The sequence below is a fragment of the Cryptomeria japonica genome, chromosome 3 (assembly GCF_030272615.1).
Source record: "Cryptomeria japonica chromosome 3, Sugi_1.0, whole genome shotgun sequence".
NCBI lineage: Eukaryota > Viridiplantae > Streptophyta > Pinopsida > Cupressales > Cupressaceae > Cryptomeria > Cryptomeria japonica.
The window spans coordinates 197388614-197532792 of record NC_081407.1 but is presented as its reverse complement, the minus strand read 5'-3'; the positions used below and the strand labels follow the sequence as shown (position 1 = coordinate 197532792).

The window sequence follows — 144179 nt, the reverse complement described above, 5'->3', positions numbered from 1 at the left end:
GAGTATGATGCAACATTGTACTCGATATGCTTGGGGTGTTTGTATGCTTGCGCATTTATATCATGATCTTCATCAGGTGGTGTATGATGAGAGTGCTAGTTTGTCTACAAGATGCACTTTATTGCAGATCTGGTGTTGGGAGCACATTGTTATGACCCGGCCTATCCATCACAGAGTTCGTGGAGAGAGGCGGCCATATGTGTATTTTTATGCAGGTATCCTTACTCAGCATAAGTTGGGTAAGATGGAGTATTGGCATTGGGTGCTTGATTCATTGGATTGCATTACTTGGAGACCATATGTTGATTGTGAGCCATGGATGGATGATGCACGGACATTACCATTTATCATGCAGAGTAGGTATCTCATTGGTCGGACTCCTTATATTATTGAGCAACAATTGATTAGTCGCATTCTTAGACAGTTTGGTATGATCCAACCTATGCCTACTGGTGTGATGATATATGCTCGATGGTACAGAGATAGACAAGATTGGGGACCTTCCTTGTCATTTGAGATTGCTCACGCGGAGTTTCTTGCTACTCCGAGAGTGGCTTATGATATGAGACTGCACATTCTTGATCCTGGTGTTACTGGATATTATGCTCTGTACATACTAGCACATCCATTTCCTCGTATTACTGATCCAACAGATCCTCCTCCCAGCTCAGGATATGAGGATGATGATTTAGATGATCTATTTTTTAGGAGACGGAGACGAGAGCTCAGAGCTGCTCAGGAGGCCGGGGGAGGTGGAGATGAGGGTGGGGATGGAGGTGGTGGTGGTAGGAGACCTGGACTGAGGGGAGGTCGATTGAGAGTCCGTGGAGGACCGTTTGGACTGGTTGGCATGATTGGGAGACCACGTCCTATGGGTGTGAGGGATGTTGGATAGATTGGGAGGGAGCATGGTAGGGCAGGTATGAGATCACCAAGAGGGTTGCCATTGACAGGAGGAGGCAGGGTGACTAGACTAGATGGGGGTTGCGGGAGAGGCATTGATTTTGGACAGATTCAGCCTGACCCTATGGTTATTGCAACTCATGGTGGAGATGATGAGAATGATGATTCTAAAATATGAATGCACCTGTAATGATTAAATGCAAATTGGTTTTGTTTGTCGAAGTATACTCAATCTTTATTTATGATCATTGATCTGTTAATGAAATGATATTCTTATAATGCAACTGACAATGAATGCTTATAATGCAGATGAATAATGAGCTAATCCAAAATCATCTAACTAAAAATTGTACTGCCATTCTTCATATGCTATCTTGTAACAGTGCTTGATTTCATCATTGAGCTTTAAAATGTTGTAAGAGAATACAAGCAACTTGACATAATGATTCAAGATGACCTGTGTATTCCTTACATGGATTTTGATATATCAAGTTAATACAAGCAACTTGACATAATGGATCAAGTTGACCTAAGTATTGCTTGTAGAACAAACAAGGATTATCCCCTTTCATGCATGACTTGGAATGTCCTCCTTGATCTTTTGTTGATCATATCCTGAGACAAGTACATACTGTAGTAAGAGATAAACCACAGACAACAATCAAAGAAAATAATCATGCCCCATCATAGCTTCTCTATTCATGGACATCCTTGAGTTGCATAGAGTACATGATTAACAATAAAATCAAGATATAAAGATCGAATCTTGCATGTCATTCACTTGTTCTTATGGTCATTAACTGATATAATCATCTTGATGAATGATCTTTAATAATCTCGTATTACTTGTTGGTTGATTCTTCATTTTCTGAGTTTCAGGATTCAGTTGTTGATGAAATGTCTTGATTTTTGTTGCTTTGTTGCTCGTTATCTGTTTCATAATCCTAGGTGTTTTTGGTTTTTCTAAGTTTTCTGAATGTTTTGGATTTTCAAAGATTCAAAAGATCACCTTAGCAAAAAAGAATTAGGATTTTGCCCCCAGTGGAAACAAAAATTATTATGAATGTATGAATTGATCGAGATCCAAACCATGGCGGGATACAAATGCAGATTGATTGATTCTGATAAGATCCAAGACAGTGACTATGACAAGTATGTCAAAGATTGATAATTGTTGGTAAGCTGCATATTTCTCGCTAAATGGTTCAGAGCAATGGATGTGAAAGATGGAATGGATAAGTTAGGATATGATGGAAGCGATAGATGCGATAGGATGGAGTGGATAGGTTCGCAAAGCGATCTCATAGATGGAGGAACTTACTTTTTAGATAGCACCTGTTTACCAGGTTTTTACTAGCTAAATTTATTGCATTTTTTCTCTTTTCATATTTTGGTTTTTAGGGATGTTTTTGCTTTTAGGATGTTTACTGATTTTTTTCAGGACTTTATATGTTTTTTTATTGATTTTGTTTCAAGACTTTATATCTCAAGCATAGAATTTTTTGAGATGGATAGAATTGATAGGTTCATCAAACCAATCACCTTCAAGGGTAGATAACTTGTATGCTCCTGATCCATATGCTGCTACTATGACAAAAGGTCCTAGCCAATTTGGTTCAAATTTTCCTTTCTTGTCTCGGTCTTGCTGATTTCTTGGATTCTCCCTTAGAACTATATCTCCAATTTGAAAAATGTGCGGCTTGACTCTGTGGTTATAGCTTCATTCCATTCTTTGTTGATATACTTTCAAATGATCTGTTGCATTTTGGCGACGTTCCTGAATCAGTTCTAGTTCCTAGAGTCGAGAGACTTGTTCTTCTTCTTCTGGTATAAGACCTTGCAAGGATACTCATAAAGAAGGTATCTCTACTTCTATAGGTAATATGGCTTCTAATCCATACACCAAACAATATGGAGTTGCCCCCGTTGGAGTGCGGATACTAGTTTGGTATGCCCAAAGAACAGGATTTAGCTAAATGTGCCAGTCTTTTCCAGCTTCATTGACTGTTTTCTTCAAGATTTTCAAAATAGTTTTGTTTGATGCTTCAACTTGACCATTTCCCTGTGGATAATATGGAGTAGAAAACTTATGTTGGATATGAAATTGTTCACATGGCTCCTTAACATCTTGATTTTTGAATTGTCTTCCATTATCAGTGATAATGGTCATAGGAACTCCATAGTGACAGATTATATAATTCAAAATAAATGATGATATTTGTTTTCCTGTCACTATTGTTAAAGGCACTACTTCAATCCATTTAGTAAAATATTCAGTAGCTATCAGAATAAACTTATGTCCATTAGAAGATGAGGGATTTATCTTTCCTACCAAATCAAGGTCCCATTGTGAAAATGACCATGATCCTATCATAGGATATAACTCTTGTGCTGGTGCATGAATGAGATTCCCATGGATCTGACATTGTTTGCATTTTCTATCATATGTGAATGAATCTCTCTCAATAGTAGGCCAAAAGTAACCCATACGAAGAAGTTTCTTATCCAATGTTAAACCACTTGAGTGTGTGCCATAAATATCTACATGAATGTCGTTAAGAACTTTCTCAGATTCTTCTTGTTAAAGACATCTCAACAAAGTACCATCTAGACCACGCCTATATAGGATATTGACTATAATAGTATAGCGAGAGGACTGACGGATAAAATTCCTTCTCTGATTGCGAGATAAGTCAAGAGGAAGGATATGTTCTTTTAAATACTGATAAGTTTGACCGTATGAGGACTGACTGGTTCTTGATATATGGCAAATTCGATAGGTATGTTGGGACTGAATGGTAGGGGTTAAGATATCTTCCACGAGAAATTCTTAATGTTGTTGATTCTCCTTATTTTGTAAGAGAGATGCTATTGTAGCCATTGCATTTGTTGCTTTATTCTCATTTCTTGGAATCTATGTAAATGATATTTCTTTAAAGTGTTCTTTAAACTCCTCCACCAGTTGTTTGTATGGTATAAGCTTATCATCCTTAGTTTGATATTCATCATTTACTTGGTTGATGATAAGTTGTGAATCACCATAGACATGTAGTTCTTTGACATTCCATTCAATGGCCATTTTAAGCCCAATAGCTAATGCTTCATACTCTGCAGTATTATTAGTGCATGGAAACCGTAGTCTATATGATTTGGGAATTTGTGTCCTTGAGGTGTGATGAAAAAGATTCCTGCGCCTGATCCATATTGTGTATAAGAACCATCAAAGTACAATTCCCAAAAGTTTATACTTACTGTCAAGATATTCTGCATCGGGAAATTCGATGTGCAAAGGCATGTCATTTTGTAAAGGTGCATCAGCCAATTGATCAGCAATAACTTGTCCCTTGATAGCTTTCCAGTCAACATACTCTATATCAAATTCACTCAGTATCATAACCCATTTGGCTAGTCTCTCTGTCAATGTTGACTTGCTCAACAAATATTTGAGAGGATCTATCTTTGCTATTAGTTTCGCAGAATGAATCAACATATAATGTCGCAACTTTTGAGTTGCAAATACAACTGCTAGACATGTCTTTTCTATTGAGGAATCATTTAATTCATAGCCAACAAGTGTTCTACTAATATAATAAACTGCTCTTTCTTTTCCTTCATCATCATGTTGAGCTAGGAGGGCTCCTAATGATACATGTGTTGCTGAGATATAGAGCAACAATGGTTTCCCTTTGGTTAATGATATCAGTACTGGAGGATTCATAAGATATTCTTTTATTTGCAAAAAAGCTTCTTCACATTTTAGATCCCATTTGAATGGAATATTTTTATGTAGAAGATGGGTGAATGGAAGACATCTATCTGCTAACTAAGAAACAAATCTCTTGATTGACTGCAATCTTCCTTGTAAAGATCGCAATTGACTTATGTTCCTAGGTGACTACATCTCCATGATAGCTTTGACTTTTTCAAGATCTACTTCAATTCCATGAGCTGATATAATGTACCCAAGGAGCTTTCCAGAGGTTATCTTTCCAGCCTGTCAAAAATTTTGCTTAAAATGTTCAAATGTTCTTGTCTTGTATGAGATTTTGCAAGTATGTCATCGACATAATCTTCCATAAATGTATGCATCATATCATAGAAAATTGTCGTCATAGCCCTTTGATAAGTCGCTCTTGCATTCTTAAGCCCAAATGGCATAACATTCCAACAATATGTTCCCCATGCACAGGTGAAAGCTACCTTTTCTTGATCTTCAAGTGTGATTCTTGTTTGATTATATCCTGAGAAGCCATCCATTAATGAAAACATCTCATGCCCTGCTGACAAGTCCACTATGATATCAATGTTTGGTAGCGGGAAATCATCTTTTAGACATGCTTTATTCAGATCTCTGAAATCTATATAGACCCTTATGCTTTTATCTAGTTTTGATAGTAGTACAATACTTGAAACCCATTCTGGATAAGCAACAGGTCTTATAAAACCCACTTCTAATAGTTTCTTCAGCTCGGTTTTTACAAGAAGAGCAATGTGCGTATGCATCTTTCTTAGCTTTTGCTTAACTAGTTTTGCTTTTAAATCCACATTAAGATGATGCATGATAAGATTTGGATTAAGTCCTGGCATATCTGCATAGGACCAAGCAAAATTTATTTGTCTTTGCTTAAAGAATTCCATGTATTCTTTCCTCTCTTTTTTTGATAATAAGACAGCATAATGAAGTATTTTAGGATCCTTTGATGTACCAATGTTTACTGCTTCTATTGGTTCTATCAGGATATCATATCTCTCTTGAAAATATGCAGGAAGAATGTCAAACTTTCCATCCTCTGGTGCCTCAAAGAGGTTTTCACCATCAGATGTGTCCTTTATTTTCCCTTTTGATTGATCTAGTGTTGCCATGAAATGGTTTTCAACAATAGGTCTCTTTCCTTGTTTTATTTCGCTTTTGCGACTGGAAAGTTTGGCATTCTCCTAACTACGAGAAATATTACTTGATTCTGCAATGGAAGATATCTTAGGTGGGATGGGTTCAACAACGTTAAGGTACACGGCTAAGTCGTGATCATTGGAAAAGACATTCAGTTCGAGGTTGTCTAAATTATCCGAATCAATTAGTTCAGGATGAAGAAGGGGTAAATCATAATCACTGTCATCATTAGGTGTTTCAACGTTCATGATATAATGATAATAACTTGGCATAGAATAGGTATTGTCATAGATTAAATGTTTTTGAGAATTGTCTTTCTCAAGTGTCTCCGAATTAGTTCTAACAAAATCAATATTAGCATTTTGTAGTTCACACTCAAGTGGTTCTTTAACTGACGTTTGTCCCTTAAATGAATAGATTATATCGACACACACATCTTTAATACTGCAAATTCCTTCTTGATTCACTTCATTTGCATTTTGGAGTTGACATACTTGTGTACATGATAAAGAGGATTCTAATTTGCTAGATTTTGTCTCCTTTCAAACTCAACTTCTTCTGGACTAATAGTCAATCTAACTTGACTATCTCTTAATTCTTCTATGGTTCTGCCACATCTAGATACGTCTTGTTCCTCTTTTGATGAAAATCTTATATTCCATTTGCTTGATCTATCCTTGTTTGTACTTCTTGTGGCATTACTTCTTTGTCTTTGTCATTCCCTTTCTTTTTTGAATATGCCTCTTTTCTCTGAATTCTGAGTTTTTCTTGCCTTCTTTCTAACTCCATCTTTTGTTTTGTAATAGACAAGTCTTCTTTCGTGATAGCTTCTTGGTCTTCATTGCGTTCTTTACTTGATGTAGTAGATAAGACATCTGGACCCCATTCATACTCATTTGAATCTGTCTTTGAATCTTGATCTAAGATTACTCCACTATACCATACTGGAATGTTGCATGGTGCAAAAAGTCTTTGATTTCTTCCATCTCTATTTTTACTATTTTTGGAATATCTTGTTCAGATTTTGCATTTGTTTGTATTTTTAGAACTTGTTGACAAGATTTTCCTTTACCTTTGATGGTAATCTCCTCTTCTTTCTTTTCATGTTCCTCTTGCTTCTTTTGTTTATTGGTTACTATTTCAGCCGCTTGATGTAGCTTTTCTTGCCAATTTTCCTCTTTAGAAACTGATTTCTTTCTCCACTTTTGCCGTTGATGATTATGTTGCCTTTGATTGGATTTTAGATATCCAAGCCCAGATTTATCTTCTTTGGATTGCGAGTGTGGACAAATAGGTTCTGAAATACCTTGACGTCACTTACCAATTGGTCCTTTTCCTTCATATCCCATTTTTCGCATGATTTCATAACCTTTGCCATATTGTTTTATGGGAATATTGACTTCTGCTACTATTGCTATATTTTTATCTTCATCCTTGTACAACCAACCAAGAATGTCTTTGTCTTCATTTTCTTCTTCAAGAGTTCTAGCACTAACAAATGTCCCTTAAAACATATGTTTTGATCTTTTTGATGTCTTTGATTGAATATCTATAGGCTTTCCATATGACTTAAGGGAAAGTGGAAAATTATGCAAATAATATTTTCCCATTCCTTTATCATTTAATTTGAGCTTTTCCTCAAAAGTTTCCCATAACTTTGCTTGAATTTCTTTGGTAGGATATACTGATTCTCTGTTATGTGGAACTCTTGTATCTTGTGTTGGCTTCAAATTATTGCAATATTGACTAGAATCTGCAATTATAGTGATCTCTTGTCCTTCATGAGGAAATTTCACATATTGATGATATGTGGAAGGAACTGCTTGCATCTTGTGAATCCATGGTCGTCCTAGAAGAATGTTGTAAGATAGGTTCAAATCTAAAACCTGACACAATGTATCCCTTTCCACAAGTCCTATTTTTATTGGTAGCACAACAGTTCCTTTAGAAGAAAGTTATGCTTCATCATAAGCCTTGATGGTTATTTTCTTTTTCGGGTCTACTGCATTTTCTGAATATCCCAAAGCTTTTATCAAACTTAATGCACAAATGTTTAAGCCAGCTCCTCCATCTTTGAGTACACATTTAACACGAGTTTTATTAATGGAGACTTCAATATGTAAGGGAGCATTGTGAGGATGTTGTAAGGATGTGTCATCATTTTCAGAAAATGATAAGCAATGAGGAGCTATAAGGTGCCCTACCATGTTTTGGAACTGATCTACATCCAAATCTTTTGAACTGTTGTTTCCACTAAAGCTTTCTCCAAAATTTCCTTATGCATAGGTGAAACCTTGAGAAGTTCCAGAATTGATAGTTGAGTGGGTATTCTTTGTAATTGCTCTACTAAATTGTATTGTTGTGATGTGGACGTTGGGTCTTTTGCTATACCTGGAAAGGTAACATTTGTTTTGCTTCTCGTAATAACATTGATTGGCTCTGGAGATGGATTATCTTTAACAATGATTACATTTACCACATCATCATATGTATAAGTGCAATTCACTTTGGCTTTTCCTTTGTCATCTTTTATTTGGGATGGTTCACATTTGTCATAATTCGGAAGTGGATTTTTAAAAGCCAGATGTGATTCATTTGTTTTATGGCTATCCACTACGATGGTTCCATTATCGATTAGATCTTGGATAATATGTTTCAATCTCAGACAATCATTTGTTAGGTGTGCTTTATTTCGATGGTAATTGAAAAAATATTTGTCATTCCACCAATTTGGCTTGACTGGCAATTCATAACTTCTTGCTTCTGGTAAAACAATCAATTTGTTGGCAAGCAGAGTTTTTAGAGCTGATTCCAAAGGTTCTCCAATGTTTGTGAATTTCCTCTGAGAGTTGGAGAAAAAGGACTTGGCTTTATTATTTTTCCTTGGGATTTGATTTAATAGATTAAAAATTGGTTATTGTTGTTGTTGTTGTTGTTGTTTTATAGTATTATTATCGTCATTTCCTTCATTGTTGACATTCCTATTCTTTGACCAGAACTTGGGTTTGTCATTGTTTTTGTTGTAAAGTTTTAGCTCTCCTTTCTTTACCATTGCATTCTCTATTTTCAGACCATTCTCGATCATTTTGGCAAAAGAGGGAAGACATTGCATTCTTAGTCGATAACTCATTTCACTGATAAGATTATCAATGAATATGCCCATCTTTTCTTGATCAGGTACATATCGGGGATCCGTATTAAACATGCATTTCCATCATTGTAAGAAGATCATAAAAGACTCACCATTCTTTTGTTTAACATTGCAGAGATCCAACATTGTTATCTCATTCCTTATATTGTAGGAGTATTGTGGAATAAATCTATTTACAAGTTCTTCAAAAGATTTGATTCCGGATGGTAATCTTGAAAACCACTCCATTGATTGTCCATTTAAACTCCTAGGAAAAAGACGCAAAAGGTAAGTTTCATCATGAGCAAATTTCATGCTCATAGTACAAAACTCCCTAATGTGATCCCGAGGATCAGATTTTCCATCGTATTTGTCATATTTAGGAATCTCGCAATGTTGCAGAAATGGTATCATGTTCAAATTTTTATCGAAAGGATATGGGCATATATCTTCTAATGAATACTTCTTGGAGCTTGTTCCATTTTGCATGTCTTGTATCTTTTGTTGTAGAGTTTGCATTTGATAATGGATTATTCACATAGGTTCTTCTTGTTTCTTCATGAGTTCTTTTATCACTACGCTCTTTTCTCGTGTCATCCCTTTCTTTCCTTGTTTCTTCATGACTTTCTTTGTTCACATCTTCGTTATTTGTATCATCTGTGTTTTGGGTGTTACTTGCCTCCACATCTTGTTTCCATTTTTCTATGTTAAAGTCTTGTGGTAGTTTAGCTCTAGATTTTGCCAACATCAAAATATATTTCTCTTTTTGCTTTGTCAACAATTTTTCCATTAGCCTATCAAATTTGAAATCTTGCTCGAGGTCTCTAATGGTGCTATTGATTGCTTCTTCGTCAACAATGGTAAACCCAAAAGTTTGAAATATAGGATTATCTTCTTCCTCCATTTGTTGTTGTTTTCTAAGTTGTTCGTATTGAGCTCTAGTCCAAACTGGCATGTGATTATTTCAAATTGTTGAAATTTCCAAAGGACAAAGTCAATAGGTGATTATTGGTTTAGGAAGATATGCTTTTTTGATTTTACCGCTATTGTTTGTTCGTTGTGATAGAACGTCTCTTTGTTGAAAAACACGTCTTTGCAAAATTTCACCGTCAAACTCTGTATCCCAGCCACGTAAGTAGTGACGAAAATGTTCTAGGAATGTCCTATGTTTTAATAAGATCTTGCGATTGATATACAAGAATCTTATTCTTTTATGAGTAGCTTTATAACTGGGTTTTCTTTTCTTAAGGTGATACTTAAAAGTCATATAAGCATTTGACAATTTACAAGTTTGTTTGATTCCAATTTTGGTGCAATTCTAATTTTGATATAACCTAGGTTCAAAATAGGAAAGATATATCCAATATTATGAACCTAGTATAGATTGATCAAGCTTTGTGAATAGAGGATTTGATTATCTTGATGAGAGACTTGACAATGATGTTGATTTTTTTGCACTTAAGATGTTTGAATCAATAGCTTGTTGAATGTTGATGTTTATAGAACTTCTTGGGAATAACCTGTGGGATTAGTGACCTAGTCATTTGAGCTAGTTTGACAATACGTGATGGTTTAGAGACAAACCTACTTCAAGAATTATTTTGATATTGACGTTTTGACACTTTGGTTTTGATTTGGTGTTTCAAGTGTTGGAAAACTTTTTGTATTACCCTTTTGATCAAACTTTTTCAACAATTTGTTGGATTTTTGCTCACGTGTAGATGATAATTTTCTTCAATTTTTGACCATTTGGAACATGTAACAGACATAGAAGACACAATGTCTAATAAACAAAATGCACAAGCAAGTACAAATCTTATGGCAGGCTGAGACAATAGTTGTTGAATCTCACATGGGGTTTCCCCCGAGGCTACGCTATTCAAAGAGGATATTTAGATGTTTGACTCCACTGGCTCCACCCTCGACACTCACTTCTTCGGGGCAGCCAAGTACCAGTTTCCATGAAAAATCCCCATGGCAAACTTTATATCTCTATTAGGAACCATATGTGTGTGAGTCGCTTCAGAGGTCCGACCTCCTGCGCCAACAACTAGAAGGATTTTGTCAACTAGTACAAGTGGTTTTTAGTAAAGGCTTCTGGTCATGTGGCCATACATGCGACACTTTTAGCTCTGTAAGTATGTGAGGTTCCCAGCCTATAGAGGTTACGCTCCATAGGGTTTATGGAGAAACATAGTGTCGGTATGAACTTATCAACACATGTTGTTTGGGACTTTCGTCACAAACATGATTTATTTATAGTGGATTGGAAGGACTCGGTATTAGCTCGTTTCCACTTTAGGTCATTCCCCTCTCACTGGCCCCCTCAAGGCAGCTTGGGAAGCCAGGCCCTCTAAAGGATTTAATTTCTTGAAAGTAAAAAAATCATAAAAGAGTGGGTTTGGCTTTTTGGTCACCCAATTAAGGGGAGAGCATATACCTACCACTTTCAAGACACGAAATATAAGTGTTCTTTTTAACCTTTTCAAAGCAATTGTTGGCTAAGTCCTATTTGGAGATGTTGATTTAACAAGCATGGTGTTTATTTTAGCCTTTTTAAAAGTCTATGTGCAACTATTTTAGAGAAGTTACTAAAAATGCAAGTTGCATGCTGTCAATTTATCCTCTTAGTTAGACTAAATAAACAAGATATGATATATTACTTCCCAAAATAAGGCCTTTAATTAACTAGATGAGGAAATGCATAAAATTTGCCTTAAACACCATCCTGCACATGCATGTTAGTAGTTTGAAAAATCTAATTTCTTGGACATTCGGACCTGCAAGAAAATTTTGTTAGTTGGAAACAAAAGTGTTATTTTAACATATGCGCTATTTTTCTCCTCAAATGCGCTAATCTTTAGAGCAAAAACGCTAACCTAAACTATAAAAGCGCTGCTTTGCGGATACAAAAGCGTGATTTCTTTAATAAATGTGCTGATCTAGAGGACAAAAGTGCTAACCTAGAAAACAAAAGCGCTAACCGACAATGCTAATGCACAGATTTTCAAACAAAAACGCTAACCTGCATGGCATATGTGCTAACCTATGATGCAAATGCGCTAACCTATCAAACAAAAGTGTTGTCAGAATTCACACATGCGTGAATCTGCATTACAAATGCGTTAATTTTACTTTTTGCGAGATTTTTAAAGGTATATGCGAGGTCCATGAGCCCCACGGTGGGCGCCAAAATGTGTCAAGTTGAATTTCATCCTCAGAATGCTACCTGCAACAAGTTAGTTTCACAAAATACAAATGGAAATGCTACAGGAAATCCAAACTCAACCAATGAAATTACATGAAATACATATGAAATAAAAATATTAATATTATCTTCATGGTTTATGTTTCATTGTGTCCTAACTCCACTATTCCTGGTTGCAGATGGTGTGCTCTCAGACAATGCACTAATAGCTTCCAAGATGGCATATGAAGAATGGACTGATAACTGGTAGTTAACTGATACTATGATATGCAACGCTACATGATTATGCTAAAATGATTATGCTATATGATAATTGCTATTTGCTTCAAGATTAAAACTCACAGATACATAAGTTTTACAAATGATTTGCTTGAAAATGCACTTGAAGTCTCTTGAATTCTAACTCTCTCTCAACCGAAGCTCTTGATTTTATAGACCTTGAGAGGATGAAATGATGTGGCTTAGATCAACGGTCATGATTAGATCTGCAGATTTGGATGGCTGTGAGCAAAGGTGAAGGTTGAGAGAAAGGGGGAAGGAGAAGACAAGTGTCACTCATCTCACCTTGACTGGGTTGCTGACTGAGGGAATCTAGGGATGGTTGGAGAAGATTTAGGCATGAGAGGACAAGTGGACTCAAGTCCTTCCTAAGATGTAGGGATGTTGGAGAGAATTTAGAAGGAGGTTATGAAATACATGTGTACATACACAATATTTCATTAAATTTGGAGGTTGAAGATAAATGATGAATTAATATTTAAGAAATATTAATTTCCTTAGCCACATATTTGATGAGTTGGCAAAGGGAAGATGAAGTGGAGATGGAAGGTGAGTTGGAAGAGGGGGGTTAAATAATTTAATAAATTATTTAATATTTGAGACTATAGGATAGGAGAATAATTATTAAATATTAGATATTTAATTGATTGAAGGACATAATTAAATATTAGATATTTAATTAACTTGGTTAGAGGAATAATTAAATATTCGATATTTAATTATTTTAGAGGAATAGAATAGATGAATTAATTAAAAATATTAATTAATAGAAAGACACAAAATGAATTAAATAAATTAATGTTTTCAAATTAACTATTTAATAGATGAATAAACATTAAATGAATATATAATATTTATTTAATCACTCATAGCCAATTTTATGTGTATACACATACCTTGCACATTTCCTCTTTTATTGTGGGGTCTGTTTAACCTAGTTATCCTTTATGCAATGACAAGGATACAAATGACACAATCTTAATTGCTTTTGTATGCATACATTCTTAGGAACTAATTTTGACCTTTAATTTTTCATTTTTACTAAGATTCAAATCTATAATTTAGGTAAGTAACTCGTGCCATATATAATTAGAGTATCATTATTACATTGCTAGCTTGCATCAATATATAAGACATTCTTTTCATGACTTCTTATTGTCTTTGATCTTTTCCAAAAGTTCTTAAATCAATATCTCAGGTTTTATCTAAAAGAGATCAATCTTTGCCTAGCAAACTTGCCAAAATTGTCCCCAAACATCACCATTGAGTTAAAACAAATTATAAAAATTAAGACAAATAAAAATATATATGTTTGCTTTATGAACCAAAAATTTAGTTTTACGAACTTGATTGAGATCCATAATTATTACACCAAGACGTATTAAACTCACATATGAATATAAAAATGTCTATCAATAAAAACTAAAAGCATATAATTTGACATGTTTGTGATAGTTAAATGCATGAAAAACATAAAATATTTATTATTATTTTTATTACAAGAAAATTATGTATCTATAATATTGTAGTCTTAATAAATTTTGTTGGTTATGTGAAGAGTTTAATATAAAAATATAATAATAATAATTTGATACTAATTTTTTTTTCTTTGTAAAGAGTTTAATGAAGATATAAAAAATATAATAATAAGAATATATTTAAACATAATAATATAGTCATATCTTAATCATAAGTTAATATTAACTATAATATCATAATATAAGAATGATTTAATATAAACTGTAATATTATAATAATGTACTAATTTGGAATATGATATCTTTAGACCTACTTTACCTATACTCTTCTAAAGTTAGGTATACTAGTTACACAAAATACTTATATAATAGTAAAAATATTCCAAGATAATAGACAATTAATTTTTTACATTCTAAAATATTCATCCAATTAATCTTAATTTTCTAATCCCAATGTTATACATAAAATTTACTTTATAAATTTTTACTTAATTCCTATAATTATTAGTTCTTGCCCTAGGGGTCATTTTTTTTTAGCTGACCAATCAGATTTAATAATTTTAAACAAGTCTATACTTCATATTCTTTACTCTCATTGGACCATATTGAAACTAGTAGGTAGAAAATTCAATTTTCGAAATAAAAAAAATACTCATTTTTGTACATTTAATAAATGATGTCATTTGTCCTACTTGTGTTTGTACATTTAATAAATTATATGTATCAATGATTTTGATTTTATTAAAAAATATGATTGACATTAAATAAATTTCATCTTCTCGTAACATTTATGTCACGTCAGAAACAGGTAAATTGCACTACTATCGGTGAGATACTTCATTAAATGTCTGTTGCTGGGACTGATGTGCTTTCCAAGCAAACTTTGCTTTTATTCCAACCAATTCATTTGATCTAGAATTTAATTATGCCAAAGGCGTCTCCTATCTAAGAATGGACGACGAGATATATAAAATCAATGGTGTGCATTTATCTAAAGGCGTGCAAGAAGATTGGGACGTCTGCAGACGTTGATCGATTTTCGTACCTTTTTTCATGATATTTTTACCTTGCTTTCCAATCAAGGAGTTAATAAAAGATATTTTTACTTTGCTTTCGAATCAAGAAGTTAATAAAACACACGGAAAGGAAGATATTTTTACCTTGCTTTCCAATCAAGAAGTTAATGAAATTTGATGACGTTGCTCAGTGTACTTGCCATCCTATGACAGTTGTACACCACAGGGAGAGAATTTTAGCGGATCGTTTGAAAATCTGCAAAAAGTATATATCACATGAATGCGATGAAGACCTGGCTGTAGGACATTGCCAGATAGTAGATATCACGGCAATCGAGGAGAAAAGCCAATGCAAAAAAATCTTATTGTGGTTTAGCATTCTTACTGTCATTTGACAGTGCACATTTTTCTACAGGTGTGCAAGATGATTCAAACTCTGCCATTTTGCAGGGCAATACGAATTTGTCAGGTTCTGTGCACAGCTATATCCATAGTACAAGAGTGACTATAATATATTGCTTTTAAAAAAAATTAAGATTTAACTTTTATTGAACGCGCACATATTTATGCATTACCTACGGTAATTAGGGTTTGCCATCGAGATTGGCAATGTACAATTTAAAATACAATGGACAAATTTTGACTGGAAGGTCTCCGACTTTCACTGTTTTTATTTATTTTCGGCATCGGATTTACCCTGGTAGGTGGGCATTAATATATGCTTCTTGCTAAGATTAGATTCATATTATTATTATTTTTTTTATGTTTATTATTATTATTTTTATGTTTTATTAAGTAGTGTTTCACCTGTTATGACTTGATTAAATACATCATAATATTTTTTATCAAACATGATAGATTTATTATAGCTTGTATAGCTGATATGGACGAGATGTTTGGGGAAAGACCATTAAATTAACTATTTTTGACCTCCCCACTGCCAACATTTAATGCACATGGTTTATATTAGTATGGTTTTGTAGGTAGGTTAAAATATAAAAATTTTAAATTAGCATTAAGTACAATTAATAATTTGGTGTACTGTAGTTAGTTGTTATTAAATATGATAAGTTTTTTAAATATTAAATACATAATAAAAACAATTATAATAGAAATTCGAGAATATAAAATAAATATAAATATAATTATATTGAAAATATATTAAAATATTAGAAAAAATAATAGATAATAATCGCTAATTGTAATATAATTTTTATAGTAAAATATATTTTTAAATAGTTTATATATATATATATATATATATATATTATTTTCCTTATATCATCTTAAAACATGTATAACGTTTAAAAAAATAAAAAATAATATTGATAGTCTAGAATTATTTTTTATGATCATTAAAAATGCACAAAATGGACTTGTAAAATTCTTTGGAGACCCTCAAGTAAATGAAAAATTAACATACCATGAACTTGTTGGTAATGGAGTTTTATTATCTTCCTCATCCAAAGGTTTTGTTTCAATTGTATTTCAAATCCCTATCAGAGGATACATAGTATTTAGACTTTTAAATATTTTGCTTTAATTTTTTACGACTTTTGATAATAATTATTTTATTATAATAAACAAGTAATATATTTTTTCGCTTTTATTTTTTAATTTTTGTAATTATATAATATATAACTAATTGATTTACATATAGTTATTAAATTTTTAAGAATATTTTCTATTTAATGGTTTTTTTAAAAATTTATTATTATATAATATATAAATAAATGTTTTACATATAGATATTAAATTTTTAGGAATATTTTCTATTTAATGGTTTTTATTAAAATTATTATTATATATTAGATAATATTATAATTGAATATAATTATAAATACTAAATATATTTTTTAATCAACTTTATTTTAGATATGATATTATACTATAATAAGATATATATAAATAATCTGTAAATAGTTAATTATATATTTACAATTTTAAGTTTTTTGCTTTATTTATGAAGTATTAAAGCAATTTTTTTGTTTTTTATATTATTCTAGATTTTGTTGAATTTTTCAAATTTGATTTGATAGCATCAAATAATCAAGAAAAAAACATAAATGCAACATAAAATTCAATTTCTTTCTATGTTATGCAAATTTGTAATATTAAATATATATAGGCTTAGTTATAAATGAAGGCACCAGGCAGTTGAACCATACGATTAGTTATAAATGTAGAATGAACTTACCTTCACTCTGTAAAGTGACATCAAGGTTTAATGGTAGAATCAATTTTATTGTTTCATATTTATTGTATGCAATAAAATATATGTTGTCAAATATCTGTTGCAATAAATATGTTGTCAAATATATGTTGCAATAAAATAATCTTTGTGATAAAATATCTGTCGTTATTTATACCTCTCAGAACCACCCATGTGATTCACTTCCAACAAGCACCTTCCACCAAGGACCTTCCACCAAGCACCGTCGAACAAGCACCATGCTCTGATACAAGAAATCCCTGACTACACTAGTTTCTGGCTCTACTATAGTTTGAGGTCATATGCATAGTACAGATCTTGCAACTCGGATTATTATGAGTTTCTACCAATGGTTTGAGGTCAATTGTTACAACCTATAGCAAGGTTCTTACTTTCATTTACCTATTAACACATACCATTTACCTATTACCACATACCATTTGTAGCTTTTTTCCCCATAATTTTGCGTTGATCTTACTTCTCTGCGAACCTGCAACCGTCATTCAGGTATGTCTCTGCAACAGAAAAAATAATGACATTTCAGAGAACAACAAAACAAGTTCATAACATTCCAATGGAAGATAGATTGTTACCTGCATTTCAAGAAAAAACATCAAGCAAAATCTGGCAAATTCAACAACATTTGAGAACACCTTTATTTTTGGGGGATTTTTTTGGACTTACATAGTCTTTTTATAAAAATCTTTGAATCTAAAATGTTAGTAATATCATGAAATATTTTGATTTGCATAAAAATTAAAACAAAAATGACAAAAAACCACTTTTGATTATTCTATGCTCTTTTTCAAAGCTCTGGTTTTCCCATAAATTAGAACAACGCTGGCAAACTTTGTGGGATCAGCGTTAGACTTGTTAATTGCATTTTTTGGAAGTTTTCCAAGCCGTCTTAACAAACGCATTTTGTGCATATCCTGCAATCATTGCATTTCATGTGATAACATTCCTTTGAGACATTTTACTAAAAAGACTTAAAGCCTCATTAAGCAGAGTCTTATCCACGAGACTCACTTATGTTTTCAGCTCATCAAATGTATATTAATTTTCATTGAAATTTGTTCCCTAATGTCTGAGTTTTAATATTTCCTCAAAAACTAGTAAGGCTGTGTTTATTAAATTTGCTTCTTGTTTTCTCGAATTCTTATTAGCTTGCAGAATTCGACTGGGTGATTTTATAGATTTCTATTTGAAATATGAAAGGAAAATCTTACTCCAATCATAGATTGGACTGGATAAAAAAAAAAAATTCTAATCTTTATGCATTTTGTTCGGGACTCTAAGAGTTAGTTCACATCTTCCGCATAATAAACTAATGTTCTTCCCTCAACAGTTGCTGCAAAGTAAAGTTTGAGAAAATTATTGTATCTTTTTTTGAGTCTTTTGTGAAAAAGTTTGCATCTCTTTTGCATACCAAGCATGGTCAAACATAAACCATTTGGAAGGGGGGTTTTCTCAGATGTTACCATTACAACTACCCTCTACTTGTAGCCCCCTGGCTGGTGCACTAGTAATGCAAATCAGATAAAATTAAAACAAGTTCCTAATATTTCTACATTCTACATTTTATGTGAATAGGAAAACAAATTAAAGTACTTATGCAAAATTTGGAAGATTTCCTACAAATCTGATATTTGACCTAGTCTAATGTTTAATATTTTGTCCTCTACCTGCATCCCCCCTTGGCTAGTACAGTGGTAATGCACACCAGATGCGACTAGCAAAATCAAGCATACACAAGGCATGCACCTTCTCATAAAAAACTTTCAACAATTATAGTTGTAGCATATGTCGGAAGTCCATGAGCACATACCAGCAGATCCAGATGAAGCTGTTTAAAATGCTTATACAAACTTTCAAGAAAATGCAATAGTCGGACGTAAAGCCAAATTCTTCAACCTTTGCCAGCATCCTCCTGTCATGTGCCCAAATGGAAAGTTTAAAACAGGGAATAGACATCCATGAATTCATAATCGAATGAAGATATATGCAAGATATTGCAGTTATAAACCCTCTGGTAGACACGCGTGTGGAGGCGCAAATAAGTGCCTCAATGACCAACCGTCAATAGAGGATACGACCTCTATAATTCATGGTCTGAGAGAAAGAATTGAACGACATCACGTGGAGAAAATAATGGGGTTTACATGCCTATTTTCATCCTTCTGGTTCTGTTTTGATGCTGATAATGGCGTTATGCTCAGAAATTGTTGAGGATGTGAGACATGCAGTTCTACACCTCTCGTGGTAATAGAATGCCAATACTTATCTGTCCAAATCTACAAAAGTTATGATATTTTAATAAATTTATGTTGACTCTGTCATATATCATTTTATTTAACAAATTTTAAAGAAAAACTATAATTTTTGAAATTGTTGTTTTAATTGTAGATTTTTAACATTTTGTTTTAATTGTAGATTTTACTATTAGTTTACAATTGTAATATAAAGTCTTTTTCTATTAATCATAAAGAGTAAGATTTTAATTTTATTTATAAAGTTTAAAAGCCATTTTTATTGTTTTTCATTAATTAATCATGAAAGGTATTTCAAAATGTTATACTTTATGAAAAAATTAGGTTTTTAAAAATATTACTTTTACTTTTATCTTTTAATATACAATTACATTGTATTTATTACTCATAAATAGCAAGATTTTTGTTTTATTTATAAAAAATTATTTAGTTTCTTCGTTATTTAATACTATTTTGTAATTTTTTTTCAAATTTGGATTTCACAGTATTAATTAATGAAATGTAATAAACAATAACAACCAACTAGGAGCTATTATCCAAATCATAGATGTAAAACAATGCAACATGGCTCATAAAATCCAACATAATCATATTTAGTTTTTAAATGTTGTTGTTTCTCTATCTTTGAATTTTCATATTTATTTCAAACTAATTATGAAACTAATTTGAATTATTTTTCTTTGATTCAATCCACTTATACTTTTTTGTATTCATTCCTCCCAGGAAATGTCTAACCATACAAATAACCATGAAATCATTCAAGTCTATAGTGGAGATACAACAAATAGTATACAAAACCCGTTAATGCCAGTGGATGAAACAACTATGGAAGCAGAATCATGTGTTTCTATGACTCAAGCAGAATTTGTTGGAACCAATGTCCAACAACTTGCTTCAACTGTGTCAAATACCTGTCATCATATTGCACATAAATTCAAAATTGCATGCCAACCAACACCCCTTGTTCAAGAATTGGATATTGAAAAACTTCAAGAGACAGTATCAACATTCCAAGCCACTTGCATACAATTAGAAGGACTATGTGATTTCTTGAAAGAGTTATTTGAGGATAGACACTATTCAATTGATGATGCCTCCAAAATCATTGCAACATATGAGATGTATTTGAGAAATATGTGATTAGTTATTTTGACTTCTTAGAATGTAAATATGGTGCAAGTTATCTATATAGATAATCAAAATATGTAATTGCCTTACACCTATGTACATACATAGTAAAAATAAATAGGTAAACTCCTATTTTCCCTACCATGGAGCCAACTTATATCTATCAATGTAAATTCTTGACACAATATATAATGAGTACTCTTTTTTAAAGACTTGTTTATTTAATAAGTTTCATCTTACCAACTTATATGCATCAAAGTAAATTCTTGACACAATATGTAAATGAGTAATATTTTTATATTGTTATTGAATTATTTTAGGCAAAATGGACACTATTAACATCATTACAATTGAAAGAACTCCATTGTTACAATCCTAGATACATAACAATAGATCCCATACTGCATATATCACTCAAGTCATTTTGTAGAATTCTTTGAAACTCAACAAAATAACCATAGACAATTAATAATAAAGTCCTAGTCATCGTGTATGCTTTATTAAATTTGTACTCATTTTCATTTTGACTTATTAAGTGGAAAATTAAATTCTAAACTTTTAAAATTACTTTAAAAAAAAATAAAATAAAATAAATTATTGAACAATAATAGATACAATATATTAATAATTAATTTTATATTTATAACAAATTATATGTTTCAAGATATTGAATTTTGGATTTTTATTTATTAAAATATTTTAAATATATATGAGTGATTATAATATATTTATATTTGTGTTGCTGATTATATCCTTACTCATGTTATTTTTGGGACCACAAAGTTTTGCTGCAACACGAGAATGCACAATCTTTAGTCCTTACAATTTCTTTAACCATATTTTGATGTACTTATTACAACCCATTTACATTGACTTTAAATATCTTGGGAATGACATTTGTTTTATCACTATCTAATTCTCATATTTTAATTAATTCACAGGCCAAATTTCTTCGACAACATTCAAGCTACATGATGGCACAATTAACTACAAATGCCATTGCAAACATTCTTGTTGGCATGTCTCTTGTTGACCCTTCTTTGCAAGTAATATTTATACACTCAATTCAACAAACTCAAACTGCAAATGTCAAATATCGACTAAAGCTCTCAAATGGTGTCCACACACATCCTGCATTGCTTCCTACTGATTTGAACACCCTGGTTTTGGAAGAAGCTTTAGTGAAAGGTTCTATTCTCACTCTCCCTGGTTTTGGAAGAAGCTTTAGTGAAAGGTTCTATTCTCACTCTAAGAGAATATTCTTGCAAGATGTTTGACAAGTACACGTATGTCCATATCTCCTCAAGAATCATTTCTTTGCTCTTGTTTTTCCATATACAACTTCTTGCTAAATAATAGATCTAATTTTATTGCATGGCTATCTTAATTGATAGCTTGGAAATAGTTTCAAACAATGCAACAATCATAGGAACTCCAACACCTCTCCTCCAAGGTACTTCATACCTTCCACCCATCAACTCTAAAGACCCATTGGAATCTTCTTCTACAGAATGCTCAATGCCAAACATTAACCCTTTCCAAATACTTTCCATTAAAACATTGACCCCGTATCACAAACAATGGTCCATTGAGGGTCGAGCACTTTCTAAAAGCCCAATTCATGAATATGACAATGGTGGACGTGAAGGGAAAGTTTTTGGGTTTGATTTTGTAGACAAGTTAGGTTGTCAGATACACGTGACTTGTTTTAATGAACTTGTTGATATTTTCTACCATGTTATTTATTCTGATAGTCTTTATGTAATATCCAATGGTCAAATAAAAGTGGTGAACACAAAATATAGTAGCTCCACAAACCCTTTTGAAATAATCCTCCATAGCTCATCAACAATAACTCCTTCCACATGTTTAGAGTCCACCATACCCAAACATAGCTTCCATATTAAGAGCATAGAGTCACTTGAGTCATTTCCTATTAACTCCCTTGTAGATGTCATTGGAATAGTTTTGGCCATCTCCGCTACATCAACCATATGTAAAAGAGATGGTACAAAGATAATAAGATGTATAGCTACAATCATAGACATGTCAAATTGTACCATAGATGTTACACTTTGGGGCCATCATTGTCAACTCCAAGGGAACAAAATCCTTGATATGTCCATAGAAGTGAGTCCTCTTGTTGTTTTGTTCAAGTCTGCACGTATTATATCTTGGAATGGAAAATCACTTGACACCATATTCTCCACTACAATTCTAATCAATCCAAATATGTTGGAAACCTCAACATTGCAAGAATGGTATGCCAAAAAAGAGATTGACCAACCTTACATTTCCTTCTCACAATACCAACCCCCACCACCCAGATTTGAAAATCCAAAAGATATTTCATGTATTACCAATGAATTCTTTTCTGAGCACAAAAAAATCTATGTAAAGGCCACTATCACAAAACTCCACTTGGACAATTTTTACTACTTTTCTTGTCCCCGAGTGGTGGACAAAAAAAAATGTAAGATAAAAGTTGTTGAGAGCTCACCAAACACATATCAATGCCCAAAGTGGTCCACTTTTATCTCAGAATGTGATTTCAGCTACATGCTTAAAATGGACTTGCAAGATGCAACAAGGGAACTTCTAAAAGTAATTGCATTCGACAGACCATCAAATGAGTTGTTGGGTGTTGGAGCAGAAGATTTTCAACTTCTACTAGCAGAACCTAATGCGGCAAAACCCATTTTGGACAATGTTGTTGATTGTTAATTTCTCTTTGATATCAACATCAAAAAGGTTCCATTTGCCAACCAAGAAACACATAACGTTACTATTATGGCCATTAAGCCCGCTTAAAAGTTACTCTAAACACTTCCTCTCAAGGGTACTATCCAGTTTGCTTATCTTTTTCGATAATATGTATTTCATTTCTCCATCAATGTAAATATATTTTCCCTCAAACATATATAGCGAGATAGCTTCTATTATTTTCCTATATTTAAAGATGTAAATAAACATCTTTTTATACACCCAATGTGTGTACTACTTAGACATGTTATTTCAAAATTTTATTTTACATTTATATAAATTAACATTGCAAATATTTATTTTCAAATGAAACACATAATTGTATCTCATAATTGTCTCCATGAATGGTTTGACATATCCTTTTTATTATATTTTTTAAAGACTACCCTTGTTAATTATAATTATTCTTTAACATTTATTAAAATTGACATTGCAAAATTATTTTTTAAAAATGAGATTAGTATGTGCCAAGATATTTGACCTCCAATTAACATGCATATGAACATATGTTATGTTCATATGATAAATATGTTTATTTTTTCTCCTCACAATTTATGTCATAAGTATCTTTATGAAAGGTTTTACATGTTATTTCAATTTATGTTTGCATTTCTTTTTCTATGTTTATATTACTCAACTACTCTTGCAAATAGATAAATGTCTTCATTTTGTATTACATTGATATTGTTATCTCAAATAAAATTATCCATAGATAGACCACATTCCTTTGGTACTCAACAAACCATGCCCTGGACATACAAATTGATACAGTGCAAGAGAAGCGTGCTCATTGAAATGAAATGCAACGTGCAAGGTACCATGGAAGGAAAATTATTATTAACAAAAGAAGACGAGAGGCCCAACACACAAATCTTGAGCAAGCCTCTACATCCATATTTTCTTCTTCCCAATCTTCAACAGAACTACAAACACATGTGCCTCGACTTGAACATACAAGTCAACCTATCCCAATAGGTCATATGTATACACCCCCAAATTTCTCGCAAAATTATTGCAATGGTAGAAATAAATTTCGCTCGAAGTTGGACAAACTTTCAAAGTTTTCCACATGTCTAGTTTGCATGGAAAAATATCCAAGAATTAAAACTAGACAACAAAATGGAATTAATACTTGTTACAGATGCATATCAGAAAAAAATGGACATCGCTTCTCAGAATGGAACAACATGGACCCCGGTGGACAACCACATTGTTTGCAAATACTAACTCAAGTTGAGGAGATGTTGATAGCAAGGGTTAGTCCTGTCCTTTAGGTTACTTATGCAAGAGGGAGCAACTCAAATATACTGGACACACTATTTCTTTTCCTCAAGATATTTTAGCAATTGTATCCCACTTGCCTAGACGTGTAGATGGATTGGACATAATAATAGTTAACAAGGAAACCAGTGGGCAACAACAATACAACTTTTATGTAAGTAGAGGACGTGTTTATGATGCATTGCAATATAAGATATCATATGACCCATACTACAAAGATGTACAAGTAGATGTCACGACATTAATATCCTTACCCCTTAACCCCACAGACATATCTAACCTTCTATATACAACAACTTCAAATCCAGATCCCATTGATATGAGCTTCATGCAAGAAAATAGTACAGAAGATGATCCATTTGAAGAGAATTTGGAAACTACTTCATTTGTGGCTAACCTTCCACCATCATGCAGAGAGGTCGAAGAAGTACGCTCCTTATTGCAACTAGGCAAAGGAAGACCACCTCCTATAATCCAATGGCCACCCATCTCCCCATCTCCTATAAATGAATACAACAGTGAAGGATTATTTGTGATGTCATTCCCCACTTTGTTCCCAAAGGGTACAGCTGCATTCAAACAACCACATCTCAAATATGTTAAGCTACATGAGTATGCTCTCCATCTCCTCTGATACCATGATAACAGGTTCGAACAACACCCATGATTTAGGTACTTTATATTGAATATAATTATGCGGCATCGAAGTCAAGCCACATCATCTATTTTTGTTCAAAAGCAACTCCATGATGAACTACCTGCAACAATTGGTGCCCTTCGTCAAAGATTAAAGGATTTGCCTTATGACAAGCTTGTTGATCAACTTATGCGTTTTAGCTCATCAATTCGTGGTACGAAACCATTCTGGAACCAACGCAAAAGGAAACTTATTGATATGGTCATTCAGATTGGTTGCCCAACACTATTTTTCACACTTAGTGTAGCAGATACAAAATGGCCAGACTTACATACAATCATGCCATCCACCACACCAACAAATCCGTATGCGGCTTCAAAGTGGAGGTTACAAAATATAGTTCAAAGCCCCCACCTTACTGCACTCTACATGCATCCTAGATTCACAACATTTTGTGCCGAGGTCTTGGAAAAACTTCTTGGGGCAACTGACTACTGGTACAGGTATAGCTCTACCAAGTTTTAAATTTAAAATTTAACTCTTATTATTTTTTAGTCTAAACACCTTTTTTTTTAGGTATGAATGGCAACATAGAGGCTCTGCACATATCCATGGTTTCATTTGGCTACAAGAAGCACCAAACATTGATAAAATGCAGTGGAATCACATTCCATCGATACAAAATGCACTATAGTACATTGATAGATATGTCTCTGCATGGAATCCACAAGCACTGGACCTTGGAAACCAAACATTCCATCGATCAATTATTGATGACCCTTGCTTGATGGACACAACAATGATTCAATCAAGTGATGCTTCAAATGACTATTGTGAGTTGGTCAATTGTGTTCAACGACATACAAAGTGTACTGCCCAAACTTGCCTCAAAAGAAAGGGCACAACTCTTCTATGTCATTACAAAGCCCCTTGGACCATTCAAGAAAATTCTACTCTTTCAAATGTTGAAAATGGCCAACCGAAACACACCCCTACTCGCAATGATGACCGCCTCAATCTTCACAACCCATTCATACTTTCTATATGGAGGGCCAATGTCGATTGTCAACCTGATCTCTCAATAGATGTTGTGATCAAATACATTGCAAAATATGTAACTAAAGCTGAAAACAAATCTGAGACATATCATCAAATGTTGTCTCGCATTTCAACTAACTTTGAGCCTGATAAACCAGCTCTTAATGCTTTTCAAAAAATGCTTCTAGAGAACGTTGTTGATCGTGATATAGGAGCTCAAGAGACTTGTCACCTTTTACTAAAGCTACCACTATCCCTCTCTAGCAGAACATTTGTTTCTTTAAATGTGAACCAAAAAAACTTCCAACGTGTTTCAATCTCCCCCATGGGAACAACCACTTATCCAAGCTATATTGCAACCTACATGGAAAGGCCTATACATCTAGAGAGAATGTGTCTTATTGATTTAACTAGAAAATGGTCATTCGGTGCATCTCGAAAATGTGATCAATGGAAAGAGCGAACCAATCTTGTAATAGTTCGAGTATCCCCTAGATTCACATCCATACCTTCAAAGGAGGAGAAAAATTTTCAAGCATTTTGTTGGAGTGAACTAATACTATACCATCCATTCCGCAACATTCAAATGGATTTTGGCTCTTCAGATGATGAAATTAAAGCACAATGGGAGAGGTTCTCCAACAACTACCATCCATGGCATGTACATCGAACAACCTCAACAACAGCAGAAGAAAGTGATGCTAGCACTCCTTCAAGCGAGCCTGAACAAATACAACAAGACTTCCTTACTGAATGGCAAGCCCTTTCAACTTTATACCCGGGACTTCCCATTCAACTAGATGAACTTGATATGCTTGGCCAACGTGAAATTGACTTGAGCCATGATTGGGGAAAACACCACATACCCACACAACAAAAAGTTGTAGCTACTACTTTCATACACTCCAATCGGACAACATTTCAATCCCACCATGTTTACAATCAACAAGCCCCACATGACTTGTCTATACAACAACAAAGGGCATATAATTTGGTTATTACACATCTACAGGACAATACTTTAAAGCCACCACTAAAGATTCTTGTTCAGGGAACTGCAGGCACGGGAAAGTCTCACCTGATAATGAGCATAAAGTCTACAATGATGAGATTGGCACCACCAAGACAATCACCCCTACTACTCCTCACACCAACAGGTGTTGCAACATTCAACATACAAGCTTCAACAATCCATTCTGCCCTTCGAATTCCAATCAAAGAAATGGTCCCCCTCCAAGGACAAACACTTGCAAACTTCCAAGAAAGCATGTACTTCATTCATTATATTCTAATAGAAGAAATGAGCTTCATTGGTCGTAGGTTAATACAATGTATTGATATGAGGCTGCGTGAGGCATTCCCTACACATAACCAAATCCCATTTGGAGGACGCTCAATCATACTATTTGGTGACTTGGGCCAACTACCACCTGTCAAGGACATTCCAATGTATGCTTCAAATTCTTGTGGAGGGATACTATGGCATACCTTCACAATAATTATAACATTGGATAAAATATTCTGGCAAATTGGAGAGCAACCTGCACAAATTGCTTTTCGTGAACTCCTCTCAAATTTACGAAATGCAACACCTACAATTGAAGATTGGCAACTTCTAATGTCTCGATCAAGTTCATCACTCACCTCTGCAGAACAATCTATTTTCTTACCATCCAAACATATTTTTGCAACAAATGAAATGGTGTCATTGCATAATAAATGCATGTTGTTGTCTTTAGCAAAACCTATTGCCCTATCTACTGCTGAACAAATGAAGGGATTGACATGCTCAAATCCTGATGATGAACAACTACAATCACAAAGAACTTGCTATGTATTGGCCAAGAGGTTATGTTGTCTACAAATCTATGGGTCGAAACAGGACTAGTCAATGGTGCACTCAGACAAGTCAGAGAAATTGTATACAATGATGGTGATCACCTGCCTCAACTGCCCTTATTTGTTGTTGTTCAATTCCAAAATTACACAGGCCCAACTTGGGATCACAATAACCCAACAAATATACCTATACCACCAATAAGTCGAGGTCTTCGACGACAGATGCCACTAAAAATGGCATGGGCCTTAACAATAAACAAATCACAAGGACTCACACTTCAAAGAGCAACAATTGACATTGGCAACATTGACCGGCAAGGGATGACATTCACAGCTATTTCAAGAGTTCGTGATCTTACAAGCCTTCGCATTCACCCTGCCTTCACATTTGAAAGGTATGCACGGATGCAACAAAGTCCACATGTCACTCGACGCAAAGAAGAGGAGGCACGGTTGAAGATATTATCAGATGCACAATCTACTGTAACATCCATTTGAGGTTTGTTCCTTCTATTCTTAGTAATTTTCTTATATTATTCATACCATTCAATCTTACCACATTTCTAAAATTCAAGTACTCTATTTGACAAATTTAAGGTGTTTTGTAAATGTCCAAGACATGTTCAAAACAATGCTTCTAATTTTGATCTCTAAAAGGTAAATTATTAAACTCAATCAAGTTACACAAATTCAATTTGACAATTTTTTCTTTTGCATAGTTTTCTTCTATATAGTATGATTCAATTACACTATTCTCTTTGACAAATTTCAAGTGTTTTCAAAAATTGTTTCTATAAAGTATGATATCAACTGTGGAACTATGTAACCTATTATACGGAACCCATAAATGAAGAAGTTATGCAAATGTTTTTCGCAAATCCTCTTTCAACGTTTTAAGTGCATTTTCTGTATAGGTTCCAACTAATTTAAACTAAATGTTCAATTACACAATGTTTTTAATTAAATTCTCCACTTTGTAAATATCTTTGGTAAAGCAAATTAGTAAATAATTTGATTTTGAGCTGCTTCCAGCTAATTTAAACCAAATGTTCAATTCCACAATGTTTTTTATTAAGTTCTCCACATTGTAAATATCTTTGCTAAAGCAAATTAGTAAATAACGAGAATTTGAGCTGGTTCCAACTAATTTAAACCAAATGTTCAATTCCACAATGTTTTTAATTAAATTCTCCACTTTGTAAATATCTTTGCTAAAGCAAATTAGTAACTAAGGAGAATTTGAGCTGGTTCCAACTAATTTAAAGCAAATGTTCAATTCCACAATGTTTTAAATTAAATTCTCCACTTTGTAAATATCTTTGCTAAACCAAATTAAAAAATAATGAGATTTTGTTCCTTCTATCCAATTACCTGATTTCAATCTACCCTTTCAGATTTTTTTCCAAAATTTTGTTGTTCGGCGTATACATTGCACACCAAGGTGAAATTGCTAGTAATTATAAATTTGAAATATACCTTCAGTAATTTACGCCGAAGGCGTATCCTTTTTGAAGTGTACGATCTATTTTTTCACATCGACGATGAGAAATTGTGGAGAAGCAATGCAAGACGATAGGATACATCACACTCGTCCATTTTCCCTTAACGTGAATGGCTCTTGCTATACTGTTTACATCGCCAAAATGCATTGTGCCATCACCTGTCGAGTCAGTTGACTTTCTTCTGCACCAAATCCTATCACGTCAATGCACTAAAATCAGTCTAGCCATGGTCGAAAGTAATTTGGCTTCCACTGCAACTGCTTCTACATACATTTTACAGCATACTTCTAACTCGTGCTAAAAGAGAGCTTTTCACAATGATGTCGTGATAGAGCAGGATATAATAAAAAATGAATTTGTTGAAAGGGCTTCAAAAAATTTCAAGCAAATGCAATTGGCAAGTGTAAAGCCATGTTCTGCAACCTTTGCCAGCACCCTCCCTGCCTGTGCGAACACATAAGGTTTTGATTAGGGTATGGAAATCCATCAAAGCTTAATAGAAGGGGATTTTTTGTCAAAATTTATAGTTGAAAACGCTACGGTATATATGTTTGCAAAATGTGGAAGCATATAGGCAAAGCGCATGAACTGTTTGACAAAATGCCTCAAAGAGATGTCATTTTGTGGAACGCAATGATTTCAGAATATGCATAAAATGGAAGCATAGAGCACATGAACAGTTAAAAAAATGCCTCAAAGAAACGTTTTCTCATGGATTGCCCTAATTGCAGATTATTGACAAAATCAATTTTTTAAAAAGGCTTTTGGAACTCTCAAGCAAATGCATGTATAAAGCCAGACTCTGCAACCTTTGTTAGCATCCTCCTAGCCTGTGTTAAAATGGAAGATTTGGAACAATGTATCGACATCTGTTAAAGCATAAGGTATAGAGCAATTTTCGTCAGTTGCAAAAGCTCGACCATATTTCTCTCTTATTAATTGTAATAGCTTTGACTTTATTGTTCCTCTTTGCTTAAGGTTTACTTTATCTTTTTCAAATAATTCCTTTGAAATGACTCTTTTGGGGTTGAAGATGTGATCTCCTATAATGTCATCTCTATCGCATTCAGATTGTTGGTTACGCTTAACTGAGTCTATCGATGATCTTGCATTCCCTTTTCTTCCAACAATTATCTTCCCACTCACAATTGACTAACACTTTCCTAATTTATGCTTCCACCTTCCCCTGGGTTTCACGTTAGTCACTTCAACCTTTCCATCTGGAATGCTCGGTTTGGTCTATGTTCCTTCTATTAGCAACTTGAGTTGTTTCCAATGGGCTCCTCATTATTTTCTATCAACTAGTTGATACCGACAAAAAGGTAAAGGAAATGGATCAAAGATTAGGGATATAGAATACTAAGTGCAATTTTTGGTAAATGAAAATATGAAACTCTAAAATTCTATGATTCGAGAAATTTGTTACGGATTATTAATGTGGTGTGTCTAATCCTAGAAGAAAAAGAGCAAGCAAAATGGGTAGAAGACTTTCAAGGTTCAAAGATTGGTTTTACAATTCTACCACATACCTTATACCTTCTGGGTATGATGGCATGAGTAATCCTATCAGTATTGGTCCAACAAGGAAGAAGGAATGAGCAAGGAAAATACAAAAAGCCAAATATTTTGAGATTGTAAGGGAAGTGAATCCTCAAATTGTACATATTACAAATTACAAATTACAAAATATGAATCTTCCTATCCTTGATTATCCTCGATTTCAAAGACCAGATATTGGTGATAAATGAATGACCTCTATAGGTTAAATTATTAAACTTGTTAAACTTATCAAAAAATTAAATTTTGCATTAGGTCACTTTATCAATTATTGTTTTGGCCATTATTCTTGTGTATAGTTTGAAATCAACTATGCAACTATGTATTCTCTTGCCAGAATCAAAATGCAATTGAAGCAAAACCTCTGATGGGGAAGCTTTGCAAAAAAAATTTAGGACCTACTATATACATGTTGATTTGCATTTGCTTGAGAGGTTCCAAGGACATTGCAAATGGTTATATTCAAGCAAAGGTAAAGTAAACCATGTGTTCAATTCCGTAGTGTGTGTTATTATATTGTACCTATTGTACATACTTGTTTGTAACACTATTAACCATTGATCATTTTTTCATGTTTATCTAATCTACAAGTTCTAACATATGAATATTCCTATCCTTCATTTCAATGACCTCTTATTGGTGATAAATGAATTGTGTCTATATGATAAATTATTAAACTTGTTCATTAAACTTGTTCAACTATTTCAAAATTTACAATTTACAACATATCACTTTATCAATTCTTTTTTTTTTTTGTCGTATTTATCAATTTACCACGGAACTCATCCTCACGAACCAAAGAACACTTGCCACTTAGCATGGACAAAATGTCGCCGGAAACAAAAGTCGGCAATGTCAGTTGTAAAATTCAAAAAGCGGAACCCAACTTTCCTATTCACATCATAATAAATTTTCTCGATTCAGAAGTACTCATTGTTAGTGAATACAGAGTCCGTAAAACTTTTCTTTTTTACCTGCGGTCGATAAAATAAAGTATCTTTCATTCACCTTTATTCATATAGTGAAATGCACTTTTAAAATAAATTACGGGTAACACTTATAAGGAAGAATAAAGGCTTTCATATATAAAGCAATTAATAAAACAAATAATTAGATATAATATATTTTAGATAAAAGGTAAAGGAAATGAATTTTTTTCTTTAGTTAATTTAATGATATGTATATATAAGTATAATTATTTTAAATTAATAAGTTATATAAATAAATTAATGTTTTTAATTTTTTGTAATAATTAAATATAAGAAGTGAGTAAGAGAATTAATGTGACTTTTTTTTTATAAGTTTTTATCTATTAAAATAAATAAATAAAATTATGTATGCAATCTTCAATTTATTTAGACAACAAACATTCATTAACATTTAAATGTACAGAAAGATTTTCTAAAATGTAAAAGATCAAGGATTCAACTTAGTTTGTCATGTGTCTTTGTCTTCTAATCATGCATTCGGAAAAATAAGCCTAGAGAGAGAGAGGAACATGTATATGTTGAAATGAGTAAAGTGAATTATTCAAAATTTACATACATACTAACATTTGTAATCAATTAGAAAATTAGATTTTGGGAGGACAACTGGATTGGTGATAGACCCCTTGCCTCCTCCCGGTTCAGTTGCCTCATGGTCACTCTCAAGGATTCGTTTGGCTCCCTTGTGATAAACTACATCTCTCCCTCTCGCTGCTGGTTAAGGCTTGCTGATAGTCTGGGAAATACCCCCCAATGGATTCATTTGGCTGAAGAGCTGCAATCCCTTCTTAAGGGGATCAAGATCCCCTATTTCACTCACACTGATAAACTTGTTTGGACCGCGAATCCCTCAGGGTCTTTTAGTGTTAAATCGATCTACAATCTCTTGGTTGCACTACAACTGGAAAGAAATTTGGAACTCTCAGCTCATCCCTAAAATTAACTTCTTATGGTGGACGTCCCTTCACGGGAAGATCCTTACTATTGATAATATGAAGAGGAGGGGATTTACGCTTGCCAACAAATGTGTTATGTGTAATTGTGCTGAGGAAAGCATAAACCACCTCTTTATTCATTGCCCCTTCGCTTTCGGGGTTTGGTACAAAGTTCTACAAAAATTTAATTTGGCTTGGACATTCTTCGAAGACTTGCAGTAGTTCATCAGCAACTAGAAGTGCCCCTCTGCACACTCGCTAATCAGACTTTTTCAGAGACTCATTCCTCCCCTTGTTTGTTGGCATATCTGAAAGGAAAGAAATAATAGGATCTTCCGTGACACTAGCAGCTCGGTTGACACGGTGACTGACATAGCTGAGAAGTTCCTTAGGGAGAACACCCTCATCAACAAGTGGAAAACTTTGCAATCTGCCCTTATGGCTTTGGATCGGAGGTGGATTAAAACTTGGAATTTGCTAGATAGCTTCCTTCGATATGACAATTCGAAAAAGATGGAGAGGCTTAATACCAGATGGTCAACAACCCCCCCCCCCCTTGGCTCAAGCTCAATTTTGACGGTGCTGCTCATAGTGGTTCAGCAACGGGGGTAGAATTATCAGAGACAGCTTGGGCAACCTGGTTTTGGCCTATGTAGGAAATTTTGACTCTGTCTCAAGCAACATGGCTAAAGCCCTTGCTCTCTTTTGGGGGCTTAAGTTGGCTCTTGGCACCAATATCAAAAGACTAATCATTGAAGGGGACTCTAAACTGATTATTGAGGCCACTAAAGGCGTTTCAGGGATCAACTGAAGGATCAACAATGTCATCAAGGACATCTGGTCCATGATTGTCTGGCTGGAGGAATTTCAAATTTAGCATATCTATAGAGAGGGGAATGTGGTGGTAGACTCATTGGCTGTGACGGGGCTGGAGATAAAAGGTATGAGGTGTTGGAGGCACCTAGATTCTCTCACTGACAAGCAGAAGGACCTTATTGGGAATGAACAAATTGCCTCTATCCATCAATGAAGTGCCACATCCTTCTTCTCAATAGGTTGCTTTGGGTCGACTGCTATGCTACGTTGTTGGCAGGAAATTTAAAATTAAATTGGGTGGGCTTTGCCATGCTGGCTTCTCGTGGTCCCCACCTTCTCTGCCAGATGTTGACTTGGCTGGCCACCTATTTTTGCGTCACCGATGGGTTAGAGTGCCAACTTTTGATCATTAATCATAGCAAGGACTCTAATTATTACCTTAACTAGAAACTTAGAACTCTCCATAATGATGATCTTTGCAAGATGGTGAAGATATCAAGAGGTGTCCTTTCGTATGCTTCCCAGAGCTGGCGAACGCATGCCTTGGGAAACACCACTAAAAATAATTATTACACCTTGAACAATATTTTGGCTGATTTCCGGTTGTTTTCTCTTAACTCCAGCTCTGGTTTTCCCCTCTGCATTTCTCTTTTCAGGCTTGCGCTGCATCTCAACTTCACTCTGGAGGAAGCTATCATGGGAGGGGATTTAGTTCGGGTAGAACCAGACATTATTGATGATTGTTTTTGCAATGACCCGTGCATCTGGATGTATGCTAAAGAAGGAGGAATCATCCCGTTCATGGAAGCCATGAAGGGATTCAATGAAAACCTCTCCTTGCAATTTGTTAACAATTGGAAGGACAAGAGGGTGGTCATGGAGGATATTTCGTTTGAAATTAGTGAGGAAGTTATCACCTAGGCTACGGGTCTCTCTACTGAAGGCAAGAAATGGAAGAAAACCAGCATGGTTGCAGACGAAAACAACATGAACTGCTTTTTCAAAAAGGGCGAGGAATCGACCAAAATGCGTGGGGATTTCAATAGGGAATGTTTACCCTACCTATGGGATCAGGTTTGAAAAATCATAATGAAATACTTCACCCTCGAGGGAAGGTATGGTGTGTTCTACTATTATCACTTTCTGTTGCTCAATCACTTTCGCAACCATGCCACCATTTCTTTTCCTTTCTTTCTGCTGCATGCTCTTGAGTCTACTGTAAAAGATGTCCGCAATTGTATGAGTCAAGAGGGTAATTTTACCATCCTCCACCAGGGGCTGATGTTTAAGCTTTACAATTTTCACAAGGCCCTTTGCCCCCCTAAACCTATCTCGGTTCAACCCACCCCCTCCATTCTGGGTCCCCCTGAAGGCTCTAAAAAAGGCCTTAAAAAGTCTTCGAAAAAGTCAATGACATCTTGTCAATCCCCTAACCAAGGCCCTCCTTGCCCCCTCGAAATTGGGGAAAAAAAAAAAAGCAACTCTTTTGCTGCAAAACACACCTCCAAGAAACCCAGAAAGGAGCCCAAAATCCTCCTTGTCGAGTCTGATGCGGAGGAGGGTATCACCCCGCGTAGATCCCACAGAAACAAACCCCGGATGAAGCAAATTATCATGAGAAAGAATTATGCCAATGAAGAAGAGGATGCTTATGAGAAAGCGGAAAGTGAGAAGGGGGAGGAGGAATTGGAGGCTACGGAGGGCTCAGATTCCTCCAATTTGGGCACCAATGTCCCCGACTCAGAGACCATCAAGGAGGATATCAAGAACACCTCCCCTCATTCTAACACTTCCCTGCCCCACAGCTCTGAGGGGGATGGAAGACATTCTGATGGCTGGAAGATTGCTGTTGAAGAAGGGGAGAAGGAAGAGGCGGTGCAGTGTTCAGGTTGCAGTGCTATCTCTGAAGATTTAAATGGTGTTAAGAAAAAGCTAGAGCACCTGGAGTCCCATGTCAAAAAAATTGGGAAATTCGCTGTCAAAGTGATGCACTCGTCGACTACCTCTCTGTGCTTGCTCCACCAGTTTTTGTTTTTGATTACTAAAGTAGCGATTGGCTGACTGCCGCTTGTCTGTGGTGTGTGTGCTAGTTGTGCTTTTTTCTGTTTCTTTCAAGTCAACCCCCGGTTTTGGCTGCTTTATAATAAAAAACATTTGTAATCAATTTAACAAATTATAGTCATTTTCTCAAATTGATGGCTATATAATTTTATTAAGAGTGTATTTTTTGTTATTTGTTTTCATTTGGTAATTTTGTTAAGCAATCATTTTCTCATTTTCTTGGTGCAATATATGAACTTTCTTGAATGCATGCATATATTTCATGTGTGAAGGTATGATGCATGCAAAAAATCACAAGGCAACATACTTTTCATATGGTTATGAGTGTAAGTCCTTGGTGATCAACGTTCTTGACATCAATTGATGCTCTTTAAGTTGACTTACCTTGTCATTTATGGATTTTTAAGGTCCATGCCACTTGAACAAGAACCTAGCATGTCCCATCGTGACTTATTGGGATGATTTAAATTGTAGAGTTTAATCAATCATCTTTCCTTGAAATATGCATAAATTTTATACATTTTGTGAGAAGTTGAGGAACTAGATTGGCATTGTTAGATTGCAAGGTTGCTTACTCCATGGAGTTTTGTTGAGAAAAAAATGATTCATAAGTTGTGAAGCTATAAATCTATTGCCCACATCTCGTTAAAGATAATATTTAATAAAATTTTGAATTTTTCAATGCACCACACTATCTCTCAAACTACTACAAACATGAGATGTCCCACACAACATTCCACTATTGTCAATCCCATGTTCCGAATCCCATCATCATACTAAAATCATGCATCTACTTAATTCATCTACGTCTACTCCCTTTTCTTATTAATTGGATGTATTTTATCATCTAGGAAAGATATGTTAGTAGTATATATAATGGGTACATCTAAGAGGTCTTAAAGGTGAATTGATGAGTCTTAAAGAACAAGATGTATTGGATTGGTCATAGCTTCCCATGGAGACATTTCAAATTTTGATTGTTGACTAAAAAGACAATAAAATATTGATTTCCTTATTGTTAATATCTCCTTCTCTATATCTCTCTCTCTCTCTCTCTCTCTAACTCTCTATTGATCTACCTCTGCCTCAAAATCCTATGTCCCTCTCTATCTCTTTACTTTTATTTATCTCCCTCTCTCTCTCTCTCTCTCTCTCACACACACACACTCATATACTCTTCTCTTTAAATATATTTACCTTTCTCATTATTTATTTTTCCTCTTTGAAACATCTTCCTCTCTCTCTCTCTCACACACACACACATCCTCTCTCTCTCTCTCTCTCTCTCTCTATATATATATATATATATATATATATATATATATATATATATCTATTTATACCTCACTTAAATGTCTCTTATCTCTATCTATCCAAATCTTTGTCTACTTCTATCTCCTTATTTTTCTACATCTCTCCTCATCTCTCTATTTATTTATCTATCCCTCTCTATATCTTTTTATTACCCTCTATTTATATCTCTCCTTCTCCCCCTCTCCTTTATACATTAAGCTATCTCTCTCTCACCCCTCTTCTTTTCTATCTCCCTCTCTATATCTCTCTCCCTCCTCTACCAATTTCTCTCCCTCTCTCCCCCTCTTTCCTCCCTCTCTTTCTACATCTCCCCTCTCTCTTTCTCTTTGTCTCTATTCCTCCCTAGCTCACTTCCTATCCCCTTATCTATCTCTCTATCTCTACTTCTCTCCCTAAATCTCTTCTCATATATCTCTATATCTCCCTTTCCTTTCTCATATATCTATATCTCTTCCTCTCTTTTTTGTCCCTCTTCTCATTGTTTTCTCTTCCTCATCCTATCTCCCTCTATCTTTCTATCTCCTATTCTATCTTTAAACATGTCTCCCCCTCTCTTTTCCTCTCCTTTCTAGATCTAGATATATCCATATTTCTTTGCATATTCAATTCTATCTCTCCATATTTCTTCTATTCCCCCTCTACATATATCTTGTTATCTACCCATTGTTGTCTACCCCTATATCTTTCTCTCTAACTCTATATATCACTCCCTATCTCTAAATTTATCTTTCTATCTCTCCCTCTCGAATTCTCTTCCTCCCTCTCCCTCTGCATATTTATCTTTTCCATCTCTATCTTTCTCTTCCTCTCTCCCACTATATATTTATCTCTTCCATATCTCTCTCTCTCCTCTCTCTCCTCTCTCTCCCTCTCCTCTCAATATCCATTTCCTTCTCCATCTCTATCTTTATCTCTATCTCTATCCCTTATCTCTATCTCCTTATCCCTCTCTCATTGTTTATCTTTTCCCCCTCTATCACTCCTTTCTATCCTTACCTATCCATCTCTTTTTCTCTCTATATTGCAAACATAACATGAGCATGTTGATGATGGGCTCTAATTATCTTATTTATTAAGAGATTTTATTCTAATAATGTTTGGATCCTTGTAAGTAGATGCATAGTTGATTTGGAACTATCACTTCTCCATTGAGACCGTTGTTACACAAACATCATTTTCTAAATGGTTTACCAATTCACATTTTTTTCTAATTATTGACCTTCAATGTATTTTCGACGTAACCATTGCACACCAAGGCACAATTGCTAGTTTAAAATTAATAGCAAATATGATATTTTTTGGGTTCATTAAGTATCATAACTTATTTTTTTTCATGAGCTTGATTTTACATATCTTAAATATTTAATATAAAATTATTAATTATATTGTAAAATTGTAATTATTAGTAATGTTGGGATCTTTAGTTTAAAATTTATATATTCATTTAAGAGTTATTTATTTTTGTTACATTGTTTATTACAATTTTATTTGAATTAGTTTATTTAAAATATATTTTTATAATATATTTAAGAATTATTTTAAAGTTATTTTATTTAGTGCATTATTTTTATTTACTTAAAAAGTTATATATATTTTATTTACTTAAGAGTTATGTTATTTTACTTAAAATTACTTTATTTGTATTTTTGATCTCTTGTTGCTGCTTTAGTTATACTTAAAAAGCAATAATATTGGGATAGTATTTATGTTGAGAAGTGTTCTAGAATAGTAAAAGGCATGGAACATCATGTTGTGATGTTACACATAAAAATCAAAATATAAATGACATATATTAAAAAATTATAAAATGACCCCACAATAGTACATCCCATTTTTGCATCAAAGTGGAACATTGAAATCAACACTTTTTAGATAAAAAATTTCCTTTGAAATAAATACTAAATATTTTTAAAATCGATTTGATTATATAAAAATGTTAAGAAATTTACAAAAAGAAAGTAAAACTATTAAAAATATATATTTAAAATATTTTAAACTTTTAAAAATAACCATTTTAAAGTAAGCTTGTTTAACTCATTTAAAAAGATAAGTACATTTATTTAAGGTGGTGATATATATATATCTAACTCTTATTGTTAATTAATTTAAATTTTATAATAATAATTTTTTAATTAATATATATTACAATTAAAAGTAACGAATATTAATAAAATCTATATTTTATACTATTAACTTTATTTAATTAATTTAATGATTATATATATGTATTTAAAAATCTAATTATAAATATTATTATTATACATTAATTAATAATAGTAGGTTTAGATAGTTTGAATTACACTAATTGCAAACAATTACAAATCACACCTATTACATAACTATCTATTTTTCAAATAATGTCAACAAATAGACCTCTAATATTTTGCCAAGTTTGATGTAGAAAGCAGATACATACAACAACAATAAATAATTCTCCACAAAGTACAACAAGTGCCACATAGTGGCGAGTACTTGCCTTATAATATTGATATAATAGAATAATTATGAATATAAATTTTATATATTAATATAAAAATATAAGAAAATTAGCATTAATCATAACTAAATAAATCTAGTTAATTATTATAGAATTGATTTAATATTATGATATAACATTGATATAATATGATAATTATTAACATTAATATTTAAAAATTAAAAAATAATAATTTAGCATTAATAATAAAATAAATACATCTAATTAATTATTCATTAATTTAATATTTAATAGTTAAGAATATATCTCAATAATAAATAATAAATATAATTATATAATAAATTTATTAACATATAATATATATTATATAAATAACAAATATGTCAATTTCAATTGATTATTAACAAATTAATATAGATGAAATTATCAATTATAATTACATAATATTATTAATAAGAAATATTTTTTAATATAAATATGATTTTTAGTTGAACAATTATTACAATATTTCCATGTTAGTATTTATAGAGAATAATGAAAAAGAGTTGAAAATTTATAATTTATAATTAATTTTATTTATATAATTTGAATTGTCATAAATATAGATAAAAAAAATATTATATTATTTTAAGAAATTTGTGTTGAAAAATTAATTATCGTTCACTTTATCAAATAATTAATTTTTTTTAATTTCATAATAATTAATATGTAATGTAGATTATAATTTAATTAACACATTATTTTAATATTTATAACAATTAGTAATAATTTTTTAAATAAATATAATTATTAATATATTTATTATTTAACAATATAATGTAAATATTGATATTAATCTTATGATGATATTATTATAATACTTGAATTATAATTAAAAAATTATTTACCAAAATGGGTTTCAAATAGTTTTATTTGCAAGTACTAGAAGATTGGAACCACGGGTCTTTATAAAATAGAGGATGGTATTTTTAATAAATAAATAAAAAATATAGACACTCTTAGTTATGGGTAAATCATTGAAGTATGCACTTCTCAAGTTAATTGTCACATAACAATGTACCTTTCTCCACAATGTTGTTTTAAGAGTTGAAATTATTATTTGTATATTAAAAAATCAAATAAAATTTATAATTAAAAAACTTAAACAACAATAAACCTTAATAAAATATTAGTGGCAGCATAAAAAACGAAAGTGTCCACTAAATTAGAAAGCCTCCGAAAAATCCGTCTATAACAAGTAAAACAATATTCTCCAATGGTTGATAAGAAAAAAAGTTTTTTAGGCAATACTATTGTAATGAAAATTCATTTGTTGTGCTTATATGGTTATTAAAAAAAATTATTTAGACCAATGAAAAGCAATAATTTTTCTTTCTTTAATTTTTTTAAAATTTATTTTATAGTATAGATGCACATTTGTTAACATTATAATTTACAAAAAATATTTTTGTTGCAATTGATTGGCTAATATCGTTTTGCCTCTTATAGGTGGGTTTCTCGGAACAACGCATAATCTCAGGGTTTTCATTATCACCACGCATTTTAAAATTATTTACCTTCTTTAATTTGAGTTTCTAAAAACTTATAAACGACACAATCTTGTGAATCTAAAATAGTGCTTAAATTTTAACTTCATTATTTGTTGTAATAGGTAGTTCTTTTAAGTTAACCTATCAACAAGATAAAAAATATATATATTTTAAAAATATGTATTATATTTAAAATGTTCTTTAATTTATAATCAAAATAAACTAAATTTCAATAATATTTTTTTGGCAAAAAAGATAAATATCCATATTAATTTAATCATACAACCAAAAAAATATTAAATCTTATAAAAACGATGATAATGAAACTAAATCATTGTGAAAAAATCCTAAGCAACATAAAAAAAAATGATCTAAAATATTCATTGCATTATAATATAATAATATAAATTATGAGTTTATTCACATGTAATATAAGTTATAAAAAAATTAATGACATTTTTTGATTTATTAATTTATTAAAAAAAAAAAATTAAATCAGTTTATTTTAAATTTTTTTTCCAAACAAATCAATTATTCAAAGGTTTATTTTTACAACTTAAAAAATAAAAACAAAACAATATATTATTTTAAAGATATAAATTATTAATAATAATCAAAATCTTATATATTCTCAAAAGGAAAAAGTCATACCTTTCAGGGAGGTTTTTTTAATACGTTATTTCTTTTTTCCTTTTTTAGTGCTTGCCGTTAGGCAATACCATTGTAATGAAAATTCATTTGTTATGTTTAAATGGTTATTAAATAAAATTATTTAGACCAATGAAAACAAAATATTTTCTTTTGTTTTATATTTTTCAACTTTTTTCTATAATATAGATGCATGTTTTTTAATTTTATAATTTACAAAAATTATTTTACTTGTAAATGATTGGTTAATATTAGTTACAATAAATAAATATTTGTAATAATTATAACAATATTATTATTAAACTAAAAATTATTAAGGCAAGTACTCGCCACTATGTGGCACTTGTTTGTATATGTGCTTATCTCCTTGTTTCTTTCTTCTTTTTTATTTTCTACTCTAAACTAGCCACACTATTAGAGAAACTTGATGCCCTCCCTATAACTATCTCTCCATATCTCTTTCTATATCTATACTTTCTATTTATTTGTATCTATGTTTATCTCCTTGTTTCTATCTTCCTCCTTTTTCATTTTCTACTCTAAACTAGCCATACTATTAAAGGAACTTGACGCTTCTCTTGTTATAATACATTACTTTAAATAGTTTACCACACATCTCCTATAATCCAAGAAACATTCATCTAATTAATTTTAATTTTTATATATTTTAATGAATCACAGTACTTTTACATCAAAATTCTGACTAAATACTTTTTACTGAATTCCTATAATTATTATAATACATTACTTTAATTAGCTTACAACACATCTCCTATAATCCAAGTCGATTTTATTTTATTTTATATTTAATTAATATAGATATTTAAAAATCACGCAAACACATGTTTACACGGCATTACCCGGCGCTCTAAGATAGATTACAGTTTTAGCTAATTTATTACCAGAGTTCTGTACTTATATTCTCCTTACCGGAGTAAAATCTATTCTTCACATCATAATCATACAACAGTACTTCTTATGGAGATAAAATTCTCGAGTGCAGCCAACATATCCAGATTCTGGTTTTTTGGAAAGCGAAACGGGAACAATTCCCTTCGAATTTACTCATTCGATATATTTGACGTTAATTTGAAGATGTATGCTAATTATACGGGCTTTTGAATTCAAGTGAAAAGGTGTTCACCATGACATCGCAGCAGCGGTTGCTGAATGCCTCCTTCAATCAGGATAACAGGTAATTAATAATAATGACTTCTGCGCTTAGGGTTTTATTTTGTCTTCTAAGCATGGTACTGTCTGCATCATAATTTTTTCTTCACAGCCGATTAAGGAAATTTAAGGAAGTCTTTCTTTCGTTTTCTTTTTCTTTTCGAACTTTATTGACGCAGAGAAAAACCTCTGAGTCTTACGAGACTGAGGAATTTTTCAGCTAACTTAATTTCAAACTCAGTTTACATAACAATACAATCAAACTCCATTTGCAAACTGGACAATTTCCATTTGTATTGAATTTATTGATGAATCATTACACTACAGCCAAGGAATTTTGTTCTTCTACCAACCAATTCTGCATGGCCCAATACTTCTCTGTAGATTGTAGATTTCCCCCTTGAATTCTTTGTCTCCTTAGCCAATACGCTTCTCTCTTTCACTGGTTTTATTTACCAGCACTGTTTTTATTTTATCTCTGTCATAAATTTCTTTATTTCTCCCTTCCACGTTGGAGATCAACTTCCCCTGCTGCGCAGCTATGTTTCTTTGGTCTCTTTCTATTTCAAACTTTATTTTCTTTCTTACCTTCCCACACATTTGTCACTAATTTCTTCGAACCTGAACAGCAACTTATATTTCCTTTGCAAGTTTCCACGCTATGGGTTCTTTTTACATTTTCAGACTTTAGCACTGTAAATTTATGTGCAGTCTTCCATTCTATATTTTCATGCCTTTGTTTTTATTTTCCCCTGTGCAGCAACCTTTGGATATTTACTGCTCTCCTTTCATCCCAAATCTGACCCTTCCTTTTCCTATGCAGCAGAATGCTATCTCTCTGTTTTGGAGCTCTCATTCTGTTTTCTCCATGCCACTACTCATCTCTGCTGAATGGTCTTATTCGGCTAAGCCACTCCTTACTTTGCAATGCGGCCTCCCTGTGCTTTATTTCCTACGCTTCACTTATATCTCCTTCTTGTGGCTTCCCAAGAGGCATTTGATCTGCCCACTTTTCAAATTCTAATGCGTCCCTTCACATGATCTATATTTGTCCTATTTACCTTGTTTGATGCACGGCTTTTCCCATTCCTTTGTTTTTTATATTAAACATAAAACTTAATAATTGACCTGATGTAGCCTCTTTGTCTCCCATACACAATCTTTGTCACGAGGTACTTACAGAACTCCAATTTGTCAAAATGCTCTTTCATCAGACACACCTGGTAAAAGGTTTGTGAGCATAGGCTCACAAAAGTGGAGTCGAGTGATAGCATCACCCTTTAAGATTACGAACAATCTGCAGCAAACTCCATCACTGTGACAAGTATACAAGAAGTCATTTCCTTTTCCTCTTCTTCCAGCATCTTGCCGAAACAATTGTCATCCTTCTTCCGCAACTTTGCTGTCTACTCTTTTCATTGTGGGTTTGCAACCACCATTTATCATCGTCCTCTGCCGAATTCTTTCTCCTCTCCTCTTCTCCTCTTTCATGGGTTTTGACCCACCACAAACTGACCACCTCCACCAACTCTCACCTGCAACATCTTCTACTACTTCTATATGCAAATGTGAACTATACACACACCAATTTGCAGCCACATAATCTCCTTTGTTTTCTACTTTCACTAATTCTTTATTTAACTTAGCAACAAACAAATCCACATCCATTCCTTCATCAAAGATTTTAGAAAAATTACAACTTACTTCTGCATACTAAGCTGTTACAACTGTCTCTTTCACCATTTTTGCTGCTGCACCTTCATTCTCTCTCAAGTGTTCATTCCTGAACAACTTCTTGATCCTCTTAATCTCTTCCTCAAGCAAGTCATGCTCTTCAACAACAACTAAATCTGCAGCATCCTTACACAAATCTGTATGGAAATTGAAGCTCTCCATGTATCTACTTTCTTCTTTCTTTTTATCCTTTATTGCTTTCATCATCTCTAACAAATTAGACTCAAAATTCTCAAATTTTACCTCATCTCCTTTTGTTGCTCCAACTTCTTTTGCTTTTCTTTTTGTCGCACCATTCAACTCTTCAAGTTCATTTTTCAAATCTCCTTCTAACCACATGTTGATTTGTTTCATTTCCTCTTTCCATAGAAAATCATTCTCCTCTTCGCCCATTGGTTTGTCATTTTCAGGGCCTTCTAACTCTGTTATCCTAACTTCTCCATCTGCTGCAAATTGTTCTTGTTTCTTCTCTTGATCCTTCAAAAGATTCCCAGCCACTTCTTTCTCACTTATTGCAACTTTGATGTTGCTTTCTTCTTTCATACACTCATTAGGGCATACTGCAATTTCTGTTACCACTTCCTCTTGTTTATCTCGCAATGGATTCAACACATATTCCTTAATGCCCTTAATTATGCTATATGTGTTATCGCTGCCATTATGTACAACTTCCCTATCCCAAAGCCAAGGTTGACCTTTTAAAATGTGACAAAACACCGTGGGTACTATGTCACATACAATTTCATCTTTATATCTGCCAATGTGAAAATTTACAATGCTTTGTTCACTTACTCGAATTTGATGAACTCCTTGCAACCAAGAAATGTAGTATGGCCTAGGGTGCTTCATCCTCTTCAAGTTCAGCTTCTCAACCATTTCTAATGCAACCAAATTTTCTCTATTACCGTTGTCCACCATCACCTTGCAAGTCTTTCCACCGGACTTGCAAATAGTTCCGAATGAATCATTCCTTTAGATGGGCTCTTGTTTCTCTTTCCATGGCTTCACAAATTCCTTCTTCATCAGCAAACACTCTCCTTGTCTCCAAAACATTTTGCCAAACAACCGTGGCACAATCTCAATCTGCAATCACAAACAATTTAGAGCCAATGTGCTCTGCAATTACAGGTTCACCTTGCAACAAAACTCTCATTACTATCCTCTATCCAATAGGATTCTGGAAGATGCACCTCTCAAAGACCTCTTGTACCCACTTCTTCTCAGTGGAAGAAGTCTGCACACCTTCTACCCAGTTTCATCTCTGCTGGAGGACAGGCAACATGATTCTCATAGAATCAACTGTTTCTCTTGGCTTCTTCACTCTTCACCAATCTTCACCTGCAGGTCTTGGTGCATATGCTGCACTCTCTGTTGGTGTTGGAAATAAGCCACACCCGGACCGATGATGGACTGGTCCAAGAGGGGCCAGTAGCTCAGTGGTAGAGCACTCCAGCAGCATATGGAAGGTCCTAGGTTCGAGTCCTAGCTGGTCCATGTCTCAACATGGTATCAGAGCCAGGTCCAGGCTAGGAGTCCCAAGCACACGAGAGGTGTGGCTTAAGGAGGGGTGTTGGTGTTGGAAATAAGCCACACCCGGACCGACGATGGACTGGTCCAAGAGTGGCCAGTAGCTCAGTGGTAGAGCACTCCAACAGCATATGGAAGGTCCTAGGTTCGAGTCCTAGCTGGTCCATGTCTCAACACTCTCAAGATCTTTTACCACTTGATGCAGAGCAAAACCACTGAGTCTTTTCAGATTGAGGAATTTCGCAACTAACTTAATTTCAAAATCAATTTACATAACAATACAATCAAACGCCATTTGCAAACTGGATAATTTCAATTTATATTGAATTTATTGATGAATCATTACACTGCAGCCAAGGAATTTTGTTCTTCTACAAGCCAATTCTGCATCGCTCAATACTTCTCTATAGATTGTAGATTTCCCCCTTGAATTCTTTGTCTCCTTAGCCAATACGAGTCTCTCTTTCACTGGTTTTTTTACCAGCACTGTTTTTATTTTATCTCTGTCATAACTTTCTCTATTTCTCCCTTCCACATTGGAGATCATCTTCCCCTGCTGCGCAACTATGTTTCTTTGGTCTCTTTCTATTTCAAACTATATTTTCTTTCTAACCTTCTCACACCATTTGTCACTAATTTCTTCCAACCTGAACAGCAACTTATATTTCCTTTGCAAGTTTCTGCACTATGGGCTCTTTTTACATTCCCAGACATTGACACTGTAAGTTTATTAGCAGTCTTCCATTCTATTTTTCTATGCCCTTGTTTTTATATTCCCTCGTGCAGCAACCTTTGGCTATTTACTGCTCTCCTTTCATCCTAAATCTGACCCTTCCTTTTCCTACGCAGCAGAATGCCCTCTCTATTTTGGATCCCTCATTCTTTATTCTCCATGCCACTACTCATCTTTGTTGGGTGGTCTTACTCGTCTAAGCCACTCCTTATTCTGCAATGTGGGCTCCCTGCTCTTTATTTCCTACGCTTCACTTATATTTCCTTCTTGTGGCTTCCCAAGAGGCATTTGATTGCGTCCTTTCACATATCTATATTTGTCCTATTTACCTCTTTTGATGCACGACTTTTCCGATTCCTTTGTTTTTAATATTAAACAAAAAACTTATTTCACCTGATGTAGCCTTTGTCTCCCACACATGATCTTTGTCACGAGGTAGTTATAAAATCCCAATTTGTCCCGATGCTCCTGCATCAATAATAAATCATTTGTTATTGTAAATCGATGTTGTATTAAACAATAGAGACGAATGCTCTATATAAAGAATTTACAAGAGACAATGTTTCTCAAAAACCAATTATTAACAGAATGCAGAAAATGAAACTTTCCTAAACTAAGACAACTAGATGACCATTAAAGAAACAAAATATTTTTCTAATATCATTGCAAATCATTTTGTGTATGATTTTTTTCATGTTCTCAAATTATGAATACTCACAAGAGACAATAGGCAAAAATAAATCAGATGAGTTATTACTCTATAATTATTACTAGCGTGGTTAGTAATGAGTGAAAATTGGGAAAAAAATAGTTGCAATAAATTCTACAATGCATGTAATTAATTTGGTCATGTTCCTTTGGGGACAGGATTTTGTAATGAGTTTTTTGTTTTGTTTTTTTCTTTCTTTTTAAATTGATATTCGATTCTCAAAAAGAAATGGTCTGGTTACAATATATGTGATCAGGGTAGTCACATTACATAAGCCCCAACCAGGCTATACACTGGCTAGAAAACAAAATACATTGATTCAGTTCATAGATACAAAAAGATCATAAATGGCTATATCAACTACCAAATTTTACATCATTGATTTTTTTTCTGCTCACCCACATTTTGATCTTGAGCAATTTGTTCATCCTGGTCCTGTTCTTTTACATTGACTTTGTTTCCGCTGAGCTTGAAGGAGTCTATTTCAAGTATAGCACCAATGCGATGGGAAGTTCTCTCCTAGCTGCTACAGTCGAAGTTTTGGTGAGTAACCTCCAAATTTCTCACTGCTGCATCGCTTTGAAGCTCATATTGGTGATGCTTGCAAATTTGCAATACTTATTTTGAAAGTCTAAGTATTCATTTTGAAACTTGCTGTCCACTTTTCTCAAATCTCTGGGCCATAACTCTGCTTCTTGAATGTCTTCTTTGAACAGTGGAGAAGTACGTTCATCAGGAATCTTTACAAACCTGCCAGCTGGCATCTTTAGAGTAATAGTAACCTGTTCAACAATCATTAGATATATGAGTCTAGATCTAGACCAGTAAGGATCCTTGTCTTGCCGTGGTATACTTGTTCATTCCTTTTCCATAAAAACCTTAAAATTTCAGTGGAAAGGGATAACTAAAAAAAATTAAGATTACTATTAAATCCTTGCGCACAAAACCACATAAAATTTCAAACCAAGAGACATTATCCCTACTATCCTACCCCACAATGTTACTCATAAATAAGGACTAGATTGCAGAGGCAAACTGACACTTAAAAAAGATGTGCTCAATATCTTCATGATAATCACATAGGGGGCAGACAACAGTTGTAGGACCAGTAACAAGCTTCTTAAGGAGGATTATCCATCTAAAACAACATTTTATGGGCTGGATTTTATTTGACCAGCTGACTGAAAAAATAGAAGACCATTCTCTCTTTTCAAGACTCAGGTTCTAGACCTTTTTAACATGTTCAAAGACCTCATGGGTTTGAGATAACAATTTATAAAGACTGAGCGATTTAATATTCAAGAGGGGGGTACCATCACTCCATTTAAAATTCTTATAGCATTCTGTATTAAACTTGATCATAATCGGAAAATGCAATGTCCCCAATCCTTGTTTGATAACAAAAAATGATCTTTTATTCATGTCCACAATTTTAGATTCTTTTTTAAGATGTGTCCAAGATTTGATGTTTCTATTTGTAAGAATGTCATTGCAACAATAGACTCGAATATTGTCCCACCTCTTAGCAGAGTAACCTTGAAGTAGAGCCAATGGTTTATTATGGCTCACATTCCAACACAAGGATCTGAAACCAATTTTTTTTTTGTCTTATTGACAGCTTCACAACCACATAATAATTGCCTACTGCACTCCCAAGCCTTCCAAATACAGTAGATCTTGAAGGTATAACACTGAATTTCTTAAAAAGAAGGTCATAAGAGTGGATTTTTTTCCACTGTATAGCAGATTTTGGAACTGCATCTTGGATATTTCTTCTAACATTCCATGGTTCATTGTCCTCCATGGCTTTCAAGATCCATTTAGAAGAGAAAGGGAAAGACGAACCTAGAAAGACCTCCGAGAACCAGTATGGACTTTCAGTATCCTATGTTACTTTCAAATCAGATATAGTTAATCTCGCATCCATTAACCCTTAGAGGAATGATAATGTAATTTGCAGATCTAAATAAGATTTCGGCAGCATATCGGCATGTAAATCAACACTTAAAGAACATGAAAAACAACAGAAAATACTAAGAGGGGGAGGGGGTAAATCAGTATTTTCAAATTTTAAAATATCAAGAAGACATAAAACTTAAAATTAAACATTCAGTGAGACAGAGACAAGAAATTTTATCATGTGGAAAACCCTTTCGGGTAAAAAACCACGGTTTATTAAACTGCAAAAAAATGGGCAACAACCTGGTTACAAAATAGAGCTTCAACTCTGTCTATTTGAGGCTCCAACCTCTGTTACACAAGAAGCACCAACTTCTGAAAACAACTTCTTATAAAAAGGCTCCAACCATCTCAAATATAGGATTTAAAAGAGAACAGATTAAGAACATTGTTTTATACTGATGTGTATAAAACTCTTTAACCTCAGAACATCTTCAGCATGAAATTTTAAGCTTTAAATTCTATCATACAAAAACACTCCGCAGCAGACTGAAAGACTAGATAATATAAGAGTTATTCTGGTTCAAAAACTCCTTTTTGCATTGGCACATTTTACTTCATATGCTACTCAACTGATCAACACGATATTTGAGAGAGTATCATTTGAGATGCTTGACGATCTTTGAAACTGCAGACAGAGATCTCATTTTCAACTGAAGGTGATTCATTCTGCTTGAAACTTCAAGAGCACACTTGTATGTCAAGATTATGCATGCTCCAAAGTCGATACACAAAACAAATACGACTCTGGTCTGACTAAATCTCACAATCAAAAATTTCTATCCTTCATTCACTTGTTGACTCCCACTCCTTTTTAAAAAAAGAATGAATTCCACCACATACGTAGACACACAAATACTTTCAGATCCAATAAAGCTTAACAGCTTCTAAAATTATTCAACACAACTCATCTTCAGCTGGCCCTTAAAACATTTTTTAATTCATTCATCTATTCTGAAAACTTTTGAGAAAACTCACTCCATGTTAAAAATCGCTCAGCTCAATCACACTTAGCAAAGCTTAACCAACTACTTCAAAAAATGCCCCCTTACATCCAAATTCACAAAAGAAGGAAAGTGATTGTTTTTTAAAAAAAACGTTACACACCAACATACAGTCTTTTTTGCACTTACTGCTGCAACCTCAACAAATCGTATCAGAAAAGAAACGCTTTTCTCAGAAAAAGCGTTACCAAAGTCTTCCAAATCAACTTCTGCCTGAATATGTTTTTAAAAAAAACAAACCAATCATCAAATGGCAACTCAACCAAAAACGGCACCATTCAGACATAGTAAGAATGCGCCAGATCAACAGTCTATTATGCTCACGTTACAAACTGTAGAACACACTAGTCGATATTCATTTTTAGTCCAGAATACTAAACAACTACCACCTGAAGATCCTATGTTTGTTCCTCCTGGTGTCTTAATGCTTTTTTCTTGTAAGGTCCTTTTGTAAAGGGTTTCGGGGCCCCTTCGAAACCTGCTTTTACTTTAATCAAAAACTACCCCCTTAAGAATCTAAGCAAAATCCAGGATTTTGAAATGATAAAAAACGTCTTCCAACAAAGCTAGTTATCTGAAAATACTGACACAAATGTCAGCCCAGCAAAAACAGTTATGTCCAGACTACAGTATTTATATTAAAGTCGTCTGGCAAAGGCGACAAATAGATGAGAACAAGTGGCACACGCTGAAGTAGAAATAATCCAGCGATCACCCTGAGCAAAGAACTGCCACATGCCACAAGCTAAACTCAAAAATCACACAATACGAACTGCAGCAATCACAACAAATACAGCGAGCAAGATTTGACATCAATGACACAATCAACAACCTCCCCCTGTCATTGATGGCAATCAAAACCGAACAGTTATCTCCCCCTGACTTGCTGCTCCCCCTTTGACATCAATGACATTGTCCAACTTGAACATCTGATTCGGGGCATGAAATAAAACAGTGAAAACTCCCCTTGAAACCATGCCATATGTCAGTGTTGGAGTGAAAGCACTCCAAGTTTCTTCCTGAGATATTCAAAACTTTCTCGTGGCAATGGCTTTGTGAATATATCAACAACCTGCTCCTTAGACCACACATATTCCAACTTGACAATCTGATTAGTCGCTTATTCACGCATATAGTGATATTTATTGGGAATATGCTTAGTACGAGAGTGCAAAACTAGATATTTTGAAATATCAATAGTACTCATATTATCACATAAAATAGAAATGGGATGATTATACTCAACCTTGTAGTCCTGCAGAGTGTGTGAAGTTGAACCATCCAGATAACCTGTGTGCAACATGATACAACTGCTATGTACTCAGCGTCAGCTGTAGACAAAGAAATGGAAGCTTGTTTTTTGCTTAGCCATGAAACAAGACAACCACCAACAAAGAAAACACCTCCACTTGTGCTTTTTCTATCATCTATTGAACCTCCCCAATCTGCATCAGCATAAGCAATTAGTGTAAAATCATGACATTTAGGATACCATAAGCCAAAACTCATTGTACCCTTAAGACACTTGAAAATTCTTTTTATTTCTTGCACATGAGTTTCCTTAGTTTAGGCTTGAAATCGTGCAACATAATGAACTGCCTGGATGATGTCAGGTCTAGTAGTTGTGACATATAGTAAACTGCCTACCATAGACTTGTAATATGTGTCATGTCCCCTTTCTAGAGTGGACATCGGAGACGGAGGAGTTGGCCTATCATTGGAGTCTCGTAGGCTAGCAGAGGTTGATTGGGACTCATTCAGTGCATATAGTGATTGGATTTTGGCTTTACAGGCAGTTTGGAGTCAGTTTGGAGCAGTTCCTAGATTTTAGGGGCTATCCCTAAATTTTAGGAGGTCGTGACAGTTGCCAGTCGTGAGGTTATTCATGACCTTTTAGATGGTTTCAGTTTCAAAGAGATTGGGCTTGTTTCCTAAATTTTAGGAACATCCCTAGATTTTAGGGATGAGACTACCAGTGAATCCTTGATTTCCGACTTCAGTCACAGACAGGTGACAGGATGATTTTAGGGTTTGTAATGTCAGTTGGGCATTTTGTGGCTATTTGGGTTATATTTTTAATATTTCCTAAGTTAGCGTTTAATAATTAAATAAGGCTAAGTTGTTAGCCATTTTGGAGTAATAAGGGGATTTTTGGTCTCATCTGGATGCGCATCCTATTGTGTGATAGCTCGTTGGAAAGATCTTGAAATTCTTTAAATCTTTCTCTTTGGTCTCAGGGCAATTCAGTGAGCGGATTTCTGTCTATGGGGAAAAAGGTCATTTTCTAGTAACATGACCACTTTAAAATAAGAAATTATAACATTTCCACTAGACCACGCCACTTGGAGACAATTAGGGTTTGATTTGCAATTGAGAGGGGTTATAAGGGGATAGGAGCTTCATTCTATGATTATCTTTTACACATTTTACATCTTGGATTTGAGATTTGGCTCTGGAAGAGCTTTTCAGCATCTGGGACGCCAACCCCAATGCCTTGCCTGTTTGGGACGTAGCCCCCAATACAGTGGTTTGGATTTGTTTGCAGCTATTAGCATCTTGGAGATTGTACGGCATTCTTTCTGGAGGTTTAGCAATTCTGACAGAGTTCAGCGTGGGGTTTGGGGTTTCTAACCAGTTGGGTGTACTTGGCAGCCGTACGGCTGTACCTGGCAGCCACTTTCCTTCCCACGTGCAGCACTTGGAGGGCTGGAATCTTGCCACAACTTCATTCCTAGTTATGTTACTCTTTCAGCATCCAGGTTGGAATTATTCCTGATTGTAATCTTCCTGAAATTATTGGAAATCTTCATCTGGTCAAATATTTGATTTTATATTCAGAAATCTGCCTTGAATCGAATTTGTTTTGGCTGTATATGAACTTCATTTTCAATACTTTGTTCACGTACTTGTACTTCATTATTTACTTGTTGAAAAATCATCAAAATACAAAAAGAATTCAACCCTTCTGCAACTTCTGTCTATTTCTGAAAGAAAATATTAATAAGCAGGAAAAATCAATTTAAATAAATAAAAATTACAGCAGATTGGTAAAAGAGATCCATCAGGGATCTTTCAATATGTTTGATTAACATTAGGAGATTCATCATCTTTACTGAGTTTACATCCTGTCTCCATAGGTGTACTAACAGGACTACTATCCTCCATTCTGAATTTTTTTAACATCTCTCTAATTTATTTTGTCTAAGAGATAAAAATAACTTCAGATGATTGCTGAATTTGAAGACCCAGAAAGCAAGACAACTCACCCACCATAGACATTTCGAACTTCCGTTTCATGTTTGCAGCGAACTCTTTGCTCATGCCTACACAATCACTGCCAAATATTAGATCATCTACATAAACAACAACAACCAAAATGCTGTTACCTTCTTTTACATAAAGATTTCTGTCCGCTACACCTTTTTTGAAGCCTTGCTGCTGCAAGTATTTATCCAAACTATCATACCAGGCTGGTGGAGCCTGTTTAAGGCCATACAGTGCCTTTTTCAGCTTGCAGACATAATCCAGTTTGATAGTCAACACAAATCCATTAGACTGTTCAATATAAACCTCTTCATTCAAACAACCATTAAGAAATGCAGATTTAATATCCATTTGAAACACCTTAAATCCTTTGTAAGAAGCAAAAGCAAGAAAGAGCCTAATAGCTTCAAGATGAGCTACAGGTGCAAAGGTCTCATCATAATCTAGACCCTCTACTTGAGCATACCCTTTACATACCAAGCGTGCTTTATTTCTTACCACTTGACCTTTCTCATTTAGTTTGTTTGTGTAGACCCACTTCGTGCCAACAACATTCTTGTCTTTGGGTCTAGGCACAAGTTCCCATGTGTCACTCTTTTGAATTTGCTCAAGCTCCTCTTTCATAGCTACTATCCAATGTTTATCTTCAGCTGCTTCTTCAAAACACTTAGGTTCAAACATAGAAAGTAATGAAACATCTTCATCTTCAAAATAGTTTACATTTCTTCTAGTGGCTCTCGCTCTATTTTCAGGTAAAATCTGATCAACAAGATGATTTCTTTGCACAAATTTAGAAGGAGACTTGAAAGAGGTCTTACCAATTTCACCCACTGATTCATTTTCAGAATGTGTGCTTGCTGTCCCATTTTGCATACTAGATGAAGAAGATGCATTTCCTAGCTCTTGACTGAGAGTTTTTAGGAGTATTTTGAGTGTTGTTATTTGCTGTCCCTGCTTGTGGTTGTGAAGAAAAGGGTTGAACAACACTACTTGTCTCCTCCTTTTGAGCATTGCTGCTGCCATTTCTATTCTCATAAGAAGTGTTAGCCATTTCATGAACTTTTACATTAACACTTTCAACAATTTTATGCAACCTTTTGTTGAAGCACCTATAAGCTTTGCTTTTAGAAGAATAACCCAAGAAAATACCCTCATCTAATCTAGGATCAAATTTACCTAGATTATCATCCTCCCTTTTGTTATAACAAGGACTACCAAAAACCTTAAAGTATTTAACTGTTGCTGGTTTACCTTTCCACAACTCACAAGGTGTCTTTTTTTATTTGACTCTTAACAAGCCTCTATTTTGAATATACATAGCTGTGTGAACAATTTCTCTCCAAAAAGCATCACTAACCTTGGCTTCATTCATCATATAGGAGCCAGTTCTTGTACGGTTCTATTCTTCCTTTTTTAACCACACCATTTTTGTTGTGGTATCCTGGGTGCTGAAACTTGTCTCTTGATTCCATTGTGCTCACAAAAACTCACAAATTCATTAGATGTAAACTCACTACCATTGTCAGAGCGCAAACACTTAATCTTCAAATCCATTTCATTTTCAACTAAGGCTTTAAATGCTTTAAATTTTTCTAAGGCCTCTAGTTTTTCTTTCGAGAAAGTCACCCATGTCATATGAGTAAAATCATCAATTAATAACATAAAATACTTTTCACCTTGCAAGATTGCTGTCCTAGTTGGTCCACATAGATTAGTATGGACTAGCTCAAGTGGTCTGGAGCTGGATAAGTCCTTGGATTTGAAACTGGTTCTAGTTTGCTTCCCCATCTGACAATTTTTGCAAACAATATTTGCTGATTTGTCTAGCCGTGGGATATCTCTTACAGCTTCCTTCTTGCTGATTTTAATTAAATTCTCAAAATTCATGTGCCCAAGTCTCCTATGCCTTAACCAAGCTTCATTAAACTAACTTAAACAACACATATCATTGTTAGAATCATTAAGAATATAAATATTGTTTGCCGCCCCATTAGCATTAGCAATGACTTTTTCACTTTTGCTTATAGTGCAACAATTAGAATTGAAAGAAAGATCATATCCTTGGTCACATAGTTGACTTACACTTAACAGATTATGTTTCAAACCTTTGACATATAACACATTTTCTACTTTTGTTTCACCATCATTCAGAACAAGAGTGCCTATACCTGCAACTCTTGCGGAAGAACTACCTCCAAACCCGAGTTTACCTCCATTCATTTTCTCAAAAGTAAGGAATTTACTTTTGTCACCGTCATGTGTCTGGAACAACCACTGTCAACGTACCATATATCCCTCTCATTCCGAGCAAGAAAAACTGTTTGCACAACTAAAGCTACTTCAGGATTTGACTTTTTTTTTCTTCCAAACTTTCATATTCTTCTTCCCTTTCCTTTCTCCATCCTCCTTCTTAGGCAAATTTGTCAACACACTTGCAGAATTTTGCAGAATGACCAAGGTTATTGCACTTGTAACAAACAATAGCATAATTTCTCAAGGGTGCAAAAGAATTCTGATTCACAAAACTAAAATTTTTCTTAGGAAATTTTCTGCAATTTACAGCCTTATGACCATAGTAGTTGCAAGAAAAACAGTAACCATAGAAATAAGCATTGTTTTAGCTAGTCACACGAGCTTGTCTAGCTTTAAAAAACTTATTGAAGTTACCAATTCTGTTATTAGAAACAAAACCAGCATTAGGTTTCCGTTGTTTACCTCCAGAAGGTTTAGAACATTGACCTTCATCATAGCCAACTCCACTCTTATCAAGTGACTGCTTTTGAGAGCTCAATAAGCCATCCAGTGTCATAGTACTATTCAGAAAAGTATTTTCCTTACTAAACTGTTGAGAGGATTTTTCAATCTTTCTCAATGAGACAATCTCTTTTTCAAGTTTTTCACAAGTAGCTTCATTGTCCTTGAATTGTTTTTTGAGATCTTCTTCAATTCTTTTACTTTCTTCAATCTGCACTTTAAGGTCTTCAATAAGTTTTCCAGTAGCTTCTAGTGCAACATTATTCTCAGAAACCTTGCTATTTTCTTCCTGTAGCAGCAGCTTAAGATTATGATTTTTCCTTTTAATCTCTTTATCTCACTAAGAGCACTAATCAGCTCTTGTTCAAGATAAACCTCCACATCTTCTTCAACAAAGTAGTCTACCTCTTCTTGAATGTCTTCAACAGCCATGAACAAGATTTCATCATTCTGATTTTATTCTTCACTACTAGGAGAAGAGTCACTGTCTTCCTTGGAGTAGAGACTTATCTTAAATTTTCGAAACTTCCTTCCTTGGTTTGGTTTTGGGTTTAGAGGTTTGGTCAAAATTTTATTTGGGTTTGTCCATACAAAAACACATAAAAATCAGAAATATATACATATTTGCAGTAGTAATTAAGTTTAAAATGCATCATATGTTGTTTACTAATTAAAACCATCATAAAAATAAAAAATATTACAATGTCATTTAGTCACATTCAAATGTCATGATATATATTAAAATTAAATAATAATAATGCCAAGTGTCAACAATCAGCCATCATTATATGGGTCTTTAAAAATATCACCATCCCATCCATACTAGATGAGGTATGTATTGGCAAAATAGAAGAACTACAACTAGTGCCTTTGGCACTAGTGCTAGCACTAACACTTTCATGCTTGCTAGTTGGTTTTCAACATCAAGTTCAACAAAGTGGGAAGTGAAAGCATCCAAGTCAATATGCTTTGGTTCAACAACCCGCTTCCTTGTGTCCCCTTACTTTTAGCCAGTTTTTGTGTGAAAGGAGCTGCAAGTTTGAATGCACATACTCCAAGTTCTTTGCCTTTTTGGAGTGTAGTTGATTGCGCTTTACTAAGTGGATGGCTTCACTTCCTCTTAGATGGAGATGAACTAGCAACCTATTAAGAAAAAAAATAGATTAAAAAAAATTAAATTATAAAATATAAATGAAACTTAAAAGATAAAGGGATTTCTTAGAAAAATTGCAATAAAATTTTGATCACTAGAGGTTGTAGGTATGTGAATGATGGGCCATGGAAGTACCACCAACTATGAGCATCAACCTTATACCTGTCTTAAAGAGTATAAATATTAAAGTCGTTGGAGCATACAAAATCAATGAACTCAATCATCATTGCATCCCGCATGTTAGGATCAACGAAGAGTTTGCGAACTGCTGCCTTGTATCCTTGATTGACTACTACATCTCTATATGGAGCAATTCTTGTTGACACAAAAAAGATCTCAACACAATAATATTTGAGACTCAATGCAAAGGCAAAATGTAGCAGAATGGTTATTTTGTTCCATCTCTCCAATGATTTTGTGTAGTTTTTTGAAGAAAGTTTCTGTAGGATCTTGGTCTTTTGCACTTATGATGGCTTTCATCTTCTCAATCATTAAGTTGGTGTCATTTATCTCACCCAAACAAGGCCTATCCATGTTAGTGCAATGGACCATTCTTAATATAGGCTTAGTGAAATTAAGGAGATATTCATCACGATCCCACCAAATGTCATCTAAGATCATTTGCTGCCCTTGTAGTGCTAGAATGCCTTCATGTAGGCCCATTTTGGGTTGATGATCATGTTAGAAAGTGTCTCACAAACATTCACAAGTCGTCTCAAGAAAATTGTGTTGGAGGCAAAGTAGGTATCAACAACTTGTTTAAAAATCAAAATTAGAAAAATGAAATTTATCAAAATAAAAATTACGAAGTTTACCAAGTGAAACATATTTAAGTTACCTTCAACTACTCCGATTTCGAGAATGTTCTGAATATGCCTTGTGATATATGGTGTTGGTGATGAACATTTGGATCTCTTTAGCCTTAGCATACACTTGTTTGAGCCTATCAATTTTGGTGTCAATTTTTTGTAGCACAAGGTTGAGGGAGTGGACAACATAAGGTGTCCAAAAAATTTGTAAATAATGCTCCTTAATCATTAACTCAGTTGCTCTATAAATTTTGGCATTGTTTATTATAACTTGCACAACATTTTGAGGGCTCACTTCCTCAATGGCTATCATGAGAATTTTAGCAACAAAGGCACTATCCTTCACTTCCCCTTCACAATCCATTGCTCTCAAAAACATTGCCCTTTTACGGGACATGGCAATAACATTGATCAATGGCCAAGTTTTTGTATCTTTCCATCTATCAGAAGTGATCGATATTAGAATAATTAATTCTATTAGTTAGTTACCTTCTTTTGTGGTTCTATTGATGGTCATTTAGTTAGTCATTAGTCAACTATTGCTTCTTTTATAAGAACGCATAGTTTGCTTTTTAGTTTTAAGCTTTGTAGCTTTATTTAGCGTTTTAAGCTTTTTTAAGCTTTAGATTAACGGTTTGTTCTTTTTAGAACACCGTCTTGTAATTCCTTTATATATGCTTGTATATTCATTATCAATTAATTGAATATCATCCAATTATTTTGAGCAATCAATTTTTCAATGGACACCCCTTTTTTGGCCCACAAACCCTTGAGACTTCAATGACTTCTCTACAAATTTCATCTCTTTTTCCAATAAGGTGCTATGCACCTTCTAAAAACCCGGGCCCTTGTATAGCGCCTCATTAATTGCTTTCACCATTTGTTGCGGATATGATGATGAATTGTTAAGGATATAGCTTCATTCGGATTGAAGCAAGTAATATATATAACGACATTGAATGAAGGGTCAAGTCTCCGTAGGGTCATGACTCTACATGGCATAAGCCACGTAGAAGTCATGCCCCTACGTGGACATGACTCTTCATCCTTTTATTTATAGGCATCGACACTTGCTGTGAACTGAAACCAATAACTGTGGCACTTTCATGAACCAACAAGCTGTCGATATTATCATAGAAGACTAATAGTTAGAGTTATATATATTTATATATATATACACATCGGAGGTAAAACATACTCATTGCAGTGATCTTATTAAAGTCTATCCTCACTACATATTACCAGACTATTGTCTTCTCTATCTCTGATCTAAATTCCTTAACATGGTATCAGAGCCACGTTGGTAGAGAAATAATAAAATAGTGACACCTCTTTTCTAAAAAAAATTCAGACTTGCACTCAAAATCAAAGGAAAATCAATCATGGTGAACAGTGTTAGAGTGGAGGATAGACTCGAAGGCGCATCCAACTTCGTCTCATGGAGAATTCGAATAACAACAATTCTTCAAGAACTCGAACTAGATGCATGCATAGAAGAAGATACTAAGATGCCCAAAGATGAGCCAGAGAAAACAACCTGGAAAGGACACAACAACAAAGCTAAGAAAATCATAATTGATGCTGTTAAAGATCACATTCTCCCAACCATCTCAAAACTAACTACAGCGTATGATATGTTCAAGACCATTCAAAACTCATGAAATAAATAATGCAAGCAGATTGCTCACTTTAAAACAACAATTAATGCATATCTACATGAACAAAGGAGAAACAATCACATCCTATTTCATGAGGATTTCAAAATTAAAAGACCAATTGTCAACTATTGGGAATAATATAGATGATATGGAGCTATCTCTAATAGCACTTAAGGGATTACCATCCAGTTGGGAATCCTTTATTCAAGGCATTAGTGCTCGTCCGACACTACCAAAATTTGATCAACTCAAGAATGATTGTACTCAAGAAGAATCTCAATTAATCACAAGAGGATTGGGTCCAAACAAAGGGGGAGAAGTTCAAGCACTACATGCTAACACAAGCAACAAAGGGAAGAAAAGGAAGTTCAAACGGAAGAGAGGAAATAATCACAAAAGCAAAGACTTCTCCAAGATTCAATGCTACAAGTGTGATAAATTTGGACACGCTCACAGGTTCTGCCCAGAAACAAAGAAAGCTCAAGCAACCATAGCTGAAGTCAAGGAAGTAGAGAATCCTCTATTTTTCTTATTCTTATCGAGCTAACTAAACTCAAACAAACATATGTGGATAATCGATAGTGGAGCATCTCGACACATAACCGGTTTTAGAGATCAATTCAAAACCTTTGAAGGCCACTCAACTGAAGAAGTTACAATAGGAGACAATTCTACCTATCCAGTGAAAGGAATTGGGACCTGCTCAATTCAATTAAGAACAGGAGTTACATTACAATTGAAAGATGTTCTCTTTGTACCAGGTATCAAAAGGAATTTGGTCTCTATTTCAGGACTAGCTGATCAAGGATATCGTGTCACCTTCCATGAAGATAAAGTTCTACTCTGGCCTAAAAACTCTTAACATAAAGAATGCTATTCCTATAGGATCTAGAGATGGTAGTTTATACAAATTATGTAATACTAAAAAACAAGCACTAAATCATGAAGTATCAAACTCTAATGAAATTTGGCATAGAAGATTAGGACATCTTCGATTTAGTGCCCTACCTTCTATAGGAAAAATTACCACAGGATTACCCAATCTAAAATCTGATCATGTTGGAACTTGTAAAGGATGTGCTCTAGGGAAGAACTCAAAAGGGTCCTTTCCCTCAAGTGAACACAAATCAAAAGTTGTACTAGAACTTGTCCACACTGATTTGTGTGGTCCAATGTCATTACCATCACTAGGGGGATTCTTGTATTACGTGATATTTGTTGATGATTACTCTAGGAAAACTTGGATCTATTTCATAAAACTCAAAGAATCAAATGAAGTGTTATCAAAATTTAAAGAATTTAAGGCCCTAGTGGAAAATCAAACTGCGAAGAAAATAAAGACTCTAAGATCAGATAATGGGGGTGAATATATCTCTGAAAATTTTAAAGAATTCTGCATTTATGTTGGGATTAAGAGGGAGTACATAATCCTCAACAAAATGGAGTTGCAGAAAGAAAAAACAGAACCATCATCGAAGCTGCTAAAGCCATGATGCGTGATCAAAATCTACATATCTCATTTTGGGCCGAAGCCTCAAATACAACTGTGTACATTCAAAACAGATGCCCTCATTCAATCCTAGAGAATATAACACCCGAAGAAGCCTTTATAGGAAATAAACCAGATTTAAGCCATCTAAGAATCTTTGGTTGCCATGTGTATATTCACATTCCTAAAGAAAAGAGAACCAAACTAGAACCCTCCAGGAAGAAGGGCATATTTGTTGGCTACAATGAAACCACTAAAGGATACAGAGTCAATACTCTAGGACGAAGATCCATTGAAATCAGTAGAGATGTCAAATTTGAAAAAGATGCTGCTTATAAACTATCTCTAAGTGCAGAAGATGATCTAACCGTAGAATCAGATGAAAATCCTACAATTGAAAATCAGAGGGAGAATAGCATAGAAAATCATGAACTTCAATCACCTAATTTCGAGAATGCTGAAAATCCTAACAACAAGAAAAGACCACTATGGGCAAGAAAGATGATTGAAGAAAATAATGTGCAACCCAATGAAATCTTCAAAGAGAATAAGGAAAAAAGAAGTCAATCATTCTATGTTGCCCTCATGACCGAACTTACAAAATCTGAACCATCAAATATTGAAGAGGCTTTAACATGTCAAGCTTGGAAAGATGCAATGATTGAGGAATACCAATCTATCTTAAAAAATGATGTTTGGGACATTGTACCTAGACCAAAAGACAAATCATTTGTCTCATCAAAGTGGTTATTCAAAATCAAATATGCACCAGATGGTAGTATTGAAAAACACAAAGCCAGATTCGTTGCCAAGGGGTTCTCTCAAAAGGCTGGAATTGATTACGAAGAGACATTTGCTCCAGTTGCTCGATATACTTTTGTAAGAACCATCATTGCCATTGTAGCTTCCAAAGGGTGGAAGATACACCAAATGGACGTGAAGACCACATTTTTGAATGGTGTTATTGAGGAAGAAGTATATATAGAACAACCTGAAGGCTTTGCTACAGACTAAAAAAAGCTCTCTACGGCCTTAAGCAAGCTCCCAGGGCATGGTACAAAAGGATAGATAGTTATCTCTCCAAACTAGGATATTCCAAAAATGAAGCAGACTCTAACATATACTTCAAAATATCGGATGGTGACATGTTAATACTTGTTCTCTATGTTGATGACTTGTTGATAACAAGAGAAGATCACCTCATTGCAAAATGCAAACAAGATCTTGTGGCTGAATTCGATATGAAGGATCTAGGTCTACTGCACTATTTTCTAGGCCTAGAAGTTCTTAGCCGCATTATTGTATACGGGAATACGACTAGTTAATTAAGTTGTAATTGGGTTTGTTAGTTGGCAGCCGAGGGGTGGTAGTTGCGGTGCGACGGTTGGCACTTGCACCCCCTCGGTATCTTTATATACTTCAGAATGTAACTTGCAACAGACAATTATGAATGGAATAACATCTCTTATATTTGACCTGATATCTCTGGCATTATTATTCTGCATTACATGCTTTATCTGTGTACTTTAAGTTATTTACCCGAGAGGGCAAACATTTGGCACCGTTGCCTAGACGTACTCGGGAACGGAAGACGCGGATGGCACACGGACACGATGGGCCTACCCGTTGGTGAAATAAACCCAGAGGCCGACGATGCACGAACAAAACTTTACACAGGAGAAGACACGGCAACGAGAGAATTTTCAATTTTGCTCTAGGTAGCCATCCAGACCTACGTCCGACGAGAGGCGGCGGAGGCGGAAATCCCACCAAATGCCGTGTGGACAGCGCTGGAGGTTAGCCCGGCAGTAAACTGGTTGATGAACCACCTCCCCCGGTTGCTTGCACAGGCATCGCTAGCACAACAGGCTCGCCTGCAGGAGATTGCCCAGGAAGAGCGACGCCAACAAATCCTTCAACACTACGAAGAAAACAGCCGACAAGAAACGGAACGAGATGGTGCCAGGCCAGGAGGGAATTGAACCTTGAACTTTTTATATTCAAATAAAAGTGTCATTGACACGAGTTGTATTGGAGGAAATGAATTAATAAAGACGTGTTTTGATTTATGTATTGTGAGTTATGGAAATGTGCGACAATTAATGCCCAACCTATTGAATAAAGATAGAAATAAAAAAGCAGAAACAGACGAGTGGGAGGCCACGTAGAGGGCCTTGATTTTGGAGTAGAAAGTAGAACGTAGATGGAGGTTGAGGCAACTTGCCGAAGGACGACCTACCGAAGGGTGGCTCGAGGGGAACCAAGGAGGTGTCATGGAGGGTGCAGAAGCTGACGGAAATTTCTATGCGTCGCTAGAGCATCGTAGGACACGGAGCCACGAAGAGTTTCTGGAAGAAACAAGGTTACGGCGAAATCTAGTCGAGGAGACGCGGGATCAGTTTAGAAACTTCTCCCTTACACCACGGAGTGAAGATCACCAACAGCAACCAGGAGTGGGCGCGGGTGAGAGCGAAGGGGAGGGTAACCGTACGACTGTAGGTGCGACACACGGTAGGTAGAACACGGTACCACCAGTCACCCACGCAGGACACACCATGGGCGCTAGAGGGAGCGGCGCAAGGGCTCAGACACAGCAACAACCACCTCAGGGGAGACGACCCCCATCAATGGCGAGTAAACAGAAACTACCGAAGTTCAACGACGACAGGAAGGAAGATCCTGTCCGCCATTGTCGAATGTGCGAAACCATATGGTCAGCAAACGGTGTTACCGATCAAGATGAATAGGTAACACAATTCCCAGCAACCTTGAGGGGAGTGGCCATAGACTGGTACTCAAATATGGACAAAGCTAAAGTCGGCACATGGCCTAATTTGAAGGAGTTTGGGATAGAGTTCCGCCTCTTGAGAGATGACAACGAAATAGTCGCCGAGATCTATGGAACGAAGTAGAACAAGAACGAGACTGTCCGAGCCTATAGTCGACGGCTAAAGGAACTATTGGGAAAAATGGAGTCAACCAGCAGATGGGTTGAAAAAGCGATGGTTCGTGGAGGGACTAAAGCATTCCCTCCGAAAGAAGATGAAAATCGTTCCACCTACATCGTACAAAGACGCATACAACAGAGTGATGGATCTCGAGAGTGAGACCAAGACATCGAAGAAAAAGGAGGATAGCTCGTCGGAGGAGGATGACTCGTTACAGGAAAGCGACAGCGATAGCGAGGCTGGCAAATGGGTGCAAGCGCTTCAGAAAGACATGGAGCGAATGAGGAGGGAATTCAAAACAATGAGAAGCACCGGTCGGACCGAAGGGGACATATGGTGCATTGAGTGCAAAGAGGAGGGGCACACAAAGGGTACTTGCTAGAAGAAGGCATTCTACGAGATTTGCCAAGTGATGGGACACTCCACCAAGGAGTGCCCATACAACATGAAAACCCGGAACACGCAAATGAACCAGGTGTTGTTCACGGAGCAGGCCACAACGTCCGCACCAGCGGGTAGGGGCCAACAAACAAACACAACGGCATCATCTGGAGGATACTGGGATAACAGACGCGGTGGCAGAAGAAATAATAACAATAACAATAACAGAAACCGGATCCAGTGTATGATGCCAAAGGCCGGCCAATGATCCAGTGTAGGGCCTGCGATCAGTGGGGACACTTCGCTCGTGACTGCACAAAGGAAGCCAACCCTCAGCACCTCTGCTGATGGTGCGGGCCAGGTGACCATGAGGACGCAAATTGCCCAAAGCCTGGTGTAAACCTTCTAACCCACGGAGGCGGAAGTATTGGCAATCACCAAGGCGCAGGCCAAAAAGAGTGCATACCCAAATCCCCGCACGGAGACCGAGAGGGTGCGGGAAGCAAGAGACGAGATCACAAAGGAAATGGCCGCACAAAGGCAGAACAGCCACAAGACCGCAAGTCCCCTACGGACGAGGGGAGAAGAGGAAATCTTACGGCAAATATTGCAGATGGAGGTACCCGTGAGAATTCAAGACCTCCTGGAGACCATGCTGCAGCTAAAAACCGCTATCTTAAACTTTGTACCTTCATAGGTGAAAATGAGGGAGGTCGTGAGCCCCACAGCCAACTCTGCGTTAAGGGAGGTCCTAAGCACCACAGTCAACCCCATGTTGTTGGTAGTCAATAGCGGATGCCAACCGGCGGTAGTAGAAATGGGCATAGTGGGGACTACCTTGATAGACACTATTGTGGATGGAGGGTCGGGAGTAAATGTGCTCCCAGAAGCGACATGGAAAAAACTTGGAAAGCCTACGTTGTGGCCCCCCACGTTCAACCTACTAGGGGCAGATCAGCATGGGATGAAACCCCTTGGTACCCTCATGGGCCAGCAAGTGATGATTGGCATGCAGCCCTTTGTGCTGGATTTTGTAGTAATTCCCCTGAAGAAGAAAGGGTATGACGCCATCCTCGGGCGTGGGTGGCTCATTGCAGCAAAAGCGAACCATAATTGGAAGCGTAATACTCTGTCCTTGGAAAACATGGGGAGGAAGTACGCGATCGATCTTCGTACGCAGATGGTGAGTGAGGAGTTGGCATCCTCCTCCGACTCGGAATCTGAGGGAGACCAGTTGGCGGAGGGTGGAGACGAACGCCGCATGGAACCTAGTGACGAAGGGGTGTTAGAATTGGAGGCATGCTCAGGGGACGACGGGGACTCCTTGAATGGCCTCTTCCATTGGCAAATGGGAGATTATGAATTATTTACACCCTCGTGCAATGTATTGAGCATCGAGGAAGAACCAGATAAATTTCCCCCAGAATATGGCGATTACAAGGAAGGGGAGGCCTCGATGAATGAGATGCGGACACACCAATTCCCGAAGGGGGAGCCCATTAAATATCAGGAAGCCAATTTAAAGGAGACAAATCTTGGGGGGACGAGTGACCCCAAGATCATCCTTGTCGGAGATGATTGGAATCCAGTGCTGAAGGCCGCAACCTTCAAAATTTTCCTTGAATACAAGGATGTTTTTGCATGGACATACAAGGACTTGAAGGGTGTGCCCCCAGAGTTGTGTGTGCACCGAATAACATTAGTACCGGGAGCCCAACCGGTAAGGAAGCGGCCTTACCGTATGAACAAAAATTATGCTGCACGAGTGAACGACGAAATTGAGCGGATGCTGGAAGCGGGCATAATCTTCAAAGTACAGACAAGCCAATGGGTGTCTCCCATTGTGATTTCCCTCAAGAAAGAGGCCAATCAGATCCGGATCTGTGTAGACTTCCGGTGCCTGAACGCTGTCACTATTAAAGACCCATTTCCCATACCCTTCACCGACAGCATCTTGGAGGAAGTAGCTGGACATGAAATCTATTCCTTCATGGATGGGTTCTCTGGATACAACCAGATATCCATCGCGGAGGAAGATAAGTTGAAAACAACCTTCGTGGTGGAGGACGGGGTGTACGCATACAATTGAATGCCCTTCGGTCTATGCAATGCACCTGCCACCTTTCAGAGCATCATCTTGCACATCTTCGACAAGATGTCGTTGGGGAACTTCAAAGCCTTCCTGGATGATTGGTCTATTTACAGCGGACAGGACATCCACTTAAAAACCCTTGGGGAGTGCCTAGAGAGGTCGGAGGGCACGGTTGGCCCTCAACCCGAAGAAATGTAGATTCATGGTACCACAGGGAAGATTGCTGGGACACATTGTGTGTAAATAAGGATTGAAAACGGACCCGGACAAGATTTGGGTAATAGTAGAAATGGAACTTCCTACAGACGTCACAGGGATAAAATCCTTCCTTGGTCATGTGGGGTACTATAGGAGGTTCATCAAGAACTTTGCTGAGGTGTCCCACCCGTTGGATAAGTTGACACGGAAAGGGGAACCATACATCTGGACAGAGCCACAGAGCAAGGCCTTTGAAGAGCTGAAGACAAGGTTGATGGGAGCACCCATACTGACATACCCGAATTGGGATAAGGAATTCCATGTTCACGTGGATGCCTCAAACTATGCCATCGGGGCTACATTAGCCCAAGTAGGAGGACACGGGTTGGACCACCCCGTTTATTTTGCCAGCAAGTTGCTCTCAAAGGCAGAAAAGAACTACAGTACCACAGAACGTGAAGCCCTCGGTATGGTCTATGCTGTACGAAAATTCCGTCATTACCTCCTGGCCACACCATTCACATTTTACGTAGACCACCAAGCACTCATGTACTTGGTAAACAAGCCTATTATCTAGGGGAGGATAAGCCGTTGGCTATTGCTACTACAGGAGTTCACATTTTTAATTGGGGTAAGACCAGGGCGAAGCCATGTCATAGCCGACCAGCTGTCCCGGATTAAGTCGGGGGAACCTCCAGAGGGAGTAAATGATGATTTTCTAGATGCATACTTGTTCCAAATAGCCGTACTCCCTTCGTGGTATAGGAAGATTGGAGAGTACCTATCGACGTCTCGATTTCCGGAGGGTATGCCTCTAGGGGAACGGAGAAAGCTCGTATTAAGGAGCAGGACTTTTTCGCTCATCAACGGGTTACTCTACAAAATGGGGCCGGACCAGGTATTAAGGTGTTATGTCATGGAGGAAGAAGTCTCGAGCGTATTAAGGGAGGCACATGAAGGACCCGCAGGTGGACATATGGGCCCAGACACTACAACCCGCAAGGTGCTTTTGGCAGGATTTTGGTGGCCAACTGTACATCATGATGCCAGGGAGTGGGTCGTGGGGTGCGACACTTGCCAACGGGCGGGCAAACCTTTGAAGCGGGACTTCATGCCCCTCAACCTGTCGCACGCACAGGAACTCTTTGAATGATGGGGACTCGACTTTGTGGGTCCTCTTAAGGTCAGCCGCACACGACGGTGCCGGTACATTGTAGTTGCGACAGAATACTTGACCAAGTGGGTGGAGGCAAGGGCTCTCTTGGATAATTCGGCAGTAAGCACGGCGAAATTTATTTACGAACAAATCATTACGCGATATGGTATACCTATTCAGTTGACTAGTGATCAGGGGGGGCACTTCGTGAACCATGTCATATGGCTGTTGACATCAGAGTTCAAGATTTTTCACTCATTATCGAGCTTGTACTACCCACGTGTCAATGGCCAGGCAGAGGCCACAAACAAAATATTGGTATCGGTAATTTACAAGTCCTGTGGGGTAGAAAAGGAAGATTGGGAGGAGAGGTTACCCTCTATACTATGGGCCTACAGAACAACTTACAAAGTGACCACTAGTCAGACTCCGTTCCAACTCATGTACGAGCAGGAAGCGGTGGTGCTAGCAGAATTCATGGTGCCAAGCCTTTGCATTGCAGTAGAGAACAGACTCGGGGATATGGAAAGCCTGAGGGAGAGACTGTATGCCTTAAGTAAGTTGGACGAAAAAAGAATGCTGGCACAATGGGCCACAGAGACAGCCCAACAAAGACGAAAGGTCTGGCATGATAAGCACCTTCGGTGAATGAAGTTTACTCCTGGACTGCTAGTGTTGAAATTCAACGAGAAGAACGAAATCAAACGTGGAAAATTCAAAGTGCGATGGCTAGGGCCCTTCAAGGTACGTGAGGTCAATACCAACGGGGCGATTAAGTTGTGGACGCTGGACGGGAAGGAGGTGCCAGACGCCGTCAATGGGTCAAAATTAAAGGTCTATCACGAACGGAGGGAACTTGGACCCTCCAGTTAGGATGTTTGACAGTCTGTTTGGGGAAAAAAAAAGGGGGGGGGCCACCGTACGGTGACCACACCGAAGATGGAACCACTGTGCGGTGGGGCCACCGACGGTGGAACCGCCGTGCGGTGGGGCCACCGACGGTGGAACCACCGTGCGGTGGATGCCACCAAAGGTGGAACCACCGTGCGGTGGTCACACCGACGATGGGGCCACCGACGGTGGATGCCATCGTGCGGTGGCCACCCGCTAATATAAACCCTGCACAAACATGAAAAACGGAAATAGCTAAAAAGGAAGCCGCGCAGTCCCACACAACCATGTAAAGAAAAAAAAGGATCGCCATGCAGGGGAAAAAGAAGGCAAAGGAAACCATAGTTGTCACGCACAAAGGCAGCCCAACCGCACAGCAACAGCCAATAGAAGAAGGTTGTTACGAAGGTATCCAATGACCATACGATTTTTAAGGAGAAATCAGTTATACCAGAGATTAATGGATTCAGCAGGGAGACGAAGTTGGAAAAAACAGCTGTAGGCTTCCTCTAGCTAGAGGGATAGCAATATCAGGGTTTTAGCGTCAGGTGTACGTGTTGTAGGCAATACCATGGATGCCAGCGCCCGACAGAAGCAAAAGCAGAAAGCACCACAGGCTGCCATAAGTGCGAAAAACACATTGACGCCCCAGAACATCACCTTTGAAGGCTTGAATGGGTCGGAATGCCGGAAATGGTGGCAGGACACTCCCGATGATGATCTGGTGAAGCAAAACCTCCGTAAGGCGGAAGTGGAGTGGGCTATTCGGATGCCCATGTTTCCTATCCGCGAGTATGAGGGTGCCCTACGGTTCATGGTAGACACCTTCGACAAGCACACATGCACCAACACTTTCGAATACCTCGGGAGGGATGTTACCATATCTTTCAAAGCAGGGGACTTCGCGAGGGTATTCGGCATTCCAGGCAGACAAGGCAAGAAAATAAAACTAAAGGCTAAAAAGATGAAGCGGGAAGAGAAGGAGCGGCGGATTAAATTAATCTCCAGGAACTGGATGACAGCAGAGTTGGATAGCGTGGCTAATGCCACTAAAGGTCGAGGAATCCGTAAAAATTTTGTTGTAGAGGGCCACTGGCGATGCATTATGGATGTCATCAAGAGCAGATTGACAGGGTCGGGTAGGGTGTCGGACATCGCCCTCCCTCAGATTATGCTTATGAACGGGTTGATGAATGGCATCGTGTATGATTGGGCCGTGTTACTCGCAGAGCGCATGTATGAGTTTTTGACGTTGTAGCATCGCACATTTTATATGCCACACTACGCTATAGGGTTGTTCCTGGAGGCCACGCGGGAAGTAGTGCCCGAGGAGGAGTTAGAGGTACGACCACAGGGACCGTTGGCAATAGGTGAGCCTCCAATAATGTATTGGAGGCACTTGGACATTGGGCACTCTTCCGCGAAGCGGAAAAGGGCGGTAGATACGGCCTTGGCTTCATGGGAGCGTGACAGCGGGAGGGATTCTAGTAGCACAGAGGAATTAGAAATGGAAGAGGAGGATGATAGCAGCAGGGCAACGGAGGAGCAGGTTCTGTTTGCCCCACCCCTGCTACCAATGGGCATGCCGTTGCCATCATCTGGAGTAGGCAGCACCTTTATTCCGGCCTTCGGACAGAGCCGCATGCCAGTTACACTTGGCCCCCTTCAGCAACAGGTAGCACCACCGAGCCCAACCACAGCGGCACCTATGGAGGACATGGCAGAGTCAGGGACGGAGGAGTCATCGCATCGGATAGTGGTCACTGAACAGGGGCTGAGGGAGGTAGTAGATATAGAGCCTCAGGTGCAGTTGGACGTGGTGGGGAGTGACGCCGTGGTGACTGTGTCTGCGTCTTTGTTGGAGGAGCCGATGACAACGAACCATCCCTCGGTCGTAGAGATGTGTGCTGACCCGTCAGTCGTGGCTATGCAGAGCTGGCTTACACAGCGGTTTCAGATGACATTGGCACAATCGGAGGGAACTGTTGTATTCTCACCATGTCGAGAGACTAGAGCGGAGGTAGTCGACTTGGACGACTCATCGGGCGAGGCGCATGGACCTGTAGTTGGGAACGAGGCAGGGGAGGTCGCCTCTAGGCAGGCGCCAGGGGATGGTACACCTTTGGTGGCGGAGGAGGTACCTTCACAGCAGGATGCAGTTGGGTCTGTTCCACCAGAGACTTCACAGCCTTCGGCGCAGAGGGGGGAAGATATTGAGACCTATCTAGCTGACATGGTTGACATGGTGACGAGGGGTAGGCGGATGGTGGCCGGTGCCCAAACGCAAGCATTGCAGCAGGTGGTGGTGGAGCTAGAGCAGGTCTTACAGGTTATGCGGGTGGGCTGCCCTGCAGCCTTTGCTACCTGCTTTGAGTCTCAGGGTTGGCCAACTACTGAGACAGAGGAGATGCTCCAGGCTTGGAGGCTGCGTCAGCTCGTTGTGGAGAGTCGGGTGATGACAGTTGTCGGCCAGATTGAGCAGGTCTACCGGGATGCCTATTATACATTGAGGCGTACACAACAGGAGTCTGTGGTCCGTGAGGCTGCACGAGTAGCGTTGGAGAAGGAGATGGCCAGTCAGCAGGCCTCTCTTGGGAAGCCGAGAGGGCACTGTTGTTGGCATAGCTTGAGGTGGCCTGCGCAGAGACGGCTGAGACCCGGGCAAAGACGGCCAAGGTAGAGATTCGTCTGGTGGCTGAGCAGAGTGTGAGGAGCCACGTGCAGCAAGAGTTGGATGCCGTCAGTACCGAGAGGAGTTTGTTGCAGACTCGGTTGGTCTACGCGACAGAGGCAGCGGATACAAAAGAGGAGTTGTTGGAAGCCGCACACATGGTGAAGACAGCTTTGGAGAAAGTATTGGTGGTAGAGCGAGATGTGACTGTACGCACTCAGCAGGTGTATGAGCTTCGCACCCGCTTGGCGGCCCACACACCGGCATCGCAACCTTCTGTTTCAGGGACGCTTCCTCAGCCCCCTCCCTAGTTTTTCTGATATGTATATAGTCTAGGTTGCATGATCTCCATTTTTGTTGTAAGTCGCCTGGAGACGACTTTTCTTTTGGGGGGGATGATGTTAGCCGCATTATTGTATACGGGAATACGACTAGTTAATTAAGTTGTAATCGGGTTTGTTAGTTGGCAGCCGATGGGTGGTAGTTGCGGTGCGACGGTTGGCACTTGCACCCCCTCGGTATCTTTATATACTTCAGAATGTAACTTGCAATAGACAATTATGAATGGAATAACATCTCTTATATTTGACCTGATATCTATGGCATTATTATTCTGCATTACGTGCTTTATCTGTGTACTTTAAGTTATTTACCCTAGAGGGCAAACAAAAGTATGGCAAAAAGAGAATTATATTTTCCTAAATCAAGGAAAATACACCATTGATATCCTGACTAGATTTGGTATGATATATTGTAAGCCTCTATCCATTCCAATGGAAACAAATCTTCATAAGCTCAAAAGTGAAGCAGTAGATTCAGAACCTACATACTATAGACAAATTATTGGATCTCTTATGTACTTGGTAAACACTTGCCCTGATATTTGTTACGCTACCAATGTGTTAAGTCATTTCATGTGTGAACCTAAGAAGATTCACCTGATGGCTGCTAAGCATATTCTGAGATACTTGCGTGGCACTATTGGACTTGGCATGAAGTATAAAAATGTTGAGATACAACTCCAAGGGTACTCTAATTCTGACTGGGCAGGAAGTTCCATTGATTGTAAAAGTACAATGGGGTGTTGCTTTAGTCTTGGATTAGCTATGATATCTTGGTTTAGCAGAAAACAGTCAGCAGTTGCTCAGAGTTCCACTGAAGCCGAATATATGGCTGCCTCCATGGGAGCACGTGAGGCAGTATGGTTAAGGAAAATACTAGTTGGACTATTTGGGAAGCCCCTAAACCCCACTGTGATTCACTGTGATAATCAAAGCTGCATCAAACTTTCTGTAAATCCAGTTTTTCATAATCGGTCCAAGCATATAGAAATCCCATACCATTACATAATAGATATGGTAGACAAAGATGTCATAAAATTGACCTACATCAGCACTGAAGAGCAAAGTGCCGACATATTCACCAAACCTATTGCAAAGTTGAAAGTGGAGTACTTTAGAGGTAAACTTGGTATGACTAAATTATAACGGAAATTTCTGATATTAATCTTAATCATATGTAATTGATATATTCATGAATATCTTGAATGCAATATTGCATATGTGTGTTATGTCATGGAAGGTGACGATCTTTCATGTGATGTAAGTGTAAGATCGCTATTGTAAGGTGACGACTTTCACATTAGCCTGATCTGTTATCAAGATTGACTACATTAAGTTGTTGTCCTGGAATGTGCTGGAAATCTTGATACTAAATTTGTTATGATGAGTTATTGAATTGTTATCATTAAATGATTGTTCCGAAATATGTCGGAAATTATGATAACAATCATATCATGATTGACTACATTAATTTGTTGTCCCGGAATGTGCTGGATATCATGATACTAAAATTATTTCACCTGTGATAATGATAATGTTACAATTGTCACTAGAATCAAGGTCGTAATCTGATAAGACTTTAAATAGTTGTTGTCTCAGAGTGTTGGATATCAGATAATCCATCTCTCTGAGATATGAAGTATTTCACTAGTAAGTGTTACTAAGTGAATGATCATGTCAAATGAATGTGTATATCGAGAATGTTGTTCCTTAAAACTTAATTATGAAATTCAATCCTCTTTTGCTAAGAGGGAGTGTTAAGGATATAGCTTCATTCGGATTGAAGCAAGTAATATATATAACGACATTGAACAAAGGGTCATGTCCCCGTAGGGTCATGACTCTACATAGCATAAGCCACGCAGAAGTCATGCCCCTACGTGGACATGACTCTTCATCCTTTTATTTATAGGCATCGACACTTGCTGTGAACTGAAACCAATAACTGTGGCACTTTCACGAACTAGCAAGCTGCCGAGGTAAAACATACTCATTGGAGTGATCTTATTAAAGTCTATCCTCACTACATATTACCAGACTATTGTATTCTCTATCTTTGATCTAAATTCCTTAACATGAACAACATTGAATACCAGTTTATTTGCATAGAGACATCTCGCTATGTGTTGATTGACAATCTCTTGAGACTCATTTTGAAATGCTCTTTCCAATGGTCCCTTTGATCTCTTATGTGTGAAGGCCATGGGTTATTCTTTAGTTGTGGACAAAAATGGGTGGCTCTTTGTCGGTTGAAGATTAGAAGGCGGTGAAGGAGTCTTAATTCCACAAGATCCTTTCTTTAACAAAGAATAATTTGATTGATAGCTTGCTGCTTGATCTGCCTTTTTTTGCTCATTAATACATGCCATGTTTTGTGCTTTTGAAAGGGATACATCATTTTCGCTTTTACTTGACTATATGAGCTTGAATATCTAACATCACATTGATTACAAATCCAAACATAACCCCACCACTTGGAAGTTGTACCATCTCAACATATTTCTCAAGGGGAGAGTTTGGTTTTGTTTTGAAGCAGGGTCAGTTTATGGAGGTAGAATTGGATGCCATTATATTCTGTGACAACAAGTTCAATAAACAAACACATTCAAAGAACTGAAACAAATGTAACACACACATACACATATATAACTTAATTCATTTAAAAAAAAGTAAGCATGTGTTATAGATTGATAGAAGAATGAAAACAAAAATAAATTCAAAACAAAACAAGAGTTCATTTGCAAAAAAATAAAATGTAGAAAAGAATTCCAAAAACTTGAAAAAATACTTAACCTCTTTTATAGAAATCTTCCTCTATGATCTCTTTGGCAACAAATGAACTCTTGCAAATGTGTATAAATAACAAACCTACCAGTTTGGAACGTTCACTAAGCAATCTTTAACTCTATTCGTGCAATGGCAAGGAAGGATGGAAGTTCAACAAGGACGAATGATATTTTTGTTTTTCATTCACAATATGAGAAATGAGTTTGTTTTTGTTTTTACGAAGTCTTGGATACCACTTTTTGGGGTTTGGGGGATGGATTTTACTTTTTGGTGAAAATTAGAAGTAAACAAAAATGGCAAAATTTGCTGTTTGGGCATTGGTCCCTCCAAATTTGCTGCAGGTACACTTCAGGTTTGTACTAAACAGACCATCAGGCCAAAGTCGAGAACTGTTGGTGTTGGAAGTAAGCCACACCCGGACCGACGATGGACTAGTCCAAGAGGGGCCAGTAGCTCAGTGGTAGAGCACTCCAGCAGCGTATGGAATGTCCTAGGTTTGAGTCCTAGCTGGTCCATGTCTCAACATGGTATCAGAGCCAGTTCTAGGCTAGGAGCCCCAAGCACACAAGAGGTGTGGCTTAAGGGGGGGTGTTGGTGTTGGAAATAAGCCACACCCAGAGCGATGATGGACTGGTCCAAGAGGGGCCAGTAGCTCAGTGGTAGAGCACTCCAACAGTGTATGGAAGGTCCTAGGTTCGAGTCCTAGCTGGGCCATGTCTCAACAAGAACGTGGTGGCCCCCTGCGCAGATTGGATCTAGACCTGAATTGAGAGGCATTTCACAACGAATTGGTAACTTAGATAACTAGCATAAAAAGAATACATTCCTCTATTTCAGGTGGAATTGGCAATTATATTAGCACATTTACCCATCTATCTTATTAATTCTAGTTCCTTTGGCATTTTTGGTACATTTCATTACGTATTTATAAGTTTTTAATCATGTTCTTTCCGAAACAGATTATTAACATTACATTCCTTAGGTTTTTTTATCTATATTTAACCATTGTGAATGATCGTTCTTAGTACAGGGTTTTTTCAACTAATGTTCTTATGCTGTGCACAAACAGTTGCTTCTCAATATGTACAAGGGATGGTTATAAGATTTTTAATTGTGAAGGTGGCAACGAGTGTTATCACAGAGGTAAGCATTGTAGATTTGGTTTGCAAAATCACTTGCAATAGAGCCTAATAAAAATATTTTGATTATGGACATCGCTTTATTCTGGCATGTTTCCTAATAAAGTAATTATGCATATAAAATACTTTTTTGTTTTGCTTTGTTGCTTGAGCTATAATACGCTGTAAGCTATGCAAAATCAAAATTTCTGAAACTATTTATATATTGGTATTCCTGTATCTGTATTGCTAATAATAAATTTATACTCTTTCAACCCAGAGCTTTATTTTAACCAATTAATTTAATATTGATGTTAAAAACTATCCAAAACTGATCAATGGGATTGCAGACAATTACATCTTTGAAGAGGGAGAAAAGGTAGTGCTTAATTGATGCCCAGCACAATTAAATGATATAAAATTTAAACAATGTAAAAGGAAAAACGATAATAAGGTGAAGTATGAAATTTAGTTTTAGTAATAATAATGTTCCACATGATAAAGGCACAATGGCAAAAGTCCCGAGGTTGAAAGAAAAATGGTGATCACTGCCATGCATTCAAATAATTGATGTATTTGTGACCTTTATTTCTGGATGGCTGCACGTTTAGAAACATTTATAAGGGCACTTGCAGCCTGCACCATGTTGGGTCTAAGAGCTGTATTTAATGATCCTTAAATCAAGTGGATATATTCTCAACGTCTATTGCGGTCGAGTAGTTGTTAGTGGAACAACAACACTCAAGGCATCTCTTATTTCTGAAGTTGGAAAAACAAGAGATTATATAAGTGTCTACAAATGGCCAAAGAAGGTCAATGGGACTCAAAAAGTATAGCAAGTACAACAATAAGAAATGTTATAAAGATCACCAAGAACAGATTAATTAAAAACTTGAAAGAACCTAGCTAGAGGGGTGAACTCAAAATGGGTAAACACTAGACAAACCAAAAAAGAAGCAACCATAAGATACAAACAAACCTATAAAAAATCAAATAATAGACATCATTGTAGCCACAACGCTCTTCCCTATTGTCTGGGCAACTCCTCTCTATTAGAACAAGCAATACCAATTCTTATTTGAGTTTTTGCCAAACTTAGTGTAATGGTCACCATTACTTTTTAACTTTTTGATTTCTTTTGTCAGAGTTGCACAATTGAGATCTACAATTTTGAAGAAAAAATAGATATTTTTAGGAGATCTGTAATTGCCCCAATAAAATCTAGGCAATATAGGTTGGGTATTTAAATTTCTTGTTTAAATACTTAACCTACACCTCATGAAATCCTAGATGATGTTAAATGTTTTTGCTTTAAATTTCTTTATTGGGCCCTAAATGGAAAACCCTAACTTGATCTATCCTACCCTAGAAGACCCAAACCATTCCCCAACCATTCCCCTTTTTAATTTTAACTATTAACAGCATACCCTAATGTTGCAAACGATTCACAATATGAATATGAATTGCAGTTTTAACACATTTACCAAATAATTAGATCAAATTTGAACACCAAATTGATATTAATAGTAGAAATGAAGTTTTCAAGGGTTGTTGAGGGCTGAAATGGTGATTTCTAACTTCCCTTAGGTTGGAAAGACAACCCATGTGCTGTACCAACACACCAAAGCAATGGAAAATACAAGTTGTCACGCTCCACAACTGCAAGTGTTGAGTAACAAGGTATCGCTTGCTATTGCCACCGTTAATGTTTGAACACAAGCTTTGGCTGAGGCCACTCCTTCAATTGAAGGGTTTTCATCCTTCGATGCAAGATTTGCAGGGTTTTGTCCTTCAATATCCCATGGATCCGTGGGCTTTTGTCCTTAGGTCTAGACCCCTGAATAATGCATGCTCATTGCAATTTTTGGTTAGCTTATTTTGGGGTTTTTTTTTGTCATAGTCCATTCTATCTTTTCTTTTGGACCATAATACACCTAGAAAGGGCATTGAAACCTACAAGAATGGCCTCTATCCCAATATTGGTATGTGGTTGGGGCTATCTGTACCTATTGAGCATGCCATTTTCCTTTGAATTGTACTTGGTATGGTTCGTATTGGTGCCAAAATGTGTTTGGGTGGCATGTAAAAATTTCTCCTACGAATTGTAATGATCCTCTGCAATAATGGTGAGGCTTCATCAGTGAAACATATCTACCTTATTAATGGTAGTTAAAGTTGTCTTCTTTGTTTGCACAACTGGGTGTACATGTGGAACCATGTCCCATGTAAATAATGTCATTGGCGATATGGTACCACAACTAGAGCCATGTGTTGATGATAAATATTACAGTGCACTGATGTGTTAGGTGGTAAGTGGGATGAACAATGAGAAATGGCAGGAGTGGTTGGAATGGTATGATGAGATGAACAAGTACACAAATTTGGATCAGGGTGAATGTTGTTATGTAATGCCCCCTATTTATAGGCTGTCAATTCCCAAAGGGAAACATACATTACTACCTACCATGTTACAGTAATTACAAATTAATTACCAGGGTTTCTCATAGTACGGTTAGGCATTGTCCTTATTCAAGCCTATTCTTAATCCCCTTCTAATTTCTAATCCTGGATAGGAGACTTGCTTATCTAGGGTGTGATGATACCATCTTCCTAGTGTGGCCCAGATTACTGGAACCTCAGTCCATTCACCCTTGGGGCCTGCAGCCCAGATTTCAAGATCATGAGTTCTTTCACCCTTGGGGCTCATTTTTCATGAGATGGTTTTACTCTGCCTCTCCCTAACAGCATCGCACCACTCCTTAGGAAAAAGAATCAGAACTGGTTTAGAGCTTGGGACTGTAAATATGTCAATGTCTCCCTGTCAGTACTCTAACTTCTAATATATATGAAATTAAGTATGACTGTCATAACTATTGCAGTCTATATAAATATTACTATTAAATTCTGCATAAGAACATTATCAGGCTTCATATATTAAGCATACTTATTAAGCACATCCCCATGCATACCACCAAGAACAAGGATGTTACTGCTTGTAACTTAATAACAGTTCTGATCTGATCTGATCTGATTGATAGTTGTGTCACTGGATGCTTTGATTCCTTTCCTTTATATCTCTCAATGTGAGGGAGAGGTCACACCTCTTCATCATGCATGCCCTTTGGCAAGAGACACATCCTTTCTACCATTAGCACCCTTTGAAAGAGTGCAACTCTTCATTATATCTGCCCTTTGAAAGGGACACAACCTTTCTTGATCAGATCTGCACTTCTTATTGCAATCAGATCTGCACTTCTTATTGAAATCAGATCTTTACTTCTGATTCCCAAATTATCCCCTCTCAAATGAGGTTCTCTTCTCCCTTTTATATCTCATGTTTGAGGGAGACAACTTTTCATTCCACGTCTTTTGACCATTCATTAAATTAATTAAATTTTAATATATTTAATTATATTCTTTAATATTTAATTTTAATTTTAATTTTAATTTTTATTGTTTGTATTTTTTTTGGTTTTTGGTTTTCTAATTTTTTTTGTTGCTTACCAATACAATATGGAATTTGAATGCAAAATATAAACTAACAATGGACTGATGATAAACTGCAGACTTCTGATTTTTATTGCAGCAAACACTAAAACCAAAATTTGAACAATTTATAACATCTAGAATCAGAAGTGGCATACCAGGAGTCCTGTGCTGACCTGGAAAGGGCTTATTTATTGCCAGAAGTAATGAATTGAGCAATACAGGAGCTTCCAAGTGAAGACAATGGCTCCAATGCTATTTATTTGCTATAACTATAATTATCAAAAACTTTTTTTGCAATAACAGGTAGATCTGAAGCTAATTCCTTCAAGTCGCCAGGCAAGGTGGCCAAATTGAACAAATTTCCTCAATGTTTTGCTGATTCCATTCATGTATGCCTTGCAGAGATTGAAGAAACCTTTATTTAATTATTTGCTGCTGCTAACAATGAGATTCCAACCATTTTCCAACCCTAAATACTGAAGATTGCTGTTGTAGGTGCCACATGGGCCTCTAGGAAGGTACAACTGGCATGAAGTGTCTAAGAAACCCAATTCAATTGCAACAAATTTGATCTGTATCTTCTGAATAAGATTTCTGCCTCCTCACTTACCAATATGAATGATCAAAACAAATTCAACCACCAATCTGCTCAAAAAGCTGATAAGTCAATGTAACTTCTTCCACAGGCAGGCTGGGGTATCGTCCAACTTGAGAATTCTTCAAGGGTTTTCGTTCTTGAAGAGAAATACTGCTGCAATCTCTGTGACCAGAGCTCTGCCTTAATTTTGCAATGAAGAAAAATAACCAAGAATGATCCAAAATGATCTCAAAATGCCTTTTTTAAAAGTCTCCAAACCCTAGGCGTCACTTTTAAGGTTTCCATATTTTCAACTTATTATTTTTAATAAAATACAAGTCTTCCTTTAAAAATCAACCCCTTAGGCATTATATTTTATTATTATAATGTTTTCCCCTTTTTATTACAACATTTTATGCTCATACGCCTAGGAAAAAGGTCACAAATTATTATAACTTATTTTTATTATAAATTGACTTATGATATCACTTTATTATCAGTTTATTTAATTCCAAACTTAGGAAATATTAGAATATTTCCCGAACTATTCATAAAATCCAGATCTGGGCTCAAAACTGAATTCCATTTGAAACACTATGATCTCTGATGCTCCTTGAGTCCTGCAGGCTAACTAACAGTTCCTCCTAAAAAATAGGAACTCGCCCTAAAAATAGGAACCTCACTCCAAACTACAAAAACTGCTCAAGTGGCTCCTACTCTGCTCCGTGGTCCCCCAAGTGGTCATTCAGTCAACTGCTAGTTCTCTTTAAAAAATAGGAGACTCCCTAAAATGTAGGAATTGCCGTCAGAAAGCTCAAAATGGCTCATAGAGCCCCTGCAAATCTTTATGATCCTCAGAACGAGTCCCCTAACCATATCGTCGACCTACGAGAACTCAAATGATAGGTCAACCCTCTGCTCATCTCCTCTCGCCTAGAAAGGGAACATTACACATAACTTGACATTGCATTAGAGGGAACAAGCCCCAAAGCAAATGTAATTTTGGATACTGAAAGTGTTTCTTGCTCCAATGCAAGCAGGAAGCATAATATATCCTTAAATTCATCTGCAAACTCATCAATCATATGTTGCACTTTTGTCTTGTTGGTGGTTGTCCTATTAAATGTAAATGTACTTTGCTGATAACAAATTTTTTATTAGAGATATTTTTGAGTTGAAGACTAGGCATTTGTCCAATGAATCATAGTCATAAGAAATTGTATACTTGGTTGCAATAAAATCAAGATCTTTTTAATCAGTGTGGTGTCATTGAGGTTAATTTTATGCTATTTGTTGATTGAAACATTTTTAATCGTGGTACCCCCAACAAAATAAATATTTGTGACCTCATCCATTTGTTAAGAATTATCATGCTCAAAGTTTTGAACAAATGAGCAAATGTGTTTGCAGCCTTTTTATATGTGCCTATTTCAAGCTGAGAATAAGGCATTGCAAATGAAGTTAATAACCATTCCAACATTCATCTTCAATCAGGCTAGCAACTTTATCATTATTATGATAGGAGACCTTTTAAAATTGGTGCTGGGGAGTGTGAGGCTGTAATGGTCTCCTCCCTTGAGTTGGACAGACATTTATCATGCATGGAGGAGATGACAAAAAAAACTTTGGTTTATAAAAGCGACTCTTGTGGAGTGGGACATAAATATTTTTTTGTGCCCATTAAGAGGAATTATATATTTATAGAAAGATAAATGGAATATACTATGACATATGGTGCATGTATTTGATTTAAAAGTAGTTTTGATATTTGGAGAAGAAACTTTCTTTCATATTGACAAAATAATATATTAATGTAAAGCATCTCATTTAATAATATAAAATGTAATGTTCCAGAGCCAATTGAAGTTGTGCCTTTGAGTGGGGATATACAAAAGAGATGGCATATTGGGTACAATTGAACTATTTTTTGTGCTAGGTAAAAGAGAGGGAAGGGTACTATTAAACTATTAATATATATCTAACTGGTTTGTTTTAATTTTTTTTAATAACATCAATAAAACTTGAAGATGGGTGTATATGAGTCTCCAAGGATCAACCTGTTGAGGTTAAATAGATTCTGTATTTAAGATATCTAAGCTAGTTTCTAAACTTGAAGATTTAGATAGAGTTCTTTTCACCATTTCCAAGAATTTTTGAAGATGAGACTCAGAAAGCGCTCTCATTCTCTAGATCACCTAAGCTGTGAATTTGATGTAAGGGCCATCAACATGAATTGCAATTTGGTATGGTGAATCTGAAGAGCACACAAAGAATACTGAGAGGGAGGGGGGGGTGTGAATTAGTATTCTAGATTTTGAAACTCATAAAACCACATCAGGTTGAGATAAAGAAATGAGAGCAAATAAAAAGATGAGGACACCAAAATTTCTTGTGGAAAACCCTTTCGGGTAAAAAGCCATGGCACACCAAAGGATTTATTATCAAAATCGGCCCCAACCTAGATTACATAGAGAGCACCAACTCTCCTTGAAGCACCAACTCTGTCTTGCTGAAGCACCAACTTCAGATGTAACATCAAATGCAGAAATAAAAAACTTTTTCAGAATCCTCTAATCACATGAATCACTCTCGTAATGTATTGGTAATAATATTTATGTTTAGGAATCTTGAAGGAAACTGAAACCACGTCCAGCAGCAATAAGCTAACAACCTCCTTATACTGCAGCAGTGAAATTGATTAGACACAAATCCTTACTCCTTTAAGCTCTGACCATGATCGAAGACGGCTTGCAGTACAACACAATTTCTGCTTAATACTTTCAAAACCATTCACACAGCAAAAGCCGCAATGCTCATATTCTACACCTTAAAACTATATGCACATCAACTTCGTCTCTTTAAAATAGAACTGACTTGTATTTCACAGAATATGATGCTAGTTCCAGGACAGTGATAACGCACACCCAGAATTTACTCTCCCTTAACTTAGCATTCCCCAAAAAAATCTCCTTTTTTAATTTCTTGTGTTGCCTCAAAAAACCTTTTTTGGTCTGTCGTGGCCTTTACTATTATAAAGTCTACAGCACAGTGTCAGACATGAAGCATTAAAAAAAAAAAAATGCATATTAAACACGACCTCAGCACTCACCATATCCGCTAAAGCCAAATTGGTTTTTCTTTTTGTTGACTCCCTGTGCTTGTGAAAGTTGACCCGACTCCTATCCACATGGCACAGTCCGATATGTGCCAACCTTTTTGAAAAATGCCCAGAATTCTTTAGAGAAGAATAACACAGCACTCCCTAAAAAAACGTTTTCCATTACAATTTTTCATATCCTAAAAAGGATACAACTTCAACCACGACACCCACTTGTAAATGCTGTGTCTCCCTTTTTAAAAAAAAAGAGAAGCTGTAGGTTTGAGGTTTTACCATATCCACCTCTCTACCTTTTAATGTCGATCATCATCTTATGATACTTAAAAATGAAAGCATGTGTTGGCCCTGCCCATACATCAAAAACGTCGAGAATTGAATGCCCATGATGGAATAAAAAGGAATCTCTGAAAATGTCTATTGCTCGGGAACTAATAATAGAGCAGACAAGCAGTTTGTGCAAGACTTACTGCTCCATTCAAAAACGTTACAAAAACAATTGATGCCGTCGCACCGAAAAAGAAGATGAAAAATAAATGATTTTGATGCGAGTAATATCATTAAGCTGAGATTGACAGAAATGTGGATTATATGTATTAAAACATATTTTTGATTTGGCCTCCATTTCCACAAACGAACATACCAAATAAAAATACGATTCCAAAGAAACCGTCTTCTTGAAAATTCAACCGATGATATGTCAAGCTGACATGACAGATAAGAGACAAGTAGGCAGCTGACATAGACAAGCAACCAGCTGAGGTAGACAAGCAGCCAGGTGAAGCAGACACACAAGCAACTTAAGTAGACATCCACACAGCTCAAGAAACCAAGCAAGCAGCTGAACCAACCAACCAAGCACCTCAACCATCCAAGCAGGCAGCTCAAGCAAGTAGACAAGCAGCTCAAGCAGGCAAGGAGCTCAAGCAGCTCAAGCACTCAATCAGGTAGCTCAACTGAGACTACAATCCAAAACATTTTCCTGAGGCTCAACAATTGACATCAATGACAAAATATGCAACAGAATTGATTGACTTCCCCTCATACTATTTACAACATTTAGCTTCATGTCCAGTGATGATTTGAATTCCAAGTTACGCTTCCTTTGTGTATAATATTTGACAATCCCAGGAGGAAGTTTTGTTTTAATATTCCGTGCTCTCTCTATAATTTTTGTGTGCCAATATGCACATGAAAGTGTGCTACAATGACCACTGTTCGGGTCTAATTATAACCCTGATATAACTTAACACATTCTGAAGTGAATTTGGAATTTGAACTGTATATCAAAGTTTAAACTGCTGAAAAATCTGAAACTGGAAATGCTGGAAAAATATTTGAATATCTAAATCCTCTGGAAAATCTGAATTTGAAATATAAACTTGTGAAAATGCTCAAGAAAAGAAACTAAAATTTATTTTGATATAGAAGAGCTTTGGCAAACTAACTGAAATTTTAGTTCTGACTTAAGATCTGAAATATGAATTTACTAATATTAAATTCTGACAAAAGAAAGCAGAATGAAAGATTTTAATTGGGCTAAATAGCAGCCAGATTTTGGCAAAATGAAAGAAAGAGGAACTTCAATATTCACTGGGCAGTAAATCTAAAATTTTATAGGAAATGAAGCAAAGTAAAGAACATTCCTGATAAGGTATGGGTGCTGACTTGCAGTTTTTTCGACGACTGTATGGATACTGCCTCTGTTGTAAACACAATTGTTGGAGGCTTGTGCATGACCACTGCCATCCAAAACATAAAGGCTTTCTTGGCCTAAGACCTTGTATACTTGGTTTTCCTCTAAACTTATTTGCTTTGTGTATATGGAGAAATGAATTTTTATGCAGGAAAGAACATTGCTGAGAGGGTATAGGTGCTGAGTTACATCAAATTCTTTTTCAACAACTGTATGAATGTCGCCTCTGTTGTAACACAATTTTTGGAGGCTTCTAAAATATAAATGCTTTGTTAGGCCCAATGGTCTTATATACTAAGTCTTCCTCTAAAGTTGTTTACGTTTTGCAAGTGGAGAAATAAGCTTTTAGGAAATTCTTTGTTAATCAGCAAAATATACATTTGACTCTTATAAAATCACATTAAATAATATATTTCACTAACTCACAGAATTCCTGTGTCTAACAAAAAGGTTAAAGATTAATAATCTTATACAACCCTACTGACTAGAGTGTCTTAATTTTGTTAAGATGTTTGCTTAGGAAGTTACCAAGAGTCCCAAGACAGTTAATTATGGGTAATGAACACCCTACATGCATGGATATTAAACATCATGTGGCTTCTTATACTCCAGTCTCTTTTTTTCTCTGCAAAATCTGATCTAATGTTCTTCAATATTACCTTGTCACAATCTAGCAAGACAAGAAACATGCCACTCATGAAGAAAGATTAATGATTTGAACTGGTCTTTGATTCCAATTCTATTTGTAATAGACGATGGGGCTATAAACATTGTGGAGATGCTCTACAGTACAAGCTTGCTTGCCATAGTTGGAGCTGGTGAGCAGGTAAGGCATATTTGTCCAATTGATTTCTCTGAAATGTTTTAAGGTTGCGTGGATACATATTTGTAGAGTCTCATGGTATTTGATCCTTGACAGCCTGCATTATCTCCTCGGAGGCTCTGTTTGTTCAACACTGAGACAGGAACTTTTCTCAAAAAGCTGAATTTTGTCACAGCTATTCTTGCAATCCGCCTAAATAGGAAAAGGTACATGTTTTTACTCTTGTTTGGATATTATCTTGGACAGAGTGATTATATCACGATTCAATTGTACATTTTGGGGCACGATAGTCTTTCACTTTGCTACATTCTTTGAAATTTATTTTCTAGTTTTAGATTGTTTAAATTAGCTACAGTTTAAATATTACACAATGCTACAAATACCATCAGAACGGATCTCATGGCTGTTTTCATGCTTCATCATAGGCCACTATTTTCTATTCATGTTTTAATCCTCAGGCATCTCTTGTTGAATTTGAAACGAAAAATTCAACCAAAAGAAATTGTGATCAGAACCACAATTTTAACAGCCTGTTATATTATCCTACAGATAGATCTACAAAGTGTTTATGGATAACTTGCACTTTATTTTAGCTTACCAGATCAAGTTCAGCTATATCCATGTGTTGATTTCAATTGAGTTCATGTTGAGCAAGCATATGGTGTCTTCTAAATGCATAGATTGTACCTTAAGTTTTGTTAGTAACAATCGTATGTACCATCAGAAGCTTTATAAGCCTTCATTGAATGTGACTGAGTTGCTGTAATGTTTTTTTCTGTATTTCCATGTTTCCTATAATCTATATACTCTAACGGCAAAAAGAATGAGTGCTATTTCTCCATTTACAAGCAGTAAACATCGTTATACAATACATCATCAATTCATAAGGAAATTTTTTCAAACAAAAAATGATCTACTCATCCAAATCATAGCATAAGTTCATGTATCCTACAAGCAATAGCAACTTGAAAGAACGAGTACCATTGCGTCCTCTACAAGTGATAACAGCATAATACATTGGTCATCAAATGATAAGAACTAATTATTAGTTGAATATTACATCTGAATTTTTGATAAGTTCTCAATTCCATTATGAAGGATAGAGAGATTTAGAACAAGAGGAGGCCAGTGTATGAAGTTATGAACACACTACCATAGTTACTAAGTCATCATATCATTAGATCTCAACATAATAAGAAAAATTTGAACTGAAATAAAAGTCATTCACTTCTTGATCAGTAAAATTTTCTAATTGAACATAACAATGAAATCCAAACCTCATTCCTTCTTTCTCCATAATCTGAGCAGAAGAGGGGGGGGGGAGGGAGAGAGAGAGAGAGAGAGAGAGAGAGAGCATCACAGCAATGATTTTCCACCCTCCTACGAAGCCATAGGCTTCCTTGTGCTACCCCGTGAAGGGAGCCTGACCCATCACAAGGAGTCTAGCATTTCGTGGCCAACATGTGTGAAAACTGTGCCATATGGTGTAACTGACACATGCAACCTATTAATGCCCAAGCAGAAATATCTATGCATATGCCCCTTTACCCTTGTTGTCAATTATTATATACAAATACTTCTGCTTAAGATATAGCCCTAGATTTTTGAGGTTTTACCCTGAAATGCATGGCTGTATATGGTTTCCCTTGTTCAATCAGTTATGCCATTATCCATTGTTTTTATTAATAACAATGGTATTTCCATTAACAATGGAGTGAGATTACACTCAGGTGGGTTTAAACAATGTTGCTGGGAATTACATGCTTCTGTGTGAGATAATATTGTAACAGATTTTTTTTGAGTACACAATTGATCAAGACTTGCACAGGATTGCTGGTCATAAAGTTCACAAGATCAAGCTGTAGAAGGTACATAGATTCAAGCAAGGTGCTGGAAAATAAAAACTGTAGAACTACAACAGTCAAAAGTGATATTGAGCTTAATGATTGTTGTAGTTGCATTGTTTATTCCTTCCTTCACCGTGCTGGTAATTCAGAGTTTACTGTAGAATTAAGGGCTAAATACAAAAATCACACATTATTACTGATTGTGGGTAGCATATAACTGGTGTGAATTACTACTCAGTGACATGCAACCCATGATCAGACTTTTACAATTTCAGACTTTCCTAAAAGGTTTTTAAGTAACTTAGATATGCCCAGACAGTCTCTCTTTTCCTAGATCTTTCAGCCCTACTTCCATCTACAGTTAGGCATTGTTAACCCATTTTCATCGGCTCCTACTCATAACATTTCTAATCTATCCCAAGCATCTCTGAATTTTGTGCAACTAGAAGTTAACTTTCATTTGGAAAAATGAACCCGGAAAATAAATTGTAAGCTGTATTTTAACCAGCAAATGGTCTAAATCAGTGCAATTTAATCATGACAACAAGAAATCATGTGGATTGAAGACTAAGCCTGCCTTAGGACTGAGAACATAGGCTTTTTAAAAAAATTTGCTTGTTTGTTTTTAGTGCTGCTAACTTATTCTCATCAGCTAATTCTTGCTTTCACATACAGTAAGCTTATCAACACTTAAAGAAAAAACAACCCCAATGCATACCTATATATGGCAGTGCAGAAATTTGCTGCCTCAAATGCCACGTAGTCTTCCTCCCTCTTCCCTTTGCTGTGGTTCCCCTTCCAAAAATCATAGTAAAACCCCCCCAATACATTTACCTTTTCTTTGTTTTATTCTCCTACCCTTCCTTCTTTGCTATGTGGGAGAAGAACCTCTTCCCAAGGTGCTAGGTGCTAATAAGTTTTTATATTATCCTTTCTTTCCTGGTAACAGCTGGCAGGTGTCTCTCAAACAGGTAGCACCCCTTTTACTTATATTTCCTTTGCCTTGAGTAACATGAGGGAGGGGGAGTGGGGTTACGTACCTTTTGAAGGTACTTAATAAATTGTATGTATTTTTATTTTATATATATTTTTATATCGATTCTCCTTTCAGCCCTTGGGTCCCACGGTCCACCCATATGAGATATTTTATTATAATGCTTATTTTTTATTATTGCTATTGCATATTTATTTATTTATATAAATATTTCTTTAATGTTATAAATTATTTCCCCACTTTTTTATTAATGACCTTATTATATATTATTGTAAATATGAAATTACTAATAATATATTAAAAATTTAATTCCTTATCTAATTTTTAATAAATAACTAAATAACTAAAATACTTAAATTTACCCTTACTACTGTGAAATGCAAACTGTGGTAATGATACTATGTGTTGTGTGTAGGTTCTCACACAAGTTGCCCTTGGATGGCTAGACTCCTCTTCCTGGTGAGACTCTCTCTCTTCCGTGAGAGTACATAACCATCCTGTCACACTCCAATATTAGGAATAAAATTAGTCCATCTCATATAAAAGATAATGATATTAAAAAAATGATTATCCACAATATTACCATTTCTATGTAATTTCAATTCACATAATTTATATATACATTCATAGATCAATTTGTAACTGTCATAACTATTTTATTTCAATATTGTTAAAAGTAAAACGATTATTCTAACAACTAGATAAAGATCCAAATAAGCAAACATACAGGGATATTAGTACAAAAATTTAGGGCCAAATGTTATGACGATTAGGTTTCATATCCAATAAGCATTCCATTACAAAATTAGGGCACAAAATTTAGGGCTGGGTCACAATTAGGGTTGTGACAATATATGTGTTTTTTGAATTCAATTCACATGACATGCATGTCCTGTTGAATTCTGAAAGTAAAAATTCAATTTTTTGACACTGGTCAGAACCAAAATCTTGTCGGTGTATTATATTACCATCACCCTATGGGTATAGGCAGTTTTATTTGCTAAGCTTTTATGGTTAAGTTGTACTTTGTTTGAGGGTACCAGATCAAGTTCAGCATGGCTGTGTGTTGGCTTCAATTGAGTCCATGCTGAACATGCTTGTGGTGTCTTTAAGTGCAGCAATTGTACATTAAGTTGTGCCAGTAATGATGATGTGCCATTGTGTGCCTTAAGAGGCTCTATAATCTTCTTTTTAATGTGATCGAGTTGCTGGTTCTCTTTGTTATTTTTCAGATTGACTGAATATTTTTTTAAAATCAAAATCTGCATTCTATTAGAAAAAAAAAAATCAAAAAAATCTGCATTATATTAGTAAAAAGGAAGTACAAAATGATGGAGGACAGGACCTAATCTTAGAGGTTCAAATCCAGATCAGCAAAAGTAATAACAACAGATATCATAAAAGATGCCAGATTATATGTCAGCATCTAAATAAGAAGGTAAACATAATAACTATGCCACGGCATGTTGGTAATTTCTCTAAATAAGAAGCTAAACATAATTATTAATAACTATGCCAAAAAGAAGACAACCTAAGATTCCAAAACTACATTGCAGACTAAAATGCAGTAATTGCAGTTGATCTGAAAGGTGTATCTGTCCATTAGTTGGCTTGTTTTATTGCAACTAGAATATTGGCAGTATTATCCCACTTTCTAGTCCCACTACAACTACTGTCAGAATGGTTCCTTCTGAGCTTATAGCAGCTTCCACCACAAGTGTATAAGCTGCAGTGGGCATAAAACATGGCAAAGACAAGGTGGAGAAAGTGACTATAGTAGTTAGGGATGCTGCTGGAGTTGGCTGATGAGACCCTATTTAAATGTTACACTAATATATTTAGTGCTGCATGGTGTGACTAAGAGTATCTCTGTTCCATTGACAACTGTATACATGGTGAGCTGATTGAGTGAGGCTGGTTACTAAGTTGGATAGGAGCTGAAAGCGCTGTTCAGTGGTTTGGGAGGCATTTTCCTCTTGAACTGGCATTGCATTTCATAGATTCTCAATTTGTCAATGTGGCTCATTGGTCTATTGCCATGTGGAGTGGGCTCAATACATTGCTTGGGTCTTTCTCCTTTCAACAGGGGTTTCTTTGTGATTCAATCAATATTTGTCCATGACATTTGGAGATTGACATGGGACTTGATTTTGCTATGCTTGATTCATTGCCCAAACTCTCAAAGAGGGAGTCAAATTTGTCCCAAGCACTCTAGTTTGTGAAGCTGGTTCATGTTGAGAATGACTGGTTCATGCCACGACATGTTGGTAAAATCTCTTTACCATGTACGTAGCTAAGTCACTGCATTCGCCGAATTTCATACATGAAATTCGAAATTTGGCGAATTTCAATAGAACATTAGAAATTTGTTCGAGTTCGGCTCAAAATCCATACGGAGCAAAACTAAGGCTTTTAAAATTGAAATAAATTCTGCCGTCTGATACACATTTACATTCAGGAGGAATAGGCGCGAATCTCAGGCAGAATGAATAAGCGTATTCTCCTTAAGCTGCGCTGGAACGATTGATTTGATTAAAATTGCTCTCACGCCATCGATCCGCTGCAGAAAAAGCCTTTCAAAGAGGAGTTTATCAGAATTCATAACAATTTTGATTGAAGGCCCGATATACAATAGTCGTGGTGAGCCCCCCATTCAACCACTTCGACCATTTAGTATAAAGATAATGTATTAAAATTATAATAATGTATTTTTAATTTAGTAATATATAAAGATAACGTATTATAAATTACGGAATATGAAGAGTTTTTTAAATTTATTATAAATTTATAATATAGATTTATTTATAATAATTTAATTAACATTGTAAAATATTTATATTAATTTTATATTTAATATAATATTATATAATTTTAATAAATAATAAATTTGATTATTTCATTTCAAATTTATTTTATTTTATAATAGTATTTCAAATCTATTTAAAATTTCAAGTTATTGATAATTTAATGAATTTATTATTTATATATTTAAAAAATTTAAATTTATATAGGCAAATTTAATGCCGAATTTTTTTTCCGATTTTTTTGCCCTTGCCGAACTTCATCCAAATTTTATGGTTGCCAAACTCAAATTCGAATTCGAACGCGGTGACTTAGGTACATAGTATAGGTTCTCTCAAAGGGTGGAGTGCGTAAGGGACTATTGATCCAACATTGGATACTTATATGAGAGTAAAGCTTGAAGTTCCTTGCTTGTTTAGCCTCATCCTTAGAGGGGGGTAATTTGGAGGAGGAGGTCTATCTTTGTTTCACGTAGTATCAATGTTTTTAAGCATGGAGGTCTATCTTTGTTTCATGTAGCATCAATGTTTTAAAGCATGGAGGTCTATCTTCGTTTCATGTAGCATCAGTGTTTTAAAGCATAGAGTGGATTTTATTTGTGAGGGATTGTCATAGTCCTTTTTAGGTAAGACATTTGTAGAACCAATGAATTTAGTATGGAATGTCCCCTTTTTAGGCCTAGTCAACTTTTGTGACTGTTAGCATTTCCCAGAGTTTCTATATGCTAATTGGTAGTGATTAGGGGATTCCAGTGGTCTTGGTGAGCTCGGTTTCAGTTTTTCTTGGCTTTCATTGGTGTTGTTGTGCTTGGTGATTTGGATTTTTGTGATGCTCTCAAAGTGTTTTTGGCCTCCTGGGTTTGTTTCTCCATAATTCTTGGAGAACATGCCTATTTTTTTAATAAGTTTCGACTTTGGGTGCCTTGGTGGTACTTCTGCTACTTGGTAGGGAATATTTAAATTATGCACGGAAGTTATAAGGCTATTGCTATATTATATTACTTTACTGTTTTAATTTTATAAAGTAACATTACGCCCCCCCTAAAGTGGGGATGCTTAGGGGAAAGGGACTAACACATGAGCCTATTTTATATTTCGAAAAAATATGTTTGGGTGTAAAATGTTTTTAAGAAAAATTCAAATTGGATTATTTTCCCACCAACACTATAAAAGGTCTTGGGCTCCCATTTCAGGATAATAGGTTTTTCGTTGGATTGAATCAGAGAGTTCTTCCAAGGATTATTTGATGATGAAGACCCTCGCCAAATTACTGGTTTCAAATCTGAGAGATGATCCCTAGCTGGTTGGAGTGATTCTACATAGGAGTCACCATTGCTTTCAAAGAGTTGCCATTTGGGATATCAAAAAAATGAGGATTTTTATGCTGTTTTGATTTGCAAATTTTTAAGGTGTTTTTGATTAATCTTATCTAAGATTTTGGTGTAAATCTGAGGTTCTTTCTTGTTAGTATCTGCTGGGCCATACTATTGCCCTAGAACAGGCTGTACCACCATATTTTGCTGAAGGAGCTTTGACAGGCTTGCAAATTCATCAAGTGCCATTTGGGTTATTTCTACCCCTGCAGGGTGACCATTTTGAGATGCATTTTCTAATATTAACCTACTGACATATTTTCTTTGCGGTGCCACACAGTTCATCAGGTCCTACAAGTACTGCTGGGCATGGCATGAGACTCCTCAGATGTAGTGCTGAGCCTTCAGGGCTTTAAACTCTTCAAGCAACACCTAGCAGTCCAATATCCATTGCAACATATTGCAGGCAGTCTTGGATTTTTTAGCAGTTTGCCTCACAAGGACATGGGACTTATTTTAAGTGAGATGTGAAGAGAGGGTGTGAAGGAGGTGGTTACAGTGACAACAGATACTTCTGGCATCTCTTGAGTGATATTTGGATTGGAGTGTTTAAGCAACTTCTTTAGTGCAGCATGGTGGTAGAACTGTAGAACTCTTTGTTCCTATGCCATCTACAAACAAAGTTTATCAATGAAATGAGAGGTTGGTTACAGCCTGGCACATGAGGTTGGTATATATTCTTAAATTTTGTTTAGTGCTTAGCCTGGAGCTACGATTCCCTGCCCTTCTATCTTGATTTTGTCTGGTGAGTATCTTTGTACCAACTTCACGATAGGTCTTTCTCATAAGCTTTATCTCCCTTTCTATGTGCACTGTTATACGTGAGGAGTTTATATCGGTCTTGATCTGAGGTGTTCAAATTTCTTAAGTGACAGAATCATGCATGGATGTTGAGGTCTTAGCATATGATTGTCTCCCTTATTTAAATAGATATCAATTGGAAGTAGCATAGTTGAACTACTCGCCAAAACCAAAAACTCGCCAAGCCCCCAAAAAAAAACTTGGGAAAAACTCGGCCAATACTCGGCAAAAAACTTGGGAACTTAAAAAATTGCTTAAATTAAATTAGAAATGCATTCTTTTTGCAAAATTCAATGAGAAGATGCATCCCATGAGTCAATAAATGAGAACACAAAAGAAACAAGCAGAGTATAGATATATTTAAACGCAAAGTGGGTACAAAATCGCATCCTCATGAGGAATCTTGATGGCTGGAAGAAAAATAGTAAATAGTTTTTGTAGAACTAAAAGTAAATAAATCAATACAATTACATCTTCCTCTTCCCAACTCTAGTAAAAACTAGGGGGGAGGTAGAACTAGAGGGTCTAGTCCTATAAGTCTGTTGTGGGTGTGATTGTGCCTCCTCGCTCGGTATGACTGGCTCAGGCTGTGGCTCATCCTCCATCCTAGATGTAGCTCTTCCTCTAGCTGCACTTGGCACTGGCAATGACTCCTCACCCTCCTCAATGTCATCCAGTGTGAAACCAAATCCACTCCACTCCTCCTCCGTAGCTTGCCTCTCCAAATCATTGATGCCATCCTTTGTAAATAATGGATGTTGCTCCTGCGATGTCCAATCATTGTAAGGATCTATATCATCCAAATCAATTGGACCAGTTGGTGCTTCCTCTACCTTCCTTATGCGCAACCGAAGATCATATTGCACAAAGACAAGGTCATTGAGGCATTTTTGAGTTAACTTGCTCCTCTTCTTCGTGTGGATGGACTCAAACAAGCTCCAATTGCGCTCACAATTGGATGAACTACAAGGTTAACGTAAGATTCTGAGGGCAATTTTTTTGAGATCTGGGGTATTTCCACCCAACTTTGTCACCAAGCATCTGCAAAATAAAATTAGGTTGAGGGTAGCACCCCTTGTGGGGGTCTGAGGGTGAGAAAGAGAGGGGTAGAGAGATAGATCTAGATCTTGTGGGAAAGAGGAGAGAGTGAGATGGAGAGTGGTAGAGAGGGGGATAGAGGAAGAGTGATAGGGAGATAGATAGGTCTAGAATTCGGGGCAGATAAAGTGAGTGAGATCGAGAGAGCGAAGGAATGTTGATAGGAGCATACTGATTACTGAAATTTGATTAAGTTAAAAAATTTAAAAGATCTTCTAAAACCTAGAATTTGCATTATAACTCCTAGAGATCTAAAACCACTCTCAAACATCCTGCCAATATATACATGAAATATAACTTTAAGTATAAGAAATGTGACTTATACTTAAATGTTATATTTCATGTATATATTCTGATGAAGAGAATGAGTGACTTGAAAAAACAAATAGATAATTTTTTGACATGTTTGGGCCTCTTTTTTTAATAAAGTTTTTTATAGAAACTTGGCGAGTTTTTCCCAAGAACTCGACGAGTTTTTATGGCAAATAAAAGTTGTAAAAACTCGCCCTGAAGAAAAACTCACAAGTTTTTAACTACTTGCTGAGTTTTCAGCGAGTAGTCCAACTATGGGAAGTAGTATAAGGCTTGATGGAGATATTCAATTGCAAAAGTTTGATATAATTTCTTTCTCAATTATGTTTCAAATGGTTTGAAACTTTTGTGAATTTCCCTGCTTATAAATTTTCTCATTCTTATCAAATGCTTTAGTTTAAGAGGAGCTTAACTTTCTGGTGTAACTCCGATGGTGTTTCTTCTCTCTAATTTTAGCATAGTTGGCATTGGCTATTTTCTACAAGTAAATTATGCGTTTATCCTTAAGTGATTACTACTACTGATTTATTTCATATTGTTTATTTAATTATATTGTTCAACTAGGCACATATTTTTTATGGTATGCCGTTTTGTTTTTACCTTTTATTATTAATTCTCCTGTTTATCTTTTGCAGACTTGTTGTTGTGTTAGAGGAGAGTACATACATTTACGATTTAAGCAACCTAAGTATTTTAGATTCAATTGATACTGTCCCTAACCCAAAAGGTATGACTTCTATAACAGAAGAGAAAATATTTAATTCTTTTATTGCTTTGACAATCTATGATAACAAATAAATATTTTTTGCATCTTAATGGTAAATAGAAAAAAGAAGTCCAAAATATGCCATTCACGTTAACAATTTTCTTTACATTTTTTTGAAATCTCATACATACATTATGCAAGTAGATGATATCTTTTGTGTTTGATCTATCTCAAGGAAAAAATCTTATTTTCAGATTTCTTTTTTTCCGTTTGTAATCATTTTAGTTTATCAAGGGATCAATACAATATTGTTCTTGACATGTCAAATTAGCTTGTGCTATTTTCTAGCAGCCTCTTTGTATTAGAGGCCATAATATATCTTTTGGTTTAGCTATGATCTATGAATATGGTGCATGCTATTTGTAACCAAGCAAGCTTCAGATTGTGTCCAACATCCTGTTTGTTGTTTAACTACCAAGATATTGTATGTTGAGAATTTGACTTTTGAGAATATGGATCCCTTGAGGATGGATACATTTATCGATTAACCCAAAGTAGTTGTTAATGATGATGTTTTGCTGAAATTTGTGAAGATAGTATGCTGGGATGGACACTTTGGTGGGATGTGATCAAATAATAAGTGGGCTAGTGAAGTAAGACTATGCACTCAAACGTTTTCTTAAGGGGCCATTTAACACAGAATTAAAGAGTGTTAAATAAGCATTTTCTTTGTAATAAATAAGTCTGAGTCAATCATGCATCAGGTGTGTGTGCTAAAATTATTAAATTTAGAAGAGTAGTTGATTCATATACAGTAAGCTCCTATAGAATGAACCTGAAAAAGTTGATAATAACTTTTTGCTCAAATTTCGGAGGAAATCATGCCTTGATGGATGCTTTGGGGGGATGGGATAATATAACAAGCAGGTTAATCAATGATGAGATGAGCTAGGACATAGTGACATGGATATATACACCCAAATGGTTTCTCAAAGAATTCTATTCAACATGGATTTTTAAGTGTTGAATCTACGATGAATAAAAATATGAGTTAATTGCACATCAGATAAGCATGATTTCTCAATGTAATAAGAGTACTTGACTTGAATATAGGAAGTATTTATAGAATGAAACTAAACAGTGGATATTAATTAAGAGTCAAATGCTTGGATGGAGACATTGGGGGGATGGGATCAAATAACAAGCACACTTATCAATAAAGAGATTAATTAAGACATAATAATATAGATACGTACCATAATTGTTTCTCAAGGGGGCTATACAACATGGAGTTATAAAGTGTTGAATTGCATTTTCTCTATTATGAGTGAAGTCCAACTCAATTGCACTTATCTCATATACAGTTAGTATCTACTATCTGCATAATGAATTATTAATTATATTGTTTGGTATGGTTATGTGATCTTTTTGTTTCCAATGTTTTGAGTCTCCTTGAGACCCCTCTTTAGAGAATTAATAGATCAAAGATATGTTTCCTTTGATTGCTTTTATTTGTTCCTTAAATACACATTGTAAAAGGTTTTAAGGTATTATTGTGGAAAGTTAGTAATTTGCAATAGCAAATGAAATTTTTTTAATAAAAAAAGAGGGGAAACTTTGGAGGCTATAAAGGTGGGGGTGCTGTTAGGGGAATATTTGGTTGCAACCATTCTATCTGTGGAACTTGTGGTTCAGGTTCCCTCTAGTCGCTGGATTTTGAGGATGGTTAATTTGTATTGTTTAATGTTATGTATTAGAGGCACCCTAAGAATTACTAATCATCCATCTCCCATCCTTATTAATGTTATTATTTTGTTGCACAATCTCTATAGTTTCTCTTAAGTGTCCCTTTATATAATGATCTTGCGTTGACAATACTTTTCTTCTTCCCTTATTATAATAGTAGGGGTCTCCCTCTAGTTAGTTCTTGGAATTAAATAGGAGAGAGGTGCCCCAAAATTCTATAGAAAAGAGAACTTGTGAACTCTACCTTTGTTCAGGACCTACCCACATTTAAGTATCGCCTGAACTACTTTCTATTTACTTCTTCCCATCCACCCCGACTATCTCTACTAAGGGTGAGTGGGTGGATATAGTTCCAAGCGGTTGTATTCTTCTTCCCACCTACCCTGATGATTGGTATAGTTATCGAGGGAGAGTAATGATCGTTTCATCAATGCAAACTTCATTTTTTGTTTGAGAGAATGTTCTGCAAAGATTGGTTTTTCCACTCTATCATGCTTCATATCTAATAATATTCCTTGATTCTAGTTTGGATGGATTTATCCACTTCACTAGTCTATGGTTTTCTACACAAACATTTTATCATATACACTCCACTTTGCTTTTTGAGGTCACATTTATTTTTTACTGACCTTCATTTATTCTTCATTTTATTGATAATTAGGAAAATGGTATTGCTTTTTTGTCTCCTTAAAGAATTTGTGATTTTGTTTGTGTTCCTTATGTAGGGTCGTGTAACAAGAACAGACAGCTATATGGCTAATTGTTTACATTTAAATATTAAGTTTATAGTAATAATCTGATTTTGTACCTGACCATAATAAATCACTTTCAGACTATTCAAGTAAATCAAGTATGAAAGTTGAGGTTGCACTATAAATAGGAAATGAAGATGCAATTTGGAAGCTTTTGTTTTTGGCTGCAGCTGCTTGTGTCCTGAAAGGTGTGTCAGTGTCTAGTTTATAGGTACCAGGGTACTTCGTAATTGTCAAAAATGACATACATCCATTTGTGTTTATCTCTATCATTGCAACACCTATTTTTGATATGGCTGAACCTATCTGAAAGAGGGAAAATGGTATGCTGGGGCACTTTTGAGAGCTTGCTTCAATCAATCCCCCAAGAACATGTTTCATCTTAAAGTATTTGGAAAATTGTAAGTGCATGATATTATGAGTTCAAGTGTATGGGATCTACAACAATGGTGTGTACAACAATAATGGATGATGCCCTAGTTGACTGCTAAAAGTGGAAAGTGTGTATGTGCGAGATGATGGAGGAAGATGGAGTAGCGGACATATCTTCCGTTTTTTGAATTTTTTTTCAAGTAGACATATTTGGGTTCTAGTTGACCATTAGAAAATGTACTAGGGTTAGGGTTAGCAAGGGAGATTTTGAATTTTACGGGACATTAATGTAGACACTAGTGTCTGGGGTGACTAGAAGTCAGGAATCATGGTTAGATTGGGGTGTTGTAGTAGGGGAAGCTAGTTTTTGATGGGAGGAGGTGTTTTCAATGGCAGTTTGGTCTAAGAAAAGGTAAGAAACAATCCAAAATGTGTCTATACAAGTGGTTGCTAAAGTTAGTACAAAAATGAGATAGGAAAGTTTAAAGTATGCACTTTTTATCTGTATTGGTAGATATGCCTTTTGTTTTTGCACTCGTATAATCTCTTTCTTATCATCATTATTTTTAGCTTATTGTACCCCCATTGCACATTCAAAGGCCTTATTCATATGTTTCTTTCCCCCAAGTGACTGACTTATCACTATTTATTAGGTGATATTATCTTTCTTGGTGACTTTAATACTCACATCAAGACTTCCTAACACCCATTCATGATCTTGTTGATGATGAGCTTTGTCTTCAAGAGATAGATGTAGATGAGGACTTGGGTTGATGGGAATTGTTTAGTCACTATTTATGGTAGTCAACTTCTTTGTCTAGGAGAATCTCAAACTTCCTTGCTTGCATAGATTTATGTGCTTCACTCATGTTAGTGGTGCTTCAATAATACTTGCTATACCATGATCCATTTTGATGACGATTACTCCCTTGATTATGCTTCATGATTATTCAAGCTTATGTCTAGCTTTTACTACTTTCCACCCACTACTTCTACTATCTTGTATCTGTTTCTCTTTGATGCTCTTTGGGAGACTACCATTACTCTTTTCTCCACCCAGTCCTTCATTCTACTCACCTTGCTTTCATGGTTTTTCCCCTATGAATTGTTGGTTTCATGACAAACATAAAATCATGCATCAAAGACTTTACTTTATCCTCGTCCACGATCTCCCTCCATTCCTACCACTTGTAGAAACTATTGTCACCTCCTTTAACATAAGAAACATGAGTTTCTTGCATCACGACAAAAAAAGCTCCTTACTGATCTCTATTTCTTCCCTAAGATCTTGTGTACCTTGGTTTGGAAGAAATCCCTCACAGTTCATATCATCTTGATTGTGTGGATCTCTCATGTGAATTCTCTTTATGATATCCGTGAGCAACCTAGAACTATAGTTGTTTCTTGCTTCTCCTATCACATTTTTTCTATAGGTCATGTTTGAAGAGGTATTTTGAGGCTTCACTTTAAAAAAGAAGCTAATTGTGAGGGGCTCCAAGATAGGTTTCTCAAACATGGCGTGGATTCATTTGCTTACCTCATTTTACAACTATTCAATGAGGTTGTGCGTTTTGGGTTCCCTTTTGCTTGGTCACAACATATTAAACCATTCCATTTACAAATTTGGGGTGCTTCTATCCAAATGCTTATAGGACAACTATGATTAAGCATAATTTGGTGAAACTCTATGCCATATTAGTGGGTAGGTTTCTTTCTAACATGCTAGAGGAGAATTTGAGGGCCAAGTATTTCGTTGGCTTCAAGAAGGATTTCTAGACTATTGACCACACTTTCACAGTCCATACCATCATCGAGGAGGCTCATTACCCACCATTTTGTGGCTTTATAAGATAGTTGTTAAGTGTTTCCAGACATTTGATGGGCTCATAGACTTTTCCCAAAGTGCTATTGGAATTAAATATGGTTGTCCTCACCAACTTTGGTAGCTACATTGATGAGGTTGAGACTTTTCTTAGTCAAAATATCTACGTGGATGATGCTTACCTAATTTACCATATTGCAATTGCTATTTTACATTTTGTTGATGATGTTGTACTGTCTTATTCTCTTGATAGCTTGTAGAGACAATCTATTGCACTTTATGACTTTTTGATCTTCGCCAACTTGTGGCCAAACAATTTAAAGCTATGGTCATGGTCTTCAACACTAAGCACACTCTTCCTAGGTATCATATCTTTTACAAAGGGAGCTGAGTGGGGATAACCACTAATTCTACTTATTGAGGATTTCAGTTAATAGGTTGTCTCTCCTTTTAGTTTTCTTCTCACTCTTGACTTTGAAAGGGATATGCATAAGTCTCTATTCTTGAGTGCCAATATTTTTGAGTATAGTTCCATGTCCCTTGAATATGCACCTCTTTGATGCAATGATTAAGCATACAACCTGGTATAGTTTTGAGATTTGAGTCAAGTATCCCTTGAAAATGCATCTTTTTGGGTTCTTGTGATTGGGCTCATGTTGAGAGGGTTCAAACAATAATAATTGTGTATGATGCAATGCAAATAGATGGTTCCTCAGTGTATTGTCTAGGCCGAATTTCCTACCCAATCTTCTCATCTCTACAGTCTCTTTAGGCTCACTTGGTTTGTTTACATATTGAGATCCTTGGGTGATTGTTTGTCTTGTGGGAGATACCCTTTTTAGCACTCTTTTTCTTGGAAGAGATTGGCTTTTTGCATCCTCCAAATGTAGATGTTGGTTGGTTTTTTAAGGTCCATCTGCACTTCTAGTTAGAAAGTGTTAGTCTCTTCCAACAGCCAAATAATTGATCAAATGTGCTGGAGACAGCAGAAACCCTCACACACAACAGCAAATACTCCTGCAAATCTGGAATTCAAATTCCAAAGCCTACACCAGCACACAAAAATTTTATTAACTCTAGCCAATCTGCACAATCCAATGAAGCTCCGTTGCATTTCTTGAGTGAGAATTCTGTCCAGAGTCAAAGCGGTTTCGTCCTCTGACCCTCACAACTCATGGCTTTTCGTCCACAAGCCGTAATCTCCTGTGGGTTTTCAACGTTTTTTGTCCATTGAAGATGATTACAGAACAAGTACATACAATGCAAGAAATGAGATGTTTAACTGTTTAAAGATGCATTCATAGTTACGAGCCAAGAATTTATAGAGAAATGTGCCAGCTTTGGACCCAAGAAACCTAACATCAATTTTGGTGGGAAATTAAGATTTGAAATTTTCATTAAAAACTCCATCGTACCTAGTTGCCGCATGGAGCCTACCCTATGCACTCTTCAGCAAGCAAAATGTGTTGTCATGGATTCTTGTCATAACCATCAAGAATCTCCTGAAAATATCTCCTTAACTCTCTGGAAATATAAAAAATGAGCTGAAGTCCAATTTTTTGGGTTTTTAATTAATTTGGGACATTACATTTATCAATTAATCATCGACTTTGCATTGTGTCCAATTAAATGGTGTCTTCCCAATCAATTTGTAGAGATCATCTTGTCTTTGGTCTTTTCAATTAACAATTCCATTGGGATAATATGATCACATCAGAGCAGCAAATGATAAAAACAATGGGGTAGAACAAGGACAAACTTATGGCAAATTCAGTGGCTTTTCCATCATGTGAGCAAAGGCAGCCATCAAGTGAAAGTTGGAATGAGATAAGCAAAGGAAAGAAAGAGGAACAAGTAAAGGTTGTTTCTATTTGGTGATGGTTCTTCCTGGGGAATGTTCCTGTTAGGTTAATAAAAAATGTTCAATAGGTATGTAAGTTATGCCAAAGGCATCATCAAAGATGTCAATGCAAAACATGGTGCACAAATCAGGTGGCAATTCCGCAAGGAAACTGCCTCCAAAAAGAGGGCAAAATGATAAGGAAAATGCACTTAAAGAGAGATTTTTGAAAGAAACAAAAGTGCACTTTTGTATGGGTGATAGACTAAAAACTTTGCCACATGTCATCTCCCTTGGCAAGCTTTTTAGTGGAAGGCACCTAGCATATGAAAAGAGGAATCAGCAAAAGTAAGGAACACCTTTATGGTTGCAAAGCCCTCACAGAGGTGCGCCTAAAAGCAGATGAAAAGTTGGCAATTACATTGCTGATCAGCATTTGGCACTCAAGGGAAAAGGAGATGCACATTTGTGAATGTTTTGCCAAGTATAATTAGTCCCTAAAATTTGGCAAAGACCTTAGTGAAACATGCTCAGCTTAAAGAAGTTTAAAACATTAGAGCCAAGTGCATTCGTGGATTGGCAATGCTGCCCCAAAGTTTCACCAAACATAAGACAACTTGGCAACAACTTAAGTGAACACTGCTAGCACCTTAAGTTAATGCGAAGATGAAATAGGCACACATTCTTAATGGCTTTGCCATCTAAATGTTCCTGATAACAAGCTCCTCTGTTTGATCAACCTCTTGATTAGAAAGATAGCCAGCAATTCTTACCGCTATAACTAGTAAATTAAATACAAAAAATAATAATGTACATGGCAATGCATACCAGACACGACAGTAAAATATATCTTTATTCACACATGCAATTATTACAGAGAAGAGACCAAAGATGGTCGACCAAGGATTACAATAGATCCGACAATACTGTACTACTTACTTGGCGGTATACCACATATTTAAAGGACCCGACGGTTGCCGAGAGGTACACAACTGTCAACCAACCGACACATAACTACCTAATACTGACAACCCACTTAATACAATTAATTAATACATTGTCGAATAACAAATATTATCAAACATAACAAGAGGCAATTTATACCGACAACATCATGCCCCCCAAAAGAAAAAGTCATCTTCCAGATGACAAGCAAACATCAAGTAATATTTGGGAAGACTAACGACAGACAGTGACTTTGACTGGACAACCCCAACTTGTAGTGTACTTGCCAAATCAAATGGGGGTTTGGGGGCAGCGCCCCAAGTGGGGTCAAGGGGCAGCGTCCCCTCGCAGGGTCCCACACGAAACTCCATGGTGCACATGATTTTTGTGAGTTTTTAAGGCACCAAAAACAATGTTGATGAAGCCAAAAAAGAGCTTTAACCAACGTATGCAACATGTCGTGAAGAAACCACTTTGCTGTACGAAACGATGGCATTGAGAGGATCGTACAACATATGACACGATGAGAACTCCACATGCAGATTGAGGTTGATGACGTATGGTTGATTGGTGACACTGTTGTACGATGCGAAAGAAATGCTCTGGCCGTATGGTGTGGACGATAGGCTTTGTTTGTACGAGATGAAGTATCCTCCGTATGGTGTGGGCAATATGATCTGTCGGTACGTAATGGAATTGACTTACGACAATAACTCCTTGGAACTTTGAAATGTGCATTGGCAGTAAGGAACGATGCACCAAGTACCGTACAAAATGAATGCACCTGTGATACCATATGAGATGAATGAACTTGCCATGCCGTACGAAATGAGTTGAAAGTCGTACAATACAAAGCAATGATTGTCGTGAAGTCTGTATGGTTATTCCACAATTATGTTGTTCAGTGCTGAAAAGGACCCGTACGGTTACTCCAGGAATATGTCATACAGTTACTCCACAATTACGTCGTACGGGTGGGAGCGTAATGCATTGATGTACGGTCCTAAGGTGCCGTACGGGAAGGACTGCATTTCGTACATGGCAAGGAGAAGATGGCCGTATGGTAGGGGCAACATGGTGCTGAACGGGAAGAATGGAAGATTGCCGTATGGTGGCCAACTTAACATGTACGGTATAAGATGGAGATTGCACATGAGCAATACAATGCCGCCGTATGGTGCAAAATTTGAATTGACATTTCCATGCCATATGAAGTGAAAACAACTGTGGAGTCCGTACTAGATAATATATCCCAAGTTTTACTGTAGAAATTGGAGGTTGTATAGACAGAACGAGAGGCTCCCTTGACAATGACACTACCGTATGGGGAAGAACCTGCTGTACACAATGTGTATTATTTTTCTCACTCTCCAGCTCCCCTTTCAATTTGATAATTTTCTTTGGCTCCATTTTTTTTTGCATTCCATTTCCCATCCCCCCTAATTCCTTTTTCCTTTTCCTATGAATTTCTAGTGAAGTTAATTTCCCTTGACACTTATTCATATGCTTCACATTAGATATTTTTCTCTTCTTACTCTAGGATGTATCATTCACAATTTTACATACTTTCCTTGGTTGCTTTTCATAGAGAGTTGTAGCTTCAAGAAAATTGCATGCGAGAGAAAATACTTCATAGTCCTCCATTTGCTAGTGGAAGAGTCCACTCAGGGAACTCGTCTCATCTTTAGAATAATCTTCCAGTTCGAGCATCCCTTCATCATTGGGTTCCATGTCTTTCCTCCCTTCATCCATACCTAACTACCCACCCTTGGACTCCAAGACGGAGGATGCTAGTTCTTTACTCTAGCTTGATTCCTCAAGTCGATGACATACTTCCTCCTGTCATTCTCGATCGAGAGTGTGCTCTGCTTCCAATTATGATTTGCTTTGGGAGTAATCAACCATCCCCTCTCGAGGAGTGCATCATACACCTTTTTTTGTAACCGGATGACTACAAAGTCCAAGAAAAATTGTTCCCCAGTTATTACTTTTTGTGCCATCAATGTTCCCAATGGCTAGAAGTCGTGTTGGTCGACACCTACCAAGTGGAAGGTTGGTGGCCAAAGCGTCGGCTTCCCCAGACATTTCCACATGTCTTCTGGCAATACGATTACTCCTGAGTCTCCATCAACAATGGTGTTTGTCAACTTCTTCCCCATTATTTCCATCTCGACGACCACCGGCTTCCTCCTGATGCTCACCTTCAGCAACATTGGATCATTGGACTCATTCCCTTCAGGTGGTGGTTTTCTTGTCAATTCCTCGTGTGGCTTACATTGTTTTTGGATGACTGTCGTCAATGACTATGTTGGCGATTGCCATTCTTAGTTGCGGCATAGTTTGATGGTCTGCCACCTTAATGGGTACGGTTGTCTGTAGCACCTGCCGGACTATCTACTTCTCTAACTCCTGCAAGTGACGTACTTGCAATTCCATTGGAAGTTACTCGTTCCTTCGCTAACACTTGTTCTACTTCGGCCCGTTCCTTTTCCGTACCAAAGTTTGAATACATTGCCTTCTTTGTCTGTGCTCTTGTGATTGCCAAAACTGCATCCTCTTGTTCCTCCACGTCTTGCATATTAATACCCTTCTGCTTCGGGCAGTTGGTGTCTTCATGGTCACCTGGTCCACACCATTTGCACAATAATTGTATGTTGTCTTTCTTGTTATCGCAGTCTCTCACAAAGTGCCCCCATTCGCTACATTGTCGGCACTGCATGATAGGACGTCCTCTGGAGTCATACTGTATTTGGTTTCGCCCTCATTGATTTCCATTGCCACTAGGTGATACATTTTGAGGTTTTGATGGGCTACTCTCCTTGTGTGAAGAGTACTTGTGTACTTCTCGTCTTCAAATTGTATGGGCACTCCTTGATTGAATGCCCCAACACTTGGCAAATTTCACAAAACATATTTATAGGACAATTACCTTTTGGGTGCCCCTTTTGCACTCAGTACACCATAGTTCATTACCTTCTCTGTTGGTTACTTTCTCAGCCTTCAATTCTTTCATCATTCTCAACATATCCCGTCGAAGGTCTCGTACGGTTTTGGATTCTTCATCACTGCTACCTTCGGGGCTCTCATCATCGTCGGTCTTCCTCTTCTCTCGAGAGGAGTTTTGTTTTCACTCTCAATGTCTATCGCCTGATTGTAAGCATCGACGTACAAGGATGGAGGCACTACTTTCATCTTCTTGTGTAGTGAGGGTATCAATCCCTCCGTAAACCACCTCTTCTTCAACCCGTTGACTGGCTGGTTCTCCATCTTGTTCAACAGTGCTTTGAGCCTATGGTTGTAAGTGTGTACACTCTCATTTTTCCCTTGCTTGGTATTATAGATTTCAGCCACAATCTCATTATCATCCCTTAGGAGTTTGAATTCCTCCTCGAAGGCCTTCTTCAGATTATTCCATCTTGTTTTGTACTAGGCATCGAGGTCTATATACCAATCAATTGCCATCCCTCGAAGGGTGGTCGGAAACGCTTTCAACCAGTAATCTTGGTCGTCTTGGCCATTTGTCTCCCAAATGGTTATACATGTTTTGCAATGTCGTACGGGGTCCTCTGATCCATCCCCTATGAACTTCGGCAATTTTCGCTTCTTTTGGGTTTTCACTCGAAAGGTACCATGTGGATTTGCCTTGTGTGCTTGACTTGGGTGGACTGTTTCGACTGCTACGTTGCGGTGCTTTCCCTGCACTCTCGGCCACACAGGCGTCCTTTACACGTCCACCTTCAGTGTCCCCAACACTCCAGTGGACTATTCCGACCGCTACGTTCCAATGCTTTCCTTGCACTCTCAGACACGCGCGCGTCCTCTGCACATCCACCTCCAGCGTCCCAACACTCTGAGTTCTTCTAGGCTCCGACTCGTCTCTATGCTCCCTTTGGTTGAGAGTTGGCGGATCACCTAATCGCTTGGTCTTGACCACCCTGTGACCTCTTCTCACCTTTAATGGGGTCTACGAACATGAATCACTCAAGGCTGACCTGATTTCTTTTAAGGCAACGACACCGAAATGTTTACCGCTACAACTAGTAAATTAAAACAGGAAATAATAATGTACATGACAATGCATACTAGATACGGCAGTAAAATATATCTTTATTTACACATGCAATTATTACAAAGAAGAGACTAGAGATGGTCGGCCAAGGATTAGAATAGATCTGACAATACTGTACTACTTCCTTGGCGGTACACCACATATTTAAAGGACCTGACGGTTGTCGAGAGGTACACAACTGTCAACCAACCAACACATAACTACCCGAGACTGACAACCCACTTAATACAATTAATTAATACATTGTTGGATAACAAATATTATCAAACATAACAACAAGCAATTTATGCCGACAACACTTCTCTATATGAAATGAAATGCATGTTTCTAATGACGTCCATGAGATCAGGCACTCTATGGGAGCTGAGAGTTGAACTGTGCTGAAACGAACAAAAGTTTCAACCAACAAACCACAACCTCTATTTCAGACCATCACCTCTCATTTTGCTGATTGTGGTTCTGCATCTATGGATTTTGATTAAATAATCTGCTGTTTTTGCTACCCATTTCTCCTCAAGCAAAGCTGTTAAAGACTCTACTTTTAGAGTATTAGCATAATTGGTTTCTATATCTTTGTATGCCATATACTCCATGATGTAATGCCATTCTGTTTCCACTGATTCTGCTATGCAGAGATGACAAACCTCGTCAGCTGCTCCTCTTTGGGTGTCTTCCACCTTCTTGTTTCACACCTAAGATGGTGTGAGCTAGTTCGTTACTGGGCTAACAGTATTTTAGCTTTCCATTTTATATCCACCCCTATATAGCAATGATTGATGGAGAATGAAGGGCGATTGTCCAAAATAGACCAAGCGTCTTGAAGCATATTATTGATCCCCCAATTCAATGAATGTCTATTTATAAGGCATAGGATGATAACCTTAGAGTACCCCTCGATAATTATATTATCTAGGCAACAAGTTTCTGCCAACTATAGCCTGAGGAGCAAAGCTTCTGCTTCAGCTTTGTTGATTGTGCTTGGTTTGAGTTTCTTGGATGCAGTTTTGATCAAGCTGCCTGAGGAAGCATGAATAACACTCCTTGCACTGGATGGACCTGGATTACCATGGGAGGCACCAACAATATCCAATTTCCATGAACTTATCAGAGGATTATTCCATTTAATATTTGAATGATCGATTGAGGGGAGAGGATAACTAGAACCTCCACGGATGGGACTGCCAGAAAGATTAAATGTTGTTCTTTTATATAAAAAAATCAGGCAGAGGCGAGGACAAAGATAATTCTATTTGATGGTAATTAACACAAGTTATTGCCTTACAATAGTTATTGATTATTATTTGCCCAAAATTATTAGAAACACTTTTCAGAAAATTCTATTATTTGAATATCTGATAATCATTTATGCAATTACTGCATGCTGACATGGGAGGAAAGCAACTTGATGTTCACAAGAAGCAGTCAAGAGATGTGGCACATAATTATTGAAGTACTTCTGAAATATCCCACACAAGAAAATCTTCCAAAATATCACACAATAAAAATGTGCCAGAATTTAATATTCAGATTGCAAGGAAAGTTAATAACAGCACGATATTTGTTCCATTTCGATCCAAATAAGTTACAGCAGTTCTTCTTGTTGGTCACACTTAAGATACAGTAATCTCAGGTCACTCCACAAAATAATGTTTTTAACAGTTTGCAGAATTCATGTGCATAGATACACAGGAACACTGATATGCAGGAATAGTACTCAGAGGAATGTCAGTGATACTCAGGAAACAGCTCAGATCTTCGTTCCAGACACTTATATGCATGAACAGACCTTTGACTCAGATGAATCAATCCCTCTAGGTGATGTGTAAAGATTGTGCTTGCCCTTCGTGCCTTTCTTTTGATCGGCCCTGATTTGTTGGTGTTGCTAGACACACAGCAAAGGAGTTTAGATGTGGTAGGGGGAATCATCCTACCTGCATAAGAAGTTTCCCAGCATTGCATAAGAAAATCATTCCAAAATCAAGCATAATCTTTCAAGCACAGGTCCTTAATATTAATACCAATCTGCTCCAAAAGAAAATTCAGGTCGGACCGAAGAAAATCAAAATGGCCTTGCAAGTCAGTCTCAGTGTCTCACCATAAGCCTCAAACTTTTTTCATTATTAATATTAAATTGCTTGATAGTTTTCTTACTTTATTTAATATTATCTAACAATATTACTAATTAAGAAATAGTGTTTTTAGAAAAAACACTTTATTTTTGCTACAACAGAAATTAAGGGGACATGACAACTTCTGCTGTTTGCAGAGTGTCTCTCTCAAAAATGTGTTGCTGTTTTACTGTTGCAAGAAATTCCATTTCCATTCTGCAGTAGTGATATATTTGAGGATAAAACATATTTCCAGAGATAAGAGGGTTTTGAGAAGGATGGAGGACTTCTTGAAGTGCTGTTGTTCAAAAGAAAATGCTGGTGGAAAAAATGCCAAATTCACTCAAGTTTTTTCGAAGATAACAGAATGGAAACAAGGAAGCTTTTAGGAAGAATGGGAACATTAATAAAAGGATGCAATTCAGAGGAGATTGACAATTATTGCAGATAGTGTACCTTGTGAGTTTTCTGAAAAAATGGTGTTATTAAATAAGTATTTGAAGTTTCCAGATTGCAACATTATCAAGTCCATTTCTAGGATTAATTGTGTGGATAATTTAAAACTTGTGTCATTCCTTCAAAGACACATCTGACATGAGCTTAACTAGTCCAGCTGGCTCTGGTTGCATTTCTCAGTTGATGCTTACAGGGGTGAAGTGGAGGGGGATCAAAACTATCAAGAAATGAAACATCACATAGCATCAACAGGACTTAAACGCATCTCAGTACTAATCTGGCTCAAGTGCACTTAACTATTAAGTTCTGTTTACAGTCAAGTCCACTTAGCCGTACTATGGTGTTTGCGTTTAAACAAATATTTGTTCCTTGTCTAGATATTTGGAGTTTCTCTAGTGTAACATTACCAAATATCATTTTTTGGGATTGACCTAATGGAGTATTAATACTTGAGTCATTACTTAGATGATGTGTCTTTGATGAGTAGTCAATCCCTAGATGAGCCATCTTTCATGACCTTGACATCGTGAGTTTCTGCAAAGTCATAAATAAAATGTCACTTTCAGATGTTAAGCAGAAACTAAATCCTATGGCTACAGTCTATGTGCTACAGCTACACAAATAAAATAACTGTGCAGTAATGAGTAAGGGAAAATGCATTAAAATATTTTAATTACAGAGGTAAGTGTTGGCTTTACCCACAAGATCTCAATAGGAGTCTCTAACCCCAAATCAGTGGTGAAATGACAGAGATAAGGGTTGGCTTTCTGCTTTACCTACAAGATCACAAGAAGAGGACCAAATGAAAGTGGTGAAATGACACAAAAACATGAGTAGAAATAGGGGACTACCCTCCAAGAAGATGCTCAGTTTATTTCCTAAAAGGTCTTCACATGTGCACATGTGTATGTATATATTTGTATTCTCTCTCAGACACACACGTGAGCCTACTTTACCACCTTTTGCTGAAAAGGTCATTGTATTGATCAAGTTTGGTTTGACTTTTGGTTCTGGCCTGGGATGACCTAGGTTTGCCTAGAGCTTGGCTGCCCTGGCTGAGCCCTGGGTGAACCTAGGCTGGATCCCCAGGTTGCCAATGCTAAAATAGCGAAAATCTACATTTAGAAAAATAAATATAAACAAAATCACACTTGACAATTCTAATTTTGTCCTTAAATGCTGGGCTTTTGATATACCCAAGATAGGGAATGATCACAAAAATTTGGCATGTTCAGTGGCAGTCTTGGTGGTGAAAATCCAAATCTTCTTGGAGGCCAAGTGATTCCAGGGGGTGGGGTAAATCTGTAGGTGAATCAACAAATTTTAAGCGTGAACAGCTTGTTCATATTTGTACGAATATTGATGCAATTGGAGGTGGAAGTGGAATTGCAGAGGTATGGTCTTTCTTTCCTCAATGAATACCCAAAATATTATAATTTATAAGTCTGTGGTAATACTTATTTCTGTTAAAATTTGAACCAGAATATAAAAAATAAACTGAGAACTGAAACTAAAAATGAAACACAAATACACAAGCCTTTATCCTGGGAAAACCCTCCACTTGAGGGTTAAAAACCCAGCCCACAAAATAATGCCTTTATTGAGTTCTCTAAAACAATTACAAGAATTATTGAAGACTTCAATCAACACTCAATAAGCTTGAGATGCATTCTTTACAAATGCAACTTCTAGACTGTAGAAACAGAAGTGTCAGCCTTTCAAAACTCACAGGACTTGAACAAGAAAATAATGATACCAATCTCAGATCAATATATGAAATATAAAAACTCAAGAAGAGTTGCTGAAGATTTTCACAAGAGTCTCTGATATAAATTTCATACGTTTAGCTGCTGGAAGCAAAAATGACACTATATTATCTTCCTTCGATAACAAATTCCAACCTGCGATCATTAAAAATGATACACACACAGAGAAGAAGAAAGCACGAAAATGACCAGTCTCTTAACATACTCTCCTGAACTAGCCATTACTCTTCCACGCGGGAATGACAAGAGTCATGCATAAAGAAAGAGGTCGGTTACTCCACCGACGCAAGGAGGAAAGGCAACCGACGAACTCCATACGGGAATAGAAATGGCAGCCAGCACAGAATCACTCCAAATCGGATAAGAACAGCTAGCAAGGCTTCCGAAGGATTTCAGAGAACTCAGAAAATCTTTCTCGCAGCTACAATACTTCAACAATTTCTTTCTCCAATGAATACAAGTTTATGACTTTGATAAATCCTCAAAAAATCCTGATTTTCACAATTTTTTAAAAATCTTCAGCCAAAAGGATTTTTAACCCAAATTATCTTGATTTAATCAGCTGCAATTTTCAACTATTTTTAAAGTTTTTAATTGCAAAACAATCACTCGGGAAACACATTAACTATCAACCAACTTGTCATGATAGCCTAAGCACACAAAATAACTATTTAATCAGTTCTTTTGTTGATTTTTAGCACAAAACTGAGCGCTAGCCACTAGAACATGGTTCACCATCAAAGATTCTCTAGATCTCATCGGGTTGTTGAGGCAAATCACAGGCAGGTGACTTAAATGGACGTATATTTCTAATAGATGTTAAGGACATTAAAATAGAGACATGTTCTTTGGTATGCTTCTATGTTTGATTTTAAGGACATTAATATGGAATGGTTAAGAGATGTGCTCTTTTTTTCTCAATATTCCACACTTCTATCGTTTGCCTTAGGCTTATAGTAATGCTTTCCATATATATAAATCCAAAGACACAGTTTAGTGGGAAATTGTAGACATACCAAGTAAGGCTTCTATCCGATTTTTTTAACATATCTAAACCATATAAGATCACTTGCCAAAAGCAAATATAGAAAGCCAAACTAAACTGAAAAGAAACTCTATTGGCTTGATATCAACTCAAAGAGGTTTGTTTTCTTGGAATTCTTGTGATTCTGACTATTCAAATTTTTTTGAACATATTATTGTCAACAATAATATCAAGGTGGTTGTTTAGATTATCAAGGTTTGGTTGGGAAATTTTTTTTTTTAGATGCTAACAAAGTGTAATAATTTGGAGTTCTGATTTGACATTAGCCATCGAGTTTTAATGACAAGCAGGTGGGTTAGTGCCAATTTTATGATAAAGTGGGAAGCAAAAGTGTATACATAATAGTATATAGACATTTTAGAACTGGAAGCAGAATGGTTCCTATCAGAAAGATAAAAATCAGCTTGTAGTGCTGGAAAAAAAGAACTGTAGCAATATTTTATATCAAAATGAAGGTTTTTTTTGGTTATATTTAAATTTCCTATATATTCTACAAGCTTAATGCTTTGTTAATCGTTGAAATTCATTTCTTAAATGCATGCCCTATAATTGCTAGGGAACTAAATTCCATTTAGGCTCGTCATAAACATGGAGGTTCAAAAGGGCTACAAGGAGTACAATAGTAGTACATGAATTCTTTAGACACGTAGTGTAGGATTCCATGCATGTTAAATAGGTATCAGACAAATTAATACATGCCCTGAGAGAAGTCATGCCCTAGTCTTGTGGGTTTATCTCTTACCATCTTGAAGTAGACCTCATATATTTTCTCTTTAATGATCTAGATAGATTTCAGCAGTAACTGCCCCATTGAAAGGGAATGTTCATTGTGCTTTGATTTTTCATTGAAACTTACGTCTATAATCTCTCAAATTCTCAACTTAAAGTTCATCAATGTTTTTAACTCTATCATCCAATCATACACAAAATCGAGGGAAATTTACATGAATAATAATAGCTAAAATTGTGACTCAAAGATTTGATCTCTTCTTTTTCATTAGCAGGTCTACTTAACACTTTACTGTTTTACAAATCCTAAAAAACAGTTATCAATGAGAACATTTCAATATCATTTATGGTCTTTTAGATGGAAGATTTTGTTTCAAAAGCATTTTCTATTACTCTATCTTGAGCTATTTAATTCAAAACCTAGTAAGGTGAAAATTGTAGTTGCTTCCTTCGTCATATAATTTCCCTTTCACACTCTTAATATAGTTCTCTTTCACATTGTTCTAGAAATTGCAATTACTGTTAGATCAGAAATATGAACCAGTTGATTCCTGTTTTATAATTTATGATGTCTTCTCAGAAAAGAAAAACTGTCTTTTAATGACTTTCTTGAACCTGAGGATTTTGAGATCTTGGAGGCCAACTTGGATAGTAATGATGTTGGACAACTTGGGAGAGGCTCTAAACTAGGAGCTTCATCATCAGGACGTGCAGCACTCTAGCATAGCTCTATTTGTAGTAGCAAGAGTCATTGGCTACATTTGATTTTTTGGAACTTTGTACTTAGTTTATAAGTTGACTTTGTATTAACTATATTGTTATTGAAATTTTATCAGCTGTAACCATGTAGTTATTATTTGTGCACCATGAAGTATGCTTTGTGCAATGCAATGTGATCAATGATATGAATATAAACAACAAAATCCCATTTTCTACAATTCATGGGTTAAACTCTATTTTATTTGCTTTCTTTATCTCTATGCTATGGAAATGCCCTTAAATTTCCAAAAAAAAAAAATTAGCCTTTTTTTCTACAATTTTTTAAATCCGATTTTTAAAAAAGATCTCATGCTTTTAGTTTGCTGATTTTTTCCCCAAATCATTTTTGCTGCTATGATTTATAATATATAAGACCATACTTGAACCCAACCCTAGGAAAAACAAATGTGCCATATTGTGTACTCACAACTGAACCTGAACCTGGATTGGCAACTTAAACGTAAGCCTATATATAATATTGGACCTGTCATGAACAGATACAAGCTAGTAACCTATGATCTGGATGACTACATCAAATGATGGTGCTGATTACATTAAGTAAAATGTTAATATATCGTGGCATAGAATAATCTGGACACTCAATCATGGCAGTGTTTGATTCATTAAAGCCAATAAATTCATGTTTCATTAGGTTTTGTAAATTGATTTGTGTTTTCTCATGGCCAGTAGTCATTTTCCTTTTGGCTTATCAAGCAATGTTCAAATGAAAGTATGGTGCTTTTAAGTTACAAACTTTATTGTAACTGTATGCATGTTCAGCAGTTTTTATCTTAATGCTATTTGTGGCTATTCTAGTTATCTAATTCCTAATTTTTAGTGATATGAAGTTCTAATGTAATCATGTGGGATGCAGGTCTTTGTGCTTTTTCCCCCAAGGAGGATAACTGTTATCTTGCTTTACCAGCGAGTACAGACAAAGGAGTAGTGTTGATTTACAATGTCAATGAACTTCATTCTCATTGTCAGGTTGGTGTCAGATTTGAGCTTTCACTTCTAACATAAGGTAATTAGAAAATTTTCCTAGGATATTGAAAAGATAATGCTGAGAAGAAAGAAAAAAGAGAAAACATGTTGTGTCCATAAATGACCAAAAAGAGATCAACAGAATTGGAACATACTGCAGTGACAACAACAAAGGACTATGGGAAAAAAAGGCCCTCAACATAAAGCACACACAGGGGCTAACCTAAAAAAAGCATGCCCCTAAACAAGTACAATAAAAATTTTCAAAAAAAAGGAGAAGGATGCCATAAGTTAATAAAAGAAGACCATCTAAACAAGGAACCAAAATCCTCAAGTGTTAATTTCTTGAAACTTGTTGGGGAGCCAATGAAAATTTCAATCATTGTGGGAGTACCAATGCAGAGTTTTAGAATCCCTGTCAAGGAGAGTCTAAGCTAAGGGAGGCAGGCTAGACAATCCTAGGAGGTAGTCGATGCCACTTAGAACTACTAGTAATGGTAAAAGGCTTGTGATGTGACGCTGCCACTGAGATCTGTAATGTGTAAGGAAGGTGAGAAGGATTTTTTATGGTGAGATGAGATAGAGCCACAACCATTGAATTGAGAGATGGGATGCTGAGAAGCCTTGATTGTAGTAAATTACAAGGAAGACCAATGCGTTACCAGTCTATCCTCATTCATATTTGGATCTCAATCAATAGTTTCTAAATGGTGCTTATTGCCTCCAACAATGTTGATGGGTTGAAAGAAATAAGTAATCAATCTAGTAGATTTGGGATCAACACAAAGAGATCTATGGCCGAACCTGGAGATATCAACAAGAAAAAGAGCCACACACCTCTGATTAGGGCAGTGGGAAAAAGTGGAGAGAGAGATAACAAAATATCTATATAAACAATACTGCCACACATGGATTTGATATTAGATTGGACATTAGAAAAATGCAATGCTCAAATTCCACCTCTTCAAAAAAGGTGACATAATCTTTCACTAGACAAAATATTGTGGTTCATCTCAACATGAAAGTAATCAACTCACAACTAACCAAGGCACCAAGGGGAATCCTTAAACTATGAGAAAAATGATGCTGAAGATAAGTGGGCCAAACAATGATCGCATCAACAATCTATAAATAATGCTTTACATAAAAAGCTAGTTTGGGATTGGAAGAAGTCAAAGGGGAGGTCCAAGTTACTTGGATATATTGATGATAAATGTTCTCTTTAATAGATCGCTTGAACACCTTGTTCCCTAGAAGGAGATGAAGAGCACCTGAAGAGTATCTGAAAGGAGGCCATTAGATTGCAAAATAGTTGGATCTCATAGAACCAACAATGTTGACATCCTGCAAGGTCAAAGAGTCAATTTACTTTGAGGAATAGAGTGCCAAAGAAAGGATATCTCTCATGAGAGAAGGTAAAATGTCCGATGGATTTAAGCCTTGGTGTAAACTGATTGACTTTGAAGATGGTCTCGAGACAAGGAGGTTGCATAGTGAATTCTGCGTAGATAATAGATTGAAGAATTGTTTGTTTGCTCTAGATAAATACATTGAAGCACCGGGTAAGGCACATCATAGAAGAGGTATCTTGGATATGTACATGGAAAACTTGAGATTCAAGAAAAGAAAGCGAGTTGTTGGTTATCTCCACAAGATTTCTTGTGTAGAAGAAATGAAACCTAGAAAGAGTGTCCTTGGGTAGAGCTCTCTCAAAGCTCTCTTGGGTCATTGGTGTTAGTAAGGAAGATGATATCCTAAGAGGCAATAACATCTTGACAAGTGTTTGGAGCAGACCTTACAAAGCCATCACAATTGTAGTAGGCAATGGAGGCATCGCCATGCTCCTAGACTAATTGTGATTCCTAAGGTTTTATTGGAGTTGAACAAACTCTATCCATGTGGTTGTCTTTCAAACAAAGAGAACCTTGTAAAGGTGTGATTATGTTGAAGGCAATAAGTTTGTTTAGGAATCTAATGAGTGCAGAGGTTAAGCACTTGTCATGCATGCAGATAGGACCAAAGTACCTAATTTAGCACACCACATGCTTTAGGGTAGCCTAATGCATCCAAGCACACCTTGAAAATGGACTTTAAAAGCTGATTTTATTGGATGTTCTTGATCCTCTTACCGATACACATTTCGACATTGAGTAGGAACAATTGATGCTTGACAATGATTTGGGCATGGATCTCTCCACTTTACATGGTGAAGGCCTCCAATATAGATTTCTTTTTTCTCTCTTGATTCATGAGTATTCTAGTATTCTTGTGCAAATTACATATGAGAGTTGCTTGAATTTGTAATTTTGATTTACATGTAGTGAATACTTCTTTGACACTTTCAATGTTAAATATTGATTGGTTAATGACACTTTTTTGATGCATTGATTTTCTATGATATTCTTACAAATTCAAATGAAGTTGGATGACAATCTTATGTTTTAAGTTTGATGTTAAAATGCACCTATGTCTACCCTGCATAACTTTGCACCCTGAATATGCTTGTACCTTGTATGCTTCTGCTTGCACTTATGTACCCAAGATAAGGTGGTCCATCCTCAGTGTTGCATGCATGTGCCTCATTCATCTCATTTTTAGTTGGACTGATGTAACCTTGATTGTTAAGCATGGTGTATAGTTGTGTTAGGTGATATCTCATTTTTCTCAAGGTCTTACATGCAAAAGGGGAATTCCAAGGTCAAACCAAAACCAATAAATGTTTTTCTTCTCTTTTCCTCTTGGGGATAGGTTGGGCAAGTTTGAAGATGTTGTTTTCACTCAAATTCCATGATTGAAGAGTTTCTACTTTGTCAATATCATCTAGAATTTCACCTAGCTTCATTGCCTACAAATATGTAAGAATTTACTTTATTGAAGCTAGTTTACAACATTCGTGCACAGGGATGCATCATCAACCCCATGGAAGCATTGGGGTCCTTGGTGTTTTAGGAAATTGGAAATGGAGACAAATCTATCCCTTGGTGTACCCAACCATTTTTTTTTTTGTAATTTTTTCAAGGATTTTTATCCGCTTTTGGAGCTCTCCTTAGGTTGTTTCCTCGTGGAATATCTAGGTGTCCCCAATGTGTATGAGATATGTCCCATTCTACATTTGCTTTATTGTCTTGGTAACTTCATGGTGTTTCACACCTGCATACCCCAAAGTAGCTAAGGATTTCCCAGGTTTTTCCTAGCATATCCCATTTGTATATTTCAAAAAATTGGGGGTGTACTAAGTGTATGTAACAATCTACACTAACTTTTATTTTTTATTTTTGCAAAATAAAAGATGCAATACGATGGCTTCAACACTTTCTGATCATCCAAATACCGAAGTGGTTAAGGTGAGAGCATAAAGTGCTGCCAACCACAAAATTAATCTAAATTAATGCAATTACAATGATATGGTGGCATGTTGACCAAAATACATAGGCTGGCAGAACCAGCCTAATCAACACCTCTTCGGCGAACTACGTAAAATGACATGTGGGTGGCAAAGCTAGCCTATCAACACCTCTTCACTAGATAGTGCGTATGCAATGCAAGCCACTGATAGAATTTCTGAGCTAGACTGAAACCAAAATGGTTGACAATGCTAGGTATTTCACGTCAAAATGGGCTGAATGAAAATGCTATAACTGTTGGCAGTAAACAATCCAACTTACAATATGAAAATGAATTCAAATGATAGCTTTCAACGGTACTACCATTTGGGGTTTACAAGATTTATTTGAAATGAATTACAAATTGATATTTGAAGAAGTAAACTGCTGTTATTAAACTGATATAAAGTTCTGATTATAAAATCAGACTACTGTAATATCTAGAATAAGGCCAATTAACATTGATAAATAATATAATCATGTACCCAATTGAAGAATACCTTATAAAAACAATTTAAGGGGCTGATGCAGGTCTGATAACACTCTGATACTGCTGTCACACTGTCAAATCAGATCTAATACAAACTGAAACATACTGCAAACACTGCTATATGCTAATACAACAACCTAAAAATGAAGGAAACAAACCCCAAACTGAAACACAGCTGATGTAGGTTGCATAAATTCATCCCAAACTTAAATATAGCACTGTAAACTGCCTCAAAGACTGATAAATACTGATAATAGGTCTGACCAGCACTGATAACACAGAAAAATCTTGCAAAGAGTATGCCTAGACAGTACTCAACATGCGTAAACTGAAAACTACTCCAAAACACACCAAAATTAAATTGAAAACCCCATGAACACAATGGACATCAAATAAAGTGAGAAATCAGTCACTTTACAGGTTTGGAACTGAACTTATTGCTGCTGGTACAACAGGGTACAACAAAGCCAAAATTGACATAAATCGCTACAAACATCAAATGCCAACTCCTCAACAAGTATGAGCATCTATACTGCTAAAAATAAATCATAACTAACGCCAAACACATGAAAACAAATGGATATAAGACTGGGATAATACTCAGATTAATTGCAGGTGTGAAATACAATATTAATGCTGCTGGTACAGCAAATACAGCAGGTACAACTGTCATAAATTCTTAAAAATCACCGAAGTTCATCTTTTTTTGCTTCAATCAGTTCACAAGCCCACAAGCATCTTAAATTTGCATCATAAATCTTTGCATGCCAAAAAAATGTCAAAACACATCAAAATTATCCATTGAAACACAACTGGAAAAAAACTTAACCTTTCAGCACAAACAGGAATTTCTTCACTTTTTTAGCACCAAGGCAATCTCTATATGAAATTGCTCTAGTGAATGTTGAGGGTTTTCATTCCCAAAACCAAATATTTTTAGCACATAGGTGACTTCTGGATGACATAACTCTTTCCAGCTAGGAGGGTTTCTCTTTTGAAACTGATATTCCAAGAGGGTTTCTGTCCTCAAGAAATATGAGAAGAACTCATGTTCTCACCTAGAGAAAATAGCAAATGCAATATTCAATTAACATTTTTTTCTCTACACAACTCCTTAAATAGGCACTTTTAGGGCAACTGGATAATATCCCTTTTAAAAATTTGCTTTTCCCTTTAATAATAAAATAGATTGGCTTTTCAAGAATTTTTGATTAAATATTAGTTTTTAATTATCCATCTCAATGTCACTTTTAAATAATAACCTTTTAAGCATAGTTACAAGACTGGCCCAGATTGGCATAGACTCGGCGAGTTGTGAGTCCAATCACCCTCGACACGTCCCAAGGACCCGGACTTGGACTTGACCGAGCATGGGTGAGCCTCGCTGGTGTAGCGTCCTAAAATTGTGACACTTGCAATTTCGACTGCATTTCGGTCTTCACGATGGCGACGCAACACGCAACCTGAATGGAGACCCCGAAACCTGATTATGACACTGAAAACTGCATTTTTCAAGCACCCTAGCCTGAACCTCCTTGCACCCCGCTGTCCCGGGAGGTGGGACCAGAGCGCCCAGCGCCCTGGTCCCTGGGTCCTATTTTGGGCCCGGTTTCCTATGAGGGGTCTCGGGTCTTTTTTGTTTGCAAATTGGAAATTACATTCTCTGGTCGGCCTAATGTCGAGAAAATCAGTCTATCAGCCCTAATTGACAAGTATATAAACTACATTTTCCTCTCTCATTTGGGGTAGATGAAAAAAAAAGGCGAAAACAAGATTCAAACATTCAAGCACTCAAGCATTCAAGCATTCAAGCATTCCTTCTAAGTCTCCATTCAAGGCTAAGTGTTGCATTCAAGTCAAGGATTCAACCATTGAAGAGGAGATCACATACTACATGCTACAACATACAACATACAACATCTATACCTTCGCATATAAGGATACAAACATCCTTACAACAAGGTATTAGTACTTGTTTTACATTACATACATTTACATTTACAACACTTGCTCATTTCTTGGTTAATTCCAAAACCGGGGTTTGACCTAAAGGCAAACCCCTAATCCCTAACCCCCCAATCGTCTTCGCTTTTTCTGTGTGTAGGTTGCAGGTACGCGGCTGAAATTGAAGATCGGGAATCCTTGTGCAGAGACGAAGAGATCCCCCTTCGTTTCGTGGATTTTTCGGAGGACCGTGGCGCCGGGTGCCATCGTCCCGACAACTTTTGCTCAAATTTGCAGGACAGCGCCGTATCGACATTTTACTGCTAATTCCAGGTCCGCAGCTTCATCCTATATCCCTATCTCAGTTTATAAGCGAATCTTTGTCACTTTCTATGCATTCCTAGCTTAATTCTTCTATCAACATTCTTTACAAAAGAGGGTAGCCTTGCTGTCTTAACCCTTGAAACACATTTAGCATCCAATCTTGCCTTGTGTGGGATTGGATCTTGTGAGTTTCAACCCCTCTTTTGAATGTAAAGTCTCTCCCTTAAGTGAAAACCATCAACCCTAGCAAACCTCCCTTCTCACTCCTCGGAGTTGGAAGAGGGGAGAGCAACTAGGGTTCGATCGCGATTTTCCGCTTTACAGTTGGACTCATCAAGTCCGAGTGAGTCCCGTCTCCTGGACTCGGCTAGACTCAAATATTTTTTTTAAATCTCAAAATTTAAATGATTTTTTGGTTTATGACATGCCCCCAAAATATACAGGAATATAACATTTAAGTATAAGTCACATTTCCCTTTGTCTTTTCCCTGTCAATTTGCATTATAACTCCTAGAGATTTGAAAACACTCTCAAACATCTTACCAATATATTCATGAAATATAACTTAATAAGAAAGGAAAAAGACAAAGGGAAATAGGAAAAGACAAAGGGAAATGTGACTTATACTTTTAAGTTATATTTCATGTATATATTGGTAGGATGTTTGAGAGTGGTTTTAGACTCTAGGAGCAATAATTCAAATTCTAGGTTTTAGAAGATATTATAAATTTTCAAACTTATTCAAATTTCAGTAATCAACAGGCTCCTATCAGCATTCTCTCGCTCTCTCTATTTCACTCACTTTATTTGCCCTAAACTCTAGACCTATCTCTCTCCCTGTAACTCTTGATGTATCCCCTCTCTCTACCTCTCTCTATCTCACTTTGTCCTCCCTCCCCCATGATCTCTCTCTCTCTCTCTCTCTCTCTCAGTCCCCCACGAGGGGTGCTACCCTCAACCTCATTTTGATTTTGCCCTCAAACCACCATCAAACTATATGTCTAAGCATATAATAGGCCAATGATGAATCATGATCATAAAAATCTACATAATACACATCCATTGTTGCAAATTTGTGCAGATTCATAGTTTAAAAAATATTATGGCTGCTACATCATTCAGGACCTACCTTAGATGCCTTAATAGGAGGGATGTAGGTTCTTTTGAGCCATAGACTTATAGTTATTGTTTTGATATTTATTTGGAACATTTGATGTCATGGATTTCATAATCCATGAGTTTTATATACATCCGACAATATTTATATATCTTAGTGTGCACCTTCAGCTACAATTTGCGTTTATACTCATGTTATCGATGTATATTTGTGTATGTGATCAAATTATCTTCTATTTGATGATGTTATTGTGTCTTTAAGATTTATTTAATAAAGGGTGCATGAAATAAGTTTTAAATCTATAAAAATCTCTAAATTTCATGGGTTTTTCTCAAGTTGAGTCACCCTTGCCAAATCCACGCCAAGTTGAGGGCTCAGACCTATGCTTTTAAGTCACCTATACTCCATACTTAGTGCTAATACTTTTTGGCCCTCTAAACTCTTTATGACATAGGCAACTCTTCTTTAAAATAAATAAATAAATAAAGGTAACTTGCCTCTATGATATAAAGTCAACTTTTTATTTATTTAATTATTTTAATCCACACTTCCCAAGGTCTTAGGAAAATTGGTGCTCTCCAAGGATGTTGGAAATCTCTAAGAAGTGTGGAATGCTCCTTGAAAGTCTGATCTGCACTTGGAAAAAACCATTGCATTCATGTTGACCCTTGGAACACTTTGTCATTGTCAGAAAACTGTTTCAATAGAACTGGTGGTCTCCAAGAATCTAGGAATTTTCTAAGAATGTTGGAATGGACCCAAAAAGGAACATTACAGTGTACTAGGAGTAACCTACTTGTCCTGATGACAAACAGTTTGAAAACAAAAATATCATAAAGAACAAGCATTTTAAAATTCTATTCCTCAAACACTTATATCAATAGTCAGTATTAGTTGGGGTCTTGTTGGAAGAGCCAGATGATTAACAGTCAAGCAATGATAAGGACCTAATTATTGAGTTTTCTAATCCATGATTGCTGCTTAGGATTTTGTAGTGGCTGAAATCTGAATATTATGGCATCCTATTTTCATTTTGTCATCGAATTATTTACACACTTTTTTATATTTGTTTTCATGATAACAATCATATCTTTCATATTCGTATATGTCGAAATACAATTTTCGTTATTCAATGTTCAAAACTTCAATGTTATTGATGTATATTTATATTTTGAGTAGAACTCTTGTAATGTTTATGATGCTTAATTATAAGATATTGGACTAGTATCAAAGTGCAAGTTTTTTCTGAGATTTTATCTTGAGGGATTTATTGTCGTTTGTACATGGTAGATAAATGCTCATAGGTCACCATTGTTCATATTTCTATATTGGATTAGTATCGAAGTGAGTTTTTTCCAGGATTTTGTCTTGAGCGATTTATCATTGTTTGTACATGGCAGATAAATGCTCATAAGTCACCGTTGGCAGCCATGGCTTTGTCGTCAGATGGATCATATATAGCAACAGCTTCTGAGCAAGGAACTGTTATAAGGGTTTATTTAGTGTCACAACCTTCAGAGGTAAATATTGTTACAACTCACATTATCTTTGTCCTATTTATTTCATAAGTCAACATTTTCATTGTGACTTAAGTAGGCCATTCTCTAGAGTGCAAACATAAGCATGCTTATTCTCCCTTTTCAAAGCATGCATCTCAGATTTCATCATGAAACAGTAAAGATGTGTGAAAAGAGAAATGATGAGTCATGAAACGATAAATATTTGTGAATAGAGAATTGAGGAGTCATCTTGTAGCCATAATGATGTCTCCTTCCAGCATAATCAAAGAAGGATAACATCTAGGTTTTGACTCCAATACTAGGTGTCTTTTAAGGTGTCAAGGATGATATCCTTCTGTTTCAACTTGGTATTGGACTAGAGTATGCCTTGTCTAGTGTTATGAAGATTTTTCATCTCAGTATTTCTATTTTTTCAATTGCAGAAATTCACTTTTCGGAGGGGAACATATCCAGCTGCTATCTATTCTCTTTCATTGGGACCACCCTCACATCTTCCTCGTTTGCTTGTAGCAACCAGTTCTTCTGGTTCTGTGCATGTTTTTACCCTTGGGCTGATGACCGCAGATAGGTATAAAGTTGAACTTATGTTATTCGTTAATGTCTGTACTGGACCGACTTTTATTTTATGTACTTAATGCACACAATGCAGATATCTTTAATTTTGAAAACCTTTTATGACCATATACATCAAACTCACAGAACAGTACAAGTTCATTCACTCTTTTCAATATGGTGATTATTTTTCTTGTTAAAATTGATGTCTTGTCAGTGTCTTAGTATTAGCTATATCTTAAGTTGAACTTTGTTATGAGATATGCTAAAAGAAAATCATGATATTTCCATGAAGATAATTAAAGATTATTCAGTGTGCCATAGGAAATTATGTGGTTAAACAATCATTTATTTCTGTGAAGAGATATTGAGATTAAATTCTGTTCCAAAATATGTAGAAGTCGCTACTAAGAATATTAAAGAATACAAACATCTCAGAACTGTCTCTCTCCATCTGATCGGTCTTACAGATAATTTATCACAAGGGATAGAGTTGGGAAATCTGTGTCGCATTCATCTATAAGTATAATTATTTGCATTTTTGCAAGGAAACTAATACAGTATTGGACATAATGCGGCAAATGTTCAAGGCCCCTTGACATATATGGCATTTGTAAGCACGTGTGCACACCCACACTCATGCATATATTCTACACATCAAAATGTAGTTCATAATGTAAAAAAAACATCTAGTTTTTTTTCTTTGATATAAATGTACATGTTGAGAACAATTTTTTTAATTTTTAAATGTTTCATTTTTTTGCATTTTATCATTCTTTTTTACAACCCTAAATTGGATACAACTGTGAACATCCTGTTCTCATATTTAGGTGTATTGGCTGCAGACCAGATATGGGCTCATATAATTTGGATACATCTTGATATAATATCTGTCTCGTATTTTTTTTAACTCTGGTTATATCACTACATCGCAGACATGGTAACACTTAATTTGGACAACTTGAGATTCTTTTGTTCTACCCAATCTACAATGAGTTTACTTTCCCTTTGCATTAATATAATATACTCAGAAGTTAGTGCAATCGTGTTTTTTCCTGCCAAATTTTGAAATTTAAATTTTGTTATTTTTGTGGGACTTTTGCATGGCTGGAGTTCCAACTTCCAACATTTACCATGGGGAATATCTTTCTCATATAGAGTTTGCCTTGCTGTAGAACTGTTGGAAAGATCTTCTTGGACCTTTGTAGGGGTGATCTTGGTTGTAGCATTTGGAGGCTTCTAGCTAATGCTTGTGCCAGCTCAAAATGGAAACAATACCAGGTGCCGCTATGTTTGTAGGGAAGAATTATAGGGCTTGACTTTAAGCTAAGCAAGGAGATCTCAAGGGTGAAGCACTTGTTACAGATTGTTTGCAAAACTTAAGAATATTTCAATAGTCATGAAGAGATATGCCTATAAAAATAGGAAAGATGAGGCAAACAAGGTATTGGAGGTGCACATTGCTTTTAAGTTTCTATTTCATACCTTGGGTAAGGATAGTTGTTGGTGTTGGAAATAAGCCACACCCGGACCGACGATGGACTGGTCCAAGAGGGGCCAGTAGCTCAGTGGTAGAGCACTCCAGCAGCATATGGAAGGTCCTAGGTTCGAGTCCTAGCTGGTCGATGTCTCAACATGGTATCAAAGCCAGCTTCAGGCTAGGAGCCCCAAGCACACGAGAGGTGTGGCTTAAGGGGGGGTGTTGTTGTTGGAAATAAGCCACACCCGGACCGACGATGGACTGGTCCAAGAGGGGCCAGTAGCTCAGTGGTAGAGCACTCCAGCAGCGTATGGAAGGTCCTAGGTTCGAGTCCTAGCTGGTCCATGTCTCAACAATAGTCTTTAAGAGTTATGGTATTGTTTGAAAAGTCTGTTCAATCAATCAAATGATGGTTGTGTTTTCAAATTGGAGCAAGATCTAATTGGGGTAAATTATGTCTTTGTTATCCACTATCTTGAATTCTTTAATCACATACGTACGAATAAGCAAAGGGTATAATTAAATAGAAAAGATTGTGAATGCTGAATTTGATGCTTTGGTGGTAAATGACCTAAGTTGCCGGACTGGGTTACGGTTTGAGATTTGGGTACATCATACAGTGGATTTTTCCCTCTAAGTTCGGTATGTTGGATGTGGCCATGTCTATATAAATAGTATTTACACAAAATTCAACCGGCACATACAAATAGATGAATAATTTGTTAAATGAAAATTTTAATGTGCACACCACAAGGATCTTTCAATTTAAATTAACAAGATTAAAAACATTAAATCTATTTTATTTTGTTGGGGCTTTCATCCAAAGAGAGATATTTTACTATTATGATAGGTGAATGGTCTATATTTTGAGGTTATATTTTAGCTCGTTGTTCATACTTAATATTTTCTGTCTACTTTATCATGGTCTAATTTTATCTATATTTATTTGCTAGGATTTCTATCAATACTATCAATACATTGTCACACATGGTTTAATTTTGTGTATACTTATCTACATCGAATGTTAAATAAAATTTTCAATGTGCACATCACATGGATATTTCAATTTAAATTAACGAGATAAAAATTTCTAATCTATTTTATTTTGGTGGGGCTTCCATCCAAAGAGATTGTTTTACTATAATGAAAGATGAATGGTCTATATTTTGAGGTTATATGTTTATCAAGGACCATCCTCTCTATGCAAACCACGACCTCTTCATTGTTAAGAGAAGAAAAACCTGGGGTTCAAGTAGTTGGCAATTGCATGATTGTGTTGGTGAAGTTGTTTATTTCACCACCTATAACTAATGTGCTAAATATCACTAATTCACTGAATGGGTTCATATTTTTTTTGTTTCGCCCATTAAAGCATCGTTTTGCTTCCTTGGCCTTTGGCAGTGGCTTCATATAGAAAATTCCATGGGGATTTCACCCCTGCCAAGTGAAGAACCCTCATTAAAGGTTTTGACACCTAAAAGAAAACAATATATATTGAAAAAATTGATTGTGAATGACAAGAAAAAAAAAGAATAAACTAAACTAAAATAAAACTATAAAAGCTTATTATGGAATATAAAGTGATGATTTGTAAGATACCTTGAGGATCTCATCCATGTTTTTGCAAAAAAATCATAAAAAATGGTCTTTACTACCATCACCCCTTCGTCCTTTGGATAAGGAAGGTTCCCCTACCTAGCACTCGAACATATTCTTAAGAGATGGTAGTGAGGGTGCAGTATTCTGCGAAGTGACAAAATTGGTGGTATATTGTGGCACTTGCTGGATAAGCTCCTCATCAATGTTGTGCTCTCTCGTTAGATAACGCATCCAAGGGTGGTTTTAGATGTATTTTAACATTTTTTCGTACATCCTCCACCAAGGTTTTGATCCATAAAAGTTCATCAATATTATGGAGTAGGCCAATCCAATGAGTGGCACAAGGGCTCCAAAATAGAGTAGGGTACCTAGCCTCTAGTTGCCTATTGGTTGCCACATATATGCTATTGCATTGTCTATCACAACTTGGAGAACATTCTGCAATCCCACCTCCATGACTACTTCATGCTACATATTGCATAATGTGTCACATTTTTTACTGCACTAGAGTTGCCTATTGACTTCAGGAATAACTTATCACTTGAAGCCAAAAGGAAGTTAATTAGAGTGGAGTTCCTGCAATCCATCCACTCATTAGACAAAATAGTGAAGCCCTTTGTTTGCCAAACCCTCTTGTTCTTCCACGAAGACCTTCATTTGTCTAACAACAATATCCAACAATGGCCTGCTCAGGTCATAAGAAGTCAGTAAGGGCTGCTAGTGTTAATGCAATGACAATTAAATCCCAACAAGGGCTACTAGGGCTAATGCAATGACAATTGACTCCCAATAAGGACTGCTTGCTATGTGGAAGGGTATGTTGTTGAAGTACCTAAAATGGGCTTTTGCCAATATCTCATTATGCTTATCTTGGTTCCATGCATTATCTTGAGGGAAGATTGGGCATTAGGATTATTATTATGTGGAACAAAGAAACCAAGAATATCTGAATGTGATCTACCTCTGGTTGATGGCATTGTATCCATGGGCCAATGCAAGAGCTCACTACTTTAGTCTCTGACTCTCAAGACAAGAACCCATTACAACTGTGATTGTTGCAGCAGTCCTCTTCTTTTTTAATTCCCTATCTCATATGAAGGAGGTTATTAGCCTCTTGTGTAATGTTGGGCTCCACTTTATTGCAAAGTGAAACATCTCTTCCAAGGATCCAGACAGGATATTTTAGGGGGCTGATGGCTCGTCATTTTCATTCCACAATAATTACACACAATTAGTCTTGTTTATCCCCTTGGGGTTCCATGCTTTCAAGCAGGGCCCCTAGTTTTGCCATCAACTATAAAAACTAATTTCAAACCTTAATCATAAAAAAGATATTAAAAATTATCAAATGCAAACCCTAGCAGCTAGCTAAAAAACAAGAAAAGAACAAAAATAAAATAATTGAACCTTAGAATGAGAAGGAAAACAAAACAAAAATCTTAAGAATAGAAAAAGAAGTGGAGACCAGTGTTCCACAGGGATGCATCCCCCCAAAAAAACCTCACATCCCCCATATGGGGATGTTTTCGAGACTTGGGGACTTGGGGGAAACATCTCCCTATAGCACCACCACCTCTGCCACCTCCATTGGGGATACCGCTGGGTCACTTGCCATATGGCACATGCCATTGCATACTGATTGCAACCTTTAACTTTGTGAAAACTAGTTTGCCTTCCATGGGGCACTTCCAGAGATGTTATATTGCAGATTTTGCCTTGAAGATTTCAGTTCACCTCAATTTGTATATCAGTCCACCCCACCACTGCTCCACTTCTGTTCCCCCACCGTCTCTTTGCCATCCCCAAATTTAGGTCCTTGTTCTCCTCGTCCCCGAAACCCATCCCCATGTCCCCCCGTCAGGAAAGTCCGTGGAACTATGGTGGAGACATTGTTACGTACTTGCCAAAGAACTCTTCGTCATCCCAAGATCATGCAAAATCTGTTGAAATCACCTGCAACTGCACTGAATGTCGTCAGCGCATCGAAGGAGTGAGAGTTGGAAGACAAAAATGTGAAAAAGAAGTGTTAGACTCTGGAATGTTTTCTTTTGTGACATCAGGCTAGTTTTTTGTGTTGAAGTTGCGAGTTTTGATGATTTTACTTGAGTAACTCACTGGCAAGTATACTCACAATTAACAGCATTTTAGCTAGTCAGAACCCATAACCCTCGAGTCTGGTGAGTTTTTAATCCATGGAAATTTCATCAGCGAGATAAACTTTTTGATCAATATTTATTATTTACATGCACACAATCTCTTCAAGTACATCGAAATAGTCACCATGAAGAGAACCCAAAACATTTTGTTTCAGTTGATCTCTACTATCTTTCAGCTAATGTAAGTGAACTGAAAAGTATTGCTGCATGCTGAATTAGTAAAATGATTTTGATTCTTAAAATATAAAGCCCTAGTCTTACGTTTGAGATAGATTACTGAAGTTTGTCCACGATTTATATGCAGTTGGTTCATTTTGAACTTGTGGTGTTACAGCATCAACAGCAGACAACTCACTCTGTCATGACGTTTGTCTTATTTTCTATATTTGTAAAACATTTATTTAGTGTTAGTTCTTTGTTTTCAATATTACAAGTCCAATCATATTCATTGTGGGAATCTTTTTACTGTTAACATTGACTTGGGGCTTGTGCTCATTAACGCTATATGGCTTGTCACTTAACTCACTCATATACATTATATATTTAGTATATATATTAGTTTGATATTTAATTATTTATGATCGGTAGTCTTGTTTAACCCTTTTATGTTGTTAATTAATGGCTTAGATTTGTTTAGGCACATCCACATCACCTATACTTTTGATGCAACGAAGTTCTTTCATATTATTTGTCAACTGTATGCTATGGTACTTAATATGTCTGCATTATTATCCTCTTTCGTACCATTCTTGTGGTAATTGATTTGGTGATCTATCTTAGTGCAAAGATTGCACAATCCTTCAGATTGTTCTTCTATATTGTCTCCAGTATTATCATTATTTGTGAAAACTCAATAAAAATGTGTGGGTGAAGAAGAGAGGCGCTTTTGAATCAACATATGGGAATTCCAATTATCAATTTATTTTGTGTATTGTAGACAGGTTGAAGCACTAATTTGTTAGGTTCTAACATTTGCTTAGTTGCTTTCAGGAACAAAAGATCCACTGGGTTGCTTGCAACTGTAATCCCAACTTCTCTCAATGATGCATTAGAACCTTCTTATCATCATGTTGTGCTTCACAATGTACTCCCCGCAGGAGTCAAGAGGTGTTGGCAATATTGCTAGTGTTGCTTTTATATTTCAGACTGCCAATTTTAAGTATCAAATACGCAATTTTGTATTTCAATTGCAAATGTTATCTTTACCGTTGCCTGTAACCCTTCAGTTTATGATGCCTAATGTTTGGATTTTACAGTCGTGCAATAATTTGCAATGTTGAAGAAGCTAGCATGGTAAAGGTGATGGGTTTGACAACAAACACACTAAGGTAGTTTTATATTTTGTGTTTAAATTTGTATTTATATTATATATCTGGATACTTATCGTGTTTGTATAATCTCTCATAAAATGTCTAGAATCCAGAGATATGATCTTACTAATTGTTTTTCTTCATGAGTTACAGGGTTCGGATACTCAGTATTACCTATAATGGCTATTTCAATGATTATAGCGTCATAATAGCTGATGACAATAAACGCCCATGGAATTTAGAGAGAGAGTGTAATCTGCTAGCAAGTCCTTCTGAGCAAATTTCAGCAAATTTTGTAAAATAACATTTTGTTTATCCTATGCCATATGTTCTTTCCATTCACTTCCTCATAAAGGAAGGTTAAAAGAATGTAACAATTAAGGAATCCCCGTGAGATAATCTTTCTTATATGATAAGCCATATCTATATGGTGCATGGCTTGTGAAAAAAATCCTCAAAATCATTTCTTTATTGACATCATTTTTTATTTAAGGGTTCAGTGTATATAAGAATGTGAAACCCGAACACAAAATAGTAAAGCCCTAAACTTTTTTCTTAAGAATTTTTTTGTATGAATGGATGAATTTGAATGGATTTTCTTAAAGATGAAAAAACAATCATTGAATTTCCATCTCATTTGATAAAAGAATACATTTTTGTTCCATAAGAGGCAAATCTTGATAACGTATTGATTTCTTAATTTGATTTTACCATCTGATAAGTCCTAGAAATACTAGGTTTAACCATATTTTAAATTCGTTTCAACATGAATATAGCGATATAACTTGAGTAAATATACTTTGAAGCCTTGCATTTCGGAAAAGAATTAAGAAAAAATAAGGTATGTAATGTTTGATGACACAATAATTTGAGGTAAAATTTCAGGGATTTTTATGCGAGATATTTTATTTATTTCTTATCTTATGTGGAAAAAGAACAGAAAATAGGAACGGTAGATTTTAAATTTGTTTCATATTAAAATTAATTGAAGATGGAGTAGTAAATCCGATGATAATCCCATGGACTTTTCAACCCCTAGCTTCTTTCTCCATGGGTAAATATTTTGTTAACGACTTATAAAGTATCATTTGATAATTGATGAACTAATAGCTAATATAGTGAATAATATTAGAGGGTAGATTTGGATTGGCACCTCAATGTCTCTAGAGAGGAAGAAATAACCAATTATGTATCTTCTCTATCTATTTTCTAAGGGTGCATGGAGCGCTGTAATTGAGAAATTGGGTCCAATTGGTTTTTAGCAAAATAAGCTAAACATGGCTTTTTGTATTACAGCCATGGCATTGCAATGAGCTTGGAGCTTTATACCCACACAACTTGGGTGGAACAGGGCCAAACTATAATTACAATTGGGACTGAGCCAAACTATAATTACAATTGGGACTGATATGCTTGGAGCTTTCTACCCACACAACTTGGGCGGAATAGTGCCAAACTATAATTACAATTGGGACTGATAGAACTCCATGTTTGGAGTATTTTATAGTGGGTGGAATAGTGCCAAACTATAATTGCAATTGGGACTGATAGAACTCCACGTTTGGAGTATTTTATACAAGAGAATTCGATGTTCAAAGGGAAGAGGTTGTGCACACTTCAAGTTTCAACGAGGGAAAAGTTGATGAAGGAGAAAAACAGTGGGGGTTTGAGTGGACAAGACATTAGTACCGTTGAATGATAGTTACTATTGGTTGGGGATGTGTGCAAATGTGTAAAGAATGGTGTAAGGTTGTCTGATATGTCAACATGCCAAGGAAGTGGGACAAAACATCGAATTATACCAGCCATTGCTAATATTGGAGAGACCATGTGAATGCATTAACATGAATTTTGTTTTAGGGTTGCCACGAACACAAAGAGGTAACAATTTTGTAGTTGTAGTGGATAGATTTTAAAAAACGACTCATTTTATACCATTTCACAATGTAGTGATGCTTCCCATATAATTACATATTTTTCAAAGAGAGAGTTCAGTTGCATGGTTTGCTGAAATGTGTTGTTTTAGACTGGGACACCAAGTTTCTTGGTCATTTTTGGCATGCTTTGTGGAGGAAAATGGGAACATAGCTGGGTTTTAGCTCAACCTCCCATCCTCAAATTGATAGTCAAACTAAAGTTGTGAATCGAAACTTGGGAAATTTGTTGAGATGTTTTTAGGGGATAAACCAATTTAGTGAGATTTGACATTGGCACAAGCAGAGTCAGCATATAACTCCATAGTTTGAAGTGTGGGAAAGAGTCCATTCCAAGTTGTGTATGGGTACGACCGAAGGGGCGTTGATGAATTGAGGAATAGTGTAGATTTGGGTAGAAAAAGTGTTGTGGTGGAAGATTTTGCAAAGTGCATTCATGATTTGCACATAGTGAAAAAAAAGTTTGGAAAAGAGTGCCATCAAATATAAAAAATGTGTTGATATTCATAGTAGAGTAAAAAAATTTCAGGTTGGTGATTTAGTGATGGCACATCGACAGAAACAGAGGTTTCCACAAGGAACTTACCACAAGTTGAAGTGGAAGAAGATTGGCTTGTGCAAGGTTTTGCGGAAGTTCTCGTCAAATGCATATGAGATTGAGCTTTCAATTGGAATTGATATTTATCCAATATTTAAAGCTGCAAGTTTGTGTGAGCATCATGAAGGTGAAACTAGTGGGCAATAGAGTACACCTTTAGATAAGTCAGATGCACAAGAACTGGGTACACCGGTTGCCAAAGGAGTTTGAGAGACTTGATCAAATCATTGATTCATGCACAACTAAAAAGATGAGAAAAGAATGAGGGAATATTTGGTTCGATTGAAGATACATGCAATAGATGAGGTTTCTTGGATCAATGCATCAAATTTGGTGAAGTTCAGGATTTCAGTTTCAATCTTGCTGAAATGTTCACGAGTTGCACATTCATGGGACATTTCTTCATACGAGTGGTGTTAGATGTTGGAGCACTTGGGCACAAGGGCAATCCACATCAATCCAAATTTTGTCTATGCTGTTGTCAATGTTGTTTGGTTTGGTTTTTATTTATAGTTTTGTGTAGACGTTTCATTGTTAGGTTATGATAGCATTTTGTCCAACATTTGTTTTAAAATGTTTATTATCTCTATCTTTTGGTAGAGGAAGCATACCGGTAGTGGTTATTGGTAACTTTGTGCACCCAAGGATCCTATACGGTACATTGGATTTCAATGATTTTTTTTGTCTTCGTATGCAACTTAATTGCTTATAGCTAAGGTTCTGACTTTCGGGTAGTAACGATGCACACTGTGGGATCAATTATGCACACAAGGGTCAAAAAGTACACATTTCAAAGTGTTGCCCAATAACTACTTAAAGATGTTCCAATAACCGTCCACTCAAAATTCCCAAGACTTGTGGATAAATGTCCCAGTAGTTGTGCACAAATGTCCCAATGCACAAATGGGTTGATTATGGATTAAAAAAGCTAAAATGTGATCAGCTATTGGTACATGTGAAACTTATTAATGAGCTTTTTCTTATCATTTTTTTGGCTCCTTTAAATTTAGTAATTGGGAGGTTAGGTGCACAAGTAGTGATTGATTATTAGAACACGATCTATTAGTGGAAAGCTCTTCTCCTAGGGGAAGAGCACCAATAGCCGTCATAGCTAACTTCACACATCCACAGATCCTAAACGATACATCGGATTTTGATTTATTTATTTTTAGTTGTCTTCGTATGCGACTTAACTGTTTATAGCTATCGATCTGGCGTTTGGGTAGTAACGATGCACGCTATGGAATCAACCATGTGCACAAAGGTAAAAAAGTACACATTTAAAAGTGTCACCTGATACCTAACTAAAGATGTTCCAGTAACCGTCAACTCAAAATCGCTAGTACTTGTTGACAACTGTCTCAATAGTGGTGCACAAATGTTCCAATATTGGTGCACAAATGGGTCAATTATGAACAAAAAATTACAAAAAATGATCGACTATTGGTACAAAACAAATTTATTAATGATATTTTCACTATGACGGCTATTGGGGGGTCAACATGACAATAAAGTGACAGTTATTGGAACTATGTTATAGTGCATTTGGACTAAAAGGTACTAGAGAAATAAAAATCATTTTTATTTTAATTGCCTGGGACTATTGCATTGAGATGGAAAGAAAAATGCCAAAGGTCGATAATGTTTTGTTTTGCAGCTGCGTAGAGTTAAAAGGAAAAAATAATTTAAATTGAAGGGAATATTTTTATTGGCTACGCAGGTGAAAAACTAAGGGGAAATTGAAACGAGGGGAAAGGAGGAGAGAGGCATTGGTATGAAGCCATGAGGAAAGGTGAATGGGTATGTCATAACCCCTCTTTGGACATTGGATTATTGTGATTAAATAAGTACGACAATTAAAACATTTATTAATTAACATTTAATAATATTGGAAAATTGTCTCATTTATGAGACTTCACGATTTTCCTCTAAAGTGAGAGGGTTGTCATAACCCCACATCCTGGTGATGTAATTAATAATAGATTTTGTGATTCTTCATCATAATAATAAATTATCATTTATTATGTAATTAATAATTGATGTTAATAATATTAATAGTAATAGTAATCATTCATTAATATAAAAATAATATTAATTTATAATAATACTGTCATGTTCCCTCCTAGATAGTTATATATATAATTATTATTGATTAATATAATAACTACCAAAAAATGATTATTTGAAATTTATTTATTTATTAAATATTATTATTTAATTAATATTTATTAATGTTTATTACTAGTAATATCTTGAAATATTCAAATAAAAAGATAAATTAATATTATATTATAAACACAATTTATTAATAATTGATGCCATTATTATTAATGTTCATATTTATTAATTCATTTTATTAATGTTCATGTTTATTAATATTCACTACCCATCCCTTACCCACGATAGTCAATCATTTTAATGCACCAATCTGCATTTAATTAGAATAGACATGACCCATTTGAGAGACACGTATGGAGAAGCGGGGCTTTTGGGAGGGGTCACAACCGGTCAATGGTGGTCTTAAATACCATTGACCCTTACTCTCCTACTCATACACAGCATACCGTCACACAGAAAAGAGAAAAAGATAAGAAAACATCTGCGGTGGTAGTAAATAGGAAGTTGCAATAGGTATGAATCTGAGAAATATCATTACTAATATAACATAAGAGAATGCTGATAGCACAGTCCGATATGATTGTTGTGATCGGAAGATAATGTGGTTCGGTTTGACATAAGATAATAATATATTACACACATATTAAAATATATTTATCATATAACCTATGTTGCCAATATAATCTAAGGGCTAAGAATACAATACATTACTGCCTACGCAAATCTGTTTTAATACAGTAATTTGATACTATATTAAAAGGAGAGGAAGACATCAACAAGTCAATAATATGCTGTATACATGAATATATACATATAGATCGTTGGAAGTCAAATACTGCAGTCCGCAATATATATACATATATATAGTTCGTGACTATATACAGAAATAGAAACATATCACTACTGGCAATATTAGCATCACATATATATATATATATATATATACATTGCATATACTCAAGTGTTAAATCAGAAATAGAAATTCATCACTCTAGGCAATAGAAAGACGTTATAGCAAATTATCCATTTTTAATTTAGAGAAGGTTAACATGAGATTGAATGTCAAGATCATCTTGCATATTTAATATAGGACATATCAGATATAGCAGAGATAATCTCATCAGCGTGAATTGCACTAAGTACAGATATATAGATCAGATCATTTGGCATATATGTGATTGTTCAATCAGAGATAGCAGTGATCAACATTTAATCTATATATATATATATTGTTCCTTGCATAATATTATTATTGTATATATATATTATATCAATTGCATAATTCAAGGTGTTATCATAGATCAAATTGATAATAATAATTGAGACTTAAAGGAAATAAGTCTCTTGCGATTGATTTTGCAAGACAGTTGTCCCAAATTCACAAGTTATCCTAAAAGGGGACATATGAGAGCATTGTATTTTGTGAATATATTGCATTGTTCCTAAAATGGGACATTACAGGGTGTGTACAAAGAAGTAGCGTGGGAAGAAAATTGCAGAGATATTAACAAAATCTAGCATGTAGTGGCTCCCTTCATGAAGTGAGACTAATCAAGGCTAAATTAAGTGGAGAAAAGAAAACAGGGTCAAATCTACTACACCGAGGTGTAGGGAAGACCGAATGGGCATCGTGAATAGGAGGAGGAAATAAATGGAAGACAAAGGAGATGAACAGCTGTGTGCTGACAAAAGGAGTTTGGACATAAAGCTATTGAGTACAGAAGTAGAATGATGCGGAATGGATATGGGAATATAAACTATGTTTAGTCCTTCAATGGTTTTTTCTATGCTTGCAATACATGTGGGCACAAAGCTATTGAGTGCAGGTTAAATGGGAGATTTGGAAGAACTGGTAATGGTAGAATGAATGGAAATGGACCACAGAGAAATTCGGTATGCTATAACTATAACAAAATGGGATATATTGCAAATACTACAGAAGAAGGAATGAGAAGTCTAATCATCCGATAAAGAAAATTGATATCAGCAGAGAAGATTGAAGATGGATCCCGTGCCTTCTATGGGTGTTGACCCCTCTTCTTGAAATTAATTTAGATATCAGTATCTAAGGGGGAGAATTTAAAGAAAATCGTAGGGACCCTTTTATAGGTAGGATGTTGAAGTGCTTTAGCATGACAAAGTTTGGAGAGACTTTTCCGGAGATTTTCAAATGATATGATTGATTCGCATTATAGTTAGTGAAAAAGCGTAACTATAACAATATATCAGCTTTTTGGAAATATATTGGTAAATGTGCATTAGATTGTCAGACACTAGTTGGCATTGCATAAATTGAGATTTTGAAGTTATTTTTCTCACTTGCAATTTGATATTTTTGAGAGCCCTTATTTGAAGATAATATTTGTGTGATTAATGTGATTGAAGCGATCATCAAAAGCAAACCCTAGTTGTTGTGTAGAGAAGAAAGATGTCAATCCTTGTAGTTTTCGATCTTAAGATGAAGCCACAACCTATCCTTAAGTTGTACCCATATGTGGCAACTATTAAAGACAAAGATGGTGCATTATCCAATTTTCTAATTCACTATGGATATACTAAAGATGTTAGGACATACGTTCTTGCCGATATGGAGGAGGCAAGTCATGAAAAATTTAATGATCTTTGGAAGGATTTGATGGAAGATAATTTGATTACTTTCAAGAGCCAATACAAGAACATTCTAGAGTTAGGGTTAAATATATGGAAGTTCTTTCCCGATTTTTCTTATGGCGCTGAGTAGACTAGAATTATCTTGAGATGCATTCATGGAGATACGATGTATTTGGATAAACCTTGCAAGATCATGAGAGAAGACATTAGGGCTTTGATTGGTTTATCTTCAAACAACACTATTCTAGTGAAGAAATATGTGAAGAATGAGACAGTTATAGAGTTGACTGGTTTCATATCAAACAAAAGGGTAATGGCTATTGAAGATATTACTAATCAAGGAGTGAGGTGCATGACTAAAGGCATTGCATGCAAAGTTTAATTGTAGAACCAAGAGGGTTTTGCAACCACCATTGCGATTCATATTGCATTTCAGATGGTGGTTGTTGGAGAAAGGTTCAACCTATGTGAGTTGATGCTACAACAACTGATTGAAAACTTGGACAAGACAAGGAAAAGTAAGTACCCATTCAAATATGGCTCTTTGATTATTTGTCTTGCTTTCATGTGTATGATTGAACTTATTGGAAGGGATAACTATGTTTGGGAAAAGTCATCACCTATCGAAGAACAAATTGGAGAATATGTTAGGAGTTTCAGAATGGATAATAAAGCATACAATAGAAAATTTTTGGTTGGTTTAAATATTTTCAAGATACAATCCAATAGAGAGAGAGAAATGTTTCCTTTGGATTTGGTCAGGAAATACAAAGAGACATTTGCATTTCTTGTGGGCAAAGATAATTGCCAAATAGGGGTCGTAGAACATAGAGTTGAATGGATTTCAGAGCTGCCATATGAAGTTTCTAAGGAGTTAGCTGAATCAAAGATTGTTGAAACAATTAGGTTGGAGAAAGACCCTAATGAGCCCCACTTTGGTACAATAGAAGAGATAGAGGCAAAATTGTTAGAAGAAAAGAGTAGGAAGGGACTTAATAAAAGAATAAAAAAGCTATTCAAGGATATGGGTTTACCAAGAGTTGCAAAAGCTTATGGTTAAAGGATGACAAGATTTGTGTCAGCATCTCCTCTAGTGATGTTGAGTTCCTTTGGGACCCCTATTGAGACTGCATCTATTGAGAAAAGGATGCCAAGGAAGAAAGCGAAAGCTAGGAGGAAGCTTATTGAGAGCAACAATGAGGAAGAAGAAATTGAAAAATAATGGTATGTCATTAGTCCTAGAACAAAGAGAACTAAGATGGAAGATGTAGAGGAAGAGGAACCAATTTCTCTTGCAAATAAGAAAAGAGTTCATACCTCTATCGGAAAGAAGAAGGAAACCACGAAGAAAAATCAAAAGAAAGATACAAAGGAAGAAAAACTTTAGGATGATCCATAGTATAAGCCACTCAATCTAGATAGTCTTGTAAATGCAATTTGTGTACATAAATATTTGGCACATATTGTAGACATGTGTGATGAATCTCATCTAGTGGATAAGGAAACTATTTAAAAAGTTGTAAATAGGTATGAGTATTTTCAACAAAACTTTGAGTGATATTCAAGATGTGATTCCTAGAAGTCTACTAGAAGATTTGACAGAGAAGAGGAAGAAGGCTATAGTGAAATAAAATGACATTAGGATAAGTACTATGTACAAATTTTGTAGTCCTTTATCGCAAGATGCTCAAAATTTGACAAATTATTAATGCAAGATTCAAGAAGAAAGAGAGGGTAAATCTCATTATGAGCACTTGCAAAGACCCTAAGGATATAAAGAGGATTTTAAGGCAGTAAGATTATATTACTTTTGAAGTTTCTAAGGAGGTGGTAGAGGCTTTGTCTTCTCCTCCGAAGAAGAAAAACACATGGTTAAGTATTGGTGAGTCAAGTAGAAAAATAGTTGTTCTAGAGAAGGGAACAGAGGATCAAAGGAACGATACAGGTGGTTTGAAAGTTGTTCTAGATAGTCAAGTGCATTTTGAGTAAGTTCCTAATAGTGCAGAGAATACAAAATTTGTACATGAAACAATGGATGTTAAAGGACAACTAAATGTTGATGATCAGAATGATTCAAGTTAGCTCACTAATGATGCAATGGAGATACTTTTTGGGACTAATAAAGAGGTGATTGAAAAGGATAAAGATGAAACTGATAGGAATTAGGAAGAAGAAGAAAAGAAGGACAAGTTGTGTTCAAAGAAAATCAAAACTTATCTAGAGAAAGACACTAAGAAATCATCTCTTGTGGAACCTTTTGATGTCTCTGAGGTAGTTAAGTTAAAGATGTATATTGAATTTGGAATGATATTTGAGGTCCTACAGAGACTAGTAACTCAAGGGAGACTAGATTTGGACAAGCTATCACCCCGCCAAATGCTACAATTGGGTGATCATTTGCTTTAGAAGGCTAGAAATAAATATTTTGTGTCCAGATAATTGGTTGAAGAAATGATGAAGTTTCTTCATGAGAAACTTTTGGATGTTAAAATTGATGAATTATTAAGTGATGAAGAACAATTAAGGACTTTATTATAGGAGCTGAAGGGTCAAGCTTCATGTCTTGAAACAAAGATTGCAGATGTTGTGGAAAAGAAAATGTTGGATAAAGGTTAAAATTGCTAAAAAATAAGTGTACAAAGACACATAAACGTCTGGAGGATGACATACAAATATACGAGTTCTATCAAACCTGGGCTAAGTCTATGAGTGAAATTAAGAGGTGGATTAAAGCTCTTGAAGTCAAAATTTTGGAAGCATCAAAAGTAATTGATTTGAAAAATGATGAGGATGCAAAGCAAGAATATAAATAGAACAATAGTAATCACAACTGAATAGATTAGTAGAGCAAAAAAAATGTATAAAGAAAGATTTCTACAGAATAAGGGATATTGTTGACATGTATCTCTCGAGCATGGTAAAGGTTTTGCAAGATTCTCAATCATTGAGTACATCTCCATCTGTATTGGAAAGCTATGATGCCACATAACAACTCATTTTTGAGATGGAGAGTCAACTCAATGTTTTAATCTCTATGGAAATTGGTTGGAGCTCATCCAGGATAGAATTAAAGGTTATTCACAAACATACCATAATTCCTTCTCTGCAAAATGTATAGATGTTTTTGGTAAGACATTTTTTTTCCAATCATGTACATATATGTTTTTGGAGTGCTTTTGTTGGTGAAGTATTTCACATAGGGGGAGTGATGGTAGCAAATTTACTTGCATTCCCTTTGACTTTGATGTCCAAGGGGGAGAAGTTTTGGTATTTGGATAGATATGTGTTGGCACAAGTATTGCCGATGATGAAATCCAAGGAACAAATTGATCTTCACTCTGCCTCTCTTAAACTAGCGCTAAAGGTGAGCTAGGGGATGCAAAGTAGAAAAATGAACTAACAAGCTTCAGACAAGACTTCTGGAGGACTCTGCTAAGTCTCTATGTTTGGGACGAATGCGTGAAACTGGGACGCCAGTGCGACACGCTATCGTCCTATACGAAGAGGGTACAAATATTGTACAGAAGACCCAAACACGACAGTATGACTGAGCAAATGATATAATAACAAGTAAATTAAATAGCATAGAATGCGAGAAACTAGAATGAGTTAGGAAAAGGTGGTTGGAAACTCACAAGTGGTCCACGATTGAAGCCTCCTACTAAATGAGCTTCTTTCCTCAACCGAAAGTTTGTACACAAGCAACAAAGGAAAATGTTGGGGGTTGTGTATAGAGGTTTGCCTCAGTTACACCCCCATTTCGGTGTTTCCACGTCCATGGACAACCCAAATGATAGCAACAATGGAAATGTAAATGATAAAGAGAGAGATATTGATAAATGGTAATGAATGTAGCAACAAGAAGATAATAGAAGCAATAAAAGATGAATGAAAGTGGGAGAGAACTTCCCTTCAACACCTAAGAAGTTGATGCTTAAAGGGTTGAAGATAAACACCCAAGAAGCTCTTGAAGCTACAACAATGGTGGATGATGATCGCTGGAAAAAAACCTATGAGAGATGTAGAGAAAATATGCTCATAGCTTGGAAGTTTCCCAAAAGATCAAGAAGTCCTTGTAAATTTCCAAAATACATGAGATATAGCCTTCTAAGAAGAATCCCAAAATCGGTGGCCGCAGATAGAGGCATTATGAACTCTTTCAGGCACAAGTGTAATGCTCAAACGACCACCTACAAACTAACATATTCACGAGACACTAGCATGAAGCATGAACGTCGTCGTGGCATGCTAGAGTCCATCGGTCAATTGGTACACACACTTGATAAAAGCCAAGTTCCAAGCTAACAAGGCAATCCATGTAGGCAAAAGGACAAATAGGTGATGAATGACTTCAATCAGCCTAAAGAAAAGACACTTATGTGACGTGGAATTGTAGGAGGTGCAATTTATGATGTTACACCATCAATGACAAAAGGGGAGATTATTGTAAATCTATTATTTAGTTTGTCATTGATGTCAACTCCCTAGTTCGGAAGTAGTCTGGTTATGCATAGCCAATGTATGTATGAACAAATGTTGTGCAGATGTATGGGATTTATCTAAAGATGTTATAGATGGAAAAAATAGTTGCCATGATGTGTTTCTAGAAGATTGATAACTCATGTTTGGTCTGACTAAGTTAGATGACTGTTTCAGAGAATATGCACTATGTTATGGGTTTGTGCAGTTTCAAGATGTTGCAGAGGAATGTGTTGCATTCCTTATATTTCCAATACTCTATAGTGTTATGGATTGTTGATTCATGTACTCTAGCACTTTGTGTTTCTTTTGTGATGGTCTGCATGTCTTATTTTTGGTCTGGATTAAGAATTTGTGTAAAATGCTTTATCTTGAGGTATTGGCTTATTCGTTTTGGTTCAAGCAGTTGCATGTGATGAGTATAGAATTATTTTTGGAGATGTTTGGAAGGTGTGTCGACTTGGTATGAGCCTTTACATGTCTCTTTTTCCTTTCACATGAGTTGTATAGGTCATTTTTGGGTCAATGGTGAATACACACACTACATTTCTTTAGGTCAACTATATAGAGGTTATTGAAGATCCGATTGATATATAAAGGATAAGATAATTGAGCATATATGAGATACATATGCAAGGATGATGCAAGTGTTGAAGTGATGTGTGATATGCAAAACTAACATGAAGAGGAAAAGTGGTCCAGATGCACTACAATGCAATAATGAAAGTTGGATCAGATGAGTATTAAGCTATGAACTATTATTTGCATATTGATAGATATTATCTTCTTACGGTTCAATTTCTTATCTTTATTATATCTGGACAAGTATTTATGTATCTTTCCCTAAAGAAGTGATCTTTAGTTGTGCAAGTCCGCTTTGTATCTTGCCCTAAGGCTATATGCCTTATCCTGCAAGTCCAGAGTCGTGATTTCCTTGGCCTGTGGCCTAAATCATTGTAGAAATTTAATACTTATATTGTGAGATTGATTCTAACCATGGTTTTTCCTAGTTTGGGTTTTCCACATAAAAAATTTGGTGTTCTTATGTGGATGTGTTTGTTGGTTCAGTTATTTACTTTCATGCATATGTGATGAATAATGTTATGAAGCTTAAATGAAACTAATGATCAATTTTT

At 36.1% G+C, this 144179-nt stretch overlaps 2 protein-coding genes across 2 annotated transcripts; both read left to right on the top strand.

The window, feature by feature from the left end:
• Window positions 1–25253: 25253 nt before the first annotated feature.
• On the top strand, window positions 25254–28122 carry LOC131061603 (uncharacterized). Its single transcript, XM_059217247.1, has 2 exons — window positions 25254–25699; window positions 25902–28122. Exons 1-2 carry the CDS (start codon window positions 25254–25256, stop codon window positions 28120–28122), a joined length of 2667 nt encoding a protein of 888 aa, XP_059073230.1.
• A 14658-nt stretch (window positions 28123–42780) lies between these two features.
• LOC131061595 (autophagy-related protein 18b) lies at window positions 42781–131866 on the top strand. Its single transcript, XM_057995364.2, has 11 exons — window positions 42781–43053; window positions 76356–76429; window positions 86034–86107; window positions 86201–86310; window positions 95966–96057; window positions 115320–115432; window positions 124088–124207; window positions 124630–124775; window positions 130985–131101; window positions 131251–131322; window positions 131458–131866. Exons 1-11 carry the CDS (start codon window positions 43004–43006, stop codon window positions 131606–131608), a joined length of 1119 nt encoding a protein of 372 aa, XP_057851347.1. The 5' UTR covers window positions 42781–43003; the 3' UTR covers window positions 131609–131866.
• Window positions 131867–144179: the final 12313 nt, after the last annotated feature.

What these genes read in the sequence shown, in the direction of transcription:
- LOC131061603 (XM_059217247.1), top strand. Translation starts at nt 25,254, where the DNA reads ATGCGGCATCGAAGTCAAGCCACATCATCTATTTTTGTTCAAAAGCAA. An exon ending in GCAACTGACTACTGGTACAG is followed by an intron (nt 25,700 to 25,901) that starts GTATAGCTCTAC and finishes GTACATTGATAG; the next exon opens with ATATGTCTCTGCATGGAATC.
- LOC131061595 (XM_057995364.2), top strand. Translation starts at nt 43,004, where the DNA reads ATGACATCGCAGCAGCGGTTGCTGAATGCCTCCTTCAATCAGGATAAC. An exon ending in TACTGTCCCTAACCCAAAAG is followed by an intron (nt 96,058 to 115,319) that starts GTATGACTTCTA and finishes TGTGGGATGCAG; the next exon opens with GTCTTTGTGCTTTTTCCCCC. An exon ending in AACTTCATTCTCATTGTCAG is followed by an intron (nt 115,433 to 124,087) that starts GTTGGTGTCAGA and finishes TGTACATGGCAG; the next exon opens with ATAAATGCTCATAAGTCACC.